The sequence below is a fragment of the Ochotona curzoniae genome, unplaced genomic scaffold, assembly GCF_017591425.1.
Source record: "Ochotona curzoniae isolate NIBS_2020 unplaced genomic scaffold, NIBS_Ocur_1.0 contig_3819, whole genome shotgun sequence".
NCBI lineage: Eukaryota > Metazoa > Chordata > Mammalia > Lagomorpha > Ochotonidae > Ochotona > Ochotona curzoniae.
Genome location: NW_024466004.1, coordinates 67,860 through 200,828, shown reverse-complemented (window position 1 = coordinate 200,828; position 132,969 = coordinate 67,860). Strand labels below are relative to the sequence as shown.

General features: G+C 52.5%; 14 protein-coding genes across 28 annotated transcripts in view; 8 read left to right on the top strand and 6 right to left on the bottom strand.

Annotated features, from left to right (window-relative positions):
- Window positions 1-31,441: 31,441 nt before the first annotated feature.
- Window positions 31,442-31,690, top strand: SMIM40 (small integral membrane protein 40). The gene has a single exon (XM_040982932.1). The coding sequence runs from the start codon at window positions 31,442-31,444 to the stop codon at window positions 31,688-31,690; it is 249 nt and encodes an 82-aa protein (XP_040838866.1).
- Window positions 31,691-35,936: 4,246 nt separating this feature from the next.
- DAXX (death domain associated protein) lies at window positions 35,937-40,086 on the top strand. Of its 6 annotated transcripts, none has more exons than XM_040983188.1 (8): window positions 35,937-35,956; window positions 36,870-37,129; window positions 37,284-38,115; window positions 38,235-38,446; window positions 38,584-38,806; window positions 38,941-39,424; window positions 39,517-39,739; window positions 39,854-40,086. In XM_040983188.1, exons 2-8 carry the CDS (start codon window positions 36,923-36,925, stop codon window positions 39,911-39,913), a joined length of 2,241 nt encoding a protein of 746 aa, XP_040839122.1. In that variant the 5' UTR covers window positions 35,937-35,956; window positions 36,870-36,922; the 3' UTR covers window positions 39,914-40,086. The 6 variants fall into 6 exon arrangements, with proteins under 6 accessions (XP_040839122.1, XP_040839123.1, XP_040839125.1 ...); XM_040983189.1 differs by lacking the exon at window positions 35,937-35,956 and adding an exon at window positions 35,961-36,054 and having other exon boundaries at window positions 36,940-37,129; XM_040983191.1 differs by lacking the exon at window positions 35,937-35,956 and adding an exon at window positions 35,979-36,054 and having other exon boundaries at window positions 36,873-37,129.
- A 1,150-nt stretch (window positions 40,087-41,236) lies between these two features.
- On the top strand, window positions 41,237-43,723 carry ZBTB22 (zinc finger and BTB domain containing 22). The gene has a single exon (XM_040983181.1). The coding sequence runs from the start codon at window positions 41,422-41,424 to the stop codon at window positions 43,351-43,353; it is 1,932 nt and encodes a 643-aa protein (XP_040839115.1). The 5' UTR covers window positions 41,237-41,421; the 3' UTR covers window positions 43,354-43,723.
- A 232-nt stretch (window positions 43,724-43,955) lies between these two features.
- On the top strand, window positions 43,956-53,196 carry LOC121158484 (TAP binding protein). The gene is made up of 8 exons (XM_040983182.1): window positions 43,956-44,349; window positions 44,454-44,624; window positions 44,879-45,139; window positions 50,285-50,668; window positions 51,059-51,400; window positions 51,486-51,575; window positions 51,668-51,705; window positions 52,328-53,196. Exons 1-8 carry the CDS (start codon window positions 44,313-44,315, stop codon window positions 52,337-52,339), a joined length of 1,335 nt encoding a protein of 444 aa, XP_040839116.1. The 5' UTR covers window positions 43,956-44,312; the 3' UTR covers window positions 52,340-53,196.
- A 776-nt stretch (window positions 53,197-53,972) lies between these two features.
- RGL2 (ral guanine nucleotide dissociation stimulator like 2) lies at window positions 53,973-63,144 on the top strand. The gene is made up of 18 exons (XM_040983180.1): window positions 53,973-54,061; window positions 54,301-54,501; window positions 55,804-55,887; window positions 56,124-56,302; window positions 56,429-56,479; window positions 56,579-56,876; window positions 57,169-57,420; window positions 57,501-57,604; window positions 57,690-57,774; window positions 57,853-57,921; window positions 58,088-58,162; window positions 59,702-59,734; window positions 59,849-59,970; window positions 60,076-60,171; window positions 60,254-60,365; window positions 60,452-60,742; window positions 62,245-62,359; window positions 62,482-63,144. Exons 2-18 carry the CDS (start codon window positions 54,343-54,345, stop codon window positions 62,691-62,693), a joined length of 2,337 nt encoding a protein of 778 aa, XP_040839114.1. The 5' UTR covers window positions 53,973-54,061; window positions 54,301-54,342; the 3' UTR covers window positions 62,694-63,144.
- Window positions 63,145-64,092: 948 nt separating this feature from the next.
- On the bottom strand, window positions 64,093-65,310 carry PFDN6 (prefoldin subunit 6). Of its 2 annotated transcripts, XM_040983184.1 has the most exons (5): window positions 65,209-65,310; window positions 64,818-65,051; window positions 64,626-64,696; window positions 64,411-64,535; window positions 64,093-64,296 (listed from the first exon to the last, which is right to left on the bottom strand). In XM_040983184.1, the coding sequence occupies exons 2-5, from the start codon at window positions 64,879-64,881 to the stop codon at window positions 64,167-64,169; spliced, it is 390 nt and encodes a 129-aa protein (XP_040839118.1). In that variant the 5' UTR covers window positions 64,882-65,051; window positions 65,209-65,310; the 3' UTR covers window positions 64,093-64,166. The 2 variants fall into 2 exon arrangements, with proteins under 2 accessions (XP_040839118.1, XP_040839117.1); XM_040983183.1 differs by lacking the exon at window positions 65,209-65,310 and having other exon boundaries at window positions 64,818-65,201.
- Window positions 65,311-65,467: 157 nt separating this feature from the next.
- On the top strand, window positions 65,468-75,949 carry WDR46 (WD repeat domain 46). Of its 2 annotated transcripts, none has more exons than XM_040983177.1 (15): window positions 65,468-65,589; window positions 65,838-65,885; window positions 65,977-66,057; window positions 66,180-66,292; window positions 66,398-66,485; window positions 66,887-66,948; window positions 67,210-67,314; window positions 67,409-67,559; window positions 67,655-67,790; window positions 67,941-68,040; window positions 74,670-74,983; window positions 75,126-75,220; window positions 75,308-75,403; window positions 75,519-75,632; window positions 75,735-75,949. In XM_040983177.1, exons 1-15 carry the CDS (start codon window positions 65,512-65,514, stop codon window positions 75,837-75,839), a joined length of 1,686 nt encoding a protein of 561 aa, XP_040839111.1. In that variant the 5' UTR covers window positions 65,468-65,511; the 3' UTR covers window positions 75,840-75,949. The 2 variants fall into 2 exon arrangements, with proteins under 2 accessions (XP_040839111.1, XP_040839110.1); XM_040983176.1 differs by having other exon boundaries at window positions 65,688-65,885.
- A 499-nt stretch (window positions 75,950-76,448) lies between these two features.
- On the bottom strand, window positions 76,449-77,773 carry B3GALT4 (beta-1,3-galactosyltransferase 4). The gene is made up of 2 exons (XM_040983178.1): window positions 77,695-77,773; window positions 76,449-77,619 (listed from the first exon to the last, which is right to left on the bottom strand). Exons 1-2 carry the CDS (start codon window positions 77,761-77,763, stop codon window positions 76,462-76,464), a joined length of 1,227 nt encoding a protein of 408 aa, XP_040839112.1. The 5' UTR covers window positions 77,764-77,773; the 3' UTR covers window positions 76,449-76,461.
- A 595-nt stretch (window positions 77,774-78,368) lies between these two features.
- Window positions 78,369-82,965, bottom strand: RPS18 (ribosomal protein S18). 2 transcript variants are annotated; one of them, XM_040983175.1, is made up of 5 exons: window positions 82,960-82,965; window positions 81,947-82,045; window positions 78,842-78,928; window positions 78,666-78,767; window positions 78,369-78,578 (listed from the first exon to the last, which is right to left on the bottom strand). In XM_040983175.1, the coding sequence occupies exons 1-5, from the start codon at window positions 82,960-82,962 to the stop codon at window positions 78,411-78,413; spliced, it is 459 nt and encodes a 152-aa protein (XP_040839109.1). In that variant the 5' UTR covers window positions 82,963-82,965; the 3' UTR covers window positions 78,369-78,410. The 2 variants fall into 2 exon arrangements, with proteins under 2 accessions (XP_040839109.1, XP_040839108.1); XM_040983174.1 differs by lacking the exon at window positions 82,960-82,965 and adding an exon at window positions 82,493-82,545.
- Window positions 82,710-94,333, top strand: VPS52 (VPS52 subunit of GARP complex). The gene is made up of 20 exons (XM_040983173.1): window positions 82,710-83,032; window positions 83,808-83,892; window positions 85,361-85,413; window positions 85,599-85,674; window positions 85,832-85,899; window positions 86,193-86,368; window positions 87,368-87,518; window positions 87,747-87,847; window positions 87,936-88,068; window positions 88,173-88,230; window positions 88,556-88,689; window positions 89,195-89,350; window positions 89,768-89,886; window positions 90,102-90,225; window positions 90,473-90,568; window positions 90,682-90,789; window positions 90,948-91,013; window positions 93,086-93,197; window positions 93,423-93,541; window positions 93,680-94,333. Exons 1-20 carry the CDS (start codon window positions 82,943-82,945, stop codon window positions 93,824-93,826), a joined length of 2,172 nt encoding a protein of 723 aa, XP_040839107.1. The 5' UTR covers window positions 82,710-82,942; the 3' UTR covers window positions 93,827-94,333.
- Window positions 94,334-119,037: 24,704 nt separating this feature from the next.
- On the bottom strand, window positions 119,038-122,402 carry RING1 (ring finger protein 1). The gene is made up of 7 exons (XM_040983172.1): window positions 122,258-122,402; window positions 122,028-122,167; window positions 121,322-121,482; window positions 120,982-121,197; window positions 120,010-120,399; window positions 119,590-119,863; window positions 119,038-119,435 (listed from the first exon to the last, which is right to left on the bottom strand). Exons 2-7 carry the CDS (start codon window positions 122,103-122,105, stop codon window positions 119,334-119,336), a joined length of 1,221 nt encoding a protein of 406 aa, XP_040839106.1. The 5' UTR covers window positions 122,106-122,167; window positions 122,258-122,402; the 3' UTR covers window positions 119,038-119,333.
- Window positions 122,403-124,091: 1,689 nt separating this feature from the next.
- HSD17B8 (hydroxysteroid 17-beta dehydrogenase 8) lies at window positions 124,092-126,134 on the bottom strand. Its single transcript, XM_040982931.1, has 9 exons — window positions 126,076-126,134; window positions 125,704-125,921; window positions 125,499-125,615; window positions 125,319-125,411; window positions 125,144-125,229; window positions 124,950-125,034; window positions 124,730-124,772; window positions 124,468-124,542; window positions 124,092-124,280 (listed from the first exon to the last, which is right to left on the bottom strand). Exons 1-9 carry the CDS (start codon window positions 126,119-126,121, stop codon window positions 124,264-124,266), a joined length of 780 nt encoding a protein of 259 aa, XP_040838865.1. The 5' UTR covers window positions 126,122-126,134; the 3' UTR covers window positions 124,092-124,263.
- Window positions 126,135-126,317: 183 nt separating this feature from the next.
- On the bottom strand, window positions 126,318-130,205 carry SLC39A7 (solute carrier family 39 member 7). Of its 5 annotated transcripts, none has more exons than XM_040983169.1 (8): window positions 129,542-130,204; window positions 129,252-129,448; window positions 128,984-129,152; window positions 128,774-128,833; window positions 128,471-128,635; window positions 128,218-128,358; window positions 127,883-128,079; window positions 126,318-127,180 (listed from the first exon to the last, which is right to left on the bottom strand). In XM_040983169.1, the coding sequence occupies exons 1-8, from the start codon at window positions 129,780-129,782 to the stop codon at window positions 126,908-126,910; spliced, it is 1,443 nt and encodes a 480-aa protein (XP_040839103.1). In that variant the 5' UTR covers window positions 129,783-130,204; the 3' UTR covers window positions 126,318-126,907. The 5 variants fall into 5 exon arrangements, with proteins under 5 accessions (XP_040839103.1, XP_040839102.1, XP_040839104.1 ...); XM_040983168.1 differs by having other exon boundaries at window positions 129,252-129,568; window positions 129,635-130,204; XM_040983170.1 differs by having other exon boundaries at window positions 129,252-129,541; window positions 129,641-130,204.
- Window positions 130,206-130,364: 159 nt separating this feature from the next.
- RXRB (retinoid X receptor beta) overlaps window positions 130,365-132,969 on the top strand; it is a 5,540-nt gene continuing 2,935 nt past the window's right edge. For 2 of the 3 annotated variants that reach the window (XM_040983164.1, XM_040983163.1), the window contains exons 1-4: window positions 130,365-130,780; window positions 131,319-131,566; window positions 131,964-132,120; window positions 132,456-132,635. In XM_040983164.1, coding sequence (XP_040839098.1) covers window positions 130,546-130,780; window positions 131,319-131,566; window positions 131,964-132,120; window positions 132,456-132,635 — 820 coding nt within the window. In that variant the 5' untranslated portion in view covers window positions 130,365-130,545. The remainder of the gene's footprint in view (window positions 130,781-131,318; window positions 131,567-131,963; window positions 132,121-132,455; window positions 132,636-132,969) is intronic. The other variant, XM_040983165.1, reaches the window with a different exon arrangement.

The following is a 132,969-nucleotide window of genomic DNA, read 5'->3' as shown; positions in this document are numbered from 1 at the left end:
TTTTAATCCCAGCAGCTCCACTTCCCACCCAGCTCTCTGCTTGTGGCTTGGGAAAGGAGTTGAGGACGGCCCAGAGCACTGAGACCTTGCACCCATGTGGGAGACCTGGAAGAGCTCCTGGCTTCAGATTGGCATAGCACAGCCATTGCAGTCACTTGGGGAGTGAATCATCAGACGAAAGATCTTTCTCTCTGTTTCTCCTTCTCTCTGTTTATCTGACTTTGCAATAAAAATAAATCTTTTTAAAAATTCAGCAAAATATTAAAAAAAAAAAAAAGATCAGTTAGCAGACCCTGTGCAATGGCTGCTCTATTGGCTAATCCTCCCCCTTCAAGTGCTGGGATCCCATATGGGCACCGGCTCATGTCCTGACTGCTCCACTTCCCATCCAGCTCTCTGCTTATGGCCTGGAAAAGTAACAGAGGATGGCCCAAATCCTTGGGTCGCTGTGCCCATGCAGGAGACCTGGATAAAGCTCCTGGCTTAAGGAGGCTCAGTTCTAGCCATTGTGGCCATTTGGGAGTAAACCATGGATGGATGATCTTTCTCTCTGTCTCTCCTTCTCTCTGCAAGATTGGTTTCCAATAAAAATAAATAAATCTTTAAAAAAAAAAAAACCAGCTAGTGACAGGATGAAATCAGAGCTCACAAGTGCCCATTGCTGTGGCGCTTCAACTTAAACCCCACCTGTGACTCCAGCATCCCATATGGGTACTAATTCAAGTCCTGGTTGCTCCATTTCCAATCCTTCTCCCTGCTAACATGTCTGAGAAAGTAGCAAAAATCGCCTTGTTGTTGGAGTCCCTGCACCCACTTCTGAAATCAGAATGGAGTTACAAGCTCTATGGTTTCATTGTGGCACTTTCAAACCTGACACATCTCCAGTCCCAGCTCCAAACCATTTGAGCACAAGGAAAACCCAGACCCTAACAACTAAAGACCCTTTACTGCACTGTTAGGGACTGCCTCGATCTGCAGGCATGCCCAGAGCAGTGCTCGGCCACTGATGTGTGACCTTCCTTGGGTGACACTAGTGAGCAGCACCAGCATTTTGAATGTGCTGTGTGCAAATAAAACAGAAGCGCCTGTCTGAACAGAGTCAGGTACTAGTGCCCACTGAAGGGTCATGTGCTGAGGGAAAACCCCAACGCCTCCCTGCCCTTTGAAAACCCTAGCCCGCCTCCCTGCTGGCACAGATCGGCAGATGCTCTTCTTGCTGTGCTGTCTTCCTTGTGCTCCAGCATGAGCCCGGAGAAGCCTTGTCAGAATGCACATTGGCTTCTTGCCAAGGTCCATTACAAGGGAGCCAGAGACCTGATGATCAGTATCAGAAAGGCAGGGAAGCATACTGTGTCTTGGCACAAGACAGGGTGGAAATGCCCGGGCCATCAGTACTCCCCAGAATCACTTCCCAACCATGGACTGTGGCTCTGAGAGGTGTAAATACTCAGCTGCCATGCCCTTGTTTGTGCCACTTTGAGGTGGATGTTTCTCACCATTGTTAGGGTTAAGCATCAGTTACTCTCAGTTGGGGTTAGCATTCAGACTGTCTTCATTCAGCACCTCACTGCCCTAAGCTGTATCCACTGTGCACCTTAACTTAAGCACAGGTCTCAGGGCCTCTTGGGGGGGACTCAAATTAAGATCATACCTTTAGAGTTGCAAAACCTTGTGCAAAATGAACAAAGCTAGTAACCAACTTTTAATTTATTTTTTATACTTAAGAGGCTTCTTGACGTATCTATTTGAAAAGTAGAGCAGCCAGGAACAGAGACATAGAGAAAGCTTCCATCCACTGGATTCACTCCCCCAGTGGTAACAACAGCTAGGTCTGGGCCCAGCCAAATCCAAGATCCAGGAATTCTCCCATGTGGGTCTCCCATGTGGGTATAGGAGTCCAAACACTTGGCCCATCTTCTCCTGCCTTCCAAAGCCTGTTATCAGAGAGCTGGATCAGAACTGGAGCAAACAGAACTCTGGCACTTTAGTAACTGGATACAGAAAGCTTAAACAGCCACACCACAAAGCCACCCCTAAGTCAACTTTCTTTTTTTTTTTTTTTTTTTTTGAGATTTATTTATTTATAGTGGAAAGTTAAATTTACAGAGAGAAGCAAAGACAGAAAAAAAAAAAATTTTCACCCACAGGTTCACTCTCCAAGTGGCCACAACAGCTAATCCGATATGAGTGCTAGTTTGTGTGCCGGCTGCTTCACTATCAATGCAGCTCTCTACTAAAGCAACTGAGAAAGCAGAGGAAGCGAGCCTGAGTGCCTGGGCTCCCGCTACCCACATGGAAAACCTGAATGGAGTTCCAGGCTCCCAGCTTTGGCCTCATCCAGCCCTTGATTATTATGGCCATGTGGGGAGTGCATCAGTACATGGAAGCTATCTTGGTCTCTCCCTTACTCTCTGTAATTTTGCTTTTGAACTAACTACTAACTAACTAAATAAATAACCCTTTAAAAATTAAAGGGATATCACTAGAAATAAAGAGGGGCTGAATGTTAAAGAAAGTATTCGTGGAAAGAATCAAGATATTGAAATAGAGTAAGGACATGTTTAAACAGGCAGAGAATCATTAGCTAGGGTGAAGTAGAGAGGGTTAGGATTACGATAAGGGTTAAGGTTAGAGTTTGGTTTTGGGTTAAGGGTTAAGGTTAAGTTTAGGGGTTAGGGTTAGAATTAGGGTTGGGATTAGGATTTAAGGTTGGGGATTAAGGTTAACGGTAGTGGGTAGTGTTCGGGGTTAGGTGTTAGGATTTAGGGTTAGGGTTAGGAAATAGGATAGAAAAGACTGATGGAGAGGGACATCTGCAGGTGTATGGACATGGGAAGCCACGGAGTCTCAGAGCAGTGTTACAGTGACCACATAGCTCAGTGGCAGTGGTGATTGGCAGTTAGAGCTCCATTAGATCCTTTATTTGAGATATTTCTATTTTTTGTTAGCTCCCAATGTTATAAATGTCCCTTTGAATACTGTTTTTGCTACATTTTGTGTGCTTTGATATTTTGTTTTCATTTTTATTTCTTAAAAAATTGCTTTCTCATTAATTTTCTCAATGACACATGGTCATATATTAGCATCATTTTCTCCAAGAAGGTTTTTGATTTTCTTTTTCATTTCTTCACAACACATTGGTCATTCAGTAGCATGTTATTTACCCTCATGTTGTTTTAAGTTTTTATTTTTATTCCTGTTCTTGGTTTTGTTTCATGGATTTTCATTTAAGGGTATGTATAGCAACTATAATAGAATGTTATATCCAGATATGAAGGTGCAATGCAGTATGCATCTCTACTTCCCAATCAAAGATGGACTTCCAATGAAACTGCTAACCATATCTTGACAATATGGTGCTGGACTCTGCCATTGTTCATACCTACAATGTCATGATACTCTTAAACAGCAGAATGTTGAGCTTATGACTGTTTATGATGGGCTATACTATTATAAAAATATAGGGGGAGTCAGTGGGGAAAGGGGTTTAGGGAGGGGAGATGGAAAAATCCCAGAGCCTATGGAACTGTATCATAAAATAACATGATAGCCTAGTGGCGCAAGTCCTTGCCTTGAGCACGCTGGGATACCATATGAACACTGGTTCTAATCCAGCAGCCCCACTTCTCATCCAATTCCTTGCTTGTGGCCTGGGAAAGCAGTCAAGGACAGCCCAAAGCCTGGGGACCCTGCACCTGCTTGGGAGTCCCGAAAGAGGCTCCTGGCTTTAGATCGGCTTAGCTTCGGCTGTTTCAGCCATTTGGGGAATGAGGCAGAGGATGAAAGATCTTTTCTCTGTCTCTCCTTCACTCTGTAAATCTGCCCTTCAGCAAAAATAAATAAATCATTAAAACAAAAAGAATAGATAAGAGCTGAACACAGTGTAAACAGATCTGACCTACATGACATTTACTGTACACGCTGTCAAAGAGCAGAACGCATTATTTCCAAACGTGTATGCAGCATGCGTCAAGACTGACCACACTGTGCTCTATGCAACAAGCCTCAACAAATCTGAAAGAATCACAGTCATTCAAACTTGTTCTCTTACGATAACTGAATTAGCAGTCAATAAAAGAAAGATATCTTTTTAAAGATTTATTTATTTATTTTTGGAAAGTCAGATATACAGAGAGGAGGAGAGACAGAGAGGAAGATTTTCTGTGCAATGATTCATTCCCCAAGTGGCCACAAATGACAGAGCTGAGCCGATCCAAAGCTAGGAGCCTGAAGCTTCTTTTGGGTCTCCTTTGCAGGGCTGCTGGGTCCCAAGGCTTTGGGCTGTCCTTGACTGCTTTCCCAGGCCACAAACAGGAGCTGGATGGGAAGTGGAGCCTCCGGGATTAGAACTGGTGCCCGTATGGGATCCCAGAATGTGCAAGGCAAGGGCTTTAGCCTCTACACTATCACATCGGGCCCAAGAAAAAAATATCTTAAAAAAAAAAAAAAGATTTATTATTTTTATTGGAAAGGTGGATATACAGAGAGGAGAGACAGCGAGGAAGATCTTCCGTCCGATGATTCACTCCCCAAGCAGCCGCAACGGCTGGAGCTGAGCCAATCCAAAGCCAGGAGCCTTTTCTGGGTCTCCCACATGGGTACAGGGCCCCAAGGCTTTGGGCCATCCTCTACTGCTTTCCCAGGCCACAGGCAGGGACTGGATGGGAAGCTGGGCTGCGGGGATAGGACCGGCGCTCATATGGGATCCCGGGCGTTCAAGGCAAGGACCTTAACCACTGTGCCACCACACCGGGCCCAAGAAAAATATCTTTAAAACTCTCCAGATATGTGCAAATTAACAAGCACACTTTTAAGAGAGAGAGAAAAAAACCTCCCTGATCAAAAAATTACAAAGAAATTGAAAAATATTTTGAATTACATCAAAATTAAAACTAAAATATAAAAATCTGTGAGATAGGCAAGGGCTGTAGTACATTGGCTTAAGGTATACTTTGGGACACCTACATCCCATATCCTAGTTGTTGGCAACGCCTGCATCGCCACGTACTTCAAGCCCCGAGTCGAGCGGAGGGATTAGGGTTATGAGACAGACAAGACAGACAAGACACACAACACACTGAGGCTCATTCTTGTGAAGTGAAAGCCTTTATTCAAAGTCGAACTCTCTTATATAGTCTGCTTGGCCCCTCCCAGGATCTTCCCAATGGTTAAGCAACACCTAAGCTCCCCCAAGGACAGCAAAAAGGGGAAGCAGGAAGGAGGGAAATTGCAGTCAAACCATGGGGGCCAAATGTATCAGGCCATGATTGCCCTTCCTGTTACACCTTTGAGAAACAAGCTATGCTGTGGAGTTAACCCTTGGGAGACCGGGGCCTACACCTAGTGCCAATTCAAGTCCCCTCTCCATGAACTCCAATTCAGTTTCCTGCCAACAACACACCTGAGGAGGCAACAGATGATGACCCAAGTATGTGAATCTCTGCCAACCATATGGGGAGCCCAGATGGAGTCTCCAGCTGTGTAAGCATTTGAAGGGTGATCTCTGTCATTCTCTCTGCCCCTCCCTCTCTGTCACTTGGACCTCAAACAAATAAGCAAACCAATCTTCTCTCTCTTTTTAATTTTAATTTTAATGTTGTTTACATAGTTGAGAAGGATGTATGCCCATGTAAGCCTCCAATTAGGATGGGAGGTAGGTGGGTAGGACATATATTTCAGTTCTTTTTATTCTTCTGGTCTACTGGCAGGTGGCGGAGTGGGTAGGTGGGAATGAAAGGGACTGCTCCTTGCTGTCAAACTACATCAGCACTGGGGATGAAGGACAGTCCTTTTATGATGCCTTAGAGACTCTGATATGGGGAATTGTGTTCCAAGGATGTCATTTGAGGGTCCTGACGGTTCTGAGACATTGTTGGCTTCATTGCATCAGGATTGAGAACATCTTTCCAAGGTCTATGGGCTGACCAAGTTCACCTCCGTGTGCATCCATAGACTCAGGAAGCTGCTGCAAAGCCTGAACAAAAGAGTTGTCCAACCTGTTCTGCTTTCCATCCTCTGATACCCTCTGCTGGCCAAATGAGCTGACCATCATGTCCGCTGTGTGCATCTGGGCATGCTGACCGCTGTCATGTCGATTCCTGTGAAGCAAGTTCCATGGTCCAGCTTGTCTCAGATGCTACAGTTCCACAGAGGAAAACCCATAAGTCCCCTACAGAATCTGTCCCCAGGGTGGAAAAGGAGATCCCTGAACCTATGGAACTATATCATGAAACATAAAAATTAAAATCATCATTATCTGCCCCCTCAATGCAGTTGTTTTGTATTATACTGGGTACTGTCGTCCAACCCTATCAAGCATGCCTCTCCAATCCCAGCTATTTTTTATTTACTTATCTTTATTGAGAAGGCAGATTTACAGAGAGAAGGAGAGACAGAAAGCTCTTCCATCTGCTAGTTCACTCCCCAAGTGGCCACAATGACCAGAGCTGAGCCAATCCGAAGCCAAGAGCCACAAGCTTCTTCAGGTTTCCCACACAGGTGCAGGGTCCCAAGACTTTGGGCTATCCTCTACTGCTTTTCCAGACCATAAATAGGGAGCAGAAAGGGAAGTGGGGCAGCTGGGACATGAACCAGTGCCCATATGGGATCCTGGAACATGCAAAGTGAGGATTTAGCCATTAAGGAATCATGTCAGGCCCCCAATCCAGCTTGTGTGTGCTTGTGGGTGGCAGCTGCTCTATTTAGCCCTGCCCAGGTGTCCCACATCCAATTTCCCCTTTTAAACTACTCTTAGTTCCTTCGTCTATCTGCAAATGCAATGACGAGGGTTTTCCAGTCTGTGGAAAACCTCATAAGTCATTTCTCCCTTGTCAATGATGCCCTCAGCCACTGCCACTTCAACATGTCCCTCTATCCCCTTCCCCAGGCAATCTGCAGCCTTCATGCCTGGGCCCTGGGTCATGTATCCACACCTTGTGTTCCCTACCTTCTCCACATATTTTAAGGAAAACAAATAAAATAAGTAACTATGCTGGTACACTGGTGAAGTTAACACATATTTGGCATTAATCAGGAACAGAATGTCTGCCAGCTATTGGCTGTTTTACTCCCAGCAGTGTTACAATTTCCTAGGTATAAGGCAACCTAGGTCATTGCCTCCAGCAGGGGAAAAAAATCTTACTAAATAGCATTCTATGAGACAGAGTCAAAGTGATATTTAGAGAGAAATGCAAACAAAGAAGGAAGAGTCATAGAGAAATAAATGAATTTTTTTCTTTTTAAAAATTCCTTTTTACTGCTTATAAGTGCATTTTTCAATGGATCAGCAGAAAATGTCCCAAAAAATCAGTGAAATAAAAATCTCCTTCTTTAAGAAAACCATTCAAATCAATAAACTTCTAGACAGACACATCAAGAAAAATCTATTTTAAAAAAATGGTGGGAGGGCCCAGCAGTGTGGCCTAGCAGCTAAAGCCCTCTCCTTGAACGCCTCGGGATCCCATATGGGCGCTGCTTCTAATCCCGGCTGCTCCACTTCCCATCCAGCTCCCTGCTTTTGTGGCCTGGGAAAGCAGTTGAGAACAGCTCAAAGTCTTGGGACCCTGCACCTGTGTGGGAGACCTGGAAGAGGTCCTGGTTCCCGGCTTCGGATCAGCACAATACCGGCCGTTGCGCTCACTTGGGGAGCGAATCATCGGACGGAAGATCTTCCTCTGTCTCTTCTCCTCTCTGTATAACTGACTTTGTAATAAAAATAAAATAAATCTTAAAAAAATGGTGGGGAAAAAAACTGATCAGCGCTTGCCAGGAGCTGGCAGCTGGGATTGGAGCATGAGGAGTAACTTTCAAGGAGCAGAGAACATACCTTAGGGGTGGGGACCGCTCCAGATGCTCCCGTGGTGTTGTCTGTGCACACATCTGTTAAGCCTTATAGGACTGAATGCCTGGGAAAAGTGAATTCCACTGCCTGTGGATTACAGTTCAACTACTCTGATGTTCAAGAAGACACAATGAGGGGTCATTTGGCCTAGCAATTAAGATGAGGGTTGAGGGCAAGCATTGTGGCCCTACGGGCCAAGCCGACACATGGGACAGTGACAGTGCACGTGAGAGTGCCAGGTTCACATCCTGACTATTTCCAAACTTTGGATTCAGTTTCTTGCTGGGAGAAAGCAGATGAAGACACAAATACTGGAGTTTCTGGCACTCACACAGGAGACTTGAATGTAGTTCCTGGCTCGTGTCTTCTGTCTGGCCTAGCCATGGCTGTTGTGAGCATTTAGGGGATAAACCAGCGGAGAGGAGAGCCTGGGAGGCAGCAGTGCTGACTCAGTGCCTGAGTTCCTGCCATCCACGTGGGAGTAGACAGCCCTCCACCCTTCATGTGAAATGAACATTCTTCTCTCAGTCAGCTACCAGTGGCTTGATATGGGGGATGGAACACGTGTAGTGCAGTCAGGTGCTTCTTGGTGTTGCCCCACACCCACCCTAAGGTCTGTGTCCCTGCCCTCTCCCATTGAGGTCTGACTTGGGGAAATTGGCAAAAGATACGCACAGACCGAAAACTGTTTTTCACTTTCCTCTGGCTGTGGCAGGTGTTTAGATGGACTTTGTGCTGTTGTTGTTTTGAATGATGTGCTTGTGAGTCTTATAAACTCCCAACTTGCTGGCTAGCTTCCTCTCACATGTAGCCTGAATTTGTCTCAGTGTTCGATTGCCGGAAATTCCTCCCAAATCACAGCCCTTTGCAATGGCCACTGCTCTTGACTGAGACAATCCCACCACCACGCCTGGGCAGCAGAGCCTGCTCCTCTCCCCACCTATCAGCAAATTCTGTGTCTCTTTCCCTTTCCCAGTGATTTATTTATTTTACTTGAAAGGTAGAGAGAGTAAGAAACAAAGGTCTTCCTCCCACTGGTTCACTTCTCAAATGGCCTCAAAGGCCAGAGCTACAGGAACTTGAAGACAGACACCTAGAACTTCATCTGGGTCTCCCACACAGATGCAGGCGCTCAAGGACTTGGACCATTCTCCGTTGCCTTTCCAGGCCATAAGCAAGGAGCTGGATTGAAGTGGAGCACCTAGGACATGAGTCAGTGCCATACAGGATTCCAGCAATGAAGATGGTGGCTTCACCCTTTGTGCCATGATGCTGGTCCTACTATTGGCTCTTTTTTCATTTTTTATTATATTTTTTACAATCTTTACATAGTTAATTAGGGTAAAAAGGTTCAAGGGCTACAGGAAAGTGGGTAAGAGTATTATTTCCAGATTGTTTCCTTCATGTATCTGAGGTAAAGGGGGACCAACTATTGTCTCTTAAAAGCTGGTATTTGCTTTTTGTTACAAGAATAAAATCTAGCTCTTATAATTGGGGTTAAGTTTTCATTTCTGTTGCTCTTACAACCATTTGTTGTAACAGCAATAAGCTATCTTGCTTATTTCACACAGCATACTGTTTCTGATGTTTTGTCTGTGAGGAAAGTTACTTTATAGATTTTGTGAAATTTTTTCTTTCTATTTCCTCAGGGCTCTTTTTTGCTTTCTTATGGCTCATGTTTTACAATATCTGATAGTCGGGACCTAGCAATCATATTTATGAAAGAGACCCCACTGGGCTAGGTGCAGTAGCATAGCAAGCTAATCATCAGCCTGTGGAGCCAGCATCCCATAAAGGCGCTGGCTCATGTCTCGGCTGTCCACTTCCCATCCAGTTTCCTGCTAACGACCTGGGAGACCAGCAAAGGATGGCCCAAGTGCTTGGGAATCTGCACCATGTGGGAGACCTGGAAGAAGCTCTGGCTTGCTGGCTTCAGCTTTGCTCATCTCGTTATTGGAGCCGTTTGGTGAGTGAGCCAGTGGGATGGAAGGTCTCTTTTTCAAGTAAAAACATGAATAGACCATAAAAGAGAGAAAGAAAGAGAAACACCTGTATCTACCCTCATGCTGGTGAACAGTTCTGGAATGTGGCCTGGAACCAGTAGGACCAGTAGAGCTAACTCACCACTATGTGATCCAAAGATAACCCAGCTGTTTGACACACAGTACCACCCAAATGTCAACAGTTGTCAGCATTTTTCCCCCGTGTGGTCGGATTCTGCAGGGATTCAGAATTCTGGATATGAAACCAGTTCTCTGAGAACCAGCTGGGATGGGACTCTGTATGAAGGCTTTTCTGCCTAGGAGTGGATTTTCCCCCCACCCCAAAGGCTCATGTGTAGAATATTATCCAGTATTACCGTTCTCATAGGTTGGATGTCCCCAAGGTCAGAAACTGGTTTGGCTTCACCAGCCCCTGCCCCCATTGTGTGATGGACACGCCTAGATGTTGCCTAGTTACTAGGCAGGAGAAAGAGTGGGGTGGGAAACTAGAATGTGTGTGTGTGTGTGTGTGTGTGTGTGTGTGTGTCTTTGTGTACATTTGCCTTTCAAAGCAATAAAAATAATACTTAAAAAATAGATAGGGAGACCTGGCACAATGGCTCAATTGAGCCATACTCCACGTTACAATTGCCAGGGTCCCATATGGGTGCCAATTCATGTCTCAGCTGCTCCATTTCCCATCCAGCTCTCTGCTTGTGGCCTAGGAAAGCAATGGAGAATGGCCCAAGCTCATGGGCCCCTGTACTCACGTGGGAGACCTGGAAGAAAATCCTGGCTCCTGGCTCCTTTTTGCAGATTGGCTTAGCTCTGGCCGCTGTGGCCATTTGGGGTATGGACCAGCACATGGAAGATCTTTCTCTCTTTGTCTCCTTCTCTCAGTAAATCTGCCTTTCCAATAAAAATAATAAATCTTCAAATAAATAAATCTTTTAAAAATCAGTTACATTATTCACAAAAATTACAAAAGACAATCATAAAATTTATAAAAAGCCAGGGCCTGGCGGCGTGGCCTAGTGGCTAAAGTCCTCGCCATGAACACACCAGGATCCCATATGGGCGCCGGTTCTAATCCCAACTGCTCCACTTCCCATCCAGCTCCCTGCTTGTGGCTTGGGAAAGCAGTTGAGGACAGCCCAATGCTTTGTGATCCTGCACCCATGTGGGAGACCTGGAGGAAGTTCCTGGCTCCTGGCTTCGGATCAGCACAGCACCGACCATTGCGGTCACTTGGGGAGTGAATCATCAGATGGAAGATCTTCCTCTCTATCTCTCTTCCTCTCTGAATATCTGACTTTGTAATAAAAATAAAACAAATCTTTTAAAAAAATTTATAAAAAGCCAGAAGAGACCCAAAATTGTAGAAGCAGTTTTGAGCAAAAGAACAAGTTTTCAGACATGACAACAACTGTTTTGTAAGACAAACAACATAAGATGTTGAGGTGAGAGATGGTAACTGACTTTTTTTTTAAAACATTTATTTATTTATTGGAAAGTCAGATATAGAGAGGAGCGACAGAGAGGAAGATCTTCCATCCGATTATTCACTCCCCAAGTGACCGCAACGGCCGATGCTATGCCGATCCAAAGCCAGAGGCCAGGAACTTCTTCCGGGTTTCCCACATGGGTGCAGGGTCCCAAAGCTTTGGGCCATCCTCGACTACTTTCCCAGGTCACAAGCAGGGAGCTGGATGGGAAGTGGAGCTGCCGGGATTAGAACCAGCACCCATATGAGATCCTGGGGCGTTCAAGGCAAGGACTTTAGCTGCTAGGCCACACTGCCAGGCCCAGTAACTGACTTTTATTTAAAAGATTTATTTTATTTTTATTGACAATTCAGATTTACAGAGAAAAGAAGATACAGAGAAGAAGATCTCCATCTGTTGGTTCACTCCCCAAGTGGCCACAATGGCCAGAGCTGAGCCTATCTGAAGCAAGGAGCCAGGAGTCTCTTCCAGGTCTCCCACACAGGTGCAGGGTCCCAAGGTTTTGGGCCATCCTCCACTGATTTCTCAGGCCACAAGCAGGGAGCTGGAAGGGAAGTGGAGCAGCCAGAACACAAACTGGTACTCATACAAAATCCCAGTGGTTGCAAAGCAAGGATTTAGCCACTAGATTATCGTGCTGGGTCTTTTGTTTTATTTTGTTTTGTTTTTCATGATATTTGGGGAAGGTGAGGAACACTGAGCCAGAACATGCCGCCCTGGCTCCCAGGGGACTGCAGATTGCCCAGGGAAGGGATCCAGGGACGTATTGGAGTAGAAGCAGCTGAGAGCATGCTTGACAAGAGAGGAATGACTTCCAGGATCTCCACAGACTGGGCCACTGCACTCACAGATAGGCAAGATTGCTGAGAAAGAGTGGTTTTGTGGGGGCAGGTATGTGGGGGAACTAGAAAGCATGTCTGGGTCAGCCCGTGTGGGAAACCTGGGCTGGACTAAATAGCATCACCAGTTGGTGCATAAAAAGTCTGGAGTTCTGGAGCATGCCTGGCTGGACTAGGCTTCGGTACCCACCCACAAGTGTTAGAACAATTGGTGGGCCACAGCACACACAAGAACACAAGAGAAGCAGATCTGGGGCCAGATGCTGTAGGAGACTTGTGGGCTTGCCTCTGTGGGACAGTAGCATACACTGGTATGTGTGAGAGCTGGACAGGCTGAGTTTGGCTGGACCATGGAACTTGCCTGACACCTGCAGAAACCAGGGGTGAGGAGGCCAGGCTGAGTCAGACTGGGTCATGCTGCAGCACCCACTAGCATGCATGAGAATCAGGAATGGGAATGGACCTGATCGGAAAACTTGGGGAACTCCTCTTGTGAGGAGGGGCTCGAATGTCACTCTGGAGATTGAGATCCCTCCATTTTGGAGCAAGCACCACCCTGGATGTCTGCTTCCCTCCCATGACTTGTAAATTTTGTGCCATTCCAATTGCCCACCAATCTTCTGTAACCTCATAAGCCCACCCCCCATATGTTCATGAATATTACCTGACAACCCCACCCATCAATTCCTCACTGCCCCTTTGCCTAACCCCCACCCACCTATGGATCCCCTGCAGCTCTGACAATCCTATCCATCAATCCCTCAGGTCCCCGTGACTCCTGCCCCTGCCTCTGCCCCAGAAAAGGCACAATCTAGCATGCGTCTTGCTTCCCTTGGCGTGCTGCCCCTTCCCTTGACCAGCCCTTCCCCTGTCATCCTTAGTCTTGCTCTCCACTTCCCCTTCTCTTGGACTCCCCTCCTGCCACCTCTTCTCTTTCTCTCTGCCTCCACTCCTGTCCCTACCCTGTTAGAATAAAAGACCTCCTAGGTGCCTCACTGCTTATTGCGGCAATCTTATCCCCAAAAGAGGACTTAGCTGTAAGAAAGTACTAACAGCTGCCTGAAAGAACTAGCATCCCTACAAGGCTCCAGTTCCCACTAGGGAGCACAAGAGCCTGGGCTGAGGATGGGTCAGGCCAGACAAGGCAAATTAGTCAGCAGCTGTGTGAGCTGGGTCTGGGGACACACTGAGCTGGACCAGGCTGCAGCACCTGCTGGTACACACAAGAGCCAGGACAGGATGTGGGCCATGCCCAGCTGGGTTAGGCTGTAACACTCACCAGTGAGAGTTGAGAATGTGGGCAGGTCATGCCAGGCTGGGTCTAAGCATCCACCAGAATGTACAAGATGTGAGACTGAGAATGGGCCTGGTAGGGAAACTCTAGAGATTCCCCTGCTGGGCTGCAGCTGCCACAGTGCAAGGGGCAGGGTTTGGAGATGACCAGGCTGTGCAAGGTTGCAGGACCCATTGGCATGTGTGTAGGCTGGGTCTTGGGTTGGGTCATATTGGACTAGCCTCAGGCACCCACTGGCACTTGCAAGAGCCAGAATGGGTGTGGGATAGGCTAGGCAACCACTGGGTCACATAAGAACATAAGAACTGTGTCTGGGGGTGGTCTAAGGCTGTGCTAGGCTGTAGTACCTGCTAGTGAGTCATGGGCTGGCCATGTCAGGCTGGGATGCAGAACCCACTGGCATTCGCAAAGTATGGCCTGGTAGGAAAATTTAGGAAACTCCTGTGCTAGGCTTCAGCTCCCACTGGTAGACACAAGGCCAGGGTAGGCTATAGCACCTGTCAGCATACATGTAGGCTGGGTCTGAGGGTGGACCAGGCTGGGCCAATTTACAGCATACAATGGCACAACTGAGAGCAAGGATAGGATGCAGGCCAGGCTGGGATAGAGAGCAATATCCACCAGTTTAAATGAGGGTTGGACTGGGTGTGAACCAGGCTGTGTTAGGATATTGTACCCACTGGCAAGAGTTGCAGCTGGGTTTGGGCCAGGCTGTGCTAAGTTACAGCACTCATGGATGTGCAAGAAAGCCAGATGAGATGTAGAACCGATCAGGCAATAACTGGGGCTGGTGACAGGCCTGCTGAGGGCTATTGTGGGTTGCCTCAACTCTGTCATGACACCTTCTGGTATGTTAGGGGATGGAAAGAACAGATTGGACAACTCTTTTGTTCAGGCTTTGCAGCAGCTTCCTGAGTCTATGGATGCACTCGGAGGTGAACTTGGTCAGCCCATAGACCTTGGAAAGATGTTCTCAATCCTGATGCAATGAAGCCAACAATGTCTCAGAACTGTCAGGACCCTCAAGTGACATTCTTGGAACACAATTCCCCATATCAGAGTCTCTAAGGCATCATAAAAGGACTGTCCTTCATCCCTGGTGCTGATGTAGTTTGATAGCAAGGAGCAGCACCTTTCACTCTCACCTGCCAGCAGACCAGAAGAATGAAAAGAAAAAAATCAGGGGAAAAAAAAAAAAACCTTGAGGGAGGAATCTGTTATTTGTTATTTGTTTGCCTTATGTAATTGCTTATTTTAAGATACAATTTAGGAATAAGATCTCATATTGATGCTGTCATGATTCCACATCAAATGGCAAAGTTTTGAGCAACATTTCAGATATAATTTTTCTAAATAAATGGTGTCTCTAATTGACACATGGAAAATAACTGATTCGAAGGGAAAAAAAAAAAAGAAGAAAAAAAAGGACACACAGGGCCCAGCACATTAGCTTAGTGGCTAAAATCTTCTCCTTGCATGCAGTGGGATCCCATGTGGGCACCAGTTCTAACCCCAGCTGCTCCACTTTCCATCCAGCTCCCTGCTTGTGGTATAGGAAAGCAGTAAAAGATGGCTCAAAGCCTTGGGACCTGCGTGGGACACCCAGAGGAAGCTCCTGGCCATTGTGGCCACTTGGGGAGAAGATTGGACAGAAGATCTTCTCTCTGTCTCTCCTTCTCTCTGTATATCTATCTTTCCAATAAAAATCAATCTTATAAAAATAAAGGACACACATACCAAAGAAAAACCACGAAAATCCCAGAAATAAGCCTACACATATACAACTACCTGATTCTTGACAAAGACACCAAAGGTGTCCATTGTGGGGGGAGGTGGCGTTTGGCCTAGGATGAGGGTATCTACATCCTGAAGCCAAGTGCCTGGGTTCCATTTCTAACTCCACTGTGGAATCCAGCCTCCTGCTTCCGTGAACCTTGGGAGATAGCATGTGATGGCTTGAGTAGCTGAGTCTTTGCGTTCTGTGTTAGAGACCCCTCAGATCAAATTCCCATCTCCAGCCTTTGGCCGAGCTTAGCTGTGGCTGGTGTAGGCATTTGGGCAGTGAACCAGCAAAATCAGAGATGTCTGTCTCTCAGCTTTTGAAATAAAGTCAATTGAATTTTTAAAAATATTTGTTTATTTTGATTGCAAAGTCAGATATACAGAGAGAAGGAGAAACAGAGAGAAAGATCTTCCGTCCGATGACTCACTCCCCAAGTGACTGCAATGGCTGGTGCTGTGCCAATCCGAAGCTGGGCCTCCCACGTGGGTGCCGTCCCCAACTGCTTTCCCAGGCTACAAGCAGGGAGCTGTATGGGAAGCGGGGCTGCCGGGATTAGAACCTGCAACCATATGGGATCCCAGTGAGCTCAAGGCAAGGACTTCAGTCGCCAGGCCCAAAATAAAGTTAATTGAATTTTTAAAAAAACAGCCTCTTAATGAAATGGTGCTGGAGAAACAGGTATCTGTTTGGCAGAAGAATGAAACAAGACTTCCTTGCCCTGTACAGAACTTGTTCCAACTGGATCAAACACCTCATGTCAGCCTTGAATCTACCAGAAGAAAACCTAGGGAGAAATGCAGAGAAATGCTTTTAAGACATTAGCATAGGCAATGATTATTGCACAGCAAGGAAAACCAGCAACAGAGTGAGGAGAAAAACTTCAGTACATGTTAGCAAACTACTCATCTGACAAGGGATTAATATACAGAATATACGAGGAATCCAATAGCAAAAACAAAAATTTCATTTTAAAATAACATTTTGAATATACATCTCAAAGGATACATAGGGACGGGTGTTTCGCACAGCAGCCATGCTCTTGCTTTAGATTGCCTGGCTCGAATCCTGATTCCTTCCCTTCTGATCCAGCTTCCTGCTAGCGTGCACCCTGCAGACGCCTGGTGACAGCTTATGCACTTGAGTTCCTGTCACTCATGTGAGAGGGCCAGACTGAGCCTGGGTTTCTGACTTCAGCCTGGCTATTGTGGACACTGAGAGAATAAACGAGCAAATGAACAATCTTTCTTCTCTTTGGCTCTGCCACTGTCTCTCGTTTCTGTCTCTGAAGTAAAATGATTATGTGTTTTTAAAAAAAGGTATGTGCAATGAGAACAAATAAATCTTTTTTTTTTTAGATTTATTTTTATTATTTTTTTCATTGGAAAGGCAGATATACAGAGAGGAAAGACAGAGAGGAAGATCTTCCGTCCGATGATTCACTCCCCAAGTGAGCGCAACGGGCCGATACTATGCCGATCCAAAGCCAGGAGCCTCTTCCGGGTCTCCCACGCGGGTGCAGGTTCCCAAAGCTTTGGGCCGTCCTCGACTGCTTTCCCAGGCCACAGGCAGGGAGCTGGAAGGGAAGCGGGGCTGCCAGGATTAGAACCGGCGCCCATATGGGATCCCGGGCGTGCAAGGCGAGGACCTTTAACCACTTGCGCCACCGCGCCGGGCGCAAGAACAAATAAATCTTTAAAAAATTATTTAATTTTATTGGAAAGCCAGATATACAGAGAGGAGGAGAGACAGGAGGAAGATCTTTCGTCTGTTGATTCACTCCCCAACCACCCAGAATGGCTGGAGCTGTGTGGATCTGAAGCCAGCAGCCAGGAGCTTCTTCTGGGTCTCCCACATGGGTGCAGAGTCCTAATGCTTTGGGCTGTCCTTGACTGCTTTCCTAGGCCACAAGCAGAGAGCTGGGTGGGAAGCAGGTCTGCCGGGATTAGAGCCAGCACCCATACGGGATCCTGGTGCTTACAAGGGGAAGATTTTAGCTGCTAGGCTACAGTGCCAAGCCCAATACATAAATCTTAGGAAGAAGAAGGAGAAAAAAAAGAGGAGGAGGAGGAAGAGGAAAAGAAAGAAGAGAAGGAGAAAAAGGGTCTCGCACAGGACCTGGAAACCTCAACTTGGAGCAGACCCCAATAAAAGCTTGCTTTTATCATCATTCTGGTCTTGGTAGCCTCGCTGTTTTGGTGTGTGTGTGTGTTTTTAAACTAATCTTTAAAAAGAAAGGGAAGATGGGCCCGGCGCGGTGGCGCAAGTGGTTAAGTCCTCGCCTTGCACGCCCGGGATCCCATATGGGCGCCGGTTCTAATCCCGGCAGCCCCGCTTCCCTTCCAGCTCCCTGCCTGTGGCCTGGGAAAGCAGTTGAGGACGGCCCAAAGCTTTGGGACCCTGCACCCGCGTGGGAGACCCGGAAGAGGCTCCTGGCTTCGGATCGGCATAGTATCGGCCCGTTGCGGCTCACTTGGGGAGTGAATCATCGGATGGAAGATCTTCCTCTCTGTCTCTCCTCTCTGTATATCCGCCTTTCCAATAAAAAATAATAAAAATAAATCTTTAAAAAAAAAGAAAGGGAAGAAGATAACACAAACCTGATACTGTGGGGTAGGAGGATAAGTCTCCACCTGTGGCAACAGGATCCCAAATGGGTACCAGTTCATGTCCCAGCTGCTCCACTTCCAACCCACTACCTGCTTATGGCCTAGGAAAACAGCAGATGATGGCCCAAGGCTGTGGGACCCTGCACCAATGTGAGAGACTCAGAACTTCCTGGCTCCTGGCTTCAGATAGCTTCAGCTCCAACTATTTTGGCCATTTGAAAATGTGAACCAGTGCATGGAAGCTCTCTCTTTGTCTCCTCTCTGTAAATAAAAAATATGTATTTTTATTAATATTTATTTTATTTAACAATCTAGGAAGTTCACAGCCATCAAAAATAATATTTTAAAAAGACGATATAGGGCCCAGCGCAGAGTGGCCTAGCGGCTGAAGTCCTCACCTTGAACACGCCCGGGATCCCATATGGGCGCCGGTTCTAATCCTGGCAGCTCCACTTCCCATCCAGCTCCCTGTTTGTGAACTGGGAAGGCAGTCGAGGATAGACCAAAGCTTTGGGACCCTGCACCCATGTGGGAGACCTGGAAGAGGTTCCTGAATCTTGGCTTTGGATCAGAGCAGCGCCAGTCGTCGCACTCACTTGGGGAGTGAATCATCGGATGGAAGATCTTCTTCTCTGTCTCTTCTCCTCTCTGTATATCTGACTTTGTAATAAACAATAAATAAATCTTAAAAAAAAAAAGATGATATAAATGGAGCTAAAATACTTGAAAAAATACATCACATCACTATCTGTTAGGGAAATACAGATCAAAGCCATAATGAGAATGAGATATAGATAGAAATTTCACCTCCATTGGAATTGGTATAATGAAAAAACAGACAGCAAATGCTGGCGAAGAAGTGGAGAAAGGGAAATTCCTTTATGCCATTGATGGGAATGTAAATCAGTAAAGCTATTATGTAAAGCAGTATGGAGATTCCTTAAAGAATAAAAATAGAGGCCAACACCATTGGTAACATAGCAAGCTAATTCCACACTTGCAGTGTCTGTATCTCATATGGTCACCAGTTCAAGTCCTGGCTGCTCAGCTTGCCATCCCACTCCCTGCTTGCGGCCTGAGAAAGCAGCAGAGGATGGCCCAAGTCCTTGGGACCCTGTACCCATGTGAGAGACCCAAAAAAGCTATTGGCTCTTGGCTTCAGACCAGCTCAGCTCCAGCCACTGGGCCATTTGGCAAGTAAACCAGCAAGTAGAGCATCTCTTTCTGTCTCTCCTTGTCTCTTTCTCTTTGTAATTCTAATAAATCTTTAAAAAAAAATAAGAGAGAGAGAGAAGAAATACCGTAAGTCCCAGCTACCCATCTGCTGTGTATGCATCCAAAGGAAACGAAGCCAGCACATCAAGGAGGAACCCAAGTTTCCACATTTACTGCCATACTATTTATAATAGCTAGCTTTGGAATCAACTTCAGTGTTATTGACAGATGAATAGATAAATGAGAAATATATTTTAATTTAATTTTTCACAAACATCTTGAAGTCTCCCAGTGTTTACGGCAACATGGATGGAAATGGAGGACACTGTGATAAGTAAAATAAGCCAAACACGCTTTCAAAAATAATTTAGACACACACTGAAAGACAAGTACCATATGTTCTCATTCATATGTGGAAGCTAAAGTGTATATTTTAGGCCTGACATGATGGCTCAATTGGCTAACCTTCTACCTTGCAAGTGCCAGAATCTCACATGGGTGCCAGTTCATATCCTGGCTGCTCCATTTCTCATCCAGCTTCCTACTTGTAGCCTGGAAAAGCAATAAAGAATTGTCCGAAGCCTTGGGATCCTGAAACCACATGGGAGATCATGAAGAAGTGCCTGGCTTTGGATCAGCTCAGCTCAGTCAAGTTGTTGCAGCCAACTGGGGAGTGAACTAGCAGATGAAAGATCTCTCTTTCCGTCTCTCCTCTCTCTAAATCTGCCTTTCCAATAAAAATAAATATTCTTTAAAAATAAAATAAAATGTAATTGTCACAGTAGAAAGCAAAACGGTGACCATTAAATACTGGAAGGAAATGAAGAGGCAAAGAGAGAGATTGGAAAATGGGTGTCAAAATAGTTACACAGGAGGAATAAGTTCTGATGTCTGACAGTACAGTAAGGTTACCACTACACTCAAATCATCATTATGTGTGCTATAAAGAGACTTACAGCTTGCCAACACAAAAAAAATGATCATGGCTTATGGAGACAGCAATGCAAATTTCCTTGTTTGGGCCATAATACATTGTACAAATGTATTGGATTATCAATACTATGCAATTATGGCAATAGTTGGATATCAATTTTAAAAGGAATTGGGTGGAGAATGATTGGCCTAGAGGTTAAACTGTCAGTTAGGATGCCCACATCCCACCTTGGGATACTGGGGTTGGAGTTCTGGCTCTGCTTCCAGTCCCAGCAGCCCGACAGGCCTACCGTGGGAGGTCTTATCTTTTTTTTTTTTTTTTTCTGGCTCTTTTTCTTAAAACAAAAATTAAGATTTATTTTACATATTTTATTGTAAAGGCCGCTTTACAGAAAGAAGGATAAGCCACTTTGGTTCATTCCCCAAGTGGCCACAACAGCCAGAGCTGAGCCAATCCAAAGTCAGGGCCAGGAACTTCTTTCTGGGTCTCCCACATGTGTAGGGTCCCAAGGTTTTGGGCCATCCTCGACTGATTCTCAGGCCACAAGCAGGGAGCTAGAAGGGAAGTGGGGCAGTCAGGACATATGAAGCAGCAGCCATATGGGATCCCAGTATGTTCAAGGTGAAGATTTAGCCACTGAGCCCTTATTTTCTTAATATTGTTTACATATCTGAGAGGGATGTATGCCCATGTGGGTCTCCAATTAGGGTGGGGAAGGTCAAGGTATGGAGGGTAGTGGGTGGAACAAATGTTTCCTTTTTTTTTTTTTTTCCTCTTGTGTTCCATGCTGTCAAACTACATTGGCACCATGCAATAGTGGACGGTCCTTTGATGACACCTTAGAGACCCTGATGTGGGTGTTGAAGGGTGATACTTGAGTGGTTTTGATAGTTCTGAGACATTGCTGCCTTGAGGCATTGTCATCTGACATGACCTCACCCTTGGCTGTAGTGTATACCAGCCAGTGCAGGGTCAGGTTCAGTCCATCAGGCAATGCACATACTGGTAGGTGCAACTGCCTGATCAGTTCTGCCGCCAGTCCCCTCTCTCATGTGACTGATGGATGCAGTGGCCTAGCTTAGCCAGGCCCAACCCACTCCAGGCCTGGTCTTCATGCACAGCAGCAGATGCCATAACCTAGTCAGAGTGACACTCAATAATCACTTCCAGGCCTACCCTCAGTTCTGATTTTTGTACATGCTGGCATGCACTGTGGCCTAGCCCAGTCCATCTTGCATCCCATCTTGCTCTTGGGCTGTGCCCATGGGTGCTGTAGCTTAGCTTAGTCCAACCCACCCCCAGACCCAGCCCACACATATGCTGACAGGTGCCACTGCTTTGACCGACTGGCCCGTCTCCAGTTTTGTCTCTCCTGCTCACCAGCAGGAGGTGGAGCCCAGCAGGGGAATGCCCCCAGTTCCCCAACTAGGCCCACTCCCAGCCATGGACCTTGCACCTGCCAGCGGGAACTGCGGCCAGCCTGACATGATTCACTTCCAGTCCCAGCAAGTTCCAGCTGGTTCTGTGACCTATCCTGGCTGGTCTGCACCCATACAAGGCTGCGCTTGAACATGGTTGCATGCCTCCCAAACACGTCCACCTAGAGCCACTTTATGTTATTTCTATTAAAAAATTATTGTATTTTCACATGAAAGGCAGTTTATAGAGAAGGAGAGACAAAATCAATTTTTTTTAAGATTTATTTATTTGTATTGGAAAGGCAGATATACAGAGAGGAGGAGAGACAGTGAGGAAGATCTTCTGTCCAATGATTCACTCCCCAAGTGACCACAATGACTGGAGAAGTGCCGATCCAAAGCCAAGAGACAGGAACTTCCTCCAGGTCTCCCATGTAGATGCAGGGTCCCAAGGCTTTGGGCCGTCCTCGAGTGCTTTCCCAGGCCACAAGCACAGAGCTAGATGGGAAGAGAGGCTGCCGGCATTAGAACCAGTGCCCATATGGGATCTGGGCGCATTCAAGGCAAGGATTTTAGCTTCTAAGCTACCATGCCGGGCCCAAGAAGACTGATTTTCTCTCCCCACTAGTTCACTTGCCAGATGGCTGCTACAGCCAGAGCTAGTCTGGTTTGAAACTGGGAACCAAGAGCTTCTTCTGGTTTCCCATGTTGGTACAGGGGCCCAAGGATTTGAGCCATCTGCTGCCACTCTCCCAGGTTCTTAGCAGGGAGCTGGATCGGAGGACACAAACTGATGCCTGTATGAGATGCTGACACTGCAGGCAAAGGCTTACGGTTCTGGCAAATAAATGAATCTTAAAAATACAATTCAGGGGCCCTTGTGCAGTAGCCTAGTGGCTAAAGTCCTCACCTTGCACACACCAGGCTCCTATATGGGCTACCTGTTCTAATCTCAGCAATCCTGCTTCCCATCCAGCTCCCTGCTTGTGGCCTGGCAAAGCACTTGAGGTCAGCCCAAATCCTTTGGATCCTGCACCCATGTAGGACACCTAGAGGAGGCTCCTGGTTCCTGGCATCAGATCGGCTTAGCTCCAGCTATTGCAGTTGCTTGGGGAATGAATCAAAATCTTCCTTTCTGTCTTTCCTCCTCTTCATATATATCTGACTTTGCAATAAAATAAATAAATCTTTAAAATAAAAAATAAAAATGAATAAATAAAATAATTTTTATATATTTTTTTTTATTTTGACAATCCTTACATATTTAATTAGAGTAAAAAAGGTTCAAGGGCTACAGGGAAGTGGGCAAGACCGACACTTCCATACCGCTTCCTTCATGTATCTGAGGTAAAGGGGGATATAGAGGAAGAAGCCCCACCCAGTTTCCCATCCACCCTAAGTCCCGGATGTGGGACATGCTCTGAGATACTCGATCAAATGGTTCCAATAGTTCACCATTCATGGATCGCTACCAGTCTCGCCACTCCAAGCACGATGTGGTCGTTGAAGAGTCCATTGATTGACACAGTCCCTTCTAGAGTCTCCATTTGCCCAATATTTTGCTGCCAACAGATAGCTGAGGTTGTTGATTGATTTGTTCTGTCTTTTCTTGGTTAGGACTCTGAGTCTGGTGTCTCGACTGGAGAGATCCTCAAAGAAATTTTGAGGTATTCCCAGTCCAGATTCCTGCGTGTTCTAGTAAGCATAGGGCCCGGCACAGTCCATTGCCCCGATCAGCTGGCGGTTGCAGTTGCTGGGTCGGTTCTGTCTCCATCCGTGTCCTCCACTGGAACCAATGGGTGTTACAGTCCGGCCTGGTTCCGTCCTGGACACACTTGGCCCTCGCAAGTACCAGTAGGAGCTGCAGTCCAGTCAGGGCGGCCCACAGTAACCCCAACCGTGCCCACCCCCTATCCTGGCTTGCCAGTATGTATGGCATACTAGTCCAGTCTGTCCCAAATACCTTTCTGCTCATATACTTGCCAACAGGTGTTGCGACCTAATTCCATCCAACCATCTTATCCAACCAGCCCTAACGGATGTTGTTGGGTGTCTGTCTAGCCATCCCAGCCCCTGTCCTAGTTCCCTTGCCCTCCTGTGGAAGGTGATGACCCAAGAGGGAGGAGCCCACTATTTCCCTCCCAGGTCGCTCCCATTCTAGTTGTGCCCTCTCCAGTTGACCCTGTGGTTCAACTCGACATGTCTAGCCCTTTGTACCAGCTTCCACCAGCTGATGCTATGACCAAGCCCCAACAGCCCTCACCCACTCTGATTGTAGCTTGCACCAGTGGGAATAGTCAGCCCAGCCTGGTTTTCACCCAATCTGGTCCACATGAGGTGCGCAGGTGCTGTGTCCCTGCCTGGTCTGGTCTACCCCCTACCCAGCTCACGCTCCTCAGTGTAAGTAGCTGTTCAGCTAGGGAACCACCCCTCATTCCCCTGTCAGCTTTGCCTCCTCCCTTCCTGGTTCTCACGTGTGCTGGTTGGGTGCTGCGGCTGCATCCGGCTCAGGCTACGTCACCTTGGCATTCCAAATTGTGTGTTGCTTTTGTCACGACCGGACCTGGTTTGACCCTTACTCTGTTCTGGCGTTCAGATTTACCAGTGGATGACATGAACAGATTCAGTCTGGTCTGTCCCTGACCCATGCCAAATGCATGCCAGTGGGACACTTTCCATGACCTCTTGGCTGTTACCTTCCATGTTTCTTGCGCTGACCTGCAGGGTCTGTGTCCTGCCAGAGGAGTTGCCCGGGCTCCTCCACCAGAAGAAGCCCTCCAAGTGCCAGGTTTTGTGCATACCAGTGGGTCCATGTGCCAGTTCGCCTCCTGTCCTAGCAGGCATAGTGGCCTTTCCTAACTGGCCTTCATCCCATTCTGGTTCTTACTGTAGGATGTTTCAGCCCAGCCATGGCTCATCCACACCCCCATATAGCTCGTATATGGCTCAGTTGGGGTTGAGACCTAGCTTAGTCTGTCCCACATCTACCCTAGTCCTCCAAAGCACCAGAAGGTATTGCTCCACCTTGTGTTCCAATCATGCTTGTGGGCTAAGGTTTGCTCAGTCCGAACCTTCAGGTCTCAGTCCACACTTGCATTAAGGTTTCATGTCTCGGTTCCTGGGAATCACCAGAAACTTGTGTCCCACCTGCACTAACGCTGGTATTATTTATGGGTGTCCCTAAGCAGCTATTTCATATCATAAAAACCCCAGAGCTCGCTGCTGGGCGGCCAGCAGACAGAGCCTGGCACCACTTGCAGCGGGGACTGTGGCCGAGACCCCGGCGGGGTTCCGTCCGGCAGGGGCGCTCCCGACAAGTGCCACCATAAAATAATTTTTAAAAACAGAATTCAGGAGGAATTTGAGAAGGAAAAATGTTTAAGGAAGAGGAAAGACAACTTTATGAGCTGTTTGGAGCCTCCCTCCAACTCAGCTTGCAGGTGATGCTTAAACACCATTACTGTTTTCCAGCAGGGGCATCACTGCCTTTGATAGCCGAGGAACACTTTCTTGCACTAAACAGTATGCATTACTCCTAAGGCTGTAGACACATGTGCTTTCTTCTGTGAAGGGCTTGGCTCCTATACACCCACACTTAACTTGAAAACATCATTAGAAAAGGAATGTCATTTCTTTTTTTAAAAAAAGATGTATTCATTTTTATTGGAAAGGCGGATAAGAGAGATGAGGAGAGACAGAGAAGATGATCTTTTGATGGTTCACTCCCCAAGCAGCGACAATAGCCAGAGCTGAGCCAATCTGAAGCCAGAAGCCCAGAGCCTCCTCCGGGTCACCTACATGGATGCAGGGTCTCAAGACTTTGTCCGCGACTGCTTTCACAGGCCACATCAGGGAGTTGAGTGTAAGTGCAGCTGCCAGGATTAGAACTGGCATCCATATGGGATCCTGGCGCAAGCAAGATAAGGACTTTAGCCTCTAGGCTATCATGCTGGGCCCAGAAAATGAATGTAATTTCACCCAGACATCCAACCTCCTCCACCTCCCATTTTGGGAATGCGGTACACACAGCGCTGTTTTGCCTCCAATTGTGTGGCTAACTGTGAGTGGAGGCTGTTGCTGCCTGCCATGGAGTGCGTGGTCCCGTGTATCCTAGCCCCAGAAAAGATCCAAGTTTCAAGGTTAGGGCTCAGTACAATGACTCAGCTGGTTAATCTTCCCCCCTTAAAGAGCCAGGCATCCCATACAGGTACTGGTTCTTGTCCCAGTTGCTCCACTTCCCATCCAGGTCCCTGTCTGTGGCCTGGGAAAGCAGTAGAGGATGGCCCAGGGTCTTGAGAACCTGCACCCACATGGGAGACCCAGAAGAAGCTCCTGGCTCCAGATCAGGTCAGCTCTAGCTGTTGCAGCCATTTGGGCAGTGATTCAGCATATGAGAGACCTTTCTCTCTTTGTCTCTGCTTCTCTCTGTAAATTTGCCCTTCGAATAAAAATAAATAAATTAAAAAAAAATTCCAAGCTCAGTTTCTCCTGAATATATACCACTTTAACATCATCATAAAGTCAAAAGTTCTTAAATTGAACAATGTAACTTGAGAATCATGTACCTCTATCTGGGCTTATCGAGTGTGATCATGAAGTTACACTGGCAACTAGAGAGACATATAAGGCTTGAATTTCATATCATTTATTTTTACAAAATGCTTAAGGAATGGTGGAGCCAACGTGGTACAGCAAGTAAAATTGCTGCTGAGGCCCCTGCATCCCTAATGGGCACTGGTTCATGTTCTAGCTGTTCCACTCCTGATCCAACACCCTGCTAATGCACCTGGGAAAGCAGTGAAAGATGACCCAAGTGCCTGCATCTCTGCATGGGAGACTTGGAAGGAATTCCTGGTTCCTGGCTTTGGTCTGGTCCAGCTCCAGCTGTTGTGACCATTTAAGGAGTCAAATAGTGGATGGGACGGCTCTCTCCCTGTTTCTGTAGTTACCTTTCAAACAAATAAATAAATAAATCTTACACACACACACACACACACACACACACTCTGTTGGACAATACATGGGCTGGACTTTTGCACAGCAGTTCACATGATGCTGGGGGCTCCCACATCACATAGCAGAATGCTTTCCATCCCAATTCCCCGGAAAACCACACCTTGGGAGGCAGCAGGTGACAGCTTCAGTAGCTGGATCCCTGCCTGCCAGTGGGGAGATCTGTGTTGAAGTTCTGGGCCACTGGTGTCTGTGTGGTCCAGGAGCTATGGTAGGCATTTGGGAAGTGAAATAACAGATGGAAAGTTTCTCTCTTTCTCTGACTTTTCAAATAAGATATGAAAATTAATTATTCAAAAATATACTTAATGGGCCTGGTGCAATGGCTCAGTGGCTAATTCCTTACCATGCAAGAGCCAATTCTAAATGGGCACCAGTTCATATCCTGGCTGCTTGACTTCCATTCTAGCTCCCTGCTTGTGGCCTGGGAAGGTAGTCGAGGATGGCCCAAAGCCTTGGGACCCTGCACCTGTGTGAGGGGCCCAGAAAAAACTCCTGGCTCTGGATCAGCTCAGTTGTGGCTGTTGCAGCCATTTAGGGAGTGACTCAGCAGGTGGAAAATCTTTCTGTCTCTCCTCTCTGTAAATCTGCCTTTCAAGTAAAAATAAACAAATCTAAAAACAGCAACCAAAAGAAGAGAAAAGACAAGACAAGAATAGAATAGAGGGATCAGTGCTATAACACAGTGGGTTAAGTCATTGCCTATATCCCATAGATGCACCAGTTGGAGTGCTCCACTCCTAACTCCACTTGTTACATCAACCGAGCCTCTCCCGGAGAAGTGCTGCCCCAACAACTCTGCAAAGCAGCAACATTTATTGAGGAGACAGATAAACAGACTAACTGGCTGGTGCCAGCTCTCCTTTTCTTCAGAGAGTGACCCTGAAGTGGGGTTAGATGGGTTTTTATAGAAAGATTGAGTTATACAACCATGCGAACCAGGTGAGTTGGGCAGCCACAGGAGGCTGCGTTGGGACAAGGGTGGGCTCCAGCAGCCATAGGAGGCAGTCATAGAAACAATGAGTGAATAAATCATGTGATATTGATTCCTGGAACCGAAGGTTGCTGGCAGGGCATGTCAGCCTTGTGATCTGGACCAAAATGCAGGAAACTGGCAAAGCATTTTGTACAGAAGCATAAAGAGAAAGTTAGCAAACCTATTCAGGCTTAACCAAAGTAACTTCATTTTGTGACCGGATTTCACACAGGTTTTTTTTTTTCACATTTTATTATTATTGCTATCATTTTACGATACAGTTCCATATTCCCCTATCCCCTCCCCAACTCCCTCCCCCCCCAGTTCCTTTATATCATTATTAACATATAGTTCTTCATATTCAGTCATATGTTCATCATTGCGGGCATGGACAATGGCAGAGTCCAGAATCCTATTGTCAAAATGAATATAAACAGTTTCACTGTAAGTCCATCTTTGTCTGGAAACAGAGATGCCGACCACACTGCATCCTCACATCTGGTTATTAGTCTCCATTACATAACTACTGTACATTCCCTTAAATGAAAAGTCATGATACAGACTCAACAATAGAAAGAAAAATAGAAATTTACAATGCCATGAAGTTAAATGACATGTTACTAGATATGACAGTCTCCATTACACAACTACTTTACCTTCCCTTAAATGAAGAGCCACAAAACAAACTCAACATCAGGAAGAAAAAAGAAATTAACAACACCAAGAAGTTAAACAACATGCTATTAAATGCCTAACGTGTAGCTGAAGAAGTGAAAATCAAGAACCTTCTTGAAGAAAATGATGCCACTGCATGATCTACGAGTCATGGCATGATTTAATCAGAAGAAAGTGTTTTAAAGAGATGAAACCAACAGAAAACAACAAAACCCATGTGATATAGTTTCCGCTGATCTTTGTTGAAGTGTGTCTCCTCCCGACAATAAACAGATGGGTTTTGTTTTTTAATCCAGTCTACTAATCTATGATGTTTGATTGAGCTTAAGCAATTTACATTCAGAGTTAAATATACATAGGTGGTACTTTGGTCCTGTAATTTTAGGAATGGGTTGTTCATTGATTTAGTCTTCTGTTGTCATTTTACTGGGATGTTCTTCCCGTTTGCCTTTGGTTTTGGTAGGTGCTATTCCTCTTCTCTGTCAAGAGAACATCTTGAAGTATCATTTGTAGAGCAGGTTTGGAAGAGGCAAATTCTTTTAGCTTTTCTTTACTATGGAAAAATTTTATTTCATTTTCAAAGATGAAAGAAAGCTTTGCAGGGTATGTTATCCTAGGCTGACAATTTTTTTCTTTTAGAATCTGGAATATGTCACTCCATTCTCTTCTTGCCTGTAGAGTTTCCTGTGAGAGATCTCCTGTGAGCTTAATTGGCCTTCCTTTATATGTCAATTGATGTTTTTCACGTGCACATTTAAGGATCTTTTCCTTATGTTCATTGAAGAGAGCTTGATAATCATATGTCTTGGTGAAGATCTCTTTTGATCAAGCCTGTTGGGAGTTCTGTGTCCCTCCTGGATCTTGTTTCCCAATTCTTTCTCCAGATTAGGGAAATTTTCCTTGATTATTTCATTAAATACATTTGCAAACTCAGCTTCTCTTTCTGCACCTTCCGGGACTCCCATAACTCTTATATTTGGCCTCTTAATAGTGTCTTTCAATTCTTGAATACTTTTTTTGGCCTGATCCAGCTCTGCTTCCAGCTTTTTGTTTGCTTCCCCCTGGTGACAGGAGATATCTGCCAATTCTGAGATTTTTTCTTCTGCTTGCTTCATTCTATTTTGGAGACTCTCCACTGTACTTGTAATTTGCTCTACTGTGTTCTTAATTTCTGATATACCAGCCTTGATTTCCTTTACTGCTTCCTTAAATTCTTTGAACTCTTGCATTAACTTCTCATTTTTGACCAGAATCTTTAAAATGAGTCTTATGGATTCTGTGTCCCCCATTTTCTCTATGTCTTCCTCAGTTAACTCTGAGGTTGCCATAGGGTTTTGCTCCTTTGCAAGGGAGTTTTCAGTAATATTCATTGTGCCTTTGTCTCTTCTTTTGCTCTTGATCATTGTACTTCTGGTTAGCAGAGTCTTCTCCTTGGGACAGGTTTCTAAGCTGTGTCACCCACAGGTCTACAATGCGATTTTACTTATCGCAGTTGGTACACAACTTTTTGCTTGCAGCCACTTGTGCCACAACCTCCAGCGAGTTCCAGGTCTGGCTTCTTATGTCAGATATCCACCGTGGTCTCCACAGCCCAGCTCTTGACTCACCACTCTCCACCTCCTGTGATACCGTGCTGAGGCTGCACTGTTGTCTCTGCAACCTTTTTCCGTCTTCTGGTTGGAGTGGTTTCCAGGATAAAGAGACACCAGGTGTCCTATCTAGTTAGGTTGTTGGTGACGCTGATCTTGTTGGAACTTGTTGGACGCTAGGTCTGGGTGCCACACGGACCTGGTTGCTGGTGGAGTTCCGGCTGCTGGTGGACTTTAGATCGCCGTGCTGGAATATCATTCACTGCAACACCACACTGCTGTGCCCACTGCTTTCCTGTGTCTGTCAGTCTCCAGGTACCCCTCTGCTGTTGTTCTGTCCTTTCGTATTTCCTGAAATATGTCCTCTCTGCTTCATTCTAGTTAAATGCTTCTCCGTCTGTTTAAACGTGTCCTTACCCTATTCCGCCATCTTGATTCTTTCACACACTTTCTAACTCCCTGTTATTAAGCTGGGGAAAACAGCGGAGGATGGCTCAAGTGCTTGGGCCTCTGCACACATGTGGGAGACCTGGAAGAATTTCCTGGCTCCTGGCTTTGTCCTGGCCAAGCCCTGGCTATTGCAGTCATTGGGGGAGTAACCCTGCAAATGGAAATTCTCTCTCTCTCCCTCTCTCTCTCTCTCTGTGTGGCCCCTAATGTGTGTGTGGCCCACAGTATGGTGGCCTCTAAATCCAATATCTGCCGTGTCTATACCTCATATGGGCACTGGTTCAAATCCTGGCTGCTCCACTTCCAAGTTATCTCTTTATGGCCTGGAAAAGCAGTGGAGGATGGTCCAAATCCTTGGTACCCTACACTCATTGGGAGCCCCAGAAGAGGCTCCTAGCCAACCATATCCAGCTTACCAATGGAAACCCTAAATATAGGCAATAAATAGCTAGACTTAACTGTTTTGATATACTTCAGCAAAGGTACAGGTGGTGAGGTCAGCAGGGAGCAGGAACCGTCGCTGCTGACGCTGTGGAATCCACCATCCTGACTCCCAGAAGCCACAGGGTTTGATCGCACTGCGCCTGCAGCTTCCCTGAGCCTACTGGAATAGGTGGGGCAGGCTGGCAAGTCTCACCCTGGACTAATCCTCTAATCCTTGAGTCTTTCTAGGGACTAACCCCACGGAGGGGGATGGAGAGGAGGGTGATGTTCCACCTCATCAGCATAAACTTGGATGCCCTGGGACACTCTGCTGCAAAGTGTCCCTTCTCCCCTGCATTGGGACCTCTGACTGCCACTCCAGCCCAGAACCTTGCTCCCTTGTAACTGCTCCCAACGGTCAGCCCCAAGCAAGCCTCATTGCCCCGCTGACCAGCCACATCCCTTCTGTTGGTATTTTACATCCTCGCCTTCTGGAGTCGAATTGCGGCTCTCCCTGTCACAGCTGGGACTAGAAGTTAAGAACAGAGTACCTAGGGCATAGGCAACTCAGAGCCAGGACAGAACCCCTCCAGCGGTAGTGTACTTGAGCCTCTGTAGGGAGCTCTCTGGAGTTGATGGCCTTGGAGTGACCTGCAGTTCCAGTTCACGTTTCTAGAATGGCTTTCAGATCACAGATTTTCACTCTGTTTTTTTTCTAGACTTCTCACATGGCACTGAATGACTAAATAATTGTTCTAAAGGCTAGGATACCCCTCTCCTCACTGGGATGCTAATTAGGGCAGGATCAGCTGGTGCAGTGCTGGCCACAGCTGTGCCCCTTAATCCTGGCTGTGCTGAGCAAGGGCTCCCAGCCAGCAGTTGTCAGAAGGTGGGTTACTATGGCTGAGGAAGAAGGCGACATGGACGTGGACGAAGGGGATGTGTTTCTAGCATTTGCCCGGGGTCCCACTCCTCCCAGGGGACCCATTCAGCAGGTCTTGGATAAGATCTTCTTTATCTTCCTGGCCCTCTTTCTCACCCTGCTGATGCTCGAGGCCGCTTACAAACTTCTCTGGCCACTACCATGGGCGAAGTTTGGGGACTGGCTCTTGGGGACACCTCTGAAGGAGGAAGAGCTGGAGTTGTGACCACTTTTCCTGTAAACATCGTGGTAATTTGCCTGCCACAGAGGTGAGAGAGGGGACAGGAGAGAAATGGGGTTGTTTCTAGTTGTGAATGGGGACATATAGATGTAGTCAGAATCCTAAACTTCAATCCTTGTTCTCTGAGGGAAATTTTTGGAAAAATATGTTATCTATCATACCTCTCAAAAGATATGTAGGGCCCGGCGCGGTGGCGCAAGTGGTTAAGGTCCTCGCCTTGCACGCCCGGGATCCCATATGGGCGCTGGTTCTAATCCCGGCAGCCCCGCTTCCCTTCCAGCTCCCTGCCTGTGGCCCGGGAAGGCAGTCAAGGACAGCCCAAAGCTTTGGGACCCTGAACCCGCGTGGGAGACCCGGAAGAGGCTCCTGGCTTCGGATCAGCATAGCATCGGCTGTCGCGCTCACTTGGGGAGTGAATCATCGGACGGAGGCTCTTCCTCTGTCTCTCCTCTCTGTATATCCGCCTTTCCAATAAAGAAATAATAAAAATAAATCTTTAAAAAAAAAGATATGTAATAATTGTACATATTCAAGGGGTACTATATGGTTTGACACACGTATTACAATGTGCACCATCCATGCAGAGTAATTCAAACACCCATGGTTTGAAATATTTATAATTTATTTGGGTTGGAAACACTCAAAATCCTTTCTAGCTACTTTGAAAATGTATTATTATTAACTGTATTTGCCTTACTGTGCTCTGGAACACTTGAATCTAATCCTCCTCTCCATCGGCATCTTCTCCTTAATCACCTGCCTGTCTCTGTCTCTTCCGTACCCTGCCCAGTAACTGTCTGCTTCTTTTCCGGAAGACAGATGTTCATCGCTTCCATAAATGAACTATAACTTGCCTTGTCTTTCCGTGCCTGGATTATCTTAACACAACAACTTGTTCATGTTGATAAAAATGACAGGATTTCATTCTCTCTGTGTGTATCTAGACAATATTCCATTGTGTGTCTACATACTACATTTGCTTTATCCATTCATTCACTACTGGACATCTAGACTGAGTCTATGCCTTACCATGTATAGTTTGAATCTGGATATTAATCCATTATTGGATGAATAGTTTTCAAGCATTTTTCTCCATTCTGCGAACTATCCCTTCATTCCGATATTGTTACTTTTGCTGTATAGACACTTTTTGTTTTGCTTTCCCTCAAATAGTTTTATGTAGATAGCCATCTGAGACTTTTCCTCATAGGGGTTGGTGGTGTGATGCAACAGCGGAGCCCCTGCAAGGGATACCTATGTCTCCTACAGATTGTTGGTTCAAGTCCCAGTTCCTGTGTTTCTGACTTGACTTCCTGCTGATGCGTTTGGGAAAGAAAGCAGTGGAAGATGATCTCGAGTACTTAGGTCCTATGTGTGAGACCCAGATGAAGTTCCTGGCTTCTGGCTTGAGCTGCTCAAGCTCTGGCCTTGTGGACACTTAGGATGGAACCAGCAGTTGGAAGACTTCTCTGTGTGTCTTTCCTTCCTGCTCACTCTGTCTTTCAAAGAAACCTTTGAACATGAATTTTTAAATTGATCATAGTTTATAGGATGTAATTCTTTAAATGTTCAAATATTCACAATTTAAAACAATCACCTTTTTGAGCATTTGAGGGAACAGAAACATTACTTGGACTTGATCTCTGTCAACAGCCTTTTAAAATAAACGTTGAACAACTGGGAACAATTCCTCCTCTTCTTTTTCTCCTCTTCTGTCTTCTTGAGCTTGAACTTCTACCATCCCATTTCCCAAGACTTTTTTTAAATTTTTTTTTAATTTTGATAATCTTTACATAGTTGATTAGGGCACAAAGGGTCAAGGGCTAAAGGAAAGTGGGTAAGACTACAGTTTCCACATTTTCCCAAGACTTTTAAAAATGTTTACTTATGGGCCTGGCTTGGAGTGGCTAAATTCCTCACCTCCTGTCAAGATCCTCTACGGAAGTCTCGGTTCGTGTCCCTTGGGAGGTGAACCGTGGATGGAAGATCTCTCTTCTGTCTCTCCTTCTCTCTGGAAAATCTGCTTTTCAAATGAAAATAAGTATTTTTAAAAGACTATTATCATTACAATTATGAAAACTGAATTAATCAAATCACATACAATTGTGCAAATTTTTGTAATGATCATGAGGAAAATTTTAGTAAGAAAAAAGATTTGTGTTCATGATTCATTAAGATAGACCACATGTTTTTTCTATTTTTATTTTTTTCACGTGTCTTTTTATTTAAGCCAGATAAGATTGCCCAGAAAACTTTGGTTGTGAACTTTTTTTTTAACTTGGAGAAAGTTCTTGCAAAGAGGAAGGAAGAGGGAGACCGTCTGTTGAAGGCATTTATTCTGGAATCGATTTTGGGAAAGTTGAGAATCTGAAAATAAAATCCTTTTTCTTTCTCAAATCCCAGTAATCTTTGGAGACCTTCATTCTTCCTCAACTTGAAGGATGTGGGCTTAGACAACTGGGGAGAAGTGAGATAGTGAAAGAGAGAAAGAAAGGGTTAATGCTTTCATGGCTTCTACATGTGCTTGGCAAGATGAGATAAGAGACAAGAAGGCAGTACCAGGCCCGGGCTGTAGGAAGAGGGTCTGGGTTTCGGTTTCGGTTTCCTGACAAGCGAATTCCTTTTCCTGAGAAATGGGCCCAGATAATCCTGGGTCGGGCGTCAGAACAGGGCCATAAAACTGTAACAGGCCCGGGCTGTGGGAAAGGGGTCTGGGTAGACAATAGAATGGGCCATAAAACTTAAGGCCTGCCACAAAAGTATGTTAAGCTTGTAGTGTGTGCCTATAAAATACCTGCACCCCCGGAATTCAGGGCTTCTCTCTCCCTGTTGGAGTAGGGGTCCGTTCGCGAACGTCAATAAAATCCTCTTCTTGCAGCCTCTGACCTGGTTCTTGAGCTCTAGGGTGGCGACTCTCGGGGTCCGTAACCGTTAGACCCCCCCCCCCCCGGGTTTAACAATAGGATGATTCTTCTTTTTAAGAGTGTAATTAGGGCCCAGCGCGATGGCGCAGTAGTTAAGGTCCTCACCTTGCACGCCCGGGATCCCATATGGGCGCCGGTTCTAATCTCTGCAGCCCCGCTTCCCATCCAGCTCCCTGCCTTCCCATCCAGCTCCCTGCTTGTGGCCTGGGAAAGCAGTCCAGGACAGCCCAAAGCTTTGGGATCCTGCACTCGCGTGGGAGACCCGGAAGAGGCTCCTGGGTAGTGAATCATTGGACGGAAGATCTTGCTCTGTCTCTCCTCCTCTCTGTATATCTGACTTTCCAATAAATAAATAAATCTTTAGGGGGAGGATTAGCACTTGCACCGGGGCCCAGGATCGTGTTTTATGAGGCTTCCCGTGTCTCACTCGCAGAGGCAATCGGCACAGCTTTCCCTGGCTTTCATCCATCCACCGTGCTCAGGCTCCGGAACCTCAGGAAGCCAGCACCGCGGGGCCGTGAGCAATCCCCCCCGAATTGAGCGCAGAGCTCCGGTCTCATTAACTGCGGCTGAGCCCTGGTTTTAAAGTGGAGCTCGGAAAGCGTGTCAATCACAATAACAATAGCAACACCAACACCACCTGCACGTAGCGGACCGTATTCATTCGTTCGCAACCGTGAGCGAGTTCGTGGCCGGGAGACCTAACCACCCGAAGTTAGCACTGGGCAGCCAGGGACCAGGGTTGCAACACCCACCCGAGCCAGAGAAACCCGCACCTGGCTGGTAGGGACGCAGGACCGGAAGCCTCGCTGAAGCCCAGCGGAAGAAAAAGGTTTTATTTCCTACTTAAGACGTTCCTGACCTTTCCTGAAGCCCCTCACTGCTTCGGCGCCCCCAGGTCTTCACCTGCCCTGCACCGCAACACCCCCGCCCCTCCCACTCCGAGGGGGGGAGGAAAGTGTGTCAGTCCTCCTGGCACGCGACTGACGGGCGGTTGGGCTCGAGGTAGCAAGTTTCTGATTGGCGGAATCCCAGAAACGCCGGTTGAAAAGAGCTCCCCAGGCTGGGGACTCAAGGCCTGGCCGGGTCGGGGCCGTACGCAAAATGGCGGCCCCCATTGGGATGCCCCGGGTGTGGGGGCGGGGCGGACAAAGCCCCGCCTCCGCCCCTCCCCCTACAGGTCTGGTGGGGAAGGGAATCCTAGGCTAAGAGGGCGGTTCTAAAGGAGGGGAAGAGCCTACAGCCACTTCCGGAAACAAGCTGACCGGGCTCCGTACAACAACATGGCGACGCATGCTGACTGGAGACGGAAACTCTGCGGTTTCCGGTGTGTAGAAAGGCCTGCGGTGGGAGGGGGCAGGCGGAGGGAACCATGCGAGGTTCTGAGATCTGCGGCCAGTGTCGTCTTGAGAGACCGTTTCTGAGGTGCGGGCCGGACTATGTGTGGAGCGAAGCTGGGGAGGGGCAATCGAGGGAGAGGTGCTGAGGACACCCGGACTCAGTCCGAGGGGCATGCTTCTTGTCTGGCTGTGAAGGGGAGTGGGGCGGCTGGGGTCTGACCTGAGGGAGGAGGGCTTGGCGGGAAGCTTACCTTCCTTACCGGCCCGACCAAGGGGTGGAACTGAGGAGAATCGAGAGAGCCCAGGTCGGGGGCCGGGAGGGAGCTCACGATCGGCTCCCAGTGTCAGAGAGCCGAATGAGTAGAATTAGGGTGGAGTGAGAAGGAGGGGACTGAGGTGACATGCCTCTCCCCTGAATGCCCCGGTTTGAGGAATCCTATCAGAGGACGGGATGTGAAGATACTTCAAGGAAGGGAAAGAAGAAGGGATTGTTGGACTGTCTGGGAATTGAAATCATTCTGGGTGAGGTGTGGGTTTGACATGTTTAAGGAAGCCGGGGGATGGACGTGAGGTAGCCAACGCTAGCATATTGTCTAGGTGAGAGAGTGTCATGGGTGTTTGGGGAAGTGGTACTGGGGTTGGAGGAGCCAACCTGACAACTATGCAGAGACCGGAAGTCAATGTGATGGGTGGAGCTGGGTGTGGTGAGTTATTGTTTGGGGGCCCTGCCCTGGGCCATTTGAAGGGCCCCGAAAAAGCATCTAGCACTGATGGTTGTGGCAGACAGACAGTAAGGACACTGTGAGGGTTGGGGAGCAGGAACCCAAAGAGATCAGAGACGGAGATGCTGGGATCGGGTAGTGCTGGAGGGGCTCGTTCTGAGGCCCCATCCCCTTCCAGCAGGAATTCCGAAATCCCCACCACTTCCTCCTTCCAAGGGATTTGATCCCTCAATGGCTACCACTAACAGCATCATTGTGCTGGACGATGATGATGAAGATGAAGCAGTCGCTCAGCCAGGGCCCTCTCACCCACCCCCCAATCCGGCCTCACCCCAGGCAGACGGCCCTGGCTCTTCTGAGCCCAATGGGGCCGGAGGAAGCTGTAGTTCTGGCGGCAAGAAATGCTACAAGTTGGAGAATGAGAAGCTGTTTGCAGAGGTGAGCTTTAGGGGAGAAGGTTGCTGGACAGCAGGGAGGGGGATGGCTGACTTGCTCTCTCTGCCTCCTCCCCCACTAACTATACCTTACCTTTTCTCAACCCCCTCCCTTGTCTCTTTGCCCCTTCCTGTTCTTCTTCCCCCGAACCCTCCAGTTCCTTGAACTATGTAAGACACAGACCACGGACCACCCTGAGGTGGTCCCGTTCCTCTCTAACCGGCAGCAGCGTGCCCACTCTCAGTTTTTGGCCTCAGCGGAGTTCTGCAACATCCTCTCCCGGGTCCTGGCACGGGCCCGGAGCCGGCCAGCTAAACTCTACGTCTACATCAATGAGCTCTGCACGGTTCTCAAGGCCCACTCAGCCAAGAAGAAGCTGAACTTGGCTCCCGCTGCACCCACCTCCAGTGAGCCCTCTGAGAACACTCCTCCCAGAGAACACTCCTCAGACTCCACACATGCCGAACCCACTGTCTCCGAGGTGCCAAAGACCCGTGGTTCCCGCCGGCAGATCCAGCGCTTGGAGCAGCTGCTGGCGCTCTATGTGGCGGAGATCCGGAGGCTGCAGGAGAAGGAGCTGGATCTGTCAGAACTGGACGACCCAGACTCCACATACCTGCAGGAGTCACGCCTGAAACGGAAGCTGATCCGCCTGTTTGGGCGTCTGTGTGAGCTGAAGGACTGCTCATCGCTGACAGGCCGCGTCATAGAGCAGCGCATCTCTTACCGGGGCACCCGCTACCCTGAGGTCAACAGGCGCATTGAGCGGCTCATCAACAAGCCCGGGCTCGATACCTTCCCCGACTACAGAGACGTGCTGCGGGCTGTGGAGAAGGCGGCTGTTCGGCACAGCCTTGGCCTCCCCCGGCAGCAGCTACAGCTCATGGCCCAAGATGCCTTCCGAGATGTGGGCATCAGGTTACAGGAGCGACGCCACCTCGATCTTATCTACAATTTTGGCTGCCACCTCACAGATGACTATAGGCCAGGTAGAGGGTCAGTGGGAATGCCCATCGGTGACCCTTTGTGTTGGGGTGTGGCAGAAAGATGGCGCTGACTCTTCCAGGGTCTGGGCTGAGTAAGTCTGATTTCCTGTCTCCCCACACAGGCATTGACCCCGCCCTGACAGATCCTGTGTTGGCCCGGCGCCTTCGGGAAAACCGGAGCTTGGCCTTGAGCCGGCTAGACGAGGTCATCTCGAAATATGCAATACTACAAGACGAGAGTGAGGAGGGCGAGAGGCAGAAGAGAAGGGCCCGGCTCCAAGGCACCTCTTCCCTTTCTGCAGACTCCCCCCAGGCCTCCCTGGATTCTGGTGAGGTGTGGAAGGGACAGCACTCTTCAGAGAGACCTTTGGGGGTGCCGGGGTGACTGATGTGGGGGAGCATACAGAGGGGATGCACAACTGGACCCCCCTAAGGCAAGGCATTCCTTGGAGAAACTCCTTTGTCCCTCAGGGTCCTAGTGGAATGGCTTCCCAGGAGTGCCCTACCACCTGCAAAGCTGAGACAGATGAAGAACAAGATGAAGAAAGTGATGAAGAAGAGGAGGAAGAAGAAGAAGAGGAGGAGGAGGAGGCCACAGATTCCGAAGAAGAGGATGTGGAACAAATGCAGGAAGGTCAGGGGGACGATGAAGATGAGGAGGAGGAGGAAGATGAGGAAGAGGAGGAGGTGACAGGTAAGGAGGGAAGAACCTGTGCAAGTCACCTGTTCTGTGGGCAGGAGCCACCTGTTGAGACCCTCTGTCTCCTAGCGGCCTCACGACTGTATCCCCACCCTTGGTCTCATGCCCCATCTCCTCTTCCTTTCCAGGTAAGGCTATAGACAGGAGTCCCGCATCTCCACCACAGATCTCCACTGAAAGGAACCTGGCACCCAGCCGAGAGCTGGGCAGGTGCTCCGGGAAGCAGCCACACCAAGGACTCCCAGCGATGCAGTCCTCACCAGGGGCCATGGTGGCAGAGCCCATGATGCCCTGTGGCCCGGAGGCCGAAGGCAGTGGGGAGCAGCTCGAACAGATGCCCGTGGAGGAGAGCCCTGGCTCCCAGCTCTTTGAGCTGGAGATTGAGGCCTTGCCTCTGGAGAGCACCTCCTCTCCTGAGGAGAGGGACATTTCTTCTTCCAGGAAGCAGCCCGAGGAGCCTGTTACCACTGTCCTGGAGAACGGGGCAGCCATGGTCACCTCCACGTCCTTTAATGGTGGAGTCTCTCCTCAGGCCTGGGGCAACTCCCCACCTCCCTGTAAGAGATCACGGAAGGAGAACAAGCAGACTGCCTCTGGGCCTCTAGGAGCCAGGTACCCCTCCTGGAGTAGGAGCTGGGGACCAGGAGGGGCTCCTCTCTCTGCCAGCTCCCTGTGCTCTGACCTGAATCTGTCTCCCACCCCAGCCACGTGGACAGGGAAGAAGGCACGTGGAATGAGAACAGCAGGAAGATGCAAGCCCTGCCCAGCCCCCCGTCCCCCATAGCCGCTGTGGCCTCAGCGGCTGACTCATCCACACGGGTGGATTCTCCCAGCCACGGCCTGGTGACCAGCTCCCTCTGCAGCCCTTGTCCGGCCCAGCCGGCCCAAGGCCTGCAGACACAGCCCGCCTGCAGCACTACCCGCAAGGTAAGACGGCACCTCGGCCATGCTCCCACCATTCCGTGTTGCCTCCTCTTCCCCTCCACTTCACCTCCCACCATTCCCGGCCTCTTTGATGGTTTCTCTCTCGATTCTCTGCAGACGAGCGTTGCCACACAGTGCGATCCAGAGGAGATCATTGTGCTGTCGGACTCGGATTAGCTGCCGCCCCTCCTCCTGCCCCCAGAATGTTTGGAGGACAATAAGAAATGGGAGGCCCAAGGAAGGGACGGATTGCAGCGAATCCCCTTTTGGTGACATCTCTTTTAAAAATGCAGAAGCTTAAGTTTTACACAGAAACGTTAATAAACAATAAATTTTTTTTTTGTATTGTATGCTTGGCTGTTCTGGTCTCTGAAGGCAGGTGCTGTCAGCCGTCCTCGGGTCGGTCAGGCTGGGATCCCGCCCTCACACTCTTTTCTTGGTGTTTCCTCGCTCTCAGGCCTCCCAGTGCTTTCTCCCAAGAACTTTGCTTTCTTAGATGGGCTTCAACCTCCAAAACTCGCTTGACTTTCTCACTTGGGGCAGTGGGAACAGAAAAGGCCAATCAGGGGCCGGGTCGAGGCGCTTCGGCCAATCCCGGCCGGGCGGGGGCGGGGCCTCGCGGACGCTGTCAAGCCGGGCCCGGGCTCCGATCCCGCAAACCTGCTGCCGGGGGCGGGGCCCAGGCAGCGCCGGCCGCCGCGTCCCGCCGCCAATGGGAAAAAGCAGGCTTGCAGAATTAAAGGGAAAGGAGGACTTCGGCGGAACCCAGTCCCAAGTCTTCCGCGGAGGACGGGACCGCACACCTTTAAGGTGGGATGAGGCGATGGTTCTTTAAAGGGAAAGTAGCGGAGTCGGCCGAATATTGCCCAGCGGCAGGGGCGGGGGTGCCTGCCTGTGCCTTTAAAGTCAGAGCCACGGGAGGCGGAGCGGAGGCGGAGGGCGGAGGGAGTCGGCGCAAGATGGCGGCGGGAGGGGCCCAGGCTGCAGCTCTGGCCGCCGAGTGAGGGGCGGGGGGGGCCCGGGGGCGCGCGGCCCGGTAAGCGGGGACGCGCGGGGTTGGGGGGCGCCTTCCGGGTGCGCCAGGAGGGCGAGGTAGCGCTCGGGGCGGAGCAGGCGGGGGCGGGGTCGGAGGGACCCAGGGGGGCGGAGCACAAGGCAGGTCTCAAAGGGGGCGTGTCTGTAGGTGAGCCTGGGCGGAAGGGGCGTGGCCTTGAGACCTGGGGGTCGGGAGAGGTGGTGGGGTGTTCTGCACCAGAGGAGCCGACGTGCCTGCTCCAGAAACCAAAAAGTACAAAACACCAGAAAGGTGCATTTTGGAAAGCCAGGCCCTCAGACAAGTGGGTGATAGGGGGCGATTGCAGGAGAAGACCCCCCACTCCCTGGGAGCGCCTCGATTCCCAGCACTTGGAGTGGAGACTCCTGCTGGCACCGCGCTGACTGGCTGTGCGACTTTGGGTCATCCCGCTCGGTTTCCTCATCAGCCCAATGGGTTGAGAGGAATGCCTGCTCAGTGTTGTGGGGAGTTACGTTCCTTAGATGGCCCATACAAACATGTCTTTTAGCTGACGGGGTGTGTGTCATTACAAGATGTTAGCCTTCTTCTCTCTTTTTCTTCCCAGAGACCCCCCCGGCCGCCCTGCTTCCTCTGCTTCTGTGGCTGGGGGGGTATCCCCTCCCTCCACACCATGGAGCCATCTCTCTCTCCCAGCGGGGCAGCACTCCCCCTGCCTCTGTCGCTGGCCCCACCCCCACTGCCCCTGCCGGCAGCAGCTGTGGTACACGTGTCCTTCCCCGAGGTGACCAGTGCCCTCCTGGAATCCCTCAATCAGCAGCGGCTGCAGGGCCAGCTCTGCGATGTGTCCATCCGAGTGCAGGGCCGCGAGTTCCGGGCTCATCGGGCTGTCCTGGCCGCCTCCTCCCCTTACTTCCATGACCAGGTTCTACTCAAGGGGATGACTTCCATCTCGCTACCCAGTGTCATGGACCCGGGCGCCTTTGAGACTGTCTTGGCCTCCGCCTACACCGGCCGCCTCAGCATGGCTGCTGCTGACATTGTCAACTTCCTCACGGTGGGCTCCGTGCTCCAGATGTGGCACATTGTCGACAAGTGCACCGAGCTCCTCCGAGAAGGCCGGGCCTCCGCCAGCACCATGGTCACAAGTGCTGCCGCCACCTCTGTCACTGTCCCTGGTGCCGGAGTCCCGGCCGGGAGCAGTGGAGGCAGCCTGGCACCTGCCTCCATGGGCTCTGCACGCTCCCACGCCTCCAGCCGTGCCAGCGAGAATCAGTCTCCCAGCAGCAGCAACTACTTTAGCCCCCGGGAGTCCACGGATTTCTCCTCTTCCTCCCAAGAGGCATTTGCAGCTTCTGCAGTGGGCGTTGGAGAGCGGCGAGGAGGTGGTCCCGTGTTCCCAGCCCCTGTGGTCGGCAGCGGGGGAGCCACCTCTGGCAAGCTGCTGCTGGAGGCAGATGAGCTATGTGATGATGGTGGGGACGGCAGGGGTGCAGTGGTTCCTGGGGCCGGGCTCCGGCGACCCACTTATACCCCTCCCAGCATTGTACCACAGAGACACTGGGTTTATGTGAAGCGGGGTGGAATTGGCCCGGCACCAGCACCCCTTGTTCCCCAAGACCCAGACCTGGAGGAGGAGGAGGAGGAAGAGGATCTGGTACTGACTTGTGAGGACGATGAAGACGAAGAGCTGGGGGGCAGCTCTGGGGTCCCATCAGGGGGAGGGCCCGAGACTTCCCTCAGCATCAGCGATGTCCGGACACTGACAGAGCCTCAGGACAAGGGGGAGGAGCAGGTCAACTTCTGTGAGTCCTCCAATGACTTTGGCGCCTACGAGGGCACAGGCCCTGCGGCAGCGCTTGAGGACTCAGGAGGGCCGACCCCCTCTTCCTATGTCCCCTCACACCCACCAAGACCCCTCCTTCCTTTGGACATGCAGGGCAACCAGATCCTGGTATTCCCATCTTCCTCTTCCTCCTCCTCTCAGGGTCCAGGCCAGCCGCCAGGAAACCAAGGGGAGCATGGGGCAGCACCCCTGGGGGGCACGCCAGCGGGGGGCCTGGGTGTAGCCACTGGTACCAGTGGGACCCCCGGAGGCACGGGCAGTGGAGACGGGAACAAGATCTTTCTGTGCCACTGTGGAAAGGCCTTCTCCCACAAAAGCATGCGGGACCGGCACGTGAACATGCACCTCAACCTGCGGCCCTTCGACTGCCCCGTGTGCAACAAGAAATTCAAGATGAAACACCATCTGACTGAGCACATGAAGACCCACACGGGTCTCAAGCCCTATGAGTGCGGCGTCTGCGCCAAGAAGTTCATGTGGCGAGACAGCTTCATGCGCCACCGAGGGCACTGTGAGCGCCGCCACCGCATGGGCGGGGGAGGGGTCGGACCTGGTCCTGGACCTGGACCCGGACCTGGACCTGGACCTGGTGGGCCAACAGCATCCACCTTGCCACCCAAGAGAGAGTCCCCTGGAGCCACTGGGGGCAGTGGTGAGGAACCCAGTGGAGCCACGCCCCCAGCCAGCCGCAGAGTCTGGTCCCCTGCCAGTGTGCATAAGGTGGAGATGGGCTTTGGTGGGGGTGGAGCAGCAAACTGAAGGGACAGGCTACTGGGAGCAACTTAAGAAGCGGGAACACGGGGCTGGATCTTTGGGCACCGACACGGCCCCTCAGGTGACTTCCCGTCATGCCGTCTTCCTTTGATCGCTGTGGACTTGTACATACTCTGGAGACAGAGCCACAGTGCAGCATCCACAACCCAAGCCACCCCTAAGCCCCTTCCTCCCAAGGCACCCCTGGAACTAAGCACAGCCTTCCTCTCATGGGGTACACCTGTGCACCAGCTCTCCAGAGTAGGGAGCACTTGGTGGGGGTAGGGACAAGGGAGGGGCTAGACATCCTGGAATTGCAGGGTTAAGGGTCAGATGATTGTAGTTCGTTCCTGAAGTCTGTGTCTGTGTTTGTGTTGTGGGAACAGATCTTTGACCCCTCCCCCGCTTGTCCTAGAATATGCCCTTGGTCCCAAGATGCATCTCTCATTTCTGACCTATTTCTGCCATCATCTCTCTCACACACACACCTCTGTAGTGGGAATCCCCAACTCAGTGCTCATGGGGTGTGGGTGGAGGGCAGGGGAGTGGGCCTTAGGAATACGAGGTTTTAATTTTTTAGACAATAATTAAAATATTTATTGGTCATTTTGCTTGGCTTCCGGACAACCCCTGTGTGTTTGCTGTTCACCCAGTGCAGGTAGGGGAAAGCTAGAAAAAGGGCTCTGGGGAGACTTGGATGAGGGGGAATCCCCAGCTGGATCCCCGTGCGGGAAACCTAGGTTTGAGAAAGGCTCAAACTTGGCGCTACTGGGTGGTCCAGGAGGCACAGCTGGGCGGAGGTGCCGACCAGGACTGGAGAGGACGTTCCCAGGTCCCTGCTTGGCCAGGGCTGAAGGCACCTGTTGCCGACGCCCACAGGCAGGCGGTTCTACTAGCTTTTAAAGGAAAATGAAAGTGAAAGAGGAAAGAGGACCAGGGCTGAGATCTGAGGAGAGTACAGCGCCATGAAGCCTGTGTCCCTGCTCGTGGTTGTGGCTTTGGGTGAGCGCACCCCGGGTCTTTGCCCAGGAGCTGGGAGAGGGAGGTGGGTGCAGGTTGGGTCACCCGACACCCTGGCGCCCCTCACTCGTGCCGATCTCCCCCAGGCCTGGCGAGCCGCGTCTCCGCCGGACCCGCGGTGATCGAGTGCTGGTTAGTGGAGGACAAGCGCGGGGGCGGCCTCACCAAGAAGCCCGCCGCACTCGTCCTGCGCCACGGACCCGGGGGACCGCCGCCCCGGCCGGACCTCGACCCTAACCTCTACCTCAGCGTGCACGGTGAGTCTTCTGGGACTCACCTTCGCCTCTCCCGTCCCCGCAGCGCCTCCTCCTCAGCGCCGGGACGTTCACTCCTCAGTAACTGAGTCTGGCCTAGCCTCACTTATCCTCCTACCCCCCAAAGCCGCCCTCCCAGCCCCTCTCTCGGACCGATCCCAGGGAGCCACGCCCCCGGCCAGCCGCAGGATCTGGTCCCCCACCAGTGTACGCAAGGTGGAGATGGCCTTTGCAGCTCCGGCTCTGGACCCCTACAGATCCTGCGGGCGTCCTGCAAGCGGCCCTCAGGCGGTACCCCCGCGGCGCCCCCGCGCCACACTGCGAGATGAGCCACTTCGTCCCGCTCCCAGCCTCTGCCACCTGGGCCAGTCGCCTGACCCCGGAGCCGGACTGCCCGCGGGCCCTGGACGGGGCCTGGCTAATGGTCAGCATGTCCAGCTCAGCCCTCAGCCTGTCCAGCCTTCTGCGACCTCAGCCAGAGCCTCAGCAGGAACCCGTCCTCATCACCATGGCAACAGGTAGCTGGGGAGGGCGCGGGCGGACCAGGAGGGTGGGTGGCGGCTGAGAGAGTCCAGGTCGGCGGGTGACTCACTTTGTGGACAGATTCAGCTTCGGTGTTTTGTCATGCGAAGCGGTCCGGCTACCGCCCTTTGCAGCCCCTAACCCCGCAAAGACGAAAGGGAAAAGAGGAAACCGCGGAGCGGCAGGCGGGGCTTCGGCGAGGCGGGGCTTCCGGGCCGAGGGGTTGCGGCCACTTGCTGGGCAGATGGACCGAAGCGGGAATTTCTTTTTTCCCCTGCTTCCCAGTTCTGTGTCTTGCTAGGCACCCCCGCTTTTGGCCGCGCCCCCGGCTTCAAACACCGGCCCCCGAGCGTCTCTGGTGCGGTCACCGCGAGGCCGAGGCCCTTGGCCTCCCACGCGCGTTGACCTCTCCGCACCGCGGGTCCGCGCGGGCGCTAACGGTGCGGGACAGCCGGCGGACAATGAGCAGGAGCCGGAGGTTTGAGTAGCCGGGGGAGGAGGGGTCCGGCATATTTGGGGGCCTGGTGGAGGGGATTTCTGACCAGTAGTTAGGAATTCTCGCTCTTCGTAGCAGAGGCTCAGGACAGTCCTGGTTCCTGTTTTGTTTTATGTCAGTGAGCCGGCCCCCGCGGACAGGTCGATCCCAATGGAGCCCCTGAACCCTCCCTTTCTCTGTGCACCTGTGGAGTCCTCACAGGACCTGGGAATCCAGGTGGCACCCATCCCAAGCTTACACCTGTATTATGAGGCTGAGGCGCGATCGGGGGAGCTGCCCAGTGGGAAGAGTGGTCCTTGACATTGGAACAGGCGTTTCCTAGACCTTCTGGCTTCACCCAGGGGGATAGGAATGGCTTTTTTTTTTTTTTTTGGAAAGTCAGATATAGAGAGAGGAGGAGAGATAGAGAGGAAGATCTTCCGTCAGAAGATTCACTCCCTGAACAGCCACAAAGACCGGAGCCGCGCCATACAAAGCCTTCTGGAGCCGTTCTCCTACATGGGTGCAGAGTCCCAAAGCTTTGGGCTGTCTTTGTTTGCTTCCCCAGGCCAGAAGCAGGGAGTAGAATGTGAAGTGGGGCAGCTGGGGTTAGATCGGCATCCATATAGGATCCTGGGTGTGCAAGGCAAGGCCCTTAGCCACTAGGCTACCACACAGGGCTCAGGAATGGACTCTAGTTGCAACTGTGCTGTGCGTGTGGATAGAAATTTCAGCTGCCTTTCCATTGTTATGAACATTAGAGGAGGCACTGTTAATTTAGTCATTGGTTCAATAAGCATTTATTAGCACCATGAATAAGCTGGAGCTCAGCAATTCTTAGTTCTGTTAGCAATAAGAATCCTGTTGAGGGGCTGGTGTTGGCGTTCCATATGGATGCCTGTTGGAGAATAGCTGCTCCACTTCCCATCCATCTCCCTGCTAACGCACCTGGGAAAGCAGCGGAGGACGGCCCAAGTGCTTGCACGTACGAGGGAGACTGGGAAGAATTTCAGGCTCTTGACTTGTTATGGCCATTTGGGGTGAGAACCTTTAGCTGGGATATTCTCTCTATATAACTGTATTTCAAATTATTTTTTTTAATATTTTAGAAAAGATCCTATTGAAAGCTGCAATATGCCCAAACCTCCTGACCAGGTCAGTCAGACTCTGCTGGGTGGCCCCAGTACTTTTAAGGACCACAGAGGTGAGGAGATGTAGAGCAGCACTCCAGGGCATTCCGGGAAGACAGGCTGTGGACAGTCCTGGTGTGGGCTGTGCAGTAGCTTGTGCCACGAAGGAAGGGCAGAAAGACACCCCCCGCAGTGCTGGGACAGGGAGATATCTGCAGGCACATACCAAAGGGAAAAACAAGTTCGTCTGTTCTGTGTCCAAGCTTTTCAATGTGACAAAGGATTTTTGAAAACAAACACTGTTTTGTGTAAAATCTTCAGTGAAATCTCTCTGGCTTCATGTCATGATAATCCTAGTATGACTTTACACTTATCAAATAGGATGTTTGTTGACAACTATCATTTCTCAATGTACTTTTTTTTTTTAAGATTTATTTATTTTATTTGAAAGGCATATGTGCAGAGAGGAAGAGACAGAGAGGAAGATCTCCAGTCTAATAATTCACTCCCCAAGTGACTGCAACAACCGGTGCTGTGCCAATCCAAAGCCATGAGCCAGGAACATCTTTCTGGGTCTCCCACGCGGGTGCAGGGTCCCAAGGATTTGGGCCACCCTTGACTGCTTTCCCAGGCCACCAGCAGGAGGCTGGATGGGAAGTGGAGCTGCCAGGATTAGAACCGGCACCCATATGGGATCCTGGCGCATTCAAGGCGAGGACCTTAACCATTATGCTATCACGCCGGGCCCTCTCAACATACTTTGTGTACATAGTGTTTAATGCTCACAATTCTTCTAAAACTTTCAATGAAAATTTCAAAAATACACAAAAGTAGGGACAAGATAATGGAGCCCTCTGTGTTTAACCAGACATTTTACCAAAATTCTTACCTAGCCTCCCTCCATGATTTGCTTTTAATTGTTTGAAAGCACATCTTGGGCTTCCTATTATTTTCCTCATAAATACTCAGTAAGCATTTCTGGGAATGACTTATGGGAGGCACGTCTAAAATTGCTTGCAATAACCCTGTTCTCTTAAAGGTTAAACTCTTCATCTCCCTATGGGTCCTCACCACCAGTTCAAAAAGTTGATTTTTAGAGTCTGAGAAACTAAGGGAAACTTGAGACTATATTTTCTTTCTCCCTGTCTCTTTTTAAAAATATATTTATTTTTATTGCAAAATCAGATATACAGAGAGGAAGATCTTCCGTTCGATGATTCACTCCCCAAATGACCACAGTGGTCTAAGTTGAGCTAATCTGAAGCCAGGAACTGGGAGCCAGGAGTCTCCTACATGGATGCAGGTTCCTAAGGCTTTGGGCCATTCTCTGGTGCGTTCCCAGGTGATAGACAGGGAGCCAGATGGGAAATGGAGCAGCTGGGGAACAAACCAGTGCACATATAGGATTCTGACACTTGCAAGGTAAGGATTTAGCCATTGAACCATCGCACTGGACCCTATATGTACACACATATATATGTATAACGAGTACGCAAAGATCAGATTATTGGACATGCGTGGAAAATATAAACCAAAGTTTTTTCCCAAGATCCCCAGCTGACATTATTGACCATATTCTATATACCAGAATCTGTTCTAAGCATTTATATGCACAATCTCCTTTGTTCCACTTCATAATAATAGAACACCGGTACTAACAGTATCGCCAAGTTGCAGATGAAGGAACATGAGGCCCAGAGCTCAGGGAATTTATCCAAGGACACGGATGATTAAAATCCGGGCTGGACACTGAGCTGTGTCTTCGGCTGCTGATTTCCTGAGTGGTGTGGAGTTCTGAACATCCCAGTGGCCTGACTGCACTTGTAGCCACCTTGTTTGACTACCACAAGGAAGGGGAATCAAAGATGAGAAAAGAGACTGAAGGCAGACAAGAGGAAGCTGTTGTAATTTTCTGAAAATATGTTGATGAGAGCCCAAGTTAGTACTGAATGTGACATCTAGTGGGGTCTGGTGGAGACAGTACACAGCATGAAGTTTTTTTTGGCAGATGGAGGGTAGGGACTGCCCGTCTTGTCTGCCATCTCTGCTGTTCTCTTCTACCATTATGATATCTTATACATCCACAATGCTCAATAAATGCTGAATGAGTGAATGGGGAGTGGGGGAAAGTCTGCGTGACTTCCAGTGCCCTTGGTGCCTGGGGCTGACTGATGGTACATTCATCAGAGCCAGGAGAGGTGGGCGTGGGACGGCCTGGGTGTGTTGGAGGTGGAGGGTGTTGGAACACATTGTTTAATCACTGGCCTTACCACATTCCAGTCAGGCACAGATGTGTTGCTGATCCCAAACCGGGAATTTTGACAAGTGATATTAAGTGATTTACTCTCACAATAACCCCGGGAGGCTGATAATATTCTTATCATAACTAAGAGATCAGGAAACTGAGCCAGGGAAGAGTGATCCAAGGATATGTAATTAAGCTGCAGAGTCTGGATTTTTGTTTAAAGATTTATTTGAAAGATGGGCCCAGCGCGATAACCTAGTGGCTAAAGTACTTGGTTAGCACGTGCTGGGATCCCATATTGGTGTTGGTTCTAATCCTCCTGGCCCCACTTCCCATCCAGCACCCTGCTTGTGGCCTGGGAAAGCAGTTGAGCACAACTTAAAGCCTTGGGACCCTGCACCCGCTGGGAGACCCAGAGGAGGCTCCAGACTCCTGGCTTTGGATTGGCTCAGCTCCAGTCGTTGCGGCCACTTGAGTGATTCATCAGGCGGAAGATCTTTCTGTCTCTCCTCCTCTTTATATATCTGACTTTCTAATAAAAATAAATTAAAAATGTAAAAGATTTGAAAGAGTGGCACAGAGGGAGAAACACAGAAATCTTCACCTGCTTGTTTACTCTTCCAGTGGCTAAAACAAGATAGGGTTGATTTGGGCGAAAGTCAGGAGCTCAGAGCTACATCTGAGTCTCCCACAGGATTAGCAGGGACCAAGTACTTGGGCCATCTTTGCTGCCTCCCCAAATGCATTAGCAGAGAGCTATATTGAAAATGGAGCAATTAGGACTTATGCAAATATGAGGTGCTTATGTTGCAAGTATCAGTGCTGGTCCCCAGAGCTGTGTTCTGAACCAGAGCTGCAGCCCAGGCACTGCACCGCTGCCTTACACTGCCCCAGCAGACGTAGATGTGTGTGCAGAGTCCGTCTGTAAATGCTGTGTACAGCATCGGAGATGGACAACCACAGCTTCATCAGGGACCAGGAAAGTCCTGGCTCCGCAAGCACAGTGCATGCAGTCTGGATTATGCCAGAAACTCCCTCGGGTCTCATGGTGCCTGTTTCAGAGCTGGCTTTGAGGGCTGCACCTGCTCATCAACCCTGCTCACCCTCATGCTAGAGGGTTCTCCCTCAGTTACCCTGGCTCCCATGCTGTCCCAGAGCAAAGGGACTTGCAGGGAAGTCTGGGAAAGGTATAAGAAAAGGAGGTGTTCTCTGAGGGCTGAGAAAACTAGAGTTCTGGGCTCCCTTAAACTCCAGTTTCTCTCTTTCATGCCTGTGCTACTCTCCTCTGCAGCGGTACTGACTGTCCTCACGCATACCCCCGTGCCTCGAATCCTTCTGGGACAAGATGCCATGCTGGACTTGAGCTTTGCCTACATGCCCCCCACCCCTGTGGCCTCGGGACCCCCTCCCTTTGGACTAGAGTGGCGACGCCAGCACCAGGGAAAGGGGTACCTGCTCTTGACCGCAACTCCTGGACTAAATGGCCAGGTGCCAGCTGCCCAGGAGGGGGCAGTGGCATTTGCTGCTTGGGATGATGATGAGCCAGCAGGCCCCTGGACGGGAAACGGAACCTTCTTGCTGCCTGCAGTGCGGCCCTCTCAGGAGGGCAGCTACCTGGCCACTGTCCACCTGCCGTACCTGCAAGGACAGGTCACCCTGGAGCTGACTGTGTACAGTGAGTTGGGGCTGAAAGTCTCCCAAGGGAGAGGGTGGGAACTGGGATTGGGGGCAGGAATACCGTGACAAGGGTGGGGCTGCAGAGGAACTGGTGGCCTAGGTGGGGATTCCGGGAAACCTGGGGGCAGTGGGCAGAGGTGGAGCTCTTGAGAGGGCTTTGGGATCAAGGCTCCAAAATTTGTAGGAGGGTGAAATGAGTCCCTGATAACTGAACGTGTGGCCAGGGCAGGCTTGGATTCCTTGTGAAGCATCAGTGAGGAGCACAGAGGGTTCTACAAGGTAGAAGAGCAAAGTTCCCTTAGCCTCCTTTGGAGGAAGCTGGGGGGCAAACCCAGGACTTCAGGAGATCATGGTGGACTCACTCTGTTGCGGTTCCTCTTCTTTCCAGAGCCACCTACTGTGTCCCTGTCACCAGCCCCCCTCGTGTGGGCCGCCCCTGGGGAGGCACCCCCAGAGCTGCTGTGCCTCGTGTCCCACTTCTACCCTCCCAAGGACCTGGAGGTTGAGTGGGAGCTCCGGGGCGGCACGGAGGGTGGCTCACGCAAAGTTGAGGGGCAGAGCTCACTCTCTGCCCTGCGCCACCATTCCGACGGCTCTGTGAGCCTCACGGCGCACCTGCGGCCACCTCCCATCAGTGCGGAGCAGCATGGGGCGCGCTATGTCTGTCGCGTCCACCACCCCAGCCTGCCTCCATCAGGGCGCAGAGCCGAGGTCACGCTGGAGGTGGCAGGTAAGTGCCAGGAACTCTATGGAGTTTGGGCCAACTCCTGGGATGGGGGACAGCTCAGAGTTCACCAGCCCCTTCCGCTTGCCAGGCCTGTCGGGGCCCTCCCTCGAAGATGGCATCGGTCTGTTCCTGTCGGCTTTTCTCCTCCTTGGACTCATCAAGGCGCTGGGTTCCCTCGGTGAGTGTGGGGTCTTAGCTGGGCAATATCCCTCCACTCTGCTCCACATCCATCCCACGCCCAGCCCATTCCTTCTCTATTTTTCTCCACAGCTGCCTACCTGTCCAGTGGCAAGGATCCAGAGGAGAAGGTAACAGCACTTGCTACCCCTCATTTCGCCTCCATTTTATCCCCTTTCAACCAGCAGTCACCCCAGCAGAGGGAACCCATATTGGGAGCTCCCACAGACCAGGGTTTACTCTGGTCTCCAGTTTACCTGCAAGCCCCACTCTGCCATGCTGTTAAGTCTGCAGGGCCCTCTCCTTGGCTATTGGAATAGAAAGTTGATTTAGGCAGTACTGTCTAGTAGGAGTTAAATATGCAAATTTACATATGAATAAGACACTCTTTTTTGTTTTTAAAGTAAGCAGGCACAGTTCAGGGAATATTTTAACCTGTGCCATCTACAGTATGAGCATCTTACATGTCCTCACTGGCACTCCTGTTTGCACCGTGTTGGTTCTCAGCAGCCAGCACACAGCTCCTTTGGGACTAGTTATGTTCCAAAGGCACTATGGCCACGTGTGGGCAGCGGCCACCCTTATTGGTCAGTGCAGTCCGCCAGGACAAAAGGAGAGGTGCAGCTGCTGGCAGAAACACAGAAAGGGCCCTCAGTGCAGGGCCAGCAGGAAGGCCCACATGGGTGGAGAAGCACCTCCCCTGGCCTTCCGAAGTCACCCCAATTCCTCAGCTCCTTCTTCCTTCTCTCCCAGAAGACGCAGTGAGTACGTGCACCACCACCCCATGGCAGCCTCCTTCATCTCCGACGCAAACTACTGCAAGTGGCTTCCTCATGATGCCACCTCCCATCTGCTGCGACACCCCCTCTTCCCCTTTTTGTAAGGCACACACCTTACTTGGAGCACTTGTGGAGTGCCATCATGGCGGTTCTCACCATGCTTGGTCTCAGAACCCCTTGGAAGCAATACTTACGGTACTTGAAAACGAGCTATACAAGCACACATTGCATTGGCTGTGAGGGTGATGGTGCCCAAATGCATTAGCTTTCTGGGAAACTCTACTGGACGCTCCAGAGTCATACTGACAAAGCCAAGTGCAGCTTGCTATTGGAATGAAAGGCCCTTAGGAAAAAGAGGTGGAGCTCTTGGGACCCAGCCCACACTTGGTAAATCAGTGTTCTGAGGTTACATGCATACTAACGGCTCCTGCCTGTGCATTCCCCAAGGGCGTAGCCCCACCTCCAGGCCTAATTGATGACCCACAGCCCCACTGCTCACTACACTGATGGCTGTGTCTCTCCTCCAATGCTCAAGGCCTCAAGATGCAGCCCCTTGGCTCCCAATGCTGTGTTCCCTTGGCCTGGCCAGCCATCACCCTCTCTGGGCTCCAGCTTCGGGCTTTCTTCTCAGACTGCCGTGTGTCCCTCTACTTATGTGCTGAAGCCCAAAGTCCTAGTCTCTCCTTCCCGGCCGGTGGGTGGGCTCCTCCAAGGCAGGTGGGAGCCGGACACCCGCCAGAGAGCGCTCCCCCTAAGCGGCTGCGCGGAGCCTGAGGAAGCGGCCGAGGGGCGGGCGGCCGGGTCCTAATCGTGTGGCAATAAAGTCCTCTTCTGTGCTTCCAACTGGGCCTCAGTCTACCCCATTTCCGAGCACCACGTACCTTCTTCCCTTCACACCGTCCCTTACAACGACCTTGACCTCCCAAACGTCTCACAGTACCCACCACCCAGCTGGAACAGTTTGGGGCTCGGAAGCCACAGGTTGCCCCTAACTCCCAAGTAGCCGCCCACTTCCCAGGGGAAAAGGGGACCTTGAGCCCACGGAAACCGCTGAGCGCCCCAGCCGGGACCGGAGGCGGCGGCTTCCTGCCTCGCCCCCGCGCGGAGGGCGGGAGCTGAGGGCTCCGCAGAAAGCCCGGCGTGGATCTCGGCCCGTTCCGGGTTGGAATGGGGCTTGTGTATACCCCCTGCCCCCGGGGTGGCCGTGAAATAACGGGGTCTGACCCTCGCCTAAAACACTTCACGCGGCAAGTTTTGGCCTCCTTCCTGTGGAGAAGGAAATGTTTAATTCTACCCGTCATACCCCCCGGGGGTGGAGACTGGTATTTTTAGTCCAATTCAGTGCGCGACGACTGTGGGTTCCAGAACCCCCGACTAGGGGCCCGGGGCACTCGGGCGCAGGGACCCCCGGGCTCCCGCGTCCCCGGCCCCTGGGCGACCCCGGGCTCCCGCGTCCCCGGCCCCCGGGCGTCCGGCGCTCCCCTAGTCCGCGGCCCTGGCTCCTGTCCGTCCTCACTTCCTTCCCCTTTTGGCTCCAGCTCTCGGAGCGGGCGGGCGCGGGGGGGAGCGGAAAGGGCGGGAGGGCCCGAGAGCCGGACGGAGGGGTGCGGGGGGGTGCGGAAAAGCTGAGGAGGGGACTCGATCGGGGGCCGGAGACCGACGGCAACGGCGGCCCGGGACCCACGCTGCCCCCACCCCTCCCGAGCAGGTCAGAACCAGAGCACCCCGTGACCCTGCCCGCTCCCGTCACTGATGACCCTCTCAGCCCCGGACTACCGCAAGGGCTCCCCCAGGGCCCATCCCTGAGTCGCCCGCCTACCCTGGGCCTCCGGCAGGGCTCCCGTCCCGTTACCTAGATTCCCCCTCCTTGCCCGCGTGCCTTCCCTGGCCTGTCCCCTACACCCCGCGCCCGCCTGACCCCCCACCCGCACCCCGGTCTCTCTCCAGGCGCCCCCCATGGCCCGACCCCGCTGATTCCTACACTCGGCCATGCTCCCGCGGCCCCTGAGGCTGCTTTTGGACACAAGCCCCCCCGGGGGAGTCGTGCTCAGCAGCTTCCGGAGCCGAGACCCCGAAGAGGGTGGGGACCCAGGTGGCCGGGCCGTGGGCGGGGGGCAGGCTGAAGAGGAGGAGGAGGAAGAAGAAGAGGTGAGCCGGGTGGTGGGAAGTAGGGGCGTCAGGGCTGGGGAGGCTCCGCCTTCCGCTCGGTGTGTGCCCCCGGGCGGCTCCAGCTCGCTCAGCTTGGGCTATGGCCTCGCCTCGGGCCGGGTGTCGGCCGCTCGCCCCGCCGCAGGGAGTGCTGGCGGCTCTGGGGCTCGGTGTCCCAGTGACTCAGGACCTGGCCGCAGGGACCAGCCCTGTTCTTGCTTGGCCCTCTCTGCCTAACTCTGTCTCAGTGTGCCTACCTCTCTGGGAAATTGGGTCCCATCTCCCTCAGGGTTTTTGTTTGGTGGGGAGGGGTTTGTTTCCACGGTAACCGGCTCCTCCGGCTGTGGGAGTGGGGAGGAACCCTCAGATTTCTTGGCCCCTCCCTTTCCCTGTCCCTCTCCTCCCCTTGCCTGGGGCTAGGTAGGAGCTGCTAAACCAAGATCCTGAAACCTGGACGCCAGAGATCTAGGCTGGATGCCGCGTGGTCACCTGTTTTCCCTAGGGAAAATAGCAGCGGCCAGGAGCAGGGTTTGAGGCCTCAGGAGAGGCCGGGAGTTGCTTTTGGGGCCCCGGAGGCCCTGGACTCTTGGGTCCGGGACATTGGGGGAAGGCAGGGTGACTGGCAAGGCTGGTTTTTCGGGATTGGCAGGGGGAGGGACTGGGGCCACGTGACTCTGAGTCCATTTCCCACTCCCCCCATACATTATCTCCACTTCCACTTCTGCTTCCTGTGTTGAGGTTAGAGCTGCCACTTTTGGGGTCTTCAGGGTTGAGCTAGGGAGGCCCCACCCGCGAGATCAAGGGGCGGAGGGGTGCTGCAGGGGGAGGACGGTTCTTCTGACTGGGGCCACGGCAGGGTCCTTGGTGAGGAAGGCGGGGCGTGCGGTGGCTCTCCCTGTGAGCGGGCGGGTGCTCAGTTTCTCTTGGCCTCTGGCTCGCAGCCTCTCTGGCTTGCCTCCCCTGCCCTTTGCTCCCTGCCTCTCTGCTGTGTTGGGGTTCAGCGCTGGGGGGAAGAGGCTTTGGGGATCTCCAGGATCAGAGTTTTTGCACTGCATCTACCCCCCAACTACAAGCCCCTCGACTCCGCCGGGCCCTGAGACGGCTTGGGGGGGGCTGTCTGGGCCCCAGTGGGAGAGACCTGGGGTCACCAGCCCCCCCCACCCCCCGCACTCGCTGGTACTGGTCCCTGCCACCACAGGTGAGGGGTACAGAGGGAGGAGGAGTAGGAGGTCTGGGGTGCCGTCTGGGAGCAGTGGGCAGTGGTGTGAACTGCTCTCACTTCCCTTTCCTCTCTTCCCGCAGGCCCCCGTGTCTGTCTGGGAAGAGGAGGAAGATGGGGCCACCTTCACTGTCACAAGCCGCCAATATCGGCCTCCAGATCCCTCGGTGAGATCCCGACTCCAGCTTCTCACCTCTGACCCTTTCACTCACAGCTCCCCTGCTGCACCCGGCTTTTCGGCTGGAGTGTTAGGTCAGGGGGTCTGGAGTCTCAGACTCAGGTGTGAGGAGGGGTGGAGGGGAAGGGCAGCAGTGTGGACTCAGCCTGTTCACACCAAGCCCTGGGGAGGGAGGTGGACAAAGTTGAAGGTCCAGGTCACAGATGAGCCTCTTCTTTACCCCAGGTCCCTCTACCTCCCCCACGTTCCTCCCGACGCCTCCGAGCTGGCACCCTGGTGGCCTTGGTCAGACACCTGCTGGACCCCCAGACGTCCGGGGCTGACGTGACGTTCGTGTCAACCTTACTGGCCACCCACCGGGCCTTTACCTCCACGTCTGCCCTGCTCGGGCTTGTGGCTGACAGGTCAGGATCAGAAGGGACCAAGAACCATGGAGGTTCCTGCATTTCCTAAAACCCCATCATGCTGCTGGAAGTCAGGGCCACTGGGTGGGTAGAGTGGGTAGAGAAAGGTTTTCTTTCCCTCTGCAGACTGGAAGCCCTCGAGTCTCCTCCTGCTGATGAACTAGAGAGGACAACAGGGTGAGTGACCCCAGCTGAGTTGTGGCCTCACGGGACCGCTGCAGTCGAGGCCAAGTTGCAGCCTGACCTCTGACCCTTGGCTGCCTCCCCTTCTCCTAGGGTAGCCATCTCTGTGCTGTCAACCTGGCTGGCCTCTCACCCTGAGGATTTTGGCTCTGAGGTCAAGGGTCAACTTGACCGGCTTGAGAGCTTCTTGCTCCGCACAGGGTATGCGGCCGGGGAGGGTGTTGGGGGGGGCACTGCTGACCTCCTCCGCAACCTCCGCTCCCGGGTGGACTCCCAGGCCCCCGACCTTCCCAAGCCCCTGGCCCTCCCCGGCGACCCCCCTGCTGACCCTACGGATGTCCTGGTGTTCCTCGCTGACCACTTGGCCGAGCAGCTGACCCTGCTAGACGCGGTGAGACCCTGACCCATGTCCCCCTCCTCCGTGCTCCCTTCCCCCTTCCCTGTGCCCCCAGCCCTTGACTGACCCCTCCTGGACCCCAGACCCTGCCCTGGCTTCCACCCCTTCGTGATCGAGCTCCTTGCCTCCTTCATCTCCCATCTCACCTTGCCCCTTGGCCGTTGCCCTTCAAGCCCTTTGTCCCTCGGGTTCCCTGCCACACGCTCCCTCAAATCCTCCAAACCCTACTACCAGAAATCTGACCTTATTTGACTCTGAACTTCAACCTTTGACCTCTGTCCTGCAGGAGCTATTTCTCAATCTGGTCCCCTCTCAGTGCCTGGGGGGCCTGTGGGGTCACAGAGACCGACCAGGACATGCGCACCTCTGCCCATCTGTCCGAGCCACTGTCACACAGTTCAACAAGGTGGCAGGGGCAGTGGTCAGCTCTGTCCTGGGGGCCACCTCGACTGGGGAAGGGCCTGGGGAGGTGACCGTGCGGCCCCTCCGCCCCACTCAGAGGGCCCGACTCTTGGAGAAGTGGATTCGCGTGGCAGAGGTGAGAGAGGATTGCCTGCTGGGGACCCTGGTGCAGACAGGGGGTCCCACAGCATTGGCCTCCCTCTCGGGCCCTGACAGGAGTGCCGGCTGCTCCGGAACTTCTCCTCGGTGTACGCCGTCGTGTCGGCCCTGCAGTCCAGCCCCATCCACCGGCTCCGGGCGGCCTGGGGGGAAGCTGCCAGGTGGGGCCCACTGGGCACTGGGCTGGGTGCAGGGGGCCCTCCTGTGAGTGGGAATGGCTAATTCCCCTTGTTTTCCATTCTCCAGGGATAGCCTCCGAGTCTTTTCCAGCCTCTGCCACATCTTTTCTGAGGAAAACAATTACTCTCAGAGCAGGGGCCTGCTGGCGCAGGTGAGGCCCAGCTGTCTGGTGTCCCTGGCCAACCTTGGCCCCGCCCTCCCTTACATCTCTCTTTTTTTTCCCCACCAGGAGGTGAAGCTGCAGGCCCCTCTTGAGCCACACTCCAAGAAGACCCCAAGACCTGGCTCCCGGGGTGGGGTATGTGATTGGTGGAGGTGCTTATAAGGGAGGAGAGGGTGTCCATGGTGGGAGCCACTCAAGGGGTAGGACGGAACCAAGAGAATGAAATCGGTTTTCTGGGGACAGAAGGGGGGAAGCTTTTGGGACAGTGGCAGGAACATGTGCCCTTGATCTTTGACTTCAGGGTGTGGTCCCTTATCTCGGCACCTTCCTTAAAGACCTGGTGATGTTGGATGCAGCTTCCAAGGATGAGCTGGAGGTGAGTGTGTGTGTGTGTGTGTGTGTGTGTGTTCATGTGTGTGTGCCCATGAGGTGCACATTATGGCGATGCAATGAGTGGGTTTTAGAGGCAGGTGTGCTTGTGGGGACTACTTGTGTATATGTGTACGTTTGGGTTACACATCCCAGCGATGTCATAGGCAAGCCGACCTCCCCATAGGAGGGCAGTTGTAAGGGCTTAAGCAGCCGCAGGCAGAAACCAGCTTGTGGGGTGCTCGCTCTGGCTCTCTGGCAAGTCACTCAGCCTTTCTGTACAAGTGGAGTGCATACTGGCTCAGTGCTGAGGACATGCCTGAGGCTCTAGCACAGACAGTAAAGTTCCTTATGTCCCCTGAACCTGGCTTTCTCAACTACAAAGCAGGCATTTTATCTTTAAAGATTTAACTATTTATTTGAAAGGCAGAGTTATAGAAAAAGGCAGAGAAGGCAAGAGTGGTAGCCTAGCGCCTAAAGATGCCATATGGGTGCCATTTCTAATCCTGGCAGCCCTACTTTCCATCCACCTCCCTGCTTGTGACCTGGGAAAGCAGTCAAGGGTGGCCCAAAGCCTTGGGACCCTGCACCCTCGTGGGAGACCCAGAAGAGGCTCCAGGCTCCTGACTTCAGATCGGCTTGGTTGTGGCCCCTTTGGGGCGTGAACCAGTGGACAGATGTTCTTTGTGTCTCCTCTCTGTATATCTGAATTCCCAATAAAAATTAAAAAAAAAAAAAAAAGGAAGGAACGAAGAGGCAGAGAGGGACCTTCCATTCAGTGGTTTGCTCTCTGGATGCTCACAAGAGCTAGTACTGGGTCAGGCTGAAGCCAGGAGCTTGGAAGTCCGTCCAGATCTGCTTGAGTGCAGGGGCTGTCAGTTGGGCCATCTTCCACTGCTTTGCAGGCACATTAGCAGAGAGCTGGTTGGGAAGCGGTACTCATGAGGGATGCTGGCATTGCAAGCAGCAGCTTAATGCGCTGTGCCACAGTGCCAGACTCAGCAGGCACACTTTTTGTATATATGTATGTGTGTGTCTTTACTTATTTATTTTTTTAAAAAGGCTTATTTTTATTGGAAGGGCAGATATACAGAGAGGAGAGAAAAAAGATCTTTTGTCTGCTGGTTCACTCCCCAAGTGGCTGCAACAGCCAGAGCTGAGCCAAGCTGAAGCTGGGAACCAGGAGCCTCCTCTGGGTCTGCAACACAGGTGCAGGGTGCCAAAATCTTGGGCCAGCCTCTACTGATTGCCCAGGCCACAAGCAGGGAGCTGGATGGGAAGTGAATCAGCTGGGATACAAACTGGCACCCATACAGGATCCTGGTGGGTACAAGTGAGGATTTAGCCACAGAGCCATTGCTCTCTGTCCCAGGCATATTTTGTATCTGAGACACTCAATTTAAAGGGCTGCATGGGATGCTGGGTGGTGAATGGATGTGAGGAAAGAGTTTGTGAGTTGGACATGATCCATGAGTTCAGGAGGGGCTGGGTTCTGGCCTGGAAGACAGCGTCAGGAAACCCCTCTTTCCTTCCTTTGTCCCTGCAGAATGGATACATTAACTTTGACAAGCGGAGAAAGGTGAGAGGCATGCCTGAACTGGAAGCTGGCCACTCGTAAGGGTCCCAGGAAGGGGGGATAGGAGCATTCAGGAGCTGTAGGTTTGGACCCCTACAGTTTGAGGCTCCTTCCTAGGAGTTTGCTGTGCTTTCTGAGTTGCGGAGGCTGCAGAATGAGTGTCGTGGCTATGACCTGCGACCTGACCCGGACATCCAGCAGTGGCTACAAGGGCTCCGGCCGCTGACAGAGGCCCAGAGGTGACCGGCTGGCTGAGGTGGGGACTCCCAGGCTCTAGTTGCCACACACATGTGTGTTATGGGAGTGGTATCCTGCCTGACCTCTGCTTGTGACCTCTTCTTCAGTCACCGTGTGTCCTGTGAGGTGGAGCCACCGGGTACCAGTGACTCTCCTGCCCCAAGAGTGCTCCGGCCAGCACTGGTCATCTCCCAGTGGACAGAGTAAGGCAGGCGGGGCCTCGGGGGTACTTTGCTCGGAACCTGCTCACGTTCCTCTGACACTGTCTATCTCCGGCCACTGTAGGGTCCTGGGCTCTGTTGGGGGTCCCACCCCACTTGTGTCCTGGGACAGGCCCAGTATCGGGGCCGAGGAAGCACCTGGCACCCCTGCTCCTCTGCTGAGCCGCCTGGCTCAGGTGAGCTGTGCTGACTGCCCTCCTCATGAATGTGTGCTCCTTCACCCACGTGCTTCACAGCAGTCTCACATGCCGTTTGCTCCTAGCACATGAAGTGGCCATCTGTCTCCTCTCTGGACTCCGCCTTGGAAAGCAGTCCGTCTCTGCACAGCCCAGCTGACTCCAGCCACCTCTCTCCACCAGCCTCCTCTCCCAGGCCTTCTCGTGGTCATCGGCGCTCAGCTTCCTGTGGCTCCCCACTGAGTGGGGGTGCAGAAGGGGCCCCTAGAGGGCCTGGCAGTGGGGCAGGGGGATCTGGGCCCGGAGCCTCTGACTGCCGGATCATCCGAGTCCAGATGGAGCTGGGGGAAGATGGCAGTGTCTACAAGAGCATCCTGGTGAGGGCTGTGGTGGAGTTGGGGGAGACTGCCTGGTTGGCTAGATGTTCTTATGTCTGGGCAGCCAAATGACTCTAGTTTTTATTTTAAAAAATTTATTTGAAAGACATAGCTACAAAGAGAGAACTGGATCAGAAGTAGAATAGCTGAAGAGAGTGCTGGTGTTGTGGCTTAATGCAACACCAGCATCCTGTATTGGCACCAGTTGGATTCCCAGCTGCTCTACTTTGGATTCAGCTTCCTGCAAATGCAGCTGGGAAAGAAGCAGAAGATGGCCCAAGTGCTTGAGTCCTGCATCCATGTGGGAGACCTAGAAGAAGCTCCTGGCTTTGACCTGGCCCCACCTTCTAGGGAATGAACCAGTGGATGGAATTTGTCTTTATGTATATCTGCCTCTCTTGGGAACTTGGCCTTTCAGATAAATATAAAAATTAATCTTAAAGGGCCCGGCACGGTAGCCTAGTGGCTAAAGTCCTCACTTTGAACGCGCCAGGATTCCATATGGGTGCCAGTTCTACACCCGATCTTAGCCAAAAGGCCGAGAAGCGACGGGTGCCGGTTCTAATCCTGGCGCTCTGCTTCCCACCCAGCTCCCTGCTTGTGGCCTGGGAAAGCAGTCGAGGACGGCCCAAAGCCTTGGGACCCCTGTGGGAGATCTGGAGGAAGTTCCTGGCTCCTGGCTTTGGATTTGCGCAGCACGGGTTGTTGCAGTCACTTAGGGGACTGACTTTTTGGATGGAAGATCTTCTCTGTCTCTCCTCTCTGTATATCTGACTTTGTAATAAAAATAAATAAATCTTTAAACAAAATTTTAAAAAGTGGAGCAACCAGGGTTTGCATTAGTGCCCACACAGGGTGCTGGCACTATGGGCGGCAGCTTAATGTGCTGCACCACAATGCCAGCCCCTTGTCTAGTTCTCTTACCTTTGACAGCTGTTTTATTCTGTTGGTTCTTTGTGTTAGCTGCTGATCTTGAACCTTAATAGATTTTTAGAACAGTGTTTTTTCTTCACAGGGAAGCAGACTCTCCCTTTTTAAGAAATAATGATTTAACTTATTTGAAAGGTGGAGACACCAAAAGAGATCTTCCATCTGCTAGGTCACCCCTAGATTCCTGCAATGACTGGCACTGGGTCAGGCTGAAGCCAGGAGCCTGGACGTCAATCTGGGTCTCCCATGGGGGTGACAAGGGCCCAAGCACTTGGGCCACCTACCACTTGCTGACTCCTGGGTGTGCACTGTCAGGAAACTGGAGTCAGGAGTGGAGTGGGAACTCAATCCCAGGACTTCCACGATGGGATGTGGACATGCCAAGTGGCGCCAGCAGCTGTTTGGCACCGACTGGGCATCTCATGGGGTCCCAGCATCCACACTGTTCCTTTTACAGTGTCTCGGACATAGGATGCCTGTTGGGAGGTTTGGTGGGTGGCTGGGACTGGAAAAATGGGAAGCACAGGTCATTAGGGCCAATGATTTGCTTTTTCTGTCTCCTATTATGCCAGGTGACGAGCCAGGACAAGGCTCCAAGTGTCATCAGTCGTGTCCTTAAGAAAAACCATTGTGATCACGCCGTGGCGTCAGAGTACGAGCTGGTTCAGCTGCTTCCAGGGGAGCGAGGTCAGGGGCCAGCGGGAAGAACTGCCAGGGAGGAGAGTGGTGCCTTTCGGGGAGTGCTCAGCTATCTGGGCACTCGGCAGGGATGGCTGATTATACCTGACTCTCACCTCATGACCCCTCAGAGCTGACCATCCCGCCCTCGGCGAATGTCTTCTACGCCATGGACGGAGCCTCTCACGACTTCCTCCTGCGGCAGCGGCGAAAGCCTTCTAATGCCACCATGGGCTCTGCCAGTGGTCCCTCAGCCTCCGGGACACCCCCCAGTGAAGGAGGTGGGGGCTCTTTCCCCAGGATCAAAGCCACAGGGAGGAAGATTGCACGGGCACTGTTCTGAAGAGGATACCTGTCAGGAGGAGGAGTCATGGTGCTCAGAGATGTGGTAGCCACGCCGCGAGGTGGCCACCGAGCCGCACTGGGACAGAACCTCAGAATGGTGGTCAGCTGCTCTGGGGCAGTGAAGTGCCGCTGGTTTACCAGTCCTGTGGGAGCTGGTCATCTCGCAACCAAGCTGGGCCCCTGTGTAGAGCTCCCTACCTCCCGTGAACGTGGCGCATGATGAGCCATGGGAAGAGGCACTGGTTCTAACTCCTGGCCACACCACAACACCTGACAGATCAAGGCAAGGCCTAGAAACAGATGGGGGAGGAGGCCAGGAAGGGAAAGCCAAGAAGCTCCAAGTCCCAGGGCACACCGGGATGGCAAGTGGGTTCCAGTGGGAGTCTTTTCTTCACAGGGGCTCCTGTCACTGTGACAACACTAATAAACCAAACACTACCTGGACTCTTCTACCTGTCCTTGCGGTGCCTGGTGCCCACGTGTCAGCTGAAGGAGGGGGTTGTGTGAGCTTGGCCAGGGAACAGCACAGTGTCCATCCCGCCACAGGAGCAGAAAATGAGGTCTTGTGGAGAATGGCTTCCTCAGAATAATATGTAGTTTCCTTCACTCAAGAAAGGACCCATAGGAGGCAGGGGCTAAAGTGGTCAGTAGGAACTCCCCTGGCTTCAAATCAAGAGACAATTTTAGGGCCAGGAAACCAAAGAACAACTTTGTGGACAACCTGATGCTTGAACATAAAGCACTGTGTTGGAATTTCCCATCAGTCTAAGTTGCAGATTCTGAGAAGGCCGGGGCTTTAAAGAACTGGGATTCTGGAGTTACATGGGAGGTGACAAGTATGAGGGGACTTCAGAAAGTTTGAAAAAAAAAAAAAGCAAATGAGAAGCTGTTTATTTTGGCACAAAAATTTTGGAATGTGAAGGGCCTTTAAAAAGTATACAGAAAAGGCACATTACGGGAAATAAATGCATGATTCAAGATTTAAATTGCACCAAAATAAACCTTTTTTATTTCTTGAGAGAAGAGCACAGAGCTCTCATCTGCTGTAAACGTACCTGTTCATCCCCTTCCTCCTTGAGTCCAAGGAGGCGCCGACAGGCACAGCGAGGAAGGGAATCCCACTGTCTCCTGGGTTTTTAGAAAATTTTGAGTTCTTCATCAGCTGCCACTCCCAACAACATGCTAGACTGCAAATGTCCTGCTTCTTAATAACTCCTGCCTTTTAGGAAGAAAGCTTGGAGACATTTTAGTGTTTGGGATCAAGAAAGAAGCAGCACCCCCATTACAGATTCCTGTTGCTAGGACATGGTTTGAGGGGGAAATGTGGGTGGTGTACATATAGGGAGAGGCCAGGTGGTAAGCAGAGACAACAGCACACAAGTGGCTGGTCAGAAATTGGAGCCAGGCATTCTCACATTTTATTAGCTACTATAGTCCAGACCCTAGAGTTCCCCCACCCCACCCCATGAGGTCAGGCCTTCCCAGGTGCCCCTGCCTTTGCTGCCTGGGCCCGCTGGAACTCCTGCTGCAGCTGGGCAAGGGTTTCCCTCTGCTGCTCCGACTGCCGCTCCAGGTCCCGGAGCTGGGATTCGTATCGCTTACTGTGGAGGGGGTAGAGGAGACACAGCAGGAGAGAGGGAGCAATTAGCGGGCCTTAGGGTACTGAAAATGAGGGAGGCTAGTGCAGTGGCATGGGGTGGGGACCCCGGACTCACATTTCAGCTGTGATGTAGTCCAGCCTCTTGCCCACGGTGGCCCGCGCCTCCCCCAGCTCCTGCTTAACCAGCACGGGGCCCAGAAGTTTGAAGACCACGTTGGATCCATCCAGTAGGGCCAGTTCCTGGTTGGGGAGAGGAGAGAACACACCTGATCAGAACTAGGGCAGCGGCACAGGTCCCTCCTCACCCCCACCACGCCCAGTCCCCCTCACCTCCTTCACGATGTTGTTTTCTGTTAACTGTGCTTCCAGCTTCTGTCTCCCTGACATGGATTTACTCAAGTCTAGGGGAGGAAGAGGGACAGGATGAGCGCCGCCGGCTCCCGCAGCCCCGGTCCAGGAGGGCGTCTGCGGGGCTCTGGCGAAGCCGAGGGTCGTGAGTGGGTTGAGACCCGGCCCCCTTACCCTTCTGTAGCTGTTGGTACTTCTCCACTTCTCCCTGCAGCTTCTTCTGGATCAGCTCGGCCATGGTGGGGAGGCAAGCCCGAGGGGGGCGGGAGCAGCGCGCTGGGTCTCCCCCCGGCAAGGTGCCGAGCCCTCTTTCCGGTCCGGCCTAGGACGCGGCAGTCCTCTTGGCAAGAGGCACGCCTTCGGGGTACCGCAGCGTCTCTCTGTCCGGGATGTCTAGTCGACCCGACCCTGGGGGATGGAGGGCGACGACAGATACAGTCCCTCTTTAATCGAAGCTCACGTTCTCCCCGCTGTATTCACACACCCGGAAGTAAACAGGAATGCTGGGAAGGACCGAAACGGAGGCTGCCTTCTGATGGCCTTTCGGGAAATGTAGTTTTGTTACCTTAAGTGGCATTCGGCTGAAATGCCTGGATAAATCCGGAAAAAGACTACACTGTTACTCGGCTTCTGCTCCGGATATGCTTTGTCTTTTACGGTAGTCGGGGATAGGCTGCTAAGCCGGAGGGCGATTCCTAGGCAAGGCCCCGCCCCTTCAGTGGGAGCGTGCCCTCACTCACGATGGCGTCTACAAGACTTCAGACCTGGTACGGCGCTGATTGGCTGAAGTGGGAAGAGGACTTCCGGGAATTTCTACGCGAACCTCGGGACAACCGAAGGGAAGTTTTGCACGTGGGTCGTGTTTCTGATGGCTGAGATGGAGACAGCCCCCAAGCCCGCTAAGAATGCCCCACCCAAGAAGGGCAAACTGCAGACCAAGAGGAAGGTACAGACCTCCGTGGACGAGAAGGGAGGTGCCTTAGCTGTGGGGTCCGAGGGCGGGACGAGGGCCGCGGAGTACCGGGGCTCCTGGTTTGCTCGTAGAGACCGCGGCGGTACTGGGAAGAGGAGACCACACCGAGCGCCACGGGGGCCTCTCCGGGACCTCCTCCTAGCAAGAAGCGGAATCGGGACCCCCGTCCCCGGAAAACGAAAGACGCTCGCATCCCCAAGAAGTCCCGGGTCTCCACAAAGAAATCTCGGGGACTGAAGAAGCCGGAGCCCCAACGGAGCCTGTCCGGGGTGAGCCCTGCACCTGCCAGGGTGGCGGCGGCGGGTGGAAGGCTTGGGGTCCACCCGAAGCCATGTGCTAGTTGCCTGCTCTCGGCCCCAGGCCCAGGACCCATTCCCAGGTCCCGCCCCGGTCCCTGTGGAGACGGCTCAGAAGTTCCGTCGCATTGACAAAGCTAAACCGGTGAGACAGCTGGGGCAGTGGCTACGGGCTGGAGGCTGGGGGTGTCTGAGGGGACGTGCATGGGGGCCGGGTCAGGGTGCTCTGCCTTGATCCCATCTGGCCGTCTCCCAACAACGTTATAGCTCCCGCGCCCCAAGTCCAAGACCCGAGGCCGACTTGAGGCTGCCGAGGCTGAGGAAGAGGAGACCAGTACCAAAGCTGCCCGCTCTGAGCTGCTGCTGGCGGAGGAACCGGGGTGAGCAGACCCGCGCCGGGATCTTGCCAGGTTCTGCTCTGTGGGATTGGCTGTGCTTGTTTTGGTGGTGCCTTTCCCACCTCAGTCCTAAACCGTCGCTCCCAGGTTTCTGGAAGGTGAAGATGGGGAAGATACAGCGAAGATCCGCCAGGCGGACATCGTGGAGGCTGTGGACATTGCCAGTGCAGCCAAGGTAAGGCTGAGGAGGGAAAGAGGCCCTGGCGTTGGTGGGTGGTGCCGGGGGAGAGGACAGAGAGTGGGGAGGTGGCAACGGAGGGGGGACCCACTTACTGGTTCTCATTTATGTGAAAGGCAGACACCAAGAGAAAACAAGCAGAAACTCCATTGCTGTGTCATTCGACACAGGCCCACAAGCTCTGGGACTGGGCGGGGGTGAGATTGGAGGTATCCCCAACAGGGAGTCCCATGCAGGAACCCTATGACTTCAGCCTGATTGTGGCCTCTCAGGGTCTGGCTGACAGGAAGCTGGAGTCAGGAGTGGAGCTGGGAGTGGAAGCCAAGGGCTCTGAACAGACATGCAGGGGACCTAACTGCTTCCTGATTTTGCTTTTCTTTCCAAACCCCCTTCGCCAGCACTTTGACTTGAATCTGCGGCAGTTTGGGCCCTACCGACTGAATTACTCTCGCACAGGGAGGTGAGCTGGAACTCAGTCTTCTCAACCAAGATGTGCTCCTGTTTTCTTACCCTTCAGCCATGCCCACCTCGGACTCAGGCAGCAGATGTTGGGGTGTGGGTGAGGGGAAGGAAGGCCTGTGTGCTTGGGTGTGGGGGTGAGCGTGTGCAGTCACTTGCCTCCTCTTACCTGGATGGGGCAGCTGGCATGGGGCAGACCTCGTGTTCTTTGAGTCGGGCTATTTCCTGTACTAACGTTCAGCTCGTTCCTCACTGTTAACAGACACCTGGCTTTAGGAGGGCGCCGGGGTCACGTGGCTGCCCTTGACTGGGTGACGAAGAAGCTCATGTGTGAGATCAATGTCATGGAGGCAGTACAGGACATCCGGTCAGTGGACTCTGTCGCTGGGCAGGGCTGGTGTGTGGGGGCGTGACAGCCCAGGGTGCCGTTTTCCACGGAGCCATTCTTCCTCTGCCCCAAGGTTTCTGCATTCTGAGGCTCTGCTTGCTGTCGCGCAGAACCGCTGGCTGCACATCTATGACAACCAAGGCATCGAGCTCCACTGCGTCCGCCGCTGTGACCGTGTGACGCGGCTCGAGTTCCTGCCCTTCCATTTCCTCCTGGCTACAGCTGTAAGGGGCCGTGATGGCGGGCACAGGGGCTGCCCCCGGGGAGATCCTTGAAGAGGGGTGTGAGAGGACCACCAGGGCCCGTCTCTCTGTTTCAGTCAGAGACAGGCTTCCTGACCTACCTGGACGTGTCGGTGGGGAAGATCGTGGCTGCGTTGAACGCGCGGGCCGGGAGGCTCAGTGTCATGACACAAAACCCTTACAACGCTGTCATCCACCTTGGACATAGCAATGGTCAGTCCCTGGCTCGGTCCTGACCCAGGTCAGCCTGTATCTTGTGAGTCCCTTCACGTTCCCCTTGAGCTTGGCCCGCTCACAGGCTGGAGGACCTCCGTCTCCCACAGGCTCAGGTTTGTGTTAGTGACTAAAGTTCCTCACCCGCAGGGACCGTGTCATTGTGGAGCCCCGCCGTAAAGGAGCCGCTGGTGAAGATGCTCTGTCACCGTGGTAGTGTCCGGGCTGTGGCAGTAGATGCTACAGGCACGTAAGTCACCTCACTGGGCTCAAGTGTTGATATCACAGCTGTAGGCTACGACAGGCAGAGTACCTTTGGTAGCACAGACGTCCTGGTGTGCCTGCTGCCTGGCCATGCAAGTTTGGCATACTACATGGTGCCCCACCCTGCCCCAAGGGCCGGAAGCCCTTCTTTGAAGAGGCAGATGGTAAATATTTTAGACCTCGCTAGCCAGGAAGCAAAGTCAGGGATATTGTGTAGCACTTTTATTTATTTATTTATTTTTGGTAAGATATATATATTTTAGTTGACAAGCAATTTTTACAGAAAGAGGAGAGACAGAGGTCTTCCATCTGCTGGTTCATTCCCCAAATGCTCCATGGGACCCAGAAACTTCTGGATCTCTCGTGTGGGTGCAGGACCCCAAGCTCTTGGGCCATTCTCCACTGCTTTGTGTTAGTGACTTCAAGCTATAAGCAGAGAGCTAGATTGGAGTGGAGCAACAGAGATGTGATCTGGTGCCCATATGGGATGCTGGTGCTACAGGCAGAGCAGCAGCCTGCTATGCCTCTGTGTTGCCCTGCTCTCCCACCCCCACCTTATGTGTTTATTAATTTTAAAGGGACAGTTAGAGGAGAGACTTTTTTTATTGTGAAGGCAGAGGTACAGAGAGACAGATCTTCCATCTGCTCATTTACTCCCCAAATGGCTGCAGTGACTGGCGCTGAGCCGATCTGAAGCCAGGAGCTTCTTCCAGGGCTCCCACTTGGGTACAGGGTCCCAGGGCTTTGGGCCGTCCTTCGCTGCTTTTCTAGCCTACAAGCAGGGAGCAGCCAGACACAATCCAGGCCCCAAGAGAGAGAGAAATCTTTACTGCCCAAATGGTTCTAACAACTGGGACTGAGCTAGGCTGAAGCCAGGAGCTTGATGTAGGTCCCTCAAGTGAGTGCCAAGCCTCCAAATACTTGGGATATCTTCTGCTGTTTGCCTGGTTGCATAAGCAGGATGTTAGAGGTAGAACAGCCGGGACTTGAGCCGGTTCATGTATGGGATTGTACCATTGCAGTTGGTGGTTTTACCCACTATGCCACATTACTAGCACTTATATGTACTTAAACCACAAGAGAGAAAATTTAAACTTTTACAAAATATATTTTTTTTCCCTAAGATTTATTAACTTAGTTGAAAGGCAGAGCAATGGAGAAAAAGGCAAAGAGAGTTTTTCATCCACTGGTTTCCCAGCCTAAATGACCATAACAAGTGGAAGCCAGGCACCAGGAGTTCCATCCAGGTCTCTCACAAGGGTGTCGGGGATCCAGGCATTTGAGCTATCATTGCTGTTTCCCCAGGTGCATGTTAGGGAGCTGGGTTGGAGGGGTGCGAGCTAGAACTTGAACCAGGCACTTCAGGATTGGATGCAGGCTTCCCCCAAGTGGGGGCTACTGGGAAGGTTATACTGGTTATACAGGTCTGTTAGTGGGAAGAACTGAGTTAGTCTCTCTGGGTAACATTTGCTTAACTGAGGTTCAGTGTTAATGTTGCAGATTATGAAAGTTGATTATGATTGCTTTTCTGTTAATGCTGATCTCTACAGAGACTTCATCTTTTGTGAAGATTTATCATCTGAGTGACAAAGAAAGGTAGAAACAGGGATTTTCCATCCACTGGCTCACTCGTCTGATGGTTGCAACTGTCAGGGCTGGGCCAGACCAAAGCCAGGAGCCTGGAACTCTATCCAGGTCTCCCTCAGGGGCGCAAGGACTTGGGCCATTTTTCACTACTTTCCCAGGCGCATTAGCAGTGGAGCAGCTGGGACTCAATTCAGTGCCCATGTACATGCTGCATAGTGGTGGTGGCCTGGCTTTGTGTTGTAATGCTAGCCCCCATGTTTCTTTTCTTTAAGATTTATTTTTTATTAGAAAGACAGATTTATAGAAAGGAGAGACAAAAAAAGATCTCTCTGCTGGTTCACTCCCCAAGTGGCCATAATAGCCGGAGCTGACCTGATCTGAAGCCAAGAGCTTCTTCCGTGTCTCCCGTGCAGGTACAGGGTTCCCAAGGCTTTGGCCCGTCCTCCACTGCTTTCCCATGCCACAAGCAAGGAACTGGATGGGAAGTGGGGCCACTGGGACACAAACTGGCACCCATATGGGATCCCAGCTTGTGTAAAACAAGGAATTTAGCCACTAGATTATCACGCTGGGCCCAGAATTTAATTTTCATATCTTAAAATGTTTTGTTTTTTCTTTTACCAAATTAAAAAAAAAAACAAACCTTGGGGCTGATGTTGCAGCACAGCAGGATAAAACTGTTGTTTCTGAAGCCGCATCCTGTATTGTGCTGGTGTGAGTCTGTGCTGCTGACTGATAGTGCTTCCTGTAGTGCACACGGGAAAGCAGCTGATGAAGGGGAACCTAGAGTGAGTGGCTCCTGGCTTCAGCCTGCTCCGGCTTTGGCTGTTGAGACAGCTGGGAGAATAAACTGCCTTGGTCAAAAACCTCAATAAAGCTGTTGTAGACATTAAAGGCGGCTAAGGCAAGTGAGGTTTAGCATATGACTTGCAACTAATGAATGCCAAGATCACAGTCCTCATCACGGAGGGTGATTGTGGGACTGTTTGGCCTGGTGGTTGGCATCTGGCCTGCCCGCCTCCTGTATTCAATCCCTGGGTTCACATCCCGCTCTGCTCCCAGGGCCAGCATCCTGCTAATGTGAAGCAGCTCGTGCACTTGGCGCTCTGCCAGCTGGAAGATCAGGATTTTGTGCCTGGTTCCAACCTTGTTTAGCTCTAGCTATTTTAAGTATTTGGGGAGCAGATGAGCAGAATTGTCTGCATCCCAGACCCAAGTGCCTGGCTTCGAGTCTCGGCTGTGCTTCCATTTCCAACTGGTGTGCACCCAGAGAGGCTGCAGGTGATGGCCGAAGTACGTGGGTGCCTGGACCCCATGTGAAAGACCTGGATTGGGTTCTGGGCTCCTGGCTTCAGCCTGGCCCATTCCTGGCCATTGTTGGCATTTAGGGAGAGAAGCAGCAGGTGGGAGCTGTCAGTCACTGCCTCTCCACTCAGCTCTGCGGATCTGGCTGGGGTACCTGCTTTGGCTTGTGTGCCTGAGAGACGGTCTGCAGTGGCCACTGCTATTCAGGTCGGCGTGTTCTGCTCAATCCTTTCACCTGTCAGGCATGCGGAGTGTGTTTGCTTCAACCTGCTTTCTTTTTCTCATTATTTTTTTAATTTTATTTTTAATAATGATTACATGGTTGATCAGTGTGGGAAGGATCAAGGTTTAGGGAAAATTGGGTGAACTCATTACTTCCAAACTTGCTATTTCTTCTTGTTCCTGGGAGTCAGGCTGCTTTCACTGTGAGGTGCGGGGAAAATGACTGAGGCTGCCCTGGTGTACTCTTCCAGTTATGCTTTAATACTGGAACAGGTGGCCTTAATTTATGGCGATGATTGGCAAGGTTATCCAGCTACTTCCTACTTTTTTTTTTCAGATGTACTTATTTTTAGTTTTTAAAAATATTTATTTATTTTTATTATAAAGTCAAATATATATAGAGAGGAGGAGAGGTAGAAATATGTTCCGTCCGATGATTCACTCCCCCAGTGACTGCAACAGCCAGTGCTGAGCCGATCAGGAGCCAGGAGCTTCTTCTTGGTCTCCCACACCGGTGCAGGGTTCCAAGGCTTTGGGCTGTCCTTGATTGTTTTCCCAGGCCACATGCAGGGAGCTGGATGGGAAGTGGGGCTGCCGGGATTAGAACCGGCGCCCATATGGGATCCCAGCACGTTCAAGGTGAGGATTTTAGCTGCTAGGCCACGGTGCTGGGCCCCAGATGTATTTATTTTTATTGGAAAGGCTGGTATATATAGAGAGAAGAGACAGAAATTTTTTTGTCTATTGGTTCACTTCCCAAATGTCTGTAATGGTCAGAGCTGAGTTGATCCAAAGCCAGGGGCTTCTGTGTTTCCCATGTGGCTGCAGGAGCCCATGGATCTGGGCCATCCTCCACTGCTTCCCCAGGCCATTAGTAGGGAATTGGATCAGAAGTGGAGAAGCTGGGACTTGAACTGGGCCATATGGCATGCCAAAGCTGCTGGCAGAGGATTACCCTGTATGACAAAAAAGTCTGCTACTTTTTTTAAAGTGCATTATTACTTATTTACTTTAGAGAATGATTAAGATCATATGCACCTCCACTGGTTCACTCCCCAAATACTCTATGACTAGAGCTGACTGGTGTCAAACTGGGATTGAGAACTCAATACAGGAACTCAATACTCTACACGGGCAGCAGGATCCCATCTTCCTGAGCCATCACCGCTGCTACACAGGGTCTGGCCAGAAGCTTGAGTTAGAAAGCAGAGCCAGGAGTTCAGCCCAAGCACTCCAGTTTGGGATGTGAGCATCTTTACTGCTAGGCTAAATACCACACTCCTGCGCAGTTGTTAGCTGAGGTCCCAGATGTAACTTGTCCAGTCCTGGATGGTCACCCTCCTCCAGTAACTTCTGCACCTGTCCTGTTCCCCCAGTTTCTCTGAGAGATTGTGGCTGCTTTAGCTGACTCCAGGGCTCCCATGTTCTTCAGCTCTCAGGATGAGCAGGAATCTCAGCTCTGCTGAATATTTTCCAGGTACCCAAGTGCTTTTGGGGGAGCACTACTTATGAGCAACTCTGAAACTCCTACTGCTTTTCTTCAGGGGTTCCTGCCATGCCTGCTGCTTTTCCTGCTTAGCCTCTCTGGGCGTGAGCACCATAGCCAGTTTGCAGCATCTAGCTCTTCTTAGTACGTCCCAGGAGTTATTGTCCGATGATCTTTCCTGTCAGCTGCTGTCCTTTTACATGGCTGCCCAGGAATCTTCGACTTATTAGATACAGAGTGTTCATTTACTTCTAAATATGGAAGAGGTCTTCCATCCAGTGGTTCACTTCCCAAGTGGCTATAATGGCTAGGGCTGAGCTAAGCCAAAGCCAGGAACTTTTTCTGAGTCTCTCACTTGGGTGCCAGAGGCCTAAGGACTTGGGCCATCTTGCATTGTTTTCCCCAGCGTTTTAATGAGAAGCTTGATAGGAAGTAGAGCAGCTGGGATTTGAACTGGTGTGCATATAAGATGTTGGTATTGCTTTTTTTAAAATGAGTTAAAATCCTAAGACAGTGCACTTTGAAAGGTTGGTCACCGACTTTGGGATGTTTGGACCCCCTGGCCCTGTGCACCTGTGTAGCTCTGGGGCCAAGTAATACGATTCTGCTTTTTATACCCTTTGTCAGTACTGACCAGGTACTAGCAAGGTGGTGAGGTCTGCTCCAGGCCTTCTGCCATCTGTGGGCTAGTGGGTTACATTGTCATTTGTCCCACAGGCTGCCTGGATCAGCCACTCATGCACCTCGGCCTGAATCACTTAGTTCTCTGAAGCCCCGGGTCTGGTCAACGTCTTGTGCAGTAGCTCTGGCCCTTAGGTCCATCCCTGCTTTTCCAGCCTCCCTGGTGACTTGCAGACAAGCCAGGGGGACACCAGATATGAAGCTGAACATCTTCTCAAGGAACTTTCTGGAAGCTTGCATTAGGAGAAGGACTGAATCCTGCATGCTACACTGCTTCTCACAAGTTCAGTATGGTGGTGTGGCCTGGACTCCTGGCCGAGTGTTTCCCTAGCTTTGTTAGTGATCAAGGAGCCTGCCTGTGGTGCTAGTTCTTGGGTCACTAATGACCTTGTGTCTTGGAGCCCTTAGTAATTCCTGGCTTGCATGTGGTCTTTCTGTGGTCAAAGCAGGGTCCTGGTTAGCTTTGCTTGTCCAAAGTGTCCAGCTGGGCTGTGTGAGGCTGCGTCAGTGGGTGAGTCTATGCTCATGAAATGCTTCAGTTCCCACCAGGGCTCATAGCACAGGTGAACAAGCTCTCTGCCCTTTGCAAACATGTTGTCTTCCAACCTCAAGAGCACAATTAAAGCAGTGCATGATTCCTCCTGAGTGCTCACTGACCCTGCCCCTCTTCTGGACTCCTGGCTTCCACCTGGCGCAGCCTTGATTGCTGTGGGCCTGTGGGGCGTAAACCCACATGTAAATGGAAGCTGTCTTTCTCACATCTTTCAAATAGATGAAAATAGATAGTAAAAAAAAAAAACCAGAAAACCCAGGCCTGGATTGAATTCTAGCTGCACATTCATTAGGTTAGACTTGCTTTCTCAGCTTCAGGCTCCACATCAGCAGATGGGAAATAAACGTAGCAGAGTGGTGAGTGTCATGGTGCAGCAACTGAGGCCGTCATTTGGGACACCCAAATCCTACACCAGAGTGCCTAGTAAGTCCTTGCTACTCTGCTTCAATCCAGTGTCCTGCTAATGCACATGTGAGTCAGCTGGTGATAACAGGTGCTTAGCTCCCCTCCCCAAACCCAACCCAGCTGAGAGTTCCTGGGTCCACTGGCCCTGTGGGGAGTGAACCAGAGGATGGAGGATCTCCCTCTGTGATTCTGTCAAATAAGTAAATAAATCTTCATAAAAACAAGTGCACAAGCTTGGCTGAGAGGACACTGTCTACTGGTGGTAGTAGTAATGTCAGTGCAAGTCTCCTCCCTGTTCAGATGTGCCGTCTGGACTTGGCCGCAAGTCTAGACTGCTTGATAAACCCTGACAGCTCGACTCCTCTCCCCCTCCCAGGTACATGGCCACATCCGGTCTCGACCACCAGCTGAAAATCTTTGACCTACGAGGAACGTTCCAGCCTCTGAGTGCTCGAACCCTGCCCCAGGGGGCAGGACACCTGGCCTTCTCCCAGCGAGGCTTGCTGGCTGCAGGAATGGGCGACGTCATCAACATCTGGTCAGGTCAGGGCAAGGCCAGCCTGCCCTCCCTGGAGCAGCCCTACCTCACCCACCGGCTCTCAGGCCATGTCCACGGACTTCAGTTCTGCCCCTTTGAAGACGTGTTGGGCGTGGGGCACAGTGGAGGCATCACGAGCATGCTGGTTCCTGGTGAGTGAGCCTGGCAGCAGGGCTGCACGTGCCTGAACTGCAGTGGGGGAACTGGGGTGGCCCTGGGACAGTGAAGGGCAAGGGGCTCAGTAGGTGGAGCTGTAGGCGAGTTCTTCCTCACAGCTGCACGCCCCCTCTTCAGGAGCTGCTGAGCCCAACTTTGATGGTCTGGAGAGTAACCCGTACAGGAGCCGGAAGCAGCGCCAGGAATGGGAGGTGAAGGCCCTGCTGGAGAAGGTAAGCTCTCTGCTGGAGGTATCTGTGTGGCTCAGGGCTGGGAACTGTGGGACTCAGCTGCATCCTGTCTCTTTCTGACATCCCCAGGTACCTGCAGAGCTCATCTGTCTGGACCCACGAGCTCTGGCAGAAGTTGACGTCATCTCTTTGGAGCAGGAAAAGGAGGAGCGGATAGAGAGACTGGTAGGAGCAGGCCTCTAACCCCCCCCCCCCCACCACCACCATCCTGTTCGCTGTGGTGTGGCTCGGTGAGTGGTTCCTGCCAGCTGCCTGGATTTCACTCTGTCCCCTCCCTCAGGGCTATGACCCCGAGGCCAAGGCTCCCTTCCAGCCAAAGGCCAAGCAGAAAGGCCGCAGCTCTACAGCCAGCTTGGTGAAGAGGAAGAAGAAGGTCATGGACCAGGAGCACAGGGTAAATGCGCCTGGCTGGGGTGGACTGCGGCTCCGGGGGGCACCTCTCCCTGCCAGCCCGCCACTCACTGAGCCACACTTTTCCTTTCTTCCCCTACCCCAGGACAAGGTCCGGCAGAGCCTCGAGCAGCAGCAGAAGCAGCGGAAGCAAGAGAAGACCAAATCTCCAGGGGCCCATCCATCCGCCCTGGACAGATTTGCACGCTGAGCCAGGCTCCAGTGTGGCTGACTACATGTGGAAATGACCATTTGCTGGAGTACAGAGAGGACAGCTGGCTCCAGGGGTGGGTTGCTATTAAAGAAGAGAGTGATTTTTTTTTTAAATTTCTGGATCATCCTGGGGACCTTGCCCATATGGGGCTTCTCCAGGAACACAGTGGTCCCAGGGCCTGCCTCCACCTCCTTCATAGTTTGCCGCTGTGGCCGCCTTCCCCGAAAGGCCCTCTTCTTCCCACGTGCCTACAGATGTCCTCCCCACCCAGCATGCCTGGCAGCCTGTGCATTCCAGCATGCTGGGGAAGACCACACTGCACTTGGAGAGGTAAAGAGACAAATTTATTGAGGGGCATGTGCCCCTCTCCTGCCCTGGCTGGAAAACAGCTCATGTGGTTTTTTGTTTTGTTTTGTTTTGTTTTTTTGTTTTTCCCCTAAAGACCATCTTTGGGCTGGCAGGCCAGGTCCCTAGGTGTCCTCTATATCTTTGGTGGCAGGTGGTTGAGGGTCTAGTGTGAGGAAGGCAAATGAACAGCTGCATCCAGCAAGGGCACCTGCCTCGGGCTAGCTCAGGACCTCCAGCTGCTCTCGGCTTCTGTGGCCCCAGCTCCCCTGAGCTAATGAAGCCAGGCCATGACCCGACACCGCACGATACCCAGGATTCCCTCCAGCCAAGAGCAGAAGGGTGCAAGCCTTTCCCCATCCAAGCCTCCCACCAGCTTCCAGGCTTGCTCCAGCTCCCAGGCATCCAGCTTGTGAGACGTCAGCAGAAACTTCCCATAGCAGCAGCGGTCCAGTGGGTAGCGGGTAGCACCAGCCAGCCTGACACAGTGGGTTGGGGCGAGGCCACCTCGGCGAGCACTTACACCCACAAAGACGTCCTCCAGAGGGAGAGGAGGCGTCCGGCTGGCCACCTTCAGAATGAGCTGCACGGCAGAAGCAGACAGCACGTAGCCTGTGCCAGAGGCATAGGGCGGGAAGGGGCCCAAGGCCTGAGGCCACTGCTCCTCAGACACGTGATGGCGGCCCCCTGGCAGCCGCGAGGGGCTCACTCTCCAGTGCACGCGGCCTAGGTACAGGAGAGGTACTGCCTGGGCGCCCAAAGCCGGGCTGCCCTCCCGCTTTTTCTCTCCATGGGCCGCCAGTCCCTGGGCCTGAATGCTCCTGTCCCATCGGCCTCCTCGCTGGACCAGCTCCGAGACCAGTTCAGGGACATTAACGTAGACATCATCATCAGTTTTGAGGATGTAGCGAGCCATGGAGCAGTGTTTGTGGGCCCAGTTAAGCCCGCTGATGGTCTTGAGAGTGAGGTTTCGGTAGGAGTCCCGGAAGGCTGCCTGCAGGATGTCCCCCTGAGTGGCCGACTCCCATGCCAGGTCGTGCCCATGGGAGCCCCAGGCAGGCTGCGGCCAGCCGGGCTCCCCCAGTAGGAAGAGCGTCCGCACCCTGAGCCCTCGGGCCTCACGCACGCCGCCCCACGAGGCGCGTATCGCATTTCTCTGGTTGAGATTCTCCGGTGCGGTGCACACCAGGATTAGCAGGAATGGAGGCGCCCCGGGACCCCTGCAAGCTTCCCGGTTGGGGATGAGGAGGCGGGGCAGGAGCAGGGGCGGCCCCGGCGAGGCAGGGGCGGGCAGCAGGGACGCGAGGGAGAGGCTCAGCAGCTCCTCCCCGAATCCCGAGGGCCCGAAGAGGCTCCAGACAATCAGCAGCAGCAGGGCGGCCAGGAGGAGGCGCCGGAAGCCGAAGGGCATGGTGTGCGGGTCAGACGGGTTCTGGAAGGAAAGCGCCGTTAGAACGGGGCGGGCCCGCCGCGGACCGGCCACGCCTGGGATGACGGGGAGGCTTACCTCGCGGCCCGGCCAGTGCCAGGCTCGGCGCCATGGCTGCCCGCCCCTCACGCCGGCGCGCGCCCGCATCACCGACGCCGCCGGAAGCCGCGACCGGGCGGGGCGGGGCGAGCGGAACACGCGCGTCGCTCCACGCGCCCGTGCCGGGTGGGTGCTTCACCGCCGCGCCGGCCCACGGGCGCCAGGCCGTTCTCCACCTCCCCACGGCGCGCGAGACACGGGGCCCCACAGGCGACTCACCGAGCGGCAGCGTCCTGCTCAGCAGCCCACAGCGACCCGCCGGGCTCCCCCTCCAGGCTGCGGACGCCGCTGCACCCGCGCCCGACAGACCCTCCGACGGTGTGCGCCAAGTCCCATCCCACCTCCCCGCGGGCCCCGCTCGTGGGCAGCCTCACAGAGCCCCCCACAAGTGGACGAGAACATGTGATTGGAACGGGATTGAATGTGGCAGGATCGCATATGGGAGCCGGTTCTAATCCCAGCGGACCCACTTCCCATCCTGCTCCCTGGTCGAGGACTGCCCCAAGCCTTGGGGGAGACCTGCAAAGGCTCCTGGCATTGGGGAATGAGTCATGTTAGACCTTCCTCTGTATATCTGACTTCAACACATACACAAGAACAGCAGGGCCCGGCAAGGTCCCTGTCACAGGAAGGAGAAAAAGCACAAAGGAAGCCACGGCATATAAACGATTTATTAACAGAAAAGGCCTGCCGACTCATTTCTTCTTGGACACACCCACAGTGCGGCCCCGGCGGCCAGTGGTCTTGGTGTGCTGGCCTCGGACACGGAGGCCCCAGAAGTGGCGCAGCCCTCTATGCGCCCGGATCTTCTTCAGCCGCTCCAGATCCTCGCGGAGCTTGTTATCCAGACCGTTGGCCAGAACCTAGAATGTGGGGAAGAGGGTCAGGGTTGCCTCTTCTCTAACCTCCCACACCCACGCTCCTTGGGGCAAGGTCCATGTAGCACACACCTGACTGTATTTGCCATCCTTCACATCCTTCTGTCTGTTCAAGAACCAGTCCGGGATCTTGTACTGTCTGGGATTCTGCATGATGGTGATCACCCGCTCCACCTGGCAAGCAGGACACATCGCATCTAGCTGGTGCTTTTAGGGAGAGGCCCAACCTCCAACCCCCGAATCCTCACCTCATCCTCAGTGAGTTCTCCTGCCCTCTTGGTGAGGTCAATGTCTGCTTTTCTCAGCACCACGTGGGCGTACCTTCGCCCCACACCCTGAAGTAAGAGATTTCAGAATGACAATTTGACTTTGGGTGCCCACATAAGTCTCTTTTCCAAAAGGCACACAAACATTAGGTCTGCAACAACCTAGTGTTGCACAATTTCCCACATCACTCTTCTTCAGCCACTTAGCATAGAACCCAGTGTGGTTAAACAAAGGAGGGGTGGGCATTAAGGTGTTACAGGGGTTAAGCTGTTGCCTCAGTTGCTGTTTTAAAAAAATAATTTGTATTATAAGGTAGATGAGACTTATGGAAGAGGCAGATGTTCCATCTGGTAGCCACAACAACCAGAGAGCTGAGCTGAGCTAATATGGGTCTGATGCAGGGTCCCAAGGCTACTAGCTGGATGGGAAGTGGAGCAGCTGGGACATGAACCAACACCATATCAGATCCTGTGGTGCACAAGGCAAGGATTTAACCACTGAATCATCATGCCAGGTCTCTTGCTATTTCTGACCCAGCTCCTGAATAAAGTGCCTGGGTAAGCAGCTGGCAAAGATCTCTTCTGCTACAACTCCACACACACTCACTCTTACACAGGGCACAGAGCTGAACATCAAAGAGGACAGTGCTATAACAGGCAATCCTGCACCATTAAGTGCAGTAGGCTGGTTCCTTTCCCAGCTGCTCCGCTTATGATCCAGCTCCCTGCTCTCCCTGCTCGTGGTGTGTGAAAGCAGCAGATAGCCCCACTCCATGGAACCCAGTGTCTATACAGGAGACCCCAAAGACACTCCTGACTTTGGATCGGCTCAGCTTTAACTGTTGAGGCCATCTGGGGAGTGAACCAGTTATGAATCTTTTCCTCTATGTAAATTACCGTTCAAATAAAAATGTCTTTAACAATAAAACTTTAAAGACAAAAACACCTGGAACACTGCTTGTTGTTCCAGTTGTAGTTAAATGGCTGTTTTCCCTGTGAGAATTGTTTGCCTCTTCAAGCTGATGCCACAAAACCATGGTCTTGCAAGTTTAATGGTGTTCTTGCTGGAGAATTGTTAAGGGTCATAATTTTGGGGGATAGACCAACCCCCAAACCGCATATTTGCCATATCCTAGCAAGCCAATCTTGCCCAAATGAAACAAAAATTCAAATGTTTATGTTGATGGCACCACACCAACACCTGTGCCCAGGGCTGACATCCCTTGCTACATCCATCCAATAACCAGATGCACTGGGACACTGAATGCCGGAGACTCGCTAGCAATCAACAGTGCTGAGAGGGCCCTGTGTGAAGTGAAGCTGCAACAAGCCTAGAAGGGCAGGGATCACTGACAGCAAAAGGCAGGAAAAGTTAAGGAAGGACACTTGGAGCTTTGAGTAACAAAACACTGCCTTACTGAAAGATCTTAAACAGTGTGAGAGCCTCCGCCCACTGGTTAACCCTCTAAATAACTGCGACAGTCAGAGCTGGGTCAGGCTGAAGAAAACAGGAGCTTCTTCTGGGTCTCCTTCCCAGGTGTGGCAGTCCAAGCACTTAGGCCATAAGCAGGGAAAAGTTGGACTGGAAGCACAGCAGCTAGAACAGGAACCAGCAGCCGAATGGGATGGCAGCTTTACCTGTGACACCACTGTGTAGACTCCAGATTTGTTTCTAAGTGACACTTGTGGTAACTTACTTTGTATTTCCAGGAAGCAGATGACATTTCTGGTCTTTAACTTAAGTGACCTCCTAGGATCAAACCACCAGTTTGAGGGCCTGGTGCCTGCGATAGCCTAGCACCTAAAGCCCTCACCTTGCACGCACCAGGATCCCATATGGGTGCCAGTTCTAATCCCGGCAGCTCCACTTCCCATCCAGCTCCCTGCTTGTGGCCTGGGAAAGCAGTTGAGGATGGCCCAAAGCCTTGGGACCCTGCACCCATGTGGAAGAGTTGGAAGAAGTTTCTGGCCACTTGGGGAGTGAATCAGCGGAAAGTCAGATATAACTTTTCAATAATATAAATTCTAAAAAAAAAAAAAGTTTACCAGGTTGATTCAGAGATTAGGGTCCAAGTCTCCCTCAAGTTTATTTAAATGTTTACAGATGAAACTAGGAAAGAAAAATTAATCTACTTTTGAAGCCTTTCCTTTTTTCATCATTGTACTTCAAAAGACTAGTATTTCCTAGAAGAACTGATGCCAACTTGGCAGGACAAGTCCCATTTCGAAATTCTGCACAAACAGCAGTCACCATATCCTGGTGTAAGGGGCACAGGCAGATGGCACACCTTAAGAGTAGGAACAATCTGAAAGAATAATAGCAAAATACACAAGACAGAACAAGGAGCAAAGCACAGAGCTCTGTCAGTGCACACACCTTCCCCAGCTAAGCAGCAATCTCACTTCCCACTCTACACAGGCTAATTTACTCTGCCCACCCCGACTTTACCTGCAGCTATGTATAAAGAACCCCTTCCCATACTCACCTTTTATTTCTGGCTCAGGAATTACTCTGCCTGCCATATAAATCCCTCCGAGATCCCTCTCCCCCCGCTTTCATATCCACCAGGGAAGAGCTGCTGTGCCGCACACTCCACAACACCTCAAGGCTCATCTGATTGTAGGAACAGCCTTTCAGGGACATATCCTAGTCACACCTGACAAGGTCCTGCGCAAGCTCTTCCCCCGTGCTGTAAACCACAGCAGCCCGTGATGCCAGTCCACTCGTAGCCCCCTTCATCCCGCGGCCACCCTCCCTCGTTTGTGTGCAAGAAGCTGTGGCCCACACCCTCCTTCAACAGCACACACACACAAAATGGGAGAACCTGACAGACCTTGTGAAGTCAGAGCTGTAATTCCTGCTTAAATGACCCAACACCAACCTATGCTTAACGCCCCCCTCCAGATTAACAAAGTGTCCTTAATTACCCACCCGCAAATTTTCTTTTAAACTCTTCCAAACCAGGCAGCAAGGTTCCTATAAGGAATACCCCTCCACGAAGCACAGGAGTGCCCACGGGGAAGCAGCGCTGGCCACCGCTGCCCAGGAGCTGGCACGACCCCCAACCCCTCACCCCGCCGACTCACCTTAATGGCCGTGATGGCAAAGGCTATTTTGCGCCGCCCATCGATATTCGTGTTGAGGACTCGCAAAATGTGCTGAAACTTCTCAGGGATCACTAGAGACTGAGACACACAGGCGGGAAATCAGCCGCGAGCCCGCACGGCTGCTAACCGGCCCCGCGAGCCGCGACCCCCGCCCGCCTCTCCGGCGTCGGACCGCAGCAAGCTCTGCAGCGGCAGCAGGAACAAGGAGCGCTCCAGCTCGGCAAAATGCAGTTTCCCGAAGGTGCCAAGCCCGGTCCCCCAAGGCCATCCTGCGTGGCCGAGACGGGGAGTCTCCACGCGCGCCCAAACCTCGGGCGGCTTTCGCGCGCCCGGGCAGTGACTCTTCCCGGGGTCCGGCTGCCCGGAACTGGGAGCCTTGGGTCTTCCCTCCACTGAGATGCGACCCAAGACTCCACGCAGAAAGCTGCGAGACCCCCAGATCATGCCGTCCCGGGCATTCCCACAGCAAGTCTTCCCTGCTCTGGTCCCGATGTCGCCGGATTTCACTGCCCAGCTCAGGCTTACCATGGCGATGCTAAAGGCGGCGGCGTGTAGGCCTCCTGTGGAAGAGAGAACGGAAGTGACGCGACCCTCTTTTATAGCATCCCGGCGGAAGGGGCGTGACTAAGCCTCGGCGAAACGCTTCCGGAAACTTGCTTCAGTGGGAATTGACTGGACTGCTGATAGTTTAGTCAAGACTACAACTTCCGGTGCGGCGTTTCTTTACAGTCCGTAAAGTTCCTGCGTAGCGGAGCGGGGAAGGTTCCGCCAGGGAGGTTGGGGTGGAGACTTACGCGATCTCAATGGCGTTTGGCTGAAGTGGTTAGAGCTGAAAGGGGCAAAGCTGGAGTCCCACAGCTTGTATGAAATACCTAGGAACTATTTCGCAGTGTTCCAGACACTCGGAGACTATTCGATCCACTCTGGTCACGGACTCGCTTGGACTGTCAGCTGCCGGAAGTGAGGCTGCGGGGGATGGCGGCCGCGGAGACCATGGCGGCCGCTGCCCGAGAGCTGGTGCTGCGGGCTGGGGCCTCAGATATGGAGGAGGAGGAAGGCCCGTTGGTGAGAGCGCCGGGCTGTTTCTCCCGCGTGGTCTCGTCCAGTCGTCCTTGTGTCCTAGGATAGATGTAGGCACCGAGGGTGCATTGTAGTGGAGCTTGCCTGCTACCCATAAAGTCTGTTTGGTTCCCCCACAAACCCTTCCCGATTCCCTTAGGGGAACCTAAATGGAGAAAACCCGGTTTGGGGGGCACAGTTTCAGCTTCCCTCCACGTTTTTGGTGGACTAAAGAGCCAGTGTGGTGTGAAGGTTGAGCATATATCCTCTGGTGCCCGGCTGCTTGAGTTCGGATGCCAGTCCTGTCACAGCGCTGTGTGTCCTTGGGCAGGTTCACCAGCTCGTCTGTGCCATCAGTTTCCATGCTTATAGTGTGAGGACCATCATGGGACCTCCCTGATAAGCAGGTTGTCATTAGGGTGAGGTGAGCGAGCGTGTTTAACATGGCACCTGGCGTGCTAGGTGAACATTCTGTGTCCACTGCTGTTTCTAGAAGTCTGTGTGCTCCCGGAAGTGTGGTGATAGAAAGAGCCTGAGGGCTGTAAGGCCAAAGGCAGGTTCTGCTCTGTCTTCAGCATCTTGTGATTCCTGTGATTCAACGCCTTCTGCCGTTGCCATCAGTTGCCTGACTTCTTGTCCTGGTCCCTGCCGTTTGCCCGACATGACTGAGTACAGTGTGAGAGGCAGGGAAAACAGGCCCCCTCACTGAGGGAATCGCAGGCATTCAATGACACCTTCTTCTTCTGTTTTTCCCTTCCCCTGACTACCTGTCCCTTCCCAGGGAGGTAGTCCTGGCATTCAGGAGGCACTGCAGCTGGGGGAGTTGGATATCACTTCTGATGAATTCATCCTGGATGAAGTGGATGGTGAGTGACAGTTGGTGGTGGGTGCAGAGTACGCCATGCCCCACCATCCTTTAGACCCTGGTGGGTGCCTGGAATTGTGGTACCCTGTTTGTACCATATTTTTTCCTATGCAAGCATACATACATACCACTGGTAAGGTTTTATGCCTAATTAAGCACAGTGAGGATTTAACAATAATGACTTAGTGATAATAACTTATTGGTGTCATGATTGATTGAACAAAGAACAAGAAGATGCTTAATGGAGAAATGATTTTATTCATTTACACTGCGGCCATCATCCACACTTTCAGGAGGACACACTTTGTCTAAGAATAAGTAGCCTTTTTTTTTTTTTTTTTAAAGATTTATTTTTATTATTTTTTCATTGGAAAGGCGGATATACAGAGAGGAGATACAGAGAGGAAGATCTTCCGTCCGATGATTCACTCCCCAAGTGAGCCGCAACGGGTCGATACTATGCCGATCCGAAGCCAGGAGCCTCTTCCGGGTCTCCCACGCGGGTGCAGGGTCCCAAAGCTTTGGGCCGTCCTCAACTGCCTTCCCAGGCCACAGGCAGGGAGCTGGAAGGGAAGCGGGGCTGCCGGGATTAGAACCGGCGCCCATATGGGATCCCGGGCGTGCAAGGCGAGGACTTAACCACTTGCGCCACCGCGCCGGGCCCATAAGTAGCCTTTTATACCCCCAAAGAACCCAGGTGTCGTACAAAGCTCTCTTTAATCCTTATGTGAAGCTAGCAGTTCTTAGGATAGTTTTTCTTGTGTTAACTAAAAAATTAAAAAGTAAGGGAGAAGGCATTAACACAGAGTTTTGGTATGCTTTGATTCATTATTTACAACTCAAGGAAAGTAAGAAAAAGGTAGTATTGAGGCTAGGGTTCCTTTCTTCTGTTACCTTTAACCAGAGGGAGGATGGAGAGAGAGCACTGGGACTTGGTGTGCTGCTTGGTGCTCCAAGGTCAGACACAAAATCAGGTGTTCCTGACTTGTGAATAAGCTTCCTTGTCCACCGAGGCACTCAGCTCCTTCATATTAGGATAAAACAGCTAGCATCACTGTCCTTGCTCTTTGGAACCATTGTTAAGTCAAATCAGAGTTAGGAGAACACAAGTGCTGTGACAGCATCTGCTGAGAGGGCTGTTCAGTGAGTAATAGGTGGGTAGCACATACAGCTTAGAGGGTCTGGAAGAGGGATGATTCACTGCTGAGTGGCAGGAAGCATGAGGACGTGAGATTTCATAAACTACTCAGAATGGAGCACAGCTTAAAACGCATGACCTGTTTATTTCTCGAATTTTCCATTGGCTACTTTTTGGGTAACTGGAAAGATGGAAAGCAAAATGTGCAAGTGAGGGGAAACTGCTGTATCCAGGGATCTGGAAGGAATAAGGCAGGGATTGGTGTGCACCTGTTCAGGGTGGAGATAAGAGGCTCTGGAGCTGGGTGCTTACGATAAACTTCTATTTCTAGTTCACATTCAGGCGAATCTGGAGGATGAATTAGTAAAGGAAGCTCTTAAAACGGTAAGGCTTTACACTGCACTGATCTGTTCCCTTTTACCCACCCTCCCTCCAAAAGAAAAACCAAGCCAGAACCCCTACATTTGTTACGTCAGCCTGATGCCTTACTCACCAGTCCTCCCCTGATTGTGTTCCTGGATCACTCTGCCATTACGTCCTCCTGACCCATCCCCTTTCTATATGCCCAGGGTGTGGATCTGCGTCACTATTCAAAGCAAGTGGAGCTGGAGTTACAGCAGATTGAGCAGAAGTCCATCCGGGATTGTATCCTCCAGTGCCCAAAGGGGTGGGCATAGTGACATCCGTGGGATGTAGTGTCCACAGCCCTGTGAGGGTGACGGCTTCTCCCCGAGGTTCCTGTCACTCCAGGGCAGAGAGTGCCCAACTTGGCTGTGAGGCTCCTTGATTCCTTGTGGCTTAGATATCCAAGAGAGTGAGAATATAGCATCACTGCACAACCAGATCACAGCCTGTGATGCTGTCCTGGAGGTGAGTAAGGGGACCTGTGGCTCCCTGGTGACCCTGAGTCCCTACATGGCCTCTGCTGCCATTCTCCTTCAACCCCCTCAGTTGAGGACCGGTGAAGTCACTTTCAGGATGTTCTCAAGCAACTGTCTTGTTACTGCCATAGCTGACGTAATTTCCCGTGACCCTTGGGGTTGTTTTATCATCTGCCATGTCATGGACCAATAGATGCTGGGGGCCTCCCCAGGACTCAGGAGGCCCACCTGCGCCTTTCCTGGCCAGCAGCTCTTCAGCAGCATCTTCTGCCCTCCCCTTAGCGCATGGAGCAGATGCTGGGGGCCTTTCAGAGCGACCTCAGCTCCATCAGCTCTGAGATCCGGACACTGCAGGAGCAGTCAGGAGCCATGAACATTCGGCTTAGAAACCGCCAAGCAGTTCGAGGGAAACTTGGGGAGCTTGTGGATGGTCTGGTGGTACCCTCTGCTCTGGTCACGTGAGTCACTGGTTAGAAGGGTCCCGATGTCCCTGGCAGGTGGATGGCTGGGGTGACCTACTGTATTGACCATTTGAGTCTCCTGGCTCTAGCTCATTCAATGTTATTCAAGATTAGTGAATGGGCTGACACCCATTTCATTTTTTTTCTTTCTTTAAGATTTATTTATTTATTTGAAAGTCTGAGTTACAGAGAAATCTTCCATCCACTGGTTCACTTTTCAGATGGCCACAACAGTGAAGGCTGGGTTGGGCTAAAGCCAGGAGCTTCTTCCAGGTCTCTCATGGCAATGGGAACCCAAGCACTTAGGCCATTTTCCAGTGCCTTTTCCAGGTTATTAGCAGGGAGCTGGATTAGAAGTAGAGCAGCTGGGAATAAAACAGCACCCGGGGGATGCCAGCCCTACAGGCAATAGCTGTACTTGCTCTGCCACAGTGCCAGCTCAACAACCATTTGTCTTTCTTCTTTTTTTTTGTTTTATTTGATAGGCAAAAAGGAGAGACAGAAATAGAGACAGACAGAAGAGAGCATTTATCCACTGATTTATGCCCCCAAGTACCAGCAACAGCAGAGGCTGTTCCACACTGGAATCAGGAGCCAGGAACTCAGTCTGATCTCCCAGTTGGGTGGCAGGGACTCAAGTACCTCAACCACCATCTGCTGCCTCCCAGGGTGTCCATTAGTAAGGAGTTAGAATTGAAGTAGAGTCAGGACTTCAGCCCAGGGACTCTAAATGGGATATGGGCATCCCAAGAGGCATCTTAAATATTGCAACAGATATCTGCTCCCCTGGCAATTGTTCTAACCTTGACACATGCTGTAGGACTCCCAGGCTGGGTATACAGGAAGGGCTAGGAGTAGGAGACTGTACCCATAGTCTGGCTGTATAGTACAGCATAAGGAGATGGAGATGACAGAGGCGAGAGGTCAGAGCTGTTTGGGGGGCTAGTTAGAGATGTCTGGCTCTCCCTTCTAACCCATCTCCTTCCTGCCACCCAGGGCAATCCTGGAGGCTCCAGTGACAGAGCCCAGGTTCCTGGAGCAGCTGCAGGAGTTGGATGCCAAGGCAGCCGCAGTCAGAGAGCAGGAGGCCAGGGGCACAGCAGCCTGTGCAGACGTCAGAGGGGTGCTTGACCGGCTCCGGGTCAAGGTAAGAAGGAAGTGGGGGTGGATGCCCTGCTGACCACTGGAGCCCTTCTCCCTGGACCCTTCACCCTGGACTTCCCCCAGCAGGTATCATTGTGGCCTCTCCCCAAAAACTCCCCCTGCCTATTCCTGGCCAAGCTCAGCCTTGTTCTTCGGGTTTCCCACAACACCTTGAGGAACGTTGGAGGGATGTTCTCTACCCTTGCTCCTGTGTTTGGTCTCCTACACGTAGGCCGTGACAAAGATCCGAGAGTTCATCCTCCAGAAGATTTACTCATTCAGAAAGCCAATGACCAACTATCAGATCCCTCAGACAGCCCTGCTGAAGTACAGGTCACGTGGGGCAGGGACGCGGGCCGCCCAGCTTGGAGCAGCCCAGAGCAAGTGGCTGGGAGGACTGACTGAGCCCTGGCTCCTCCAGGTTCTTCTATCAGTTCCTGCTGGGTAATGAGCGAGCAACAGCAAAGGAGATCAGAGATGAGTACGTGGAGACACTGAGCAAGATCTACTTTTCTTACTATCGCTCTTACTTGGGGCGGCTCATGAAGGTGCAGGTGAGGCCAGCAGGGAGAGGGGACAGCCCCAGGCAAGGAGGGAGTGGGCTGTGCCAGTGTGCTGTGGCAGGAAGTGGCCACCAGTTCTTTATCTTTTTCCCTAGTATGAGGAAGTCGCTGAGAAAGATGACCTAATGGGTGTGGAAGATACAGCCAAGAAAGATATCCTGGAGTTGGGGGAGCCCTTGCCAGCCCTTGAGAGGGAGGATCCCTGGTGCCAGCCTCCAGGGACCTGCTTCTTGACTTTTCCTGTCCCCAAAACTTTTGAGAATGTGATGAAAACTGTGGACCCTCTCCCCAAATAAATGTGCTTGTCATTTTGTCACAACTGCTCCACATGATCTCGTGGGTCAGGTGAAGAAGTGGGGCCCTGGTACTAGGGAGAGTGATGTCGAGGCTGTGCCTGACTGCCTTAAGTCCCCAAAGGTACCAAATCTCTGGGTCCACTTGTGTTCTGTGTGCTTTCCCTAACTCCAAGCCCTCCCACGCTTCTTCTCAAAGCCATCCCTCCGCAGCAGGAACACCATCTTCACCCTGGGCACCCGCGGCTCCGTCATCTCCCCTGCTGAACTTGAAGCCCCCATCCTGGTGCCTCACACAGCCCAGCGTGGAGAGCAGAGGGTAGGAACCAGCTGCTGTCTCTGGGAGACTCAAGCTTGGGGCCAGGAAGGAGATGAGACCTCTGGGCCAAGGTTCCCAAGCTGCAGGCTCCAGCATCAGTATCCCGCGTCCTGGGAACGCCTTCTCCATTTGCTGCAGCCTGCTGTGATGTCATGTCATGTGATACGATATAATGTGATGTGATACGATGTGTGACTGGGAACAGTTGACAGGGCATGCAGAGGGGAGCACCTGGCTGAGGAGAAGGACCATTACAAGGCTGGCATTGAGGTGGCTGCAGGATAAGCCACAGTGGCCAGGGGACAGACTCTTCCTCTTAGACCCCTTGTACTCCCACACTTTTTCAGTGCCCATTCAGGGTGCTCTTTTAGCCTTACTGTGGTTGGATGAGGAGGGTCTGCTGGGTTCTTGTTACCTAAGTTTTCTGATTTTTCTAGGCCTGTCAGGAGGGTGGGTGGTCAGTGTGGGAATCCATCCCTTTGTCTCTCATCTTTTCCTCCTCTAGTATCCATTTGAGGCCCTCTTTCGCAGCCAGCACTATGCCCTCCTGGACAATTCCTGCCGTGAATATCTTTTCATCTGTGAATTTTTCGTTGTGTCTGGTTCCGCTGCCCACGACCTATTCCATGCTGTCATGGGACGCACACTCTCCATGACCCTGGTAAGATCCTGTGCTCTTCAGCAGCATGACAGGGCCCTAACTCCTGTAGCACCCCACTCCCCCCAATTCTAGAGTGTCCAAGCCTTGAACTCAAAGAGTGACTCACCATGAAACCCTCAGAGCTTAGGGTCTGCAGAGACTACTTCTGATCCCCAAACCAGGCAAAAGCCCCTGAAGACTCTGCGGCCCCTAAACCTTGGCACTCTAACACTCAGCCCTGAATTGTGCCATCACATATAGAGCCTGGTAGGCAGGCACTTGGGTGGCCAGTGGATAGGGAAGGGGAGGGGGTGTTTCCCTTTTAGGTCTCTTCCTTCCATGCCATCTGATCCCCAGAGAAACCCGTGCACTTACCCACGGGCATGGGGGATGCTGTACTAACACTCTGCCAATCCTCTGCATGTTCCTCAATCACAGAAACATCTGGAGTCCTATCTGGCCGACTGCTATGACGCCATTGCTGTTTTTCTCTGTATCCACATCGTTCTGCGATTCCGTAACATTGCAGCCAAGAGGGATGTTCCTGCCCTGGACAGGTCTCTGAGTTCTGATCCTTGATGCCCTGCAGGCCTTGGATTCTTGGTCTCACACAACTCCACCCTCATCTGGGAGCTTCTACTGACCTGCAAGCCTCGACCCTTATTCCCACTCACCTATTCACACTTCACACTCCTACCCCAATAACCTGAGGTTGGCCCCACCACCTCCCCGTTCTTTGCTAGCTGACCTCCACCTCTGGTTAAGTCTACAGGTACTGGGAACAGGTGCTGGCCTTTTTGTGGCCACGCTTTGAGATGATCCTGGAGATGAACGTCCAGAGTGTCCGAAGCACTGACCCTCAACGCTTGGGGGGACTGGACACTCGACCCCACTATGTAAGTGGGGGCAAGACTGACAGGTTCTTGAAGGCAGTTCTTCAAACTCCACCAATGGGTTGGCCAAGGTCATGGTTGTGGTGTAGGCCACACTGTGAGAAGCCATCTAGGAGGGTTGTTGAGCTCCTGCTGGGTTGAGCACTATGGTGGAGGGACGAGAGCTGTGAATCACAGGTGGTGTAGGTGGGGGCACTGGGGAGATGTGTGGATTGGACCAGGACGGTGGTGTGATTTTCTTTTCTCTTAGATCACACGCCGATATGCTGAGTTCTCCTCTGCTCTCGTCAGCATCAACCAGACAATTCCCAATGAGCGGACCATGCAGCTGCTGGGCCAGCTCCAGGTGGGACGGGCCTGAAGAGGCTTCCTGGCCACAGAATTGCCGCTGTGGGAGAGCCTGAGGGGCAGCCAAAGCACCTTGCTTCCCTGCTCACCTCCTCCTTTTCACCTCCGCAGGTGGAAGTGGAGAATTTTGTCCTCCGAGTAGCAGCAGAGTTCTCCTCCAGGAAGGAGCAGCTGGTGTTTCTAATCAACAACTATGACATGATGCTGGGTGTGCTGATGGTAATTCGGTTCTCCCCACTGTCAGCTGTACGAGGGCACAGAGGCTTGTTTAGTGTATGCTTTTGGAGGCAGCCACAACCTCTGTTTATATACAGAGCCCTCCTGGAGGCAAGGTCCACTCTCCCCTAAAGTGATATTGCCCGCTTGCCTTCCCCTAGGAGCGGGCTGCAGATGACAGCAAAGAAGTTGAGAGTTTCCAGCAGCTGCTGAATGCTCGGACGCAGGTAGCGGGTGGGGAAAGGGACGGACCTGGGGGATGACTGTGTGTGTGGTGTGTGTGTACATTTGTGGGTGTATATGTGTACATGTCAAGGGTGGCACAGTGGGCCTCAGAAATGCAGAATTTGAATTACAGCAGTTTTTTGTTCACAGCATTAGCTATTGGTCCATTTAGCCAATTTCTTTTATTTTTTTTTTAAGACTTATTATTGGAAAGTCAGGTATACAGAGAGGAAGAGAGACAGAGAGAAACATCTTTCATCTGATGACTCACTCCCCAAGTGGCCGCAACAGCTGGAGTTGAGCCAATCCAAAACCAGGAGCCAGGAGCCTCCTCTGGGTTTCCCACACAGGTGTAGGGTCCCAAGGCTTTGGACCATCCTATACTGCTTTCCTAGACCACAAGCAGGGAGCTGGATGGGAAGCAGAGCTGCCAGGATTAGAACTGGCGCTCATATGGGATCCTGGTGCATTCAAGGCGAGGACCCCAGCCGCTAGGCCACGCCCGAGAAGCCTTTCTTGATACGCTATCATATCGCAAATGCAATGCTGGCCCTACATTCAGCAGCTTGATGTACTACACCACAATGCCAGCTCTTATACATACCTCTTTTTTTTTTTTAAAGATTTATTTTTATTATTTTTTCATTGGAAAGGCAGATATACAGAGAGGAGAGACAGAGAGGAAGATCTTCCGTCCAATGATTCACTCCCCAAGTGAGCGCAACGGGCCGATACTATGCCGATCCGAAGCCAGGAGCCTCTTCCGGGTCTCCCACGCGGGTGCAGGTTCCCAAAGCTTTGGGCCGTCCTCGACTGCTTTCCCAGGCCACAGGCAGGGAGCTGGAAGGGAAGCGGGGCTGCCGGGATTAGAACCAGCGCCCATATGGGATCCCGGGCGTGCAAGGCGAGGACCTTTAACCACTTGCGCCACCGCGCCGGGCCCACATACCTCTTTTTTTTTTAACTATTTATTTATTTATTTTAAAGTCAGAGTTACAGAGAGAAAGAAAGAGATCTCCCATCCACAGGTTCAGTCCTCAAATGGCAGCAGTGACTGGAGCTGAGCTGATCTGAAGCTGGGAGCCAAGAACTTATTCTGTGTCTTCCACATGAATGCAGGGGCTTAAAGCCTTGGGCCACCTTTTACTTTACCAGGCCATGAGCATGGAACTGGGTCAGAAATGGAGCAGTTGGGATTTGAACCAGCATCCACATAGGATATGGTGCCACAGATAGAGGATTAGTTTGTATGCCATTGCACTAGCTCCTTATCCATACTTTTTTTTTTTTTTAATTGGAAAGATTTACAGAGAGCAGGAGAGACAGAAAGTTCTATCTTCTGGTTCACTGCCCAAGTGACCGCAACAGCAAGAGCTGAGTCAGTCTGAAGCCAGGAGCCTCTTCTGGGTCTCCCATGCAGGTGCAGGGTCCCAAGGTTTTGGACCAACCTCTACTGCTTTCCCAGGCCACAAGCATGGAGCTGGAAGGGTAGTGGAGCAGCTGGAATATGAAACGGCACCCATATGGAATCCTTGTGCATGCAAGACAAGCACTTTAGCCACTAGGCTGCCATGCCAGGCCCCTCAAATATAATTTTTGTTGTTAAATTTTTAGTTTGAATTTTTTAGTTTGTGGTATAATATTATATAGACTGGAATTCCCCACCAAATTCCCAGCCCCAACAGATTCTCCCCATGTTGCTGCAATAGCATAGTCCTTCATAAGGAGTCATAATTCTATCCGTCTGTTATTTAAGTATGCCCTGACATTGCTGGTACAGACGATGTCAAACAGACCAGAATCCCATTGTCTACACATTTCCAAGAGTTTCACTGGGAGTCCATCTTTGATTTGGAAGCGGGGATGCATATTGCATTGTATCCCCAAAGTATAATTTTTTAAAGAGAGCGATCCTTGTAGACTTCCCCGTCTCTTGTTACATCGGCATGTCCTCCCAGAGCTGAGCCGTTCTGCTGTGGGAAGTCTGAAGTGCCCAGTTAGTAATGATGCCAGAGCTGCAGCAGTCTGCAGACACTGGGACAAGTGCTCGAGTGTGTGTGTACTTTTTTTGCAGGAATTCATCGAAGAGCTGCTGTCTCCCCCTTTTGGGGGCCTGGTGGCATTTGTGAAAGAGGCTGAAGCTTTGATTGAACGTGGACAGGCTGAGCGGCTTCGGGGCGAAGAAGGTGTGTACCTGCTGTGGTAATGGGGTCAGTGGTAAGATGAATGGAAAAGGACACGACAGGACACAGGTCAGTTGGAAGGGAGGCAGAGCAGGAAAGAGTGGGTTGGCAGAAGGCCTGGAGGGAGTGTTTGATGGTGAGGGTGGCTGTGCCGTGGAGAGGACTTGGCTGAGGCAACCATCACCTGACTTAGTCCACTTGTCTTATTCCTTTTCCTTGTGCTGTCAGCCCGGGTGACTCAGCTGATCCGGGGTTTCGGTAGCTCCTGGAAGTCATCCGTGGAGTCTCTGAGTCAGGACGTCATGCGGAGCTTCACCAACTTCAGAAATGGGACCAGCATCATCCAGGTGACCTGCAGCTCCTCCCTGCCCCCCCAGGGGGGCTAAACCTCATCTACATAACCCTCTGCCTGGTCTGGGGGACTGCTCCTCTCCAGCAGTGGTCCCGCCCCACAACCTGACCCTTGCCTGTCTCTCTCTGCCCAGGGAGCGCTGACCCAGCTGATCCAGCTCTACCACCGCTTCCACCGGGTGCTGTCCCAGCCCCAGCTCCGGGCCCTCCCTGCCCGGGCAGAGCTCATCAACATCCACCACCTCATGGTGGAGCTCAAGAAGCACAAACCCAACTTCTGACGCACAGGATCCGCTCTGGGATTTGCCCTTCCTCGCCAGGGGTTCCCCTTCCTGTGGGCCCCTCACCTCCTGGGCCTTCGACACTCCCCTCTGTCTTCATGCCCAGGACCTTGCCTCAGTGGGATGAGCTAACCCCCTTGGCCTTCTAGTGTCTCAGGCTTCCCTGGGTTTCTAGAATGACCTTCCTCATTTCTCCAGTTTTGTCACCCTCCTTTGCTCCCAAGCACCCAGGGCTCCTCCCCCAGTAAAAACCTTGGCTGCCACCACCTCCAATTTGCTGAACTCTTGTTTGTCACCATGTTCTGAGGGTGAACTCAACTCAGACTGGTGGCAAGGGGAGACGGCTGCCCAGTCATTCCTGCCCCCCCCCCCAACACACACGAAGTGTTTTATTTTCTGTAGCTTTTTGACCTAAGATCTCAGCAATGTGAACACTAACCCATTCCTTCCCAGCTTGGGAATTAGGGCAAAGTCAGTCTGCAGAAAACTAATAAATATTTAATATGACATGACCCTCTTCATCCATTTCCTTTCTCCTTCCTCCTGGGCCTTCAGGCCACCCCTTGCTTCTCCAGAGTCCCTTTCCTCGGACTGCTCCCTGGGCTCACAGATGGTTGAGTGTGCGCAAGGGGCATGGACAGTGATTTGTAACCTCCGGCTGCTTCAGGCTGAAGAGGGTCGTGTGGTCTTAGAGAGGGCCACCATTTCATAGGCAACCAAGCTGCTGCAGGAAGGAGCTGCTGATTCAAATGGCAGGCGTGGGGAGGCTTTGTGGCACTTAGGATGCCCACATCCCACGGGAGAATGGGGATTTGCATCTCAGCTGCTCATCCAGCTTCCTCCGATGCCTGAGAGGCAGCACATGACGGCCGAGCGGCTGGGTCACTTCCCCTCACAGGCCAGTCGCAGGTGGAGTTTCTGGCTCCTGGCTTTGGCCTGGACCAGCCCTAACTGCTGAGAGTATTTGGGAAATGACCCAGAAGGTAGAAGACATTTTTTTCCCCCTTCTCTGCCATCTTGTTTTTTGCTTATTTGTTTTTAATAGCAGGTGCCTGAAGTGCAGGGGGCACAGTTGTACAGCCTGGGGCACTGTCCTAGAGCCCCCTGGATTGCCACCTTGTGGCAGGTAGTCGCTGACACCGCCTCCTACTGCAGCTGAAGGCCTACATGCACATGGTTACTATGCGACGGGGTGGACCATCTCCCCAGTTTGTCCATCTCATCATTGCTGTGTTTGGCTCGGAGCCTTCCCTCCCCCTATACACCTCATTTGAACTCCAGATGGAGACACAGGGGCGCCTTTAAGTCCTAAGGGAAAAGAGGCTGTCAAGAGGATAGTTCTTCCACGCCGCTGGCCTAACCCCTTCCACCCCAGATGCCCCGCGGGTGGTCAAGGAAAGTGGTTTCTACTCTGCTTGGGCCCGGTAGTTTGCGCGGTCGGCTGGCCCTCGGGATAGGCTGTGCAACGGGGCGTGCTAGTGCAAACAAACGGACTTCTTGGCTCCCGCCTTCCCGGGGGTTTCGGCCCCTTTCTGACTAAAGCTCTCTGATTGGCTTCTGAAACTGTATTTCACCCTCCTTGGCCTATCCGCTTTGAGCGTCTGAGGTGGAGCGTGGAGGAGCCTGGAGGGATCGGGCGGCTCCCGATTGGTCCTTGCTCCTCAGGCGCGGTCAGGTCTGTCCTTAACTGACCTCCGCCCGGCGCTGTGCCACCTCTCCGCGTGCTTCCAGGTTTTTCGCGCCTAACGACCCCCACGTTCCTTGAGGCCTTTCTGGGACGGAGTTAGGCTATGAGGGGGTCTCAGAGATCCTGTGTCTGTAGTGGTGCCTTCCCGCTCCTCTTTCCAGTGTCACCCTCGGAAGATGAAGGTCTGCAGCATCCTGAGGGGGCGGGGGCGGGAAGGACCGAGAATTGGGGATTTGCGACCTGTAGAGGGTGGGTTCCTGTAGGATGAGTTCCTGGATACTCCCTTGTTAGGCTTTGCAAAGTCAGCCGGTACTCCAATAGGAGGAGGACTGTGAGAGGGCAGGCTCCTGACTCTTCAGTTTAGACCCTCCCCGTTCCAGAATCCAAACCTTAAATCTCGACCAAAGATTGCAACTTTTGCAGCCCTCGTTGCCGGAGGGAGAGCGATGGGGCTAAGCGATAGCTTTTGAGGCCGGTGCAGCACACGGTTTTCCCAGACATTTAACTACCCCCGGTGGTCCTCAGCCCCAGCGAGCTCTCAGGATGGGTGGTCCTGGAGATCCTGAAAAGGAGGCCAGGGGGAGAGGATGCCGCGACACCCGCGCTGACCTGCAGGGGGCAGCAGGGACCAGGGAATAGAACAGCTCTCCTCGGCTGGACTCCCCGACGCGCCGTGGTGTCAGCTTCCCATAGACCATGCCGCAGCTGCCCAGGGCCTCTCCCAATCTGTTCTGTAGCTTAAAGGGGGCCAGCGATCTAAAAGTCCTCCCTCACTTTTCAACATAGACTCACACTGGCCTCGCAGATCCCCTACCGGGGTCTCTCCGATCCCTACACGAGTTTCCTAATTTCTCTCTGCTAGTCCTTGAGACCAGTATCGGGTGCAGTGCCGGGTTTCCTAGTTGTCATACAGGATGGGGAGGAGGGGGAGGGACACATTGTTCCGGCTCTCGTATTTCTCCCTGCAGTCTCAGCCTCTTTGCGTCTACCTTGTCCTGTGGCTTTAACTGGGGTCCCTGGGAAATGTCTGCTTCGTAAAGGGTACACCCACCTGAGAATGTGTGTGTTGAGGGAAGGGACAGCTTCCTTTCTTCTTGTCCTGTGAACAGGATAAACCCAGCCACCTTTCACCTGAGAAGAGCAGCCTTTCTGATTTCCTGCACCTGGCGTAAGGGGGAACAGGCTGGGTTCCAAAATAAGCTAGATTCAAAGAAAGAATGGCGAGGCAAAGCTGGTATAAAACAGAACAGATACCAGTTTTTTTCATCCCAGCTATCAAGGGCATGGTTATTCAAACTACATACCAGACAAATCAAGTGGTTTCAGGTGCAATATCCACTTTTTGAAGACTTGTTTTTTTTTTTTTTTTTTAGGAAAGGCAGATCGGGTTTACAGAGGAGATATAGAAAGACCTTCCATCCACTGCTTCACTCCCCAAGTGACTGCAATGGTTGGAGCTGAACCAATTTGAAACCATGAGCCAGGAGTTTCTTCTGAGTCTCCTACATGAATGCAGGGTTCTAAGACGTTGGGCGATCCTCCACTGCTTTCCCAAGCCATAAGCAGGGAGCTGAATGGAAAGTGGAACAGCCAGGACATGAACTGGTGCCCATATGGGATCCTGGCACTTGTCAGGTGAAAATTTAGCTGCTGAGCCGTTGAGCAGGATCCCAGATACACTCAGGGTCTGCAGCATGAAATGGGTTGAGCCTCCACCTGTGGTGCAGTATCCCATATGGGTGTCAGTTTGAGTCCTGGTTGTTCCACTTCTGATCTGGTTCCTGCTAATGGCCTGGAAAAGCAGTGATGAAGGCTCAGGGCCTTGAACTCCTGTACCTACATGATATACACAGAATAAGCTCCTGGCTGCAGCTGCAGAGTCAGCTCAGACCGTCGCAGCTGTGGAGCGTGAACTAACAGAACACAGCTTCTTTCTCTCTCGTTGACTTTCAAGTAAATCTTTGAAAAATAAAAATGCTGAGGCCAGTGTGGTGGTGTATCAGGCTAATCCTCCACCTGTGGCACATACAGCCTACACGGATGCTGTTTCAGTGCCAGCTGCTCTACTTCTGATCCAGCTCATGGTTAATGACCTGGGAAAGCAGCCTAGGCTGACCCAAATCCTTGTCTTCCTGCTCCCACATGGGAGACACAGAAGAATTCCTAAAATGTTTAACAAAAAGAAAAGTGATATTAAGGCAGAGTTAAGCCATCACTCTTTTTTGTTCTATTAGTTTAGTTACAAAAAGAAAAACTATTTTTGATAGGACAGTACAGGCTGGCTTTGTGGTACAGTAGGTTGGGCTGCTCCCTGTCATGCCTGCATCCCATATGAGAGCCAATTGAGTCCCAGCTGTTCCACTTTCCATCCAGCTCCCTGTCTGCAGCCTGAGAAAGTAGTGGAGGATGGCCCAAAGCCTTGGGACCATGCAACCACTCTGGGGAGACCCAGCCCGGATAGAGCTCCTGGCTACTGGCCTCTGCATGGACTAGGCCCAGCCTTTGCAGCCATTTGGGCAGTGGACCAACAGATGGAAAATATTGTGAGCTATTGCGTGCATTCTTTAACTCCATCTTTCAAACAAAATATATATATATATATATTTAAAATAAATAAATAAATATATATATATTTTAAAAGAAAAAAAAAAAGCAAAGCACCTGCTTTGCAAAGGAACATTGTGAGGACTGTGAGGTACAAAATGCAAGATGCACTCACCCACAAAGCAGGTCCTCAGGCACTGCTGGCTCCTCGGATGCAGTGTGCTCTCAGAGGACATGGCCCACCGCCAGTACTGCTTCCTGGTGTTTGCCCCGATTTAAGTGCAGCATGCCACCTTCTTTATTATTGTTCTTTTGTTTTCAATATTCTTTTTCTTCCTTTATCTGGGGAAAGGGGGAGAGAAGCTGCATCCAGCATCCTAACTGCATTAGTACCCAGGGATGGGGGACAACCACCTCATGTCATCCCAGGCTGCCCAGTGTGGAGCTCTGAGGGTCACGGCTCAAGTGGCTTCCATAGTTCTGAAATGTTATTTTGTTACTTCACGGATGAGGAAATCTTTCCAAGGTCCATTGGCTGACATGGTCCACCTTAGAGTCTCCATTCACCCAGATACTTGCTATCAGAGTTTGGCCTGGAGAGTTGTCCAATTTGTTCTGCCCTCCATCCTCTGCTGTGGTACAAGATGTCCTCTGCAGGCCCCAGTGGACTGCCATATCCTGTATGTGCAATTAGACATGCCATCTACTGTACCATCTTCAGCAACTAAGAAGGCCGAGTTCTGACTCATGACCCCAGTTCTGACTCAATACCCCAGACCTGACTCCTGTGTGTGCTAGCCAGTATGAGGTCTGGCTTAGTCCATCACTCATATCAGATTACACACACTGGTGATCGCAGCCTGACCTTCAGGTTCCTCATACCACACTGCTTGTCCTCTGCCCTTGGGGCCCTCTCTCCTTAGAGATGTAAGATGTCACTGTCCGTGTGATTCAGGAAAGAATCTTTTGACAGCCGAGCTGAAAGATCCCTGAGTGGTCCTCAAGACTGACCCAACCTGAGGACTGGAGACTTCCATTCAAATGGTTGTGTGCTGTCATTGAGAACATCTTCTCCCATTTTATTAAAATGTGCCATCTTTGGGGGCTTTGGCAGAGGTTGGGATGAAAGCACAGCAGGATAAAAGGCCCAGTAGATATGTGGAAGGTCCCTACTCCCTGGGCTTGGGCCAGGGCTTGGGACGAGGAGTGGCTGCTGGGGATGGAACTCTGACCACAGGCATTTCCTGTGGTCCCGAAGTTCGAGACCAAAGGGCAACATGTTCCCTCTGCCTTTTCTGTCCCATTTGGGCCATTACTAGTCAAATGTGGGGCTTTTTAAAAAAATTGTTTATTTTTTATTGGAAAATCAGGTATATAGAGAGAATGAGAGACAGAGAGGAAAATCTTTTGTCTGATGATTCACTCCCCAAGCGGCCGCAACAGCCAGAGCTGAGCTGATCCAAAGTCAGGAGCCAGGAGCCTCTTCTGGGTCTTCCACGTGGGTACAGGGCCATCCTTGATTGCTTTCCCAGGCCACAAGCAGGGAGCTGTATGGAAAATGGGTTTGCCTGGATTAGAACCGGCACTCATATGGGATCCCAGTGCGTCAAGGCAAGGACTTTAGCTGCAAGGCTATCACGCCAGGCCCAAATGTTGGGCTTTTTGTAGTAGTTGTTGTTTGTTTTTTAAATTGTTTACATGGTGGAGAGGGATGCATGTCCATGAGGCCTCTAATTATGGTGGGGAGGATCAGGTCAGGTATGGAGGAAGGTAGGTGCAACACAAGTTTCAGTCTGTTTTGTTTGTTTTTATCTCCTGTGTCCACAGGGGAGTAGCGGGAGGGGGCTGCTCCTTGCTGTCAAATACATCAACACCCAGGGATGAAGAACAGTCCTCTAGTGACACCTTAGAGACCCCAATGTGGGAAGGAGTGTTCTGAGGCTACCGCTTGAATGATCTTAATAGTTCTGAGATGTTGGTTTCGTTTCGCCAGGGTTGAGAAAATCTTCCCAAGGTCTTAGTTGACATAGTCAGCATTAGTGGAACCCACAGACCCAGGAACATGCTGCAAAGCTTGGCCAGGAGTACTGTGCAATCTTTTCTGCTTTCATTCCTCTGATAAACCAGTCAGTGTCCCTTGCTGGCCTAGATGAGTTGGTTATCATGTCCTCTGTGTGCATCTGGGCATGCTGTCCACTGTACTGGCATCAGCAACTGAGGCCCAGTCCCAATATATGCACCCCAAGGTTGGACCACTGTGAAAAACCACTATGATTTTTCCCTGTGGTTGGAGTCCCATCAGTCCTGCCTCCAGCCCCCAGCCCAGCCCATATCCCAGCCTGCTCTTGTGCATGCCCATGGGTGCTGCAACTTAGTCCAGCCCATCTTGGCCTAAGACACGGCCCTTAGTTTTTAAAGATTCATTTATTTCTTTTTATTACAAAATCAGATATACATAGAGGAGAGACAGAGAGGAAGATCTTCCATCCGATGATTCACTCCCCAAGTGAGCGCAATGGCCAATACTGTGCCGATCCAAAGCCAGGAACCAGGAGCCTCTTCCGGCCTCCCACGTGGGTGCAGGATCCCAAAGCTTTGGGCTGTCCTTGACTGCTTTCCCAGGCCACAAGCAGGGAGCTGGATGGGAAGTGGAGCTGCCGGGATTAGAACCAGCACCCATATGGGATCCTGGTGCATTCAAGGCAAGGACTTTAGCCGCTAGGCCATGCCGCCGGGCCCAACATGGCCCTTATGTAGGCCAACAAGTACTGCTGCCTTGTCCAGGATAGCCCTCTCCCGACTCTGGTTCTCATACTCGCCAGTGGGTGTGTACAGCCTAGCAGGGGAATGCCCACAGTTCCCCCACCAGGCATGTTCCCAGCCCAGGATTTTTTGCCTGCCAAAGGGTACTATAGTCCATCCTGACATGATTCACACCCAGTCCTGGCACTTGTTAGCTGCTGCTGTGACCTAGCCTGGCTGACTTGCACCCATTCTGGCTCTTACGTGAGCCAGCACATGCAGTAGCCTAGCCCAGTCTGGCTTGCCCCAGATCGGCCCACTCCTAGTCTCAGCTCTCACACTCACCAGTGGAAGCAGCAGCCCAGCAAAGTTCTCCCTACTAGGCCTGCTCCTAGCTCCAGGTCTTGTATGTGCCAGCAGGTGCCATGTCCCAGTCTGAGATGGCTTATTCCCAGTCTCAGCATTCTCCAGCAGACGCTACAGCCAGTCTTAGACGGGTCCATCCCCAGTCCCAGTTCTTGCCGGCCATCTAGTGGTCTGATCAACCCTCAGCCCTCATGTAAACTGGCAGATTTTTGGTCCAACTCTGCCTAGCCTTACACCCCTTTCTGGAACTTACATGTTGTAGTGTGTATTGTGGACTGGCTCAGGCCAGCCTACCCCCTTTGCCGCATGCTCACACATATGCCAACAGATGCTTCAGCCCAATATGGTCAGACCTGCTCCCAGTCCAGGCCTTTGTGCTCACCAGCAGGAGCTGTGGCTTACCAGGGGAGTTACCCAAGTTCCCCTACCAGGCCCACTCCTAGCAAAGGATCTCATGATCTCACGTGTGCTGGTAGGTGCTGCTACCCAGACTGGCAAGGCTGACCTTCAGGCCTGGCACAAACCAACAGGTACTGTGGCCTAGTCCAACCAGCCCACACCCATTCCAGCTCTCGTCAATAGATGCTATAGCCTAGCACAGCCTGGCCCACCCCCAAGCCCACATCTCATGTGACCTGGCAGGTGCCATGGCTTATCATGGCCTGTTCCACACCCATTCTGGCTCTTACAAGTGCCAGCAGCTGCTGGAACCTAGCCTAGTCTGGCCTACCCCCAGACCATACAAATGCTGATGGATGCTGCAGCCTTGTCCAGTCTGGTCTACCCAAGGTTTCTGTTCTCACTTACACCAGTGGGAGCTGCAGCCCAGCAGGGGAATGCCCAGATTTGCCCTACCAGTCCTATTCCCAGTTCCAGGTCTTGTACGTGTTGGCAGGCGCTTTGGTCCAATCTGGCATGGCCCACTGCAGTCTCAGCTCTTGCTGGCAGGTATTGCAGCCTAGCCCAGCCAGGTACAGCACACACCCTGTCCTGACTTTCATGTGTGCCAGCAGGTGCTGTGACGTGTTACCAGACCTGGCCCACACAAATGCTTTCAAATGCAAGACTCTTGCCTGGCCTGTCCTATCCCCAGCCCTGGTTCTTATGTCCCCAGCAGGAGCTGTGGCCTCTTAGGAGAGTTCCCAAATTGTCCTAACAGGGCTACTCCCAGCCCTGGATCTTACATGTGCCAGTGGGTACAGTGACCCCATTGGTCTGCCCTCAATCTTGGCTTTTGCATGTGCCAACGGGTGCTGTAGCCTAGCCCTACACAGTGTCCTCCTAGCCCCAGCTCCTGTGAGTGCCAGGTGATTTCCTGTCAGGTGAATTCTGTGGTCTAACTTAACTTAGCTCTTCACCATCCCCAGCTCTCCATGTAAACCAGTGGGTGCTGCAGTCCCACAGAGATGAACCCACAATTCCCCATACAGAATCTACCCCCAGATCCAGTTCTCTCATGTTCTGATGGGTGCTGTGGCCCAGCCTGATGTGGCCCATCCCTTGTTCTGACACTTGCAGGCAGGTGCTGTAGCCTAGCACAGCCAAGCAAGGCCCTGGCCCCAGCTGTGGAGTGTACCATCTTAAAAGAAAAAAAAAAATTTAAATAAAAACAAAATATGTATTTTATTTTCATTGTAAAGTTAGACATACTGAGAGGAGGATAGACAGAAAGGAAGATCTTCTGTTCGATGATTCATCCCCCAAGTGGCTGCAATGACCGGAGTTGAGCCGAACCAAAGCCAGGAACCAGGAGCTTCTTCCAGGTCTCCCATGTGGATGCAGGGCCCCAAATCTTTGGGCTGTCTTCGACTGCTTTCCCAGCCACAAACAGGAAGTTGAATGGGAAGTGGAGCAGCTGGGACACAAACTGGTACCTATACGGGAATCCATCACATGCAAAGCAAGGACTTTAGCCATTAGGCTACCGTGCCAGGCTCCCTACTGCTGTTCTTATATCACCTTTCAAAAATGCTATATATGCTCATTGTTGCTGTGTAGATAATGGTAAAGGCAGAACCATAATTAGAACTCATGATCAGACAGTTTTAATTGTGTAACTGCCTCGGTGTTGTCATTTTCCTTTGCTTTCCTGTGTGCTTTGTTTAATACAGTGGAAGGTTATTCTGAGACTCCTGACTTCACCAGCCCACCATAGGCAGATCTAAGGCATGTAGTTAAGAAGCCCCAGATGTCTAATGAGATGGTGTAGCTTCCTGTTTTGTATCGTTTTACAACCACCATACTTGGGAGGGTCTTTGTGCTTAAACTAGATGCCTGTGTAATTTCTACCCCTGTTTTTTCTTGGCTCCCTTGTTACTGTGATTGTTCACTAATTCACCAAATACATAAAAAACGGCTCCCTTACACAAAACTGTGCTCCAACGGGCAATGTCAACGCCTCTTACTACCCACCTGCTCAATCTGATCAAGGAGCTGGACTCTGCTCACACAGCCACTCACACGGCAGCACGGTGGGAGGCTGGGCCAAGGGCTGTCCTGAGTACAGGCAATGACAGGCTGTGTTGTTTTTGAATTTAAAAATAATTCTAAAACCAACTCCACATTGTGACCATGCACTGCAATTACAAAACAATGTTAACAACAAAATACTGTTCCCTGTGGTACAGACTGCCACTCACCCTGTCCGTGAGCAAGTAAATGTAGCTGTCTCCAGGACATATCCACCCACACCCACACTCACACCCACGAGCCTTCAGGCTTCCTTTCCCCTCTGCACCCATGCCGGTCCTTACCTCTCTCTATTCAGTGAACTGCTGGGCTGGCCCCAGGATGAGGATCCCTTGGTCCTCCTCTGTAGGCCACATGGGATCCTGCACACTCAGCTTCCGTGGGCTTTTTCTCTGCTCTCCTTCCTGTCCCTGCCCTGGAGCTCTTTGGTGGTTGCACTTGGCAGCACAGATTCCTTTCTTGTCTCCAGAGTTCCCACTCTTCCAGAAAACTCTGACTTTCCTGGCAACTTCAGGGTGTCATGAGCTGGCTGGCGGGCATCTTGGGTCTCCGAGGTGCCTCTTATCCTTTTGCTTTTGGAGGACTTTCAGTGGTTCTTTGGAAGTGTCACTGGGTGCATTTGTTTCTTCCTGAACTTCTTGTGATTCTTTTTTGTTTTAAAGCTTTTTTTTTTTTTTACTGGAAAGTCAAATTTACTGAGAGAAGAAGAGATAGAGAGGAAGATCTTCCATCCATTAATTCATTCCCCGAGCGGCCGCATTGGTTGGAGCTAAGCTGATCCATAGCCAGGAACCTGGAGCTTCTTCCAGGTCTTCCATGTGGGTGCAGGCTCCCAAGTTTTTGGGCCATCTTCAACTGCTATTCCAGGCCACAAGCAGAGAGCTGGAAAGGGAAGTGAGATACAAACTGGCACCCATATGGGATTCCAGCACATGCAAGGCAAGGACTTTAGCCACTAGGCTACCGTGCTGGGCCCATGTGATTCTGTTTTTTTGCAGCCATGGGGCCTCATGCAGGGCAGGTAGGGAGATGATGCTTGGTCTGAGGGGACCAAATAGAAGGGAGGAGGTCTCTGAGGGTGAAAGCATCTCTACAGACACCTTTTTAAAAATTTTTTTGCTTTAAAATATTCAATGCTGGGCCTAGAGTAGTGGCCTAGCAGCTAAAGTCCTCGCCTTGAACGTACCAGGTTCCCACTTGGGTGCCAGTTTTAATCCTGGCAGCCCTGCTTCCCATCCAGCTCCCTGCTGGTGTCCTGGGAAAGCAGTCAGGGACAGCCCAAAGCCCTGGGACCCTGCACCCACATGGGAGACCTGGAAGAGCTCCTGGCTCCTGGCTTCGGATCGGCTCAGCTCCAGCTATTGCAGTCACTTAGGGAGTGAATCAACGGATGGAAGATCTTTCTCTCTGTCTCTCCTCCTCCTCTCTCTCTCTATATATATATATCTGATTTTGCAATAAAAATAAATAAATCTTTAGAAAAATATTCAATGCCTTCCTATTAGAGATTTATTTATTTATTTACTTGAAAGTCTATGTTACAATGAGAGAAGAACACACACACACAAAGAGAGAGAGAGAGATAAAGGAATTTTCCATCTGTTGGTTTACTCCATAAATGACAACGGTGAGACTGGGCCTGTCTGAACCAGGAGCTAGATGTTTCTTCCAGGTCTACCACAAGGGTGCACATGTTGGGTCCCAAGGCTTTGGGCCATCCTCTACTGCTTTACCAGGCCACAAGTAGGGAGCTGGAAGGGAAGTGGAGCAGCTGATGCTCCAACTGGCATTCTCATGGTGTCATAAGTGGCGGCTTAATCTGCTGTGTCCCCAAAGCAAACCTTTTTGTGCAGGTCCCACTTTTGGGGGTGTCAGACCTCTATTGCCTGTAAGAATCAGTTTTTCTCCCTTCTCCCCACTGTTTTGATGCTGGATGTCGTTGTCCTTGGCATCGCCCTATGCTATCAAATGTCACACCACAGTGGGGATGTCTTCTGACAAAGGAATGCTAGGCAATTTCAGCTTTGTGCACACATGGTGGAGTGTATTTATTCGAGCCTGCTGCATGCATGGGCTACCTGGCTTATATACGTGTGTCTTTTTTTTTTAAAGATTTATTTTTATTATGTTTTTATTGGAAAGGCGGATATACAGAGAGGAGAGACAGAGAGGAAGATCTTCCGTCCGGTGATTCACTCCCCAAGTGAGCGCAACGGCCGATGCTATGCCGATCCGAAGCCAGGAGCCTCTTCCGGGTCTCCCACGCGGGTGCAGGGTCCCAAAGCTTTGGGCTGTCCTTGACTGCTTTCCCAGGCCACAGGCAGGGAGCTGGAAGGGAAGTGGGGCTGCCAGGATTAGAACCGGCGCCCATATGGGATCCCGGGCGTGCTAGGCGAGGACCTTAACCACTTGCGCCACTGCGCCGGGCCCTATACATGTGTCTTTATAGGGCATACATAAGGCTATGTGGTACACTTATGGTATAATACAATAAAGGACTCAGTAAGCATGAAATGTAGGAGGCTGTGGCCAGTGAAACTGTCTTAGAAGAAAGTTTATGACAAATTGAAGGTGTATACTTTGTGGAGAAAAGCATAGTGTAATGAACACATAAGCCAGAAGCACAGGCTTTCATTATCACTCTGAGGTGTCATGAGCTGTATCTAATTGCACCTGCTCTGTGTGTGTAGGCCTGAGGGCACAGCAGGGGTGTGTCCACCAGCATCCCCTGCAAACACATGAGTGGTGCAGTTTTCTACAGAAGTATGTCACCAGGCCTTGGGAATTTCTCAGCACCACTATAATTTTGTGAACATGTGTGGTCCATTGTCAACCACATGGCTGTCACTCGTGCCTTGGCAACTGCTGATCAAGCTTCTTGTCCCCATCCAAGTTATTGCTGCTGTTTGTCACCTTGCCCCAGCAGGCAGGAGGGTGGGGCATGTCAGTAAAGACCAGAAGTGAAGACCCCTCCCCTGCATCCTAGAAGGTGGGCCCTACTGTTATCTCAGCTTTACAGAAGAGGAAACTCCAGCCCAGCCCAAGGTTCTGGCAGCTAGTGCATCACCAGCAAGGCGGGGATTTAGATCTTGGCAGGACCGCGTCTCTAACTACCACTTTCTCCTGTCTCCAAAAAGCCTCCTGCCTGCCTCCTAACCCCATTATTCATACTGATTGAAAGTTCCCTAACCTGCCGCCTTCATGATTGCACGCTGTCTCCACTGAGCTCTCTGTGCCTTCTGGCTGCAACCCAGTCCTCTGCTTGCCCCCTCACTAACCCACTGTCTCAACTACTGCATTGCCGCCCCTCAGCAACAAAACTACTCCACAGAACAGTGTTTGCTCTTCTTGGCACCCCCTGAAATATAACTTTTCTCCCTGAGATCGCTGCCTATTCTGCAGGCTCCAGAAATGAGATTTGTTAATTTTCCCATGGGTGAGGGGGCTCTGTTTGCTCCAATTGCCACCTCCAGACTACTGCTCTTGCGGCCCCCAAATCTAACTTAGAATAACTACTGCCTCTGAGGCCTCAGTCATTGTGCTCATCTGCCCCATCCCTCTCCTGGCTGCCATCTGCCAGTTTCCACACCTTCTACCAGCCCCACGTCCCCACCTCCCCCATGCCCCAAAATGCTGGTGCCCACCGGTCTCCCCAATGTGTGACTTCTTGTCCACCAGGAAGAGCGAAAGGATCTTCTCCACTCCTCAGAGCCACTCCTTGTCATTGTCCCACCCTGGATCTTGTCCCCCGCTGGAAGCAGCCCCTTGCTGGGGTCACTGCAGCTGCCTGCTCTCTGCCCTGTTGTCCACCCTTCCTTCTTGGCTTCTGCCCTTACAACCAGCTCCAGTCTCTTGAGCACTCCAGGCTAGTGATGCCTCCCTTCTTCCCACTTCGCAACCTCTCACACCGGTGTCCACACCAGAGCCCCCGCATTTCAGCAGCCCTCAATGCTGCTCTCATTGGCCTTGCCCTCTGGGTTTTCAGCCTCTGCACCAACACTGGATGAACCTAGTCATCTGCTTCTGTCAGGTGTTTGCTCTGATAGTCGAGAAGTGTTGGGAGAGGAACACAACCAGGAAGCGCTCAGTACTGCTCCAGCCTGGTCATCATTCCTGAGGCCCAGCAGTGTGCAGTGACCTGATCACTCAGGTCAGCTCTTCTTTTCTTTTTTTTTTTTTTCCATTTTTTATTTTAATATTTCCACAGGGTTGGGTCCATTTATCTCCTACAGAATCTACCTCTGGACATGGTTCTTTTGTCCGGACATGTTTCTCTTGTGTGCTGGTTAGTGTCATGACCCTGCCTAATGTGACACTCAGTCAGGTACTAGGATCTAGCCCTGCCAGACAGGCCCCCAGTCATAGCTTTCGTGTGGCGTGTGGCGGTCAGCAATGTTCTGTATTCACAGCCCATCTCAGGACTCTCATTTGGGCTAGTGAATCAGTCCGACCCATACAGATCTTAGAAACTCCTCCCTTCGAACCACCAGGACTGCCGTAGTCCCCTCATTTACCTACAAGTACAGTGACCCTTTCACTGGGAGTCATAAAGGATTCATTCCTCATTCCTTACCTACAAGCACAGTGGCCTTATCCATGGATGTCCCTAGGCAGCAGTTACATACCCCCAAGACCCTAGAGGTCGCCATCGGGTGACCAGTGGGCGGAGTCCAGCACTACTTAGTGTGGTGGCTGCCCAAAGCCCAGGACTCTCTCACTGCATGGCAGTGGTGGCCATGGCCAGGACCCCAAGCATTGAGTCCGACCTGGCTCAAGTACCCCCAGCAGCTGCCATGCTGCTGAAAGCTCCCACCACACAAGCCCCGTGGCCGAATTTCAGCTGTTATTTTCAACATGCTCCTTGAGCCCATGAAGCTTTGCTCTCAGTCTCAGTTCGCTCTTACCAGATGATCTTGTTCTTTATCCCCCATTTTTAAAAAAAGATTTATTTATTTATTTTTAAAGATTTATTTTTATTATTATTTTTTTAATTGGAAAGGTGGATATACAGAGAGGAGAGACAGAGAGGAAGATCTTCCGTCCGGTGATTCACTCCCCAAGTGAGCACAATGGCCGATGCTATGCCGATCCAAAGCCAGGAGCCTCTTCCGGGTCTCCCACGCGGGTGCAGGTTCCCAAAGCTTTGGGCCGTCCTCTGCTGCTTTCCCAGGCCACAGGCAGAGAGCTGGAAGGGAAGCGGGGCTGCCGGGATAGAGCCGGCGTCCATATGGGATCCCGGGCGTGCAAGGCGAGGACCTTTAACCACTTGCGCCACCGCGCTGGGCCTGATTTATTTATTTTTATTGGAAAGGCAGCTGTACAGAGAGGAGAAGAGACAGAGAGGAAGATCTTCCATCCGGTGATTCACTCCCCAAGTGAGCGCAACAGCCGATGCTATGCCGATCCGAAGCCAGGATCCAGGAACTTCTTTCCAGGTCTCCCACGCGGGTGCAGGATCCCAAGGCTTTGGGCTGTCCTCAACTGCTTTCCCGGGCCACAAGCAGGGAGCTGGATGGGAAGTGGAGCTACCAGGATTAGAACTGTCGCCCATATGGGATTCCGGAGCATTCAAGGCAAGGACCTTAACCATTACGCTTATCGCCCCAGGCCCTCTTTGTCCCCCATTTTAAGGAAAGAGTGAGTGAGTGAGATCATCCATTTGTTGATTCAATCACCAAAGGACTGCAAAGGCTGAGGCTGGGCCAGGAGCCTGAAATTCCTTCAGCATCACTCAGATGGGTGATGGGGCACATACACTTTCACTTTCCTGGTGAATTAGCAGGGCGTTGATTAGAAGTGAAGCAGTCAGGATTTGAATTGGTGCTTAATTGACTTGGTGTTGTTATCAGCTGCTTAACTTATCAGCTGCCACAACCCACCCCACACAAGTGTCAAGATTAGCATGAACACATTGTTATTAGTTTTGGTCACTATGTTACAGATAAAGCTCCAGAATTATCCTGCTCTTGTCTAAATGAAATGTTGTATCTTCTGACATCTCCCCAGTTGCCTCCCGCAGCCCCTGGCAACCAACACTTTTGCCTTTATAAGTATAAAGCTTTCATTGTTTTTCTTTTTTCTTTTCTTTTCTTTTCCTTTTTCTTTTCTTTTTCTTTCTTTCTTCCTTTCTCTCTCTCTCTCTCTCTCTCTCTCTCTTTCATTTACATTTTTATTATTTGAAAGGCAAATTTTACAGAGAGAGAGGGAGAGAGGAATGGGGGCTCTTCCATATGCTGCCTCACTCCAGCACATGGTTGCAACAGTCAGGTCTAGGCCAAGTTGAATGAGGCCAGGAGCCAGGAGCTCCATCCTGGTCTCCTTCATGGATGGCAGGGGTCCATGTACTTGGGCCATCTTCCATTGCTTACCTGGCACATCAGCAGGGAGCTGGGTAAGGAACAGTGCAGCTGACACCCCAGTATGTGAGGCTGGCCTTTGCCAACAGCAGCTTAACTCCCTGTACCACAAGGTTTCCAGGGTTTTATATTTTTTATCTTATATTTTTAGGATGGTGTTGTCTACAGACAATGACAATGTAACTTCCTCATTTCCAGCTTGGATGCTTTTATTTCTTTTTCTTACTTACTCTGACTAGGGCTTCTGGTACCTTATTGAATAGAATTGGGGAAGTGCATACCCTGGTCTCCTGCTCTTGGTGCCAGAGCTTTCCGCTTGGCATGACGTTGCCTTGGGCTTGTCATACATGACTCATGTTATGCTGCAGCACTCCCACGTCACATCTCATGTGTTGAAAACTTTTTATTGTGGAAAGATGCTGAATTTTGTGAAATGCTTCTTATACATCCATTGGTAGCATCATATACAGAGTCCTTTCTTGTGAGTGGTTTGTTTTTGCTTTATATCTTATATAAGTATATATTTAAATATTTTCTATAAATATAAAACATTAGTCTCTACTCTGATATCATCAGATAACTTTTTATTTAGCTTTGTTTAAGATACATTTTCTCTGAACAGTTCTCAGCCTTGCCTTCCATATATGTAAGCTCTGTGAAATTTGTTCAGCTGATTTGTGTCATTTTTATTATACAGTAAGTCTCATGTTTTTTCAGAGTCTGAGTCCAAAGTGTTCTACCCTGTGCCTGCGACTTGGCCGTGTGCCAGGATCATTCTAACTTTCCAGTGAAGGTGAAGTGTATGGCAAGGCGAGTGCCCTGATCCTCATTTACTTCACACTGGTGACTTTTCTTGATGAAAACTCTTCCATAATAATATTAGTTATGGGAGTTGTTGCTGTGCTGTAGTGAGTTAAGCCTTCATTTGCAATTACACCATCCTATACTAGTGTTGGTTCAAGTTCCAACTGCTCCACTTCCAATCCAGCTCCCTGCTAACATACCAGGGAAATCAGTGGAGGATAATCCAAGTCCTTGGGAAACCTTGAAGAAGCTCCTGGCTTTCACCTGGTCCAACCCTGGCCATTGAGGTTATTTGGAAAGCAGCCAAAAGATGGAAGATCTCTCTTTCTGTAAATCTGCCTTTCAAATAAAAATAAGTGATCTTTAAAAAATGGAATACTGACAACGGAGATGGTGTTGTGGAGATGTGTTATGTGTAATGTGTCACCAGCATCGTATGTGAGACCTAATTTGAGTCTCAGCCACTACTCTTCTGATACAGTTTTTAAGAATGCACCTGGGGAAGCAGAAGAAGATGGCTCAACTGTTTGGGCCCCTGCATTTACTTTGAGGACACCAATGATGTTCCAGACCCCTGGTTTCAGCCTATCCCAGCTCTTGGCTTTGCAGTCACTGGGGACTGATGCAGCAAATGGAAGAGTTCACTCTCTCTCTGCCTTTCAACAAAATAAAAATAAATGTTGGGGCTGGCATTGTGGCATAGTGAGTTAAGCCACCACCAGCAATGCCAGTATCCCATATGAGTATTACTTTAAGCCCCTGGACCCATAAGGGAGACCCAAATGAATCTGCTCTCTCCTGGTTTCAGCTGGCCCAACCCGGGGCTGTTGAGGCCATTTGGATAGTGAATCAGCAAATGAAAGATCTCTCCCTCTTTATCCTCTCTCTGCAACTCTGCCTTTCAAATAAATCAATAAATAATTTATAAAAAAATATAAAAAGACATTAATACAAATGTATTCCACAAAATATCTTGTTTCTATTTTGCTTAAAATTATACTATATTGATAGATTTGGGAAAAGTGATCAGGTTTGTACTGATATTTGCATCTTCATGAGCATGCTGTACCCCTCCAGTTTCTTGGTTTTCGATGTTTTCCAATGTTTTAGTTTTTTTCCCTGGAAAGATCAGACACATACTAAGTTTATTCCTACATATCTTAGTGTCAATGTCATGATAAAGAATATTCCTTTTTTTAAAAAAAATTGTCTATTTATTCTAAAGTCATAATTAAAGACACAGAAACAGAGATCATCCATTTTTCAGTTCACTTTCCAGATGGCTGCAACATGCAGGAATGAGCCAGGCCAAAGTCAGGGACAAGGAGTGTCCCCTGGGTCTCCCACCTGGTTTGTAAGTTCAAGCACTTGGATATCTGCTGCTTTTCCCCAGCCATTGGCAGGAAGCTGGATCAGAAGTGGAGCAATTGGGACTGGAACCGGCACCCGTATGGGACACTTGTATCACAACATCAGTTTAACCTATAAGGCCACAATAGGTGGTCCCACAAAGCAGGTCCCACAAAGTATGTTTTAAAAATGAAATCTTGGGCCCGGTGCGGTGGCGCAGTGGTTAAGGTCCTCGCCTTGCACGCCCGGAATCCCATATGGGCGTCAGTTCTAATCCTGGCAGCCCCGCTTCCCATCCAGCTCCCTGCCTGTGGCCCGGGAAAGCAGTCAAGGACAGCCCAAAGCTTTGGGACCCTGCACCCACGTGGGAGACCTGGAAGAGGCTCCTGGCTTTGGATCGGCATAGCATCGGCCATTGTGCTCACTTGGGGAGTGAATCATCGGACGAAAGATCTTCCTGTCCGTATATCCGCCTTTCCAATAAAAATAAATCTTAAAAAATAAATAATAAAAATGAAATCTTTTATGCAATTATTTTTGTGGTATCAGCATACTTGTATTTGTACATTCATCTTATTCCTAGTCAGAGGTGTATTAATTCCAATGGTTTCTAGGTTCTTTTACTTTTTGGGGGTAAATCAATTAATCTATGTAGAATAATTATTAAGGTTTTATGATATGCTGTTATTTATTCTGTTTCATATTGGGTCATTTCAGACACTTCAGTCAATGGTTAATAAAATCAGTAACAGTTGGTAACCTTGCCTTGACTTTAAGAGTTACTTGCTAGACATTTCTTGCTGGCAATAATAATAATAATAATAGTAATAATAATAATAATGTGGGGCCCGGTGTGATAGCGTAGTGCCTAAATCCTCACTTTTTTTAAGATTTATTTTTATTATTTTTTTTATTGGAAAGGCGGATATACAGAGAGGAGAGACAGAGAGAAAGATCTTCCGGGCCTGGCGCGGTGGCGCAGTGGTTAAGGTCCTCACCTTGCATGCCCAGGATCCCATATGGGTGCCGGTTCTAATCCCAGCAGCCCCATTTCCCTTCCAGCTCCCTGCCTGTGGCCCGGGAAAGCAGTCAAGGATGGCCCAAAGCTTTGGGACCCTGCACCCATGTGGGAGACCCGGAAGAGGCTCCTGGCTTTGGATCGGCATAGCATCGGCCATTGCGCTCACTTGGGGAGTGACTCATCGGATGGAAGATCTTCCTCTGTCTCTCCTCTCTGTATATCTGCCTTTCCAATAAAAATAAAATAAAACTTAAAAAAAAAAAAAAAAGAAAGATCTTCCGTCCGATGATTCACTCCCCAAGTGAGCGCAACGGGCCGATCCAAAGCCAGGAGCCTCTTCCGGGTCTCCCACGCGGGTGCAGGTTCCCAAAGCTTTGGGCCATCCTTGACTGCTTTCCCGAGCCACAGGCAGGGAGCTGGAAGGGAAGCAGGGCTGCCGGGGATAGAACCGGCGCCCATATGGGATCCCGGAGGTGCAAGGCGAGGACCTTAACCACTTGCGCAGGGCCCTAAATGCTCACTTTACATTTGTTAGGATCCTATATGGGTGGTGTCCCAGCTGCTCCTCTTCCCATCCAGCTCCCTGATTGTGGCCTGGGAAAGCAGTAGAGGATAGCCCAAACCCTTGGGACTCTGCACCTGCGTGGGAGACCTGGAAGAAGTTCCTGACTCTTGGCTTCAGATTGGATTGGTTCAACTCCAGCCTTTTTGGCCACTTGGGGAGTGAACAAGCAGACGGAAGATCTTTTTCTCTGTGTGTCCTTCTCACTGTAAATCTGACTTTCTAATTAAAAATAAAATAAATCTTTAAAGAAAATCACGTGTTAGTGCTCACCTTGATTGAAGAGGTTCTCTATATCTATTGAGTCAATCATATTTTTTTGAATAGGTCAATGTTGTAAACATTACTACTAGGTTTTCAAAGTAGGGAATCTTTGCTTTCTTAGAATAAACCCTGCATGGTCATTCACTTAACATACACATGCATATACACTGGATTCAGTTTGCTAACATTTCATTTGGAATTTTTAGTCTTCTAAGTGTGATTTGACTCTTTAAATGTCATATGAAAAGTTTATATAAGTAACCAAATAAATTGTTCCTTCAATCATTTGCATCTGAATGGAAATAATATGTTCAGAACCTTGTTTGTACTTAAAAAGTTTAGTTGAAAATCAGGGTGACATACAGAGAGAGAATCTTCCTAGGGCTGGGTCAGATTGAAGCCAGCTGCCAGACGCTACATCCAGGTCTCCCATGCTAGTGCAGGAACCCAGGCACTTTTGCCATCACCTTCTGTTTGCCAATGTGTGCATTAGCGGGGAGCTAGAATAGGGACTGGAACCAGGACTTGGACCCAGTACTCAGATAGGAGGCGCAGGTGTCCCTAGTGGCTTGTTAACCGCTCTGTCAGATGCCTGCCCACCGGTCTCTGAATCAGTTCTGGCCAGCTGTGCTGTGGTTTATTCACTTCTCCACTTCTCCTCTAATCCCTGCCCCCCTGTTCTTTTTTTTTTTTTTTCCTGTTCTTAATTGGTGGAATGCAAGCCCTTAGCTACCAGAATGCATCCCCCCAACCCTACCTCAACTTTTGGCTTCAGTCTCTCGTTCCTAGATTTTTTTTTTCTCTGTTCCTCTCTGATCTAGTATTTCCACATGATGCAGGAGGGTTGCTTTGCGATCCCTAATTACCTCATACTTTTTGATGCTGAAGCGCTTTCCATTTTATGGACAGGAAAATTGGGATTCAGATTGGTTTAACACCCAGCTGGAGGTCCCATCCCTGGCCATTTTAACATAATTTCTGAGCCAGACATTCTTGTTCTGGAGCCTGTATTCTGACTATATTGGCTTGAGGCAAAAACTAGAAAGGGGCATCAAAAGTTCAAGGGGACAGGGCATACAAGATGGAGGCGGCCTAGGATGGAGGTAGGCTGTGGGAGTAGCCGATGCCAGCCGCATGATGGCAGGACTGGAATGAAGGACATGCCAGGCACATGGGACTCCCATGCTGCAATTCCTGGAGGGAAAATGATGGCCTCGAGTCGTGAAATATTTAGCTCCTTGCCCAAGGTCCTGGCGTGCACACAGTTTAACCAATGAAACGTCTCTAGTACTGGGTTTAGGAACCAGAGTGAGCACCTGCAGCCCAGGCCCCTGCCCTCGGGGAGCCTATGCTGTGTGGGCAGAAGTTAACCCAGACAATGAGGAACTCCAGCATCTTCAAGGACAGGTGTGAGGGTTCAGAGGAAGAAACTCTGACCCTGAAAGGAAGCCCAGCTGGGGAGACTTCCCTGGGGACACCATAAAGCCACCTGGGGTGGACCCCAAAGTTCTCTGCAGGAGCAAGCAAGAGGTATGCAGGAACTGGCACCTCTGAGAGTGAGGGGTGGGGGGTGAGGCTGGAGAGCCAGGATGGCGCTTTGCGGGGGCCTCAGAGGTCAGGTTAGCAACCTGGGTCTTTAAACTGAGATCAGAGGGAAACCGCCCGCTGAGTTGAAGCAAAGCAACAGAAACAATCAGATTTGCATTTGAAAAAGATTTTTCTGAATCACCACCCATGGCTATGAGGGCACTCCAAAACACTCAGGAAAAGTAAAATTAAAAGGTGTGTTGGGGTGGGTGGGGGGGTTGGGGAGTGGGGGCTGGCGCCCGGGAGCACAGAAGGCAATAGTGTGGCCTAGTGGGTAAAGCCACAACCTGCAGCACTGGCATCTGGTTTGAGTCCCAGCTACACTTTTTAAAGATTTATTTTTATTGCTAAGTCAGATATACAGAGAAGAGGAGAGACAAAGAGGAATATCTTTTGTCTCATGATTCACTCCCCAAGCAGCCGCAATGGCTGGAGCTGAGGCAATCCGAGGACAGGAGCCAGGAGCCTCCTCCAGGTCGCCCATGTGGGTGCAGGGTCCCAAGGCTTTGGGTCATCCTTGACTGCTTTTCCAGGCCACAAGCAGAGAGCTGGATGGGAAGTGGGACTGCCAGGATTAGAACCAGCACCCATATGGAATCTCCATGCTTTCAAGGTGAGTACTTTAACTGCTAGGCTACTGTGCTGGGTCCCTCAGCGATACTTTTGACCCAGCTCCCTGGACATGTGCCTAAGTAAGCAGCAGAGGATGGCCCAAGTGTTTGAGCCCTGCACCCATATGGAAGATCTGATCCTGGCTATGGACTGGCTCAGCTCTTGTTGCTTTGGCATAGAGGTAAAACCCAGGTTAGGATGAGACACCCATGAAAGTGCCTGGATTTGATGGCTACCTCTCCTGACTTTAGCTCGGATGCAGCAGTGACAGCTCAAGTGACTGGGTTCCTGCACCCACCTGATGGCTGGATTGAGAGTTGCGGCATCCGGCTTTAGACACCCCATACTCACTCACCATGACCATTGTGGGCTTTTGGGGAGTGAGCCAGCAGATGGGAATTCTGTTTCTCTCCTGCCTTTCAAGTAATACATTTAGTCTCTCCCTCCCTTCCTCCGTCCTTCCCTCCATCCCTCTCTCCCTCCCTCTCTCCCTGTCTCCCTCCCTCCCTCCCTCCAGGTCCCTGGGTCAGATTGGCTCAGCTCTAGCCATTGCAGCCACTTGGGGAGTGAATCAGCAGATGGAAGACCTTTCTGGTTCTGCTTCTCTATATATCTGCCTTTCCAACAAAAATAAACAAATCTTTTTAAAAAGCAGCAGCAGCTTGCTGAATGTTTTGCCCAAGAGGGTAATTCCCCAAAGGAAGCTTCCACAAGAGTAAGCAAGGGCAGCCCTCCTTGTTCAGTGCCAACCAGTGGGGGCTGAAAGGTGTGTGTGTGTGGCAGCGGGTGTGTGTCTGTGTGTGCTGGTGGATGAGGGAGAGGCTCCCCTGGCAGGAAGGTTCCTCCTGCCACCCCGCTGGCCCAGACCTCCTCCCTCCCAGGACCTTGGCCGCTGGCCAGGCAGAGAGCAGGTAGGCATGCAGTAGGTGGGGTCTTGTGTGCAGGCCGAGCCCAGGGAGCACTGCGGGGGGCCGCCCCACTTTCCAGAGCACCCCCAACTGTCAAGCATTGCGCCTTGTAGAAAGGGAAACTGTCACCACCCTCAGAAAGGGGTATTGCTTCCTGAGTGCTGTGTGTGCCCAGCAAGGGATGTGTCACCTCACTTCCAAACCCTGCCTTCTAGCAAACTCCTGGAGGCTCCCCGAGTGATAAGACTCCACTCTCTCAAGATTGGGAGACTCCTGTGCTTTTTTTTTTTTTTTCTTTCCCCGTTTCTAATAAGCTCCTAGGTGAGTATGGCGGGGTGCAGGGATCCCTGCAGGAGGGCGGGGTCTGTTTGGCAGCCCCTGCCCGCATCACCTCCTTAGTGTGTTCCCGTGTTCTTCCTGGCAGAAGCGGCTGCTCAGTTCGCAGAGTCTGGCGCCAAGCTGTGTATCCAGTTTCCCTCTGCCTCTGCACGCTTAGCTGTTCTGCTCCCTGTACTCCTTTCCTCAACAGAATCCTCAAGTTCCCTCTCCCGTACTGTGTACCTCTCACTGTGTCCCCGTCCTGCCTTTCCCTCTCTGGCCAGGGCACTGCCGGCCAGGGGGGTTGAGGGTGGGGGATGGAGTCTAGTCCAGGGCTCCCAATTCTCTGGTCTACCTCACATCTGCTAGGGGCGAGAAGCCAAGGACGCCACAGCAGAGACAGCAGGAGGGGAAATGGGGGAAGTGGAGAGCAGAAAAGAGCAGGGGAGGGCAGCAGAGGCAGGGTGTGTGAGGGGCAGAGGAAGATGAGGAGAGACACCCAGGACAGCGTCTGGAACCAGATGATGCTGTGCAGGTGCATTCCACTCTTTGGTCCTCTCCCCATCCCGACGTCCCACCTGTACATCCTGGAAGCAACAGCCCCAGGCTCCCATCCCCAGGTTCTGGCAGCACCAGACCCCAGGTCCTTGGTCCCTGAGAGAAACAAGTCAGGGTGGCTCAGGCTCTTGGGTTCCAGGGATTGCAACATGGCTGAGACACGTGGCAAGCTGTAGGTGAGGGTTCTTGGGTTTTCAAAGGGGCCAGAGTGCCAACCCCCAAGGCTGTGGGGGAGGGAGCTGGTCGAGTGGTTGGAAGAGGCCTAGTGGGCTTTACTGTGCAATATGACAGAGACCTGAGGTGGGGGAGGCACTTGGGGCGAGTGTGCTGGGGACAACTGAAACGGGAAGTGAGGCGACAGGCCTGGGGAGGCACTCAGTGGAGACAGCTGGTCCTCTTTCTACAACCCTCTCCTCCCCCATTGCTTTGGATCCTGTTATCAGTATTGCACCTTTGGCTTCTGCCTCTGTCCTCCAGCCTCAGGCTTGAGGACCAGCCTGGCCCTAGGAACTTCCTTTATGCCCCATCTGGTCTCAGCCAGTCATTGCAACTGGCTCAGATCTGGATTCTCCCTAGCCGAGCCTCTGCCCAGCGGTGCTGCTGGGTGAGCCCAGGTTGCACGCTCCTGGAAACTGTAGTGGAGGTGTTGAGCCCCTGGTGTTGAGCAAGTTACTTCTGGCAGTACCCCCCTCCCCAGTCTCCCTCCCTCTTTCTTTCCAGCTTCCAGCAACACCCAGGACTCCTTTCCCTTCCAAACCATCCGGCTCCATCCTCCTGGGACTTCAGCCTAGGTGATAGATTCAGGGGTCAGGCGGCAAGTCTCTGACTCTGCAAATCCCCCACTCTTCCCACTTCCCAGGCCATCCTTATTTCACACGTGTTTGCTAATTTGGATGTTTAGGAAAAAGGCAATCACACAAGGAATAACCTCTGGCCAAATCCTCTCCATTCCTAAGGCTGAGCTGCCTGGTCCAGGCTGCCCTCCCCAAGTGCTCTTCTGCATCCCATAAAGATACAGAACCACAGGTTTCTCCTGCATCCCATAAAGATACAGAACCACAGGTTTCAAAGAGAAAAAAAGCGAATTTGTTGTGAGTCAGAGGGTGTGAAGGGGAGGGGTCTTCACCTTCCCCATTGTCTTGAATTGATGGGAAGTTGGGAGGCATAGAAAAGGCAGCAGATGGGGCGCACGCCCCGCTCTGAACAATATAGAAGAATCTGATATAGACACTTTGTATAAAAGCCACTTGTCCTCATTTGTGTCCTCTTGCTGGCTGGCCGGGTGGCACTGGAGAACAAAGAAGCTAGGGTTGCAGGCCTCAACACAGCAGGGACACTCCCTGGATGACCCCTGTGGGGTCACTTTGGGTCCTTGGTGGGGGCGTAGCAGAGTTCCAGTGGCCGGGACACCTTCCAGAACTTTTCGTTGACAAGCTCCAGGGTCAGTGAACCGTTCAGTGTCTGCAGGTGATGGGGAGGAGGAAATGGGAGGCAAAAGGTGAACAAGGGGGTGGGAGGGTGGGAGAAAGAGGAAGTGACAGGCGAGGAAGAGGAGCAGAGGAGGGAGAGGAGAAGGCGGGGAGCTGGCCGTGGAGCTGCCCCAGTGAGTGCTCACCGTGAAAGCTCCGCCTCCAGGTGCAATGTAGATGGTGTACTGCTTCTCACTGACGCCCTCCAGGCTGGGTAGGGCAGGCTCCTCAGGGCCATCACCTCCTCCGGCGCCCCCACCCTCTCCACCACCCCCATCAGGTCCCCCAGTGTCTGAGGCGCCCCCTCCAGGCCCTCCTGGTTCTCCAGCCTCTTGCTGCTGCCTTCGTTCCAGGGCAATACGCAGGGCCAAGTATTTGGAGAGGTGGTCCACGGTGGCATTCCCAGTTGTCTTCACGTACCTGGAGGGGGCAAGCATACAGGATCAGGGCAGGGAGGCAGGGGATGCCTCCACCACAGGGCTTCGGGGTTCAGCTAGGATTCTGGGAGCCAGAGCTGGGGGGGAAGGAGGGGGAAGGAGGAGAGGTGGGGAGATAGGGTTCCTCACCTGGTCTGGCAGTATTCTCCCTTCTCCACGAGTAGGGGATGGGGCCGGAACACGAGTTCAATTTCGCCACCTGGTTCTGGAGGGCTAGGGGCCCCTGGAGGGCTTGGGGGCCCCAGAGTTCCCCCTCCCAAGGTGCCTCCCCGGTCACCAGAATCTTCTGAACCGGCGCCCCCACCTACCCCTCCAGTGCCACCCCCTCCTGTCCCTACACTGCTCCCCCCTGCGCCTCCCCCACGGGGCCGCTTGGGAGCAGGGCCTGGGGTGGAGTCGGGAGCTGAGTCTGAGCTCACATCTTCTCCATCCCCTTCTCCCTCCCCAGGCTCTCCTTCTCCCCCACTCATCGTGGTGGTCTGGTCGGACCCTGGCATTGGCCGCCTTACACGCTGGGCCCTGTAAAAACAAGTGCTTATGGTTAGAAGCACTGGGGATAAGGTGCTTAGAGTTCAAACCTCTCACAACCAAGACACATAATGTTTATTCAGTGTTGTGGGCCAGGCCACCTGCTAAGTATCGGTCTTGATCTTAGGACCGAGGCCACAGTTTTTACGTGGCTCATTTGAGTTCATGATAAACTGTCACCTTGCAAGGTGTGGTGGGAGAACTTACAGCACCAACAGTTTGTAGAAGGCAACCTCAGGTCCAACACCAGACCTACTGAGGTGGAGTTCTATATTTCTAGCGAGACCCACAGGTAGTGTGGATACAGCAGAAAGACTGGGAGATGCAGCTTCATGGATGTGTGTGTGGGGGGGGAAGAAGGGCTCATCCCTTGATGCGCATGCTCAGAATCCCTCTATGGCTCTAATGGTCAGAGAGCCAGCTCACTAGGCAGCTGCCATTTCCAGTCCTGGTTTCCAGGCTGGCCAGGCCATGGTAAATGCTTAGAAGCTGACAGGCAGCACAGAAGGCAGCAGGAGTCAGCCCTGAGGGATCCAGCCCTCCAGCCCCCCACCCACCTCCCTCCTCACACACCTGTGCATGGCCTGCATGCGCAGCCCCTCCTCGATGCTGGAGCTCAGGGCCTGCTGGTTGTGCAGGCGGCTGAGGCGGATGAGCACTCGGTCTTGATGAGCCTCGTACTCCTCCCGGCTCGGGTAGATCTTTGAGATCAGGGCGTCAAAGTTGGGGTCCGGCCGTAGGGACCTCTTGGATACCAGCTTCTTGCGGCAGGTGGGACACTCCTTGTTCCTGGGGACAGGAGAAAGGAGAGCTTGAGTGGTCTGTCCCCCCCAGTGTGTTGTGTGAGGGGAGTTGCTGAGCTGGCTGGGACCAGCAAGGGGGCCCAGTCTCCACCCCGTCCTCCTCTGGTCACCCGCTCCGCAGCGCCGTGACGATGCAGTCGGAGCAGAAGCGATGCAGGCACTCCTTGGTGGTCATGGTGTTCTTTAGCATGTCCAGGCAGATGGGGCACATGAGCTCTGAGTGCAGCGACCGAGGGGAGACCGCAATCTCTGTGCCATCCATTATGGCTTCCTGGAGGGTCAGCAGGTGCAAAGGGCTTTTAGAAACAAGCAATTTAAAAAACCCGGAGTTTTGAAGAGCATAGGAAGAGGGGCCAGGTGCCCTGGTTTGCCACTGGAGAAAGGTGGGATTTCTGATAGGCTACTGACTTGAAAGGATTAGGGTCAACGGATTGAGTTGAGGACTTGGAGGTTCAGCAAAGGACCTGGGGTGGGAGTGGCACAGACAGACTCCTTCGGAACCTGTTACAAATGCAGATGGCACTACTGAATCAGAATGGGGTGTGTGTGGAGGGGGGGCAGCGGTTTGTGAAGCTTCGGATACCACACTCTCCACGGGTACTTCTTATGGGAACTAACAGTGGCCCGAGGAAGAGGCGGCCTTTCTGGGTCGCTCAATTTCCTTTCAAAAGGGAGCCTCTCCAGGGCGGAGGGCGAGGCGCTGGCGGGGGGCCTCGGGCGGGGCAGGGGAAGGTTTGCACGGGAGGCAGTGCGTGGTGGGGAGGGTCTGTGCAAGGATCGAGGAGAGGGGAGGGAGCCCATTGGGAAAGCAGTCACCTGCGGGGTCCGGTGCAGCTCGTAGAGGCTCAGTTCCCACGTCTTGCTGGCATTCTGGGCATTCGCCGGCGTCGTCATGGTGACCGGGCACGGACCCCCCACCAGCACTCGGCGGCCGAGGAGGAGGAGGAGGAGAGCGGCTGGGGAGGGGAACGGGAGGCGGTGTTAGGGGGCCGCCCCTGCGCAGACCCCGCCCCTCCAGAGGCGCCCCCCGCGGCGCGCGCCCTCACCCGGCTGCTCCGGCCGTCCGCGCGCCCACCGCCGCCGCGCCTCTCCTCAGGCTCGGGCTCCCGGATCGAATTCGCTCGGCCCGCAGCCGCCTCTCAGACAGCAGCTCCCGCCGCCGCCGCCGCCATGGCCCGGGCGCTGGGCCCTACGTCACTTCCGCTAGTCCCTCCGATTCACTCCACCGCCGCCCCCCGCCCTCCTCCCTCCCTCCTCCCACCCGCGGAGACGTCACCGGCGCTCGGGCCGCGAGTGGGACGCGACGTGGACGCGGGGTCTTCCCTGCCCGCGGGGGCTTCCCTGCCCGCGCCTGGCACCGGCCCCGCGGGAGCAAGGAGCTCGCGGCCCGGGATCCCCGCGCCACGTGGGGCCGCGTCTCCGCCCCGAGCCTCCCGGTTCTCGCCCCACTTGGGGGCCTCCGCCCCGCGGGGCGGGGCCTGGCTCGCCGGGACCCCTGGAGGGACCGATCAGGACTTGGGGGAAGGGGCCACCTCCCCCGCCCCGCGTCCCCTGGCGGCCCGGGGCGGGGTGGCGGGGGAACCCCGGTCCAGACACGCGCGCAACTTCTTCGTAACCCCCTAGCCCGGGGTCCCCGGGGGTGGGTAGGAGGCTGCAAGCAGCCCCTCGGCCGCTGTGGCCCAGGGTGGTGGACGCGGATTCTGTAGGTCCTGAGGCGCTTCGGACCCTCCTCTGGCCACCCTGGGGGTTCTCTCCCCGCTCGAGGTCTAGGGGCAACGGCTCGGGACGTCCAGACGCAACTCTCGGCCGCAGCCAGAGACTCGAGAATTGCGTTTGGACAATCAAGAGCCGGGGCCCGCGGCGAGGGAGGGCGCGCCCGGGAGGGACGGGGGCGCGGAGTTAGGGGATGGAGACACCACGCGGAAGCAGGGACGCCCGAGCAAGATGGGGCCCCCGATGGGGAGGGAGAGTGCGCACGGGGCGGGGGCACGAGGGCGTTCTGTCTGGAGTGGAGAGTGGGCCAGGGGCTCCTCAAAGGTTCTAGTCAGGGGAGGGGTCGAAGAGGAAGGGGAAGAGCCGTTCCGTGGGAGGGCAGAGTAGTAAGAGGGAGATAGGAAAGCTACCCAGAGGCCAAGCCGGGCGTCCTAACCCTGCCAGGCCTGAGCTGCGGCTCGCGGCCTGAGGCTGCAGTTACCCGAGGATGGGTGGCCTGTCTCCAGGACCAGGCAGCCGTGGGTCCCTTTACCCTCCCCACCCTCCCCCAGTTCCCCCTACTTCCCTGTCCTCTCCTTCAGTCCGTGGCCAGTCCTTATGTGGGCGCCGGAGTGGATCAGCGCAGACCCCCTCCCCTTCCTCCTCCTCTTCCCAGCACCCTCCCTTCTGCTTTCCTCCAGCCCCTTTCATCGTCTGGTCCATTCCCCTAATCCTGGTCCCCTCCCCTAATCTCCCCCATCCGACCCCAGGCCGGCTGCAGCTATTGTAAGGTGGAGAGAAAGGGGAGGGGGGCCCTCAGAGAAAGGAGCTGGGTGGGGGGAGGGCCACCTGTTCCAAGACCCTCTCCCACAGCCAAACTGGACATTAGGATGGAACCAGGAGCAAATCACCCTTGGTGAACTGTAGGGACCTGGGGATGGGGGGGGGGGCAGGCCTGATGCTGCAGATCCAGGGTGGAAGGGGGTGGGGTGGAGACCCCTCCCTCCAAAAGACTCAGAGTGTCACGCAGACACAGTGACACACACTCTTTCCTCTCGCACCCGGCGGCGGGGGTTGCCCTGGGAGACCAGGCAGTGAAAGGGAACAATCCTTGGGGAAAGGGAAAGAGGGGGAGGTGGGGAAGGGTCTGAGGGCTTGGACACAAGACGAAACCGGAGGTGGCAGGGAAGAGGATTTGGAATTTATTAGGGTCACAAGCACCCCTGCCTCCCATATTCAGCATTCCTGAGCCAGACACCACCACCCCTTTTGTAGCCTGGGAACTTAGCGTCCTCATCGGCAGGAGGCCGGCCACAGCAATGGGGGTGCGTGCAGGGTCCTGGGTCCTCCCTCGAGGCAGCTACATGAAAAGACCTCCTGGGAGGGGCAGGAACATTTGGACAGATGCATGAGTACAGAGACAAATGGGCGGGGGACTGCCCACTTCTGTCCCTGGCCTCAGGAGCCCCCGCCCTTCCCACAGGGTGGCTCCCCACGCCCCTCACTTGGGATGGGATCTGGCTCCATTTCTTGGCCCTCTCCCTCCCCCACACTGGCCCCATACCAGTGACTTCCAACGAGGCCCCTGTGATGTAGCCACTTTCTTCGGAGGCCAAGAATGCGACCACGTCTGCCACATCTATGGGAACAGTGCGGAGAGCGCAGAATCCTACTCACTCCCCTCTGTGCAAATGAGCCATCACCTCCACAAAATAGACCCCTCCTGCTAAACATCAACCACCAAAGCTGGTGGGACTCTCAACAATACCCTAGCACTTGGGGTTTCCCCAAGCCCCTCCCGGCCAACATACACATTCAGTGCTCACCCTCAGGCTTCCCCATGTATCCCATCGGAATCATTCCGGTCACCTGCAGGGAAATGCTCAGGTGGGGCAAAGTGTCTTTTATGGACATGTCTGCATTTTTCTCTCTTGTTTGTTCCCTCGTATGTTGAGGGTCCCTGTTTGCCAGGCACTGGGTGCCGCATTCTCTGTGTGATGCCCAGAGCCTCTGGATGCTTCTGCCCTCTAACCCACTGCCTCCTACCTTGTCTATCACTTTCTGTGGCATTTTTTGTGTCATGGGTGTCGTAATGAACCCTGGGAGGACGGAGTTACAGCGGATCCCGTGTCTGTAGGAGGCAGAGTGGTGCTTTAACTCTGAGGAGGCCAGCAGACTGGCCCCTTCTCCAGGCTCAGACCTCAGCAAACGCCCCGGGGGCCCCCAGGAGTCCCACCAACCTTCCCAGCTCTTTGGCTACAGTCTGGGTCAGCCCAATCACTCCCGCCTTGGATGCGGCGTAGTTTGTCTGCCCCAGGTTCCCCACCTGCAAGTAAATCAGAGACGTGGGCTGTGGCAGGAGTCCCAGAGAGGGGCTCTTCTGGATGGCTGACTTGATTCCCCACCCAACCTGACCTTTCCTACGATGCTACTGACATTGATGATGGAGCCTGGACGACCGCTGGCCACCAGGGCTTGGGCTGCAACCTGAGTGACCAGGAAGACACCCTGGCAAGAGAGGATAACAGGGCAGAGCAGTCAGCTGAGGCGGCAGCCCTCCTTAGATTCCCATCCCACTAGAGCCAGAATCGCAACCTTGAGGTTGATCTCTAGGACTTTGTCCCAGTCCTTCTCAGAGAGGTGGAGCAGAAACTCGTCCCTGGTAATGCCTGCACAGGACACCACGACAGATGGAGGGCGAGAAAAGCAGGCCTATGGGAGAGAGAGGTCATACACCCGCGGCTGGGCGCCGTGCAGATACTGGGGGAGCTTCCTCGGGGAGAGGCTGCCCAGCATTCACCTGCACTTGCGCCAGCAGGTGCCTGACAGCCCTGGACTCTGACACGTCCGTCTCGAAGACCGCATGTTTCCCGCCGGGCGCCCCCGCCTCGCTCTTCGGGCCGTCCAGCAGCCGCACCGTCTCCTGTGCTGCTGCCCCGTTCAAATCGCAGGCGACCACAGTGGCCCCCTCTTGGGCCAGGCGCACACAGACCGCTCGGCCGATGCCGCTACCTGCACCTGAAGTGGGGGTAGACCATGTGGGGGAGGGGCAAGGGTCAGAGGGCGCAGTCAGTGAATACTGGACTAGGGACCGTAGTCGCAGGGGCTTCCGGTGCATCCTGATGTTACACTGACACCCCAACCCCCCCGGGGAGAACATGCCCTCCTCAACCTGTGACCAGGGCCAGCGCGGAGCGGAGCCGGAGCGCAGACGCCATGGCGGGCGGCGAGAGGGCGGACCCGAGCACGGAGCCAATCAGAGCACAGGGAGGGCGTGGCTAGGGCAAAGCGGGGCTAACCCAGGCCCCGCCCCGCCTAAGCCATCTGTGGGGCCAGACATCAAGGTTTGGGACTTGGGCAGACTAGGGGCCTTGCTGCCCGCCTCTCCCCAAAAAGACAAAGAATGCACGTGAAGCGGAATATCCAAAGACTTTATTTCTGGTCACCACCCCCATCCCCTCAATTCAAACACAGTGATACAAAATGAATAGAAACAAACCAACAAAATATCAGGCAGGCAATCAGATTACCAACTAACCCTCCCTCCCTTTTACCCAGTCACTCCCAAATCGGAACATGATTGATGTTCATCTCTGCTCTCCTCCTCCTCCTCTTCCCTCCGTCTAGGATTTTGGTCTTGCCTTGAAAACTCCAGCAGCCGGTGGGGGAGGGAAATGGGCTCCGGATAAACCCTATGTGGGACAGCTTGGTCCTCTTAAGTATAAGGGAGTAGGGGACACAACCATGGGCTACACCACTTCCTTCCAGCCTTTTTTGTAGCTCCTTTTAGTTCTCCACTCCAAAAATACGGTCAGGCAGTGCCAGCCCCACATAATGGTCCCTTTAGCCACTTGTTCTGACTGCTGCAGTCCCCCAAACAGAATTTAAAGGTCCAAATGCAAAGTTCTCATTCTCTGAGGCTGCAATGCTTTCCTCTGGCAGGTGTCCCAGGCCAAACCACTAGTCTCTGAGCCCTAGCCTGGAGGCAGCTCACTGCGCTTTTCTCACTCAAGGTGGGCAATCAACACCATCATGGCCACGCCACCCAGCAACCCCAGCACCTCCAGAAGCGACTGAAGTGGTGATGCCTCCCGCAACAGCTCTGGCAACACGGACACTGTTGCCACATAGATAAAACCACCTGCGGTGAACGGCAGAATCCAGCCAGGGCCTGTACCACTTGTGCCATCACTGCCCACTGTCCCTCCTTCAGTTAGAAGGGCACAGGCTGTGCCTGCCAGTGCTCCTACTGCTGTCAGTAGTTGTAGACGCATCGCCTGGTGGGCAGAAAAGAGGGAGAAGCACTTAGCAACAGCTAACGATGGTAAGAAGTTCAGATGTGGCCAATGAGGTACAGGTGTGTAGGTGAGTGCCTTTAGAAACTAAGTCAGGGCCTGATGCGGTAGCCTAATGGCTAAGGTCCTCACCTTGCACGCACTGGGATCCCATAGGGGTGTTAGCTCTAATCTCAGTGGCCCCCATTTCCCATCCAGCTCCCTGCTTGTGTCCTGGGAAAGCAGTTGAGGACGGCTCAAAGCCTTGCAACCCTGCACCCACGTCATGGGAGACCCGGAGGAGGCTCCTGGCTCCTGACTGGCTCAGCTCTGGCTGCTGCGGCCACCTGGGGAGTCAATTATCAAATGGAAGATCTTCTTGTCTCTCCTCTCTGTATATCTGCCTTTCCAAAATAAATAAATAAAAACTAAGTCAAAAGGGGTATATGTTAAAGTCAAGGGGTATGTGTCAAACCTGATCCAGGAGGAATGGGTGTGTACATGTGAGATGTGTGTATGTAAGGTCCCCGAAAATCACCCATCAGTTCAACAAATACTGAGACTTAGGATAAAGAAAACAGAACTTTTCTCCCCTTGTAAGTAGAGGAGTCATTGACAGTACAGATGGCACTGTGTGAGACTTTGGATTGAGTGAGTAGTGGCACAGGATTTAAGATGCTCATCTTTGAGGATGTCCACACCAACCTGTTTTTTGCTGCAGCCAGACTGGACCAGGATGGCAAAATCCCCGACCTCATGGGGCACTTCATGGAGCAAGACGGTCATCGTGGTCAGAATGCCCAAGCCCTGGCCCCCTCGGAAGGAGGCACCAATGGCCAGGCCATCCGTAAAGTTGTGTGCCAAGTCAGCAGCCAGATTCAAGTACCCAGACACGCGCAGATCTTGTGCAGGAGAGGAAGACAAAATGACCAGAAGCTTTCGTCAATCCCAGCCCCATGGTGCTCCTCTGCCATCCCTAAAAGGGCCTCACAGAGAGCCCCTTATCCAGGCTGGTCCCCAAGCCCAAACTCGAGCCCTACCTGAGCCCGTTTTTTCCTCTTCAGGGTGCTGCGCTCTCACAGCCCCGTCTTTGGGCCCGGTGCTTCCTCCCTTCCTCTTCCGCAGCCCCCCGGCTTCCTTTTCCTCTTCCTCTGAGCTCTGCTTCTCCTTTGGAGGAGCCTCTGAGGGTAGAAGGAGTCAGTCAGGGCCAGGAACACAGGTCTGCCATGTCCTCCCACCCACCAGCCAAAAGATGAGAGGACTGGGAGGCAGGGAAGGTGCTCCTGGGCTTACCCTGTCTCCCGTGTCCGTGGCTTCCATGGGTGTGACCATGAGCATGTCCGTGCCCATGACTGTGTCCATGGCCGCCTTTCACATGCCTTACAAACTTCTCCACCACGAGGAAGGCGACAATTCCGCTGAGAACCCACAGTCCCACAGACAGAATGGGGCCTTGGCCTGGGGATGGGAGCAGCGTAACACTCAGGAAGAAGCAGACTCTAGATGCAGCTGCACTATATGAGGTGCAAACAGGGAGAGACAGACCTTCCCACCCTCAGCACTCCAACCCCCCTGTTCCTTCTGCCTCTTCCTCACCACTGTGTGAGTGTCCATGTCCGTGTCTGGGCTGCTCCACAGTGTGGTGAGAGTGAGGTTCTGGAGGAAGAGAAAAAACACACATACACAGTTGAGGGGGTACCTGGCCCCAAGGGGGAACACTTGAAAATCACGAATCACAAAGGAGAAAGAAGTCTTCCCCCAAAGAAGAGAGGCTGCTACTTGAGGGGAAAGTCAGAGCTAACTTACCCAAGGCATGTGGGATGAGGTGCAGGAAGGCATCTCCCAGGAGTCCACCAGAAGCAAAACTTAACAAGATCTGGAGCAGAGAGCTGTGCCGGGGGGAGTTGGACTCCACAGGGATAAGGAAGAGGAAGAAAAATGGAGCTGCGGATATTAGCACTGTGGCCCCCAGTGCCTGGCGAGGAAGAATCAGGTAATCAGGTGGTCAGGTGGTGTGGGATTTCCCAACAAACAAGCACCAACCCTTCTCTTCCCCATCCCCTAGAGGACTCACATAAGCCCAGAGGGTGACAGTGTCCAGGTCCTGCTTGATGACTGGAGTCCCAGATGCCCCATAGCCTCCGTGGCTATGCTCATTGTCATGCCCATGGCCATGGTGCAAATCCTCATGGGAATGCCCATGGTCGTGGGTGTGCCCATGCCAGATGCTTTCGTGGGTGTGGCCATGGCCGTGGCCATGGGCATGGCTGTGTCCATGGTGGAAATCCTCATGGGAATGCCCATGGTCGTGGTCACCGTGGGTGTGCCCATGCCAGATGCTTTCGTGGCTGTGGCCGTGGCCATGTCCATGGTGGAAATCCTCATGGGAATGTCCATGGTCGTGGTCACCGTGGGTGTGCCCATGCCAGATGCTTTCATGCGTGTGGCCGTGGCCATGGGCATGGCTGTGTCCATGGAAGCTCTCTTGCAGGTCCTCGTGCTGGTCACCATGGTCCCCGTGTGCAGCCACCAGCAGCCCCAAGGCCGCGCAGGTCAGCAGTCGCATAGCCAACCCGTGGGGGACGTCCAGGCCTCTGGCCATCATGCTGACCAGAGGGACAGACAGCGACTTCAGTCAACTGGGATCCGTCTTATTCTGCTCACGCCCTCCGTCCACCACTATGGGCTGCTCCTCGATTCCATGCTGCCCCAGCCCACACACTCACAATGTTCCCCAAGACTCGTCCTCTTTATTTCAAAACCACTCCCGGAGGTGCGACCCCCGGAACACCGTTCTAGGCCTTGATCGGTCACGTTACGGTCTTGGGGGGCCCTCGTCTCGGACTCACTAGAGGGGGGACAAGCCTGAAAAAGGACGAGAGAGAAAGGCAGCGGTTCTCACCGGCTCCGGAGTCCTTTCCCGGCTTGGTCGGACGTGGCAGTCACGCCGCCAGCTCCCGCGAGAAGAGCAACTTCCCGCTCTCCCTCCCCCCGCCGCCGTCGACACCTGTGTTAATATGGCGGCCGCCAGGCCCGCGGAGCCGCCTCGCCCGGACGCGCACGCGCAGCAGCCGCGGGTCGGCGGCGGAGAGGCCCGGCGGGCGACGTCCTCGGCCCGAGGAGCCCGCCTCCTCCGCTTCCAGCTGGGCGAGGGGGCGGGCGCTAGCGACGAGACTTCCCGTTTGTGCAAAGATGGCTGCCACAGCGGTGCTGTCATTTTGGTACCGAGGAGAGGGAAGTGCCTAACTCCGACCCCAGTTCAGGCCCCAGTCTTTTCTCCTCGGGGATTTCCTGTGCTCAGTTAGTCCCTCGACCAAACCTTTGGGAGTCCCTGGCACATTCTTCAACCCTACACTTAACCAGGGAGCATGTCTTGGGCTGCTCGCCCGCCCTTCCTCCCCGAGCGGCATGCCGCGGGGCAGTGTGGGCCGGTGGGGGTGCGAAAAGAAATGCATTGTGGGGTCGCGTCCCGGTGGCGGCGGCGACGGCCCTGGCTGGACCCGGCGGCGGCGGCGGCAGCGGCGGCGGCGGCCGGAGAGCAACAAAGCCCGGAGCCGGAGCCGGGGGAGGCTGGACGGGACGGGATGGGCGACAGCGGGCGGGGTGAGTGTCCTGGCGGACGGGCCGGCCATCCGGGGCCCGCGCTCGCGGCGACGCACCCCCACCCGCTCCCCGGCGCTCCGGCCCGGCGCTCCCGCCCCCTTGTTTGTAAACACGCGTCTGCTCGCTCCCGAGGGCCCGAGCGCCCTCCCCCCGGGGCGGGGCGGGACGGGGCCGCTGGAGGGCCCCGGGCGCTGGGAGGACACCATTCCCCTGCAGCTGGAGCACCCCGGGCGCGCCTGGGTCCGCGCTGCCCGTGCTGGGGCCACCCACGTGCCGCCTCAGCCACCAGACAGGGCCGGCTTGGGGGAGCTGGCGTTTCTGCTCACCACAGCTGCACGGCTGTTTGCCACCAGGGTATTTCTGGGGTGTGTGTGTATGTGTGTGTGTGTGTGTGTGTGTGTAGCAGGACCAGGTGGGGCTGGTGCGACGATGTGGGGTTAAGAACATGAAAACGTCTTCACCCAGATGATGGAACACTCATTTTCTCTTTTTGTCTCTCCTGTCTCTGTGTGTGTCTCTGTGTGTACCCCTCCCTCAGACTCCCGAAGCCCAGACAGTTCCTCCCCAAATCCCCTGACACAGGGGATCCCTCCCCCTTCTCCTCCTGGGCCACCCCTGCCCGCTTCAGCAGCCCCATCCCTTGGGGGCTCTGGGGCGCCACCCCCACCTCCAATGCCACCCCCTCCGCTGGGCTCTCCCTTCCCGGTCATCAGTTCTTCCATGGGGTCCCCTGGCCTGCCCCCTCCAGCTCCCCCAGGATTCTCCGGGCCTGTCAGCAGCCCCCAGGTGAGAGGTGGTGGCTCACTTTCTGCCTCTCCACTTTATTTCCTTGTTCTGGTAACCACGGATCCTGGCGGGAACATGCCCAGGGCCCACTGACCTGCTAGCTCTCCCTTCCTTGAGACCCCTTGCCCTTGGTGAGGTGTCTGGTTACCTCGTGTTTATGCATGTTTGTCCCCCAACCCTGTGGAGGAGCCTTAGTATTCTTGAGCCCCTCTGATCCCCTGTCCCAGTGTTGTGCCCTTTTGGGGTTGTGCTCTAGAGGTGGCCCTTCCCCTAGACCGCAGGGTGACTGCTGTCTTCTGTAAGGGGCGGTGCCAGGCCCTGCTGAACCATAGGGAGTGATTTCCACCACCTTCTACCCCGGGTCTCCCTGTGACTTCCCTGTTTCCCCCTTACCCAGATTAACTCCACAGTGTCGCTCCCTGGGGGTGGGGCTGGCCCCCCTGAAGATGTGAAGCCACCTGTCTTAGGGGTCCGGGGCCTGCACTGTCCACCCCCTCCAGGTGGCCCTGGAGCTGGCAAACGGCTTTGTGCAATCTGTGGGGACAGAAGTTCAGGTATGTCCCCAGGCGAGCCGTCGAGGAAGAAGGGGGAGCATCTGGACCAGTGACCAACATCAGTCCCGGGATGCTGGGGGCTGGGGTGCAGGCCTGCTGAGAGGTGGGGAACTGAAGCTTAGATGCGGGGTGGGCAGCGGGGAAAGGGAATTACTGTGGTGTTTCTGAACAGTGAGGAGGGTGGTGCTGAGTAACCCTCAACTTCCTGGCTCCTCATCCTGTAGGAGTATTTCGCAAACATGAGCAAGAGTTCAAACTGCGTCTTTTCTGGAGGTGGGCAGGCAACTTCCGGGGAGGTCTCCATGCAGCTTTCTCCTTCTCCCTTGTCCCTGTAGGCAAACACTATGGGGTGTACAGCTGTGAGGGCTGCAAAGGCTTCTTCAAACGCACCATCCGCAAGGACCTGACCTACTCGTGTCGCGACAACAAGGACTGCACGGTGGACAAGCGCCAAAGGAACCGCTGCCAGTACTGCCGTTACCAGAAATGCCTGGCCACAGGCATGAAGAGGGAGGGTAAGGACCAGCTCTTGGCAGGCTTGGCAACCTGCAGCCCCTTCAGCCTGGGACAGGAGGGGCAAGGTCAAGGGGATACAGAGGGGTCCTCTTGGGAGGATGGACTGCTCTCACTCTCCTCCAGAGGGCGCTATCTGATTTCTCTCTCCCCTCCTCATCAGCTCTTCTCCCTGGTACCCTGCTCTGGTCTCTTGAGTTTCCTTCTTAATGGCCTCTGTGACCTGTCCCCAGTGCAGTCTGGCCCTAGGGTAGGATCACTTTTCCTTACTCGTGGGCTTCTCTGTCTCCCCCTCTCTATCCTGCGTAGCCCCTTCTTTCTTCCATCTCCTGCTCC

What these genes read in the sequence shown, in the direction of transcription:
- ZBTB22 (XM_040983181.1), top strand. Translation starts at nt 41,422, where the DNA reads ATGGAGCCATCTCTCTCTCCCAGCGGGGCAGCACTCCCCCTGCCTCTG.
- RING1 (XM_040983172.1), bottom strand. Translation starts at nt 122,105, where the DNA reads ATGACGACGCCGGCGAATGCCCAGAATGCCAGCAAGACGTGGGAACTG. An exon ending in AGCTGCACCGGACCCCGCAG is followed by an intron (nt 121,483 to 122,027) that starts GTGACTGCTTTC and finishes CTGACCCTCCAG; the next exon opens with GAAGCCATAATGGATGGCAC. An exon ending in GTCACGGCGCTGCGGAGCGG is followed by an intron (nt 121,198 to 121,321) that starts GTGACCAGAGGA and finishes TCCTGTCCCCAG; the next exon opens with GAACAAGGAGTGTCCCACCT.
- DAXX (XM_040983185.1), top strand. Translation starts at nt 36,386, where the DNA reads ATGCCCCGGTTTGAGGAATCCTATCAGAGGACGGGATGTGAAGATACT. An exon ending in GGGAATTGAAATCATTCTGG is followed by an intron (nt 36,492 to 36,869) that starts GTGAGGTGTGGG and finishes ATCCCCTTCCAG; the next exon opens with CAGGAATTCCGAAATCCCCA. An exon ending in CACAGATGACTATAGGCCAG is followed by an intron (nt 38,116 to 38,234) that starts GTAGAGGGTCAG and finishes CTCCCCACACAG; the next exon opens with GCATTGACCCCGCCCTGACA.
- WDR46 (XM_040983176.1), top strand. Translation starts at nt 65,512, where the DNA reads ATGGCTGAGATGGAGACAGCCCCCAAGCCCGCTAAGAATGCCCCACCC. An exon ending in GCATTGACAAAGCTAAACCG is followed by an intron (nt 66,058 to 66,179) that starts GTGAGACAGCTG and finishes ACAACGTTATAG; the next exon opens with CTCCCGCGCCCCAAGTCCAA. An exon ending in CTGCTGGCGGAGGAACCGGG is followed by an intron (nt 66,293 to 66,397) that starts GTGAGCAGACCC and finishes CGTCGCTCCCAG; the next exon opens with GTTTCTGGAAGGTGAAGATG.
- PFDN6 (XM_040983184.1), bottom strand. Translation starts at nt 64,881, where the DNA reads ATGGCCGAGCTGATCCAGAAGAAGCTGCAGGGAGAAGTGGAGAAGTAC. An exon ending in AAAACAACATCGTGAAGGAG is followed by an intron (nt 64,536 to 64,625) that starts GTGAGGGGGACT and finishes CTCCCCAACCAG; the next exon opens with GAACTGGCCCTACTGGATGG. An exon ending in GACTACATCACAGCTGAAAT is followed by an intron (nt 64,297 to 64,410) that starts GTGAGTCCGGGG and finishes CCCCCTCCACAG; the next exon opens with TAAGCGATACGAATCCCAGC.
- SLC39A7 (XM_040983167.1), bottom strand. Translation starts at nt 129,782, where the DNA reads ATGATGGCCAGAGGCCTGGACGTCCCCCACGGGTTGGCTATGCGACTG. An exon ending in CTGTCACCCTCTGGGCTTAT is followed by an intron (nt 129,153 to 129,251) that starts GTGAGTCCTCTA and finishes CTTCCTCGCCAG; the next exon opens with GCACTGGGGGCCACAGTGCT. An exon ending in CCTCATCCCACATGCCTTGG is followed by an intron (nt 128,834 to 128,983) that starts GTAAGTTAGCTC and finishes CTCTTCCTCCAG; the next exon opens with AACCTCACTCTCACCACACT.
- RGL2 (XM_040983180.1), top strand. Translation starts at nt 54,343, where the DNA reads ATGCTCCCGCGGCCCCTGAGGCTGCTTTTGGACACAAGCCCCCCCGGG. An exon ending in GAACTAGAGAGGACAACAGG is followed by an intron (nt 56,480 to 56,578) that starts GTGAGTGACCCC and finishes CCCTTCTCCTAG; the next exon opens with GGTAGCCATCTCTGTGCTGT. An exon ending in GACCTGGCTCCCGGGGTGGG is followed by an intron (nt 57,922 to 58,087) that starts GTATGTGATTGG and finishes CTTTGACTTCAG; the next exon opens with GGTGTGGTCCCTTATCTCGG.
- RPS18 (XM_040983175.1), bottom strand. An exon ending in TTGCCATCACGGCCATTAAG is followed by an intron (nt 78,929 to 81,946) that starts GTGAGTCGGCGG and finishes CTCTTACTTCAG; the next exon opens with GGTGTGGGGCGAAGGTACGC. An exon ending in GAGAACTCACTGAGGATGAG is followed by an intron (nt 78,768 to 78,841) that starts GTGAGGATTCGG and finishes CCTGCTTGCCAG; the next exon opens with GTGGAGCGGGTGATCACCAT.
- VPS52 (XM_040983173.1), top strand. Translation starts at nt 82,943, where the DNA reads ATGGCGGCCGCGGAGACCATGGCGGCCGCTGCCCGAGAGCTGGTGCTG. An exon ending in TGGACACTCGACCCCACTAT is followed by an intron (nt 90,226 to 90,472) that starts GTAAGTGGGGGC and finishes CTTTTCTCTTAG; the next exon opens with ATCACACGCCGATATGCTGA. An exon ending in GCGGCTTCGGGGCGAAGAAG is followed by an intron (nt 93,198 to 93,422) that starts GTGTGTACCTGC and finishes TTGTGCTGTCAG; the next exon opens with CCCGGGTGACTCAGCTGATC.
- LOC121158484 (XM_040983182.1), top strand. Translation starts at nt 44,313, where the DNA reads ATGAAGCCTGTGTCCCTGCTCGTGGTTGTGGCTTTGG. An exon ending in CCTCATCACCATGGCAACAG is followed by an intron (nt 45,140 to 50,284) that starts GTAGCTGGGGAG and finishes TCTCCTCTGCAG; the next exon opens with CGGTACTGACTGTCCTCACG. An exon ending in CCTGGAGCTGACTGTGTACA is followed by an intron (nt 50,669 to 51,058) that starts GTGAGTTGGGGC and finishes TCTTCTTTCCAG; the next exon opens with AGCCACCTACTGTGTCCCTG.
- SMIM40 (XM_040982932.1), top strand. Translation starts at nt 31,442, where the DNA reads ATGGCTGAGGAAGAAGGCGACATGGACGTGGACGAAGGGGATGTGTTT.
- B3GALT4 (XM_040983178.1), bottom strand. Translation starts at nt 77,763, where the DNA reads ATGCGGGCGCGCGCCGGCGTGAGGGGCGGGCAGCCATGGCGCCGAGCC. An exon ending in GGCACTGGCCGGGCCGCGAG is followed by an intron (nt 77,620 to 77,694) that starts GTAAGCCTCCCC and finishes CTTTCCTTCCAG; the next exon opens with AACCCGTCTGACCCGCACAC.
- HSD17B8 (XM_040982931.1), bottom strand. Translation starts at nt 126,121, where the DNA reads ATGGCGTCTGCGCTCCGGCTCCGCTCCGCGCTGGCCCTGGTCACAG. An exon ending in TCCTAGAGATCAACCTCAAG is followed by an intron (nt 125,412 to 125,498) that starts GTTGCGATTCTG and finishes CTCTCTTGCCAG; the next exon opens with GGTGTCTTCCTGGTCACTCA. An exon ending in GTAGCCAAAGAGCTGGGAAG is followed by an intron (nt 125,035 to 125,143) that starts GTTGGTGGGACT and finishes TGCCTCCTACAG; the next exon opens with ACACGGGATCCGCTGTAACT.